The following is a 108,882-nucleotide window of genomic DNA, read 5'->3' on the forward strand; positions in this document are numbered from 1 at the left end:
ATTAAATAAACAAATGAGAAAAGAAAAAGAACTGTGGCAAATTGCAAGATAGCTGGATAGTTGAAGATGTTAAATGTCTGGATGAGTTACTATCTCTGAAAATGATGTGCACGTATCAGGAAGTACGGCTCCTGGTACACCTCTGCAACAAGCAGAATTAAAAGCCCTGATTGAGGTCCTTCAGATGGAAAAAGGAAAAAAAAATCATTAACATCTACACAGACTCCCAATATGATTTTGGAGTTCACAATTATGGAAATCTATGGGGCAATGGGCATTTCTTACAAAAATGGCCAGCTGGTACAAGAATTAATGCAGATCATGCAATTGGGATCAGTAGTGGCTGTACTGAAATGTAAAAACCACTGCAAAATTGTCACAGTTGAAAGCTGTAGAAATGAACCAGCGGATGAGGCAGCAGAAAGGAGAGTATGGAAAGGAGTAAAAGAAATAAATGAAGTGAATGTATCAACTAAAGTGATGAGAACAAACTTGAACTCTAGCACATACAGACATACAGCATATTTGAGAAATGCAAGCTCAATGTTCTAACAGAGCCAAGTTGTCCTAAATGGTGGGAAATTGAACAACTGGGCATAGGAATCATTTTCATGAACCTCCTTTGAAACCTCTCCAGTTTCAACACATCCTTTCTAATAAAGGGCCTCAAACTGCTTACAATACTCCAAGTGAGTCCTCAACAGTGCATTATAAAGTCTCAACATTACATCCCTGCTTTTATATTCTAGTCCTCTTGAAATGAATGCTAACATCACATTTGTCTTCCTCACCACAGACACAATTTGCAAATTAACCTTCAGGAAATCCTGCAGAAGCACTCCAAGTCCATTTGCATCTCAGTTTTTTTTTTGTAGTTTCTCTCCATTTAGAAAAACTCGTCAACACTTTCATCCCTTCTACCAAAGGCATGACCATACACTTCCTGACACTGTATTCCATCTGCCACTTCTTCACCCGTTCTGCAAATTGGTCTGAGTCCTTCTTTAGCCTCTCTACTTCTGCAATTCTACCTGCCCCTCCACCTATCTTTGTAGAGTCTGCAAAATCTGCAACAAAGCTATCAATTCCACATAACGTAAAAAAGAATTGGATCCCTCTCGAACACTAGTCACTGGGAGCCAAACCACAAGAATTCCCTTTATTCCCACTCTGCCTCCTGCCAGTTGGCGACTGCTCTATCCATACTAGAATCTTTCCTGTAATACAATGGGCTCATAGCTTGTTCAGCAGCCTCTTGTGTAGCACCTTGTCATATGCTTTCTGAAAATCCAAATACAAAACATTCATTGATTCTTCTTTGTCTTTCTTCTTTGTCTTTCCTGCTTGTTACTTCGTCAAAGAATTCCAACAGATTAGTCAGACAAGGGCTTCCCCTGCGGAAACCCTGCTGACTACAGCCTATTTTATCAACATCCTCCCAACCACTGAGGTCAGAGTAACTGGCCTATAATTTCTGTTCTTTAGCCTCTCTCTGCCTTCTTGAAGGGTGGAATGACATTTACAATTTTGCAGTCTTCCAGAACCATTCCAGAATCTATTGATTCTTGAAAGATCACTATTAATGCTGCCATGATCTCTTCAGCCAGCTCTTTCAGAGCCCTGGTGTGCATACCATCCGGTCCAGTTGACTTATCCACCTTCAGACCTTCTCAAGGTTTTCCCAAGTACCTTCTCCCTAGTAATGGTAATTTCTCACAACTCATGACTCCTGACACCTGGAACTTCCACCATACTGCTAGTGTCTTCCACAGTGAAGACTGATGCAGAATACTTATTAATTTCATCTGCCATTTCCTTGTTCCCCATTACTATCCAGCATCGTTTTCCAGTAGTACAATATTCACTCTCACAACTTATGTATTTGAAGAAACTTTTGGTAGTCCTTTTGAATATTATTGACCATCTTACTTTTGTATTCCATCTTTACCTTGATGACTTTTTAAATTGTCTTCACTTGGTATTTGAAAGTTTCCCAAACCTCTAACTTCCCACTAACCTTTCCTCTATTATATACCCTCTCCCTGGCTTTAATATTGGCTTTTATTTCTCTTGTTAGCCACGGTTCGTCTTCTTTGGAATGAATATATCCTGTGCCTTCTGAACTGCTTTCAGATATTCCAGCCATTGTTGCTCTACTGTCATCCCTGCTAGTGTTCTTTTCCAATCAATTCTGGCCAATTCTTCTCGCTTGCCTCTGTAATGCCCTTTACTGTAATACTGATACATCTGACTTTAGCCTCTCCTTCTCAAATTTCTAGGGGAAATTCAATTATATAGAAACCATAGAAAAATTACAGCACAGAAACAGGCCTTTTGGCCCTTCTTGGCTGTGCCGAACCATTTTCTGCCTAGTCCCACTGATCTGCATACAGACCATATCCCTCCATACACCTCCCATCCATGTAGCTGTCCAATTTATTCTTAAGTGTTAAAAAAGAACCCGCATTTACCACCTCGTCTGGCAGCTCATTCCACACTCCCACCACTCTCTGTGTGAAGAAGCCCCCACTAATGTTCCCTTTAAACTTTTTCCCCCTCACCTTTAACCCATGTCCTCTGGTTTTTTTCTCCCCTTGCCTCAGTGGAAAAAGCCTGCTTGCATTCATTCTATCTATATCCATCATAATTTTATATACCTCTATCAAATCTCCCCTCATTCTTCCACGCTCCAGGGAATAAAGTCCTAAACTATCCAACCTATCTCTGTAACTGAGTTTCTCAAGTCCCAGCAACATCTTTGTAAACCTTCTTTGCACTCTTTCAACCTTATTAATATCCTTCCTGTAATTTGGTGACCAAAACTGAACACAATACTCCAGATTCGGCGTCAACAATGCCTTATACAACCTCATCATAACATTCTAGCTCTTATACTCAATACTTTGATTAATATAGGCCAATGTACCAAAAGCTCTCTTTACGACGCTATCTACCTGTGACGCCACTTTTAGGGAATTTTGTATCTGTATTCCCAGATCCCTCTGTTCTACTACACTTCTCAGTGCCTTACCATTTACCCTGTATGTTCTACCTTGGTTTGTCCTTCCAAAGTGCAATACATAGAACATAGAATAGTACAGCACAGTACAGGCGATTCGGCCCACAATGTTGTGCTGACCCTCAAACCCTGCCTCCCATACAAGCCCCCACCTTAAATTCCTCCATATACCTGTCTAGTAACCTCTTAAACTTCACTAGTGTATCTGCCTCCACCACTGACTCAGGCAGTGCATTCCACGCACCAACCACTCTCTGAGTAAAAGACCTTCCTCTAATATCCCCCTTGAAATTCCCACCCCTTACATTAAAGCCATGTCCTCTTGTATTGAGCTGTGGTGCCCTGGGGAAGAGGCGCTGGCTATCAACTCTACCTATTCCTCTTATTATCTTGTACATCTCTATCATGTCTCCTCTCATCCTCCTTCTCTCCAGAGAGTAAAGCCCTAGCTTCCTTAATCTCTGATCATAATGCATATTCTCTAAACCAGGCAGCATCCTGGTAAGTCTCCTCTGTACCCTTTCCAATGCTTCCACATCCTTCCTATAGTGAGGTGACCAGAACTGGACACAGTACTCCAAGTGTGGCCTAACCAGAGTTTTATAGAGCTGCATCATTACATCGCGACTCTTAAACTCTATCCCTCGACTTATGAAAGCTAACACCCCATAAGCTTTGTTAACTACCCTATCCACCTGTGAGGCAACTTTCCTGGGATCTGTGGACACGTAACCCCAGATCCCTCTGCTCGTCCATACTACCAAGTATCTTGCCAGTTACTTTGTACTCTGCCTTGGAGTTTGTCCTTCCAAAGTGTACCACATCACACTTCTCCGGGTTGAACTCCATCTGCCACTTCTCAGCCCACTTCTGCATCCTATCGATGTCTCTCTGCAATCTTTGACAATCCTCTACACTATCTACAGCACCACCAACCTTTGTGTCATCTGCAAACTTGCCAACCCACCCTTCTACCCCCACATCCAAGTCATTAATAAAAATCAAGAAAAGTAGAGGTCCCAGAACAGATCCTTGTGGGACACCACTAGTCACAATCCTCCAATCTGAATGTACTCCCTCCACCATGACCCTCTGCCTTCTGCAGGCAAGCCAATCCTGAATCCACTTGGGCAAACTTCCCGGGATCCCATGCCTTCTGACTTTCTGAATAAGCCTACCGTGTGGAACCTTGTCAAATGCCTTACTAAAATCCATATAGATCACATCCACTGCACTACCCTCATCTATATGCCTGGTCACCTCCTCAAAGAACTCTATCAGGCTTGTTAGACACGATCTGCCCTTCACAAAGCCATGCTGACTGTTCCTGATCAGACCATGATTCTCTAAATGCCCAGAGATCCTATCCCTAAGAATCTTTTCCAACAGCTTTCCCACCACAGACGTAAGGCTTACTGGTCTATAATTACCCGGACTATCCCTACTACCTTTTTTGAACAAGGGGACAACATTCGCCTCCCTCCAGTCCTCTGGTACCATTCCCGTGGACAACGAAGACATAAAGATCCTAGCCAGAGGCTCAGCAATCTCTTCCCTCGCCTCATGGAGCAGCCTTGAGAATATTCCGTCAGGCCCCGGGGACTTCTCCGTTCTAATGTATTTTAACAACTCCAACACCTCCTCTCCCTTAATATCAACATGCTCCAGAACATCAACCTCACACATATTGTCCTCACCATTATCAAGTTCCCTCTCATTGGTTAATTACGAAGAGAAGTATTAGAGCACCAATATTCATAGCCGATAAAGACACACACACACACACACACACACACAGAAGCAATAGTGGAGCAGTCATTCTCAACAAATACTGCAGGGAAAAAACGGATTTAGAATTTGCATGAAAACAATCAGAGAAAAGGACAAGAACAACCTAATTAACAAAATCAACATAAATAAAAAGGCATAAAACCCCTCTGAACTGAATGCACTTTTCCATTGCTGTTTAATGAGTGTAATTGAATAACTTCGCATGTGCTACCAAAAGTCATATATTTTCTCAAGAGTGTACATTTGAGTGCGTGGGCACGTGGCCAAGTGGTTAAGGCATTGGACTAGCGATCTGAAGGTCGTGAGTTCTGAGCCCCAGCCGAGGCAATGTGTGTTGTGTCCTTGAGCAAGGCACTTAATCACACATTGCTCTGCGACAACACTGGTGCCAAGCTATATCGGCCCTTGCCCTTCCCTTGGACAACATTGGTGTCGTGGAGAGGGGAGACTAGCAGCATGGGCAACTGCTGGTCTTCCATACAACCTTGCCCATGCCTGCGCCGTGGAGAGTGAAGACTTTCCAGGGGCAGATCCATGGTCTCGCAAGACTGATGGATGCCTTTACTATTAAATATTAACCAGCTTACAATCAAATATTTAACTTTCATAAGGCAGGCACTGCGGACCCCGGTTTGCATATTTTACTTAATGTCACCTGTGAGAATACATGGCTAAGGGGTTAGTGTAGGAGGGAGGGTATAAGATTTTTGGATCATTGAGCTCTCTTCCAAGATCGGTTTGCACCTGAACTGGTGGGGGACTATTACCCTAGCGCGAAGGTTTGTTGCACGGTAGGGTTTAAACTAGCATTGCAGGGGGATGGGAACCAGAGTGTCAGAACAGTTAGTGGAGAGGTTGTGGAGGCAGCTGTTGGTAAGACCTCAAAGTCAGGAATCACAAGGTTGAGCATGGTACAGCTATTGTCCTGAGCTACATATATTTCAGTGCAAGAAGCATTGCAGGAAAGGCAGATAATGGTGCTGAAGATGAGGTAGCTGGTTTACAGACAAAGGCAATGTGTAGTGAGGAGAGGCTGCTGACGGGGCGAAATTGCAGTCAACCAGATGAGTTGCCACAAAAAAGGAGAGCAGAATCAAAAAGGTTGAATACAGGACTGAAGGTGTTGTATTTGAATGCATGCAGTATACAGAATAAGGTAGATGGACTTACAGCACAGTTACAGATTGGCTGGCGTGATGTTGAAAGTATCACTGAATCATGGCTGCAAGATTATAGCTGGGAGCAAGGATGCACATTGTTTCAAAAGGACAGGCAGGAAGGCAGAGGGGGTGGCATTGCTCCATTGGTTTAAAAAAATGAAATGGAATCATTAGACAGAGGTGACAGAGGATCAGAAGGTGTTGAATGATTGTGGATAGAGCTTAGGAACTGCAAAGGTAAAAAGACCCTGATGGGAGTTGTGTACCTACCCCCAAACAGTAGTATGGATGAGGCCTACAAATTATAATGCGAGATAGAAAATGCATACAGAAGGGCAATGTTACAGTTGTCATGGGGGACTTCAATATGCAGGTAGATTGGGAAAATCAGGTTGGTGCTGGAATCCGATAGGGTGAATTTCTAGAATGCTTTTTAGAGCAGCTCGTGGCTGAGCCCGCTAGAGGATCAGCTATTCTGTGTTGGGTGCTGTGCAATGAACCAGAAATGATTAAAGTGTTTAAGGTAAAAGAACCCTTCAGAGAAAGTGATCATAATATGATGGAATTCACTCTGAAATCTGAGGAGAAGCTAAAGTCAGATGTATCAGTATTACAGTGGAGTAAAGGGAATTACAGAGGCATTTGAGAAGAGTTGGTCACAATTGATTGGTAAAGAACACTGGCAGGAATGATGGCAGAGCAGTAATGGCTGGAATTTTTTGGACACAATTCAGAAGGCACAGGATATGTGCATAACAAAAAGGAAGAACTATTCTTTTTTGAATTATTTTTTATTGAATTTCATCATCAAACAAACATTTCATAAGATGTACATATATATCATATAATCATATTTGTCACAAAACTCCACGTAATATTTATCTGAGGTATACACTTATAAAAAAGGAGGGGAAAGAAAGAACAATCAAAAGAAGAAAACTATGTACAGAGTAGGGAGTGATTATTTTTTACAACATATTCATTGACTTGTGAGAATAAAATCAGGCCTATGAGGTGTTATGTAGTTAAACCATTTTTCCTAGTATGATTAAAATTGTTCCAACTTATGATTAACAGCTGCTGTTATCTTCTCCATTTTGTAAATGTCCATTGTAATTTCTATCCATACACTTATAGTTGGGCTCTCCTGTGATAACCATTTCTTGGTATGGGTCTTTTTACCAGCCACCAGCAGTATATTCATTAAATATTTATCTCTTTTCAACCATTCTTAAGGTATTTTCCCCAAATACATGGTCTTACTCTCTGAGGGTATTTCACATTTAAAGCTGTCTTGTAGGGCATTATGTATCCCACTCCAATAGTTTTTTGATAACAGGACATTAGGAAGAACTATTCTAAAGGAATGATGACAAAACCATGGCTAACAAGAAAAGTCAAAGTCAACATAAAAGCCAAAGAGAGGGCATATAATAGAGGAAAATTTAATGGGAAGTTAGAGGACTGGGAAGCTTCTAAAAACCAACAGAAGGGAACAGAAAATATCATTAAGAAGGACTTTTAAGATGGAATATGAAAGTAAGCTGGTCCATAATATTAAAGAAGATACCTACAGTTTCTTCAGATACATGAAGTGTAAAAGAGAGATTAGAGTGGATAACAGGTGACTGGAAAATGATGCTGGTGAGGTAAAATGGGGGAAAAGGAAGTGATGGACGAACTGGAAATGTATTTTGCATCAGCCTTCATTGTGGAAGACACCATGAATATGGTGGAATTTCGAGGTGTCGGGGGTTATGAAGTGTGTGAAGTTACCATAAGTAGAGAGAAGGTTATTGGGAAACTGAAAGATCTGAGGGTAGATAAGTCACCTGGACCAGATGTGAACATCCCAGGGTTCTGAAAGAGGTGGCTTTAGACATTGTGGAGACATTAGCAACGATCGTTCAAGAATCACTAGATTCACAAATGGTTCTGGAAGACTGGAAAATTGCAAATGTCACTCCACTGTTCCAGAAAAGAGAGAGGCAGAAGAAAGGAAATTATAGGCCAGTTAGTCTGAGCTCAGTGGTTGGGAAAATGTTAGAGTTGATTATTAAGGATACTCAGGATACTTGGAGTCATGTGATAAAATAAGCCAGAGTTTCCTCAAGGGAAAATCTTTCCTGACAAATCTGTTGGAATTCTTTGAAGAAGTAACAAACAGGACAGACAAAGGAGAATCAGTTGATGTTGTGTACTTGGATTTTCAGAAGGCCTCTGACAAGGTGCCACACATGAGGCTGCTTAACAAGCTACATGCCCATGGTATTACAGAAAAGATTCCAGCATGGATGGAGCAGCGGGTGATTGGCAGGAGGCAAAGAGTGGGAATAAAGAGATCCTTATCTGGCTGGCTGTCTGTGGCTAGTGGTGTTCCACAGGGATCTGTGTTGGGACCGTTTCTTACATTATATGTCACTGATTTGGATTTTGGAATTGATAACTTTGTTGCAAAATTTGCTGACGATATGAGGATATGTGGTGGAGCAGGTTGTTCTGAGGAAGTAGAGAGGCTACAGAAGGGCTTGGACACACTAGGAAAATGGGCAAAGAAATGACAGGCGGAATAGAGTCGGGAAGTGTATGGTCATGTTCTTTGGTAGAACAAGTGTTGACTGTTTACTGACATAGAACATAGAAATCTACAGCACATTACAGGTCCTTCGGCCCACAATGTTTTGCTGACAATGTAACCTACTCTAGAAACTGCCTAGAATTTCCCTAGCACATAGCCTGCTATGTTTTTTAAGCTCCATGGACCTATCTAAGAGTCTCTTAAAAGAGCCTATTGTATCTGTTTCCAACACCGCTGGATACAATAGTAGTGGATTCCAATGCCAGTGAATTCCACAGACCTACCACTCTCTGTGTGGGAAAATCTTACCCCTGACCTCCCCTCGGTACCTATTTCCAAGCACCGTAAAACTATTTCCCCTCGTGTTAGCCATTTCAGCCCTGGGAAAAAGTCTCTGGCTATCCATACAACCAATGCCCCTCATCAACTTATACACCTCTATCAGGTCACCTCTCATCCTCTGTCACCCCAAGGAGAAAAGGCAAAGCTCTCTCAAACTATTCTCATAAGGGATGCCCTCCAATCCAGGCAAAATCCTTGTGAATCTCCTCTGCACTCTCTCCATATTATCCATATCCTTCCTGAAGTGATGTGACCAGAACTGAATACAGTACTCCAAGTGGAGTCTGACCAAGGTCTTATATATCTGTAACATTACCTCACTGCTCTTGAACTCAATCCCTTGGTTGATTAATGCCAACACACCATACACCTTCTTAACAACACTGTCAATCTGTGCAGCAGATGTGAGTGTCCTATGGACATGGACCCCAAGATCTCTCAGATGCTCCATACTGCCTAGCATTAATATAATATTCTGTCTTCAAATTTGACCTACCAAAGTGAACCACTTCACACTTACCAGGGTTGAAGTCCATCTGCCACTTCTCAGCCCAGATGTACATCCTATTGATGTGCCACTGTAACCTCTGACAACATTCCAGACTATCAAATGGAGAGAAAAACAGGTGTAAAGGGACTTGGGAATCCTTGTGCAGGAATCCCTAAAGGTTACTTTGCAGGGTGAGTCTGTGGTGAGGAAGGCAAATGTGATTATTTGGATTTATTTCAAGGACTAGAATATAAAATCAAGGATGTTGAGAATTTATAAAGAACTGGTGAGGTCTCACTTGGAGTATTATGAGCAGTGTTGGGCCCCTTATTTAAGAAAGGATGTGCTGAAACTGGGGAGTGTTCAAAGGGGGTTCACAGAAATGATTCCAGGAATGAATGGCTTGGCGTATGAAGAGCTTTTGATGGTGCTGGGCTCATAATTGCAGGAATTCAGATGAATGAGGGGTGACCTCATTGAAACCTATCAGATAGTGAAATGCCTTAATAGAGTGGATGTGGAGAGGATGTTTCCTATGGTGGGAGAGTGTAGGACATAGAGGGGTATTCTTTTTAGAACGGAGACAAGGATTAATTACTTTAGGCGGAGAGTGGAGAACCTTTAAAAATCTTTGGCATATGCAGCTGTGGAAGTCAAGTCTATATGTAAATTTAAGTCGAGGTTGCTTTCCTGATTGCTCAGGACATGAAGGAATATGGGGAGAAGGCAGGAGACTGGGGCTGAGTGGAACATTGGATCAGCCGTGATGAAATGTCAGAGCAGACTCGATGGGCCAAATGGCCTCATTCTGCTCCTATATCTTATGGTGCTGTGGTTCCACCTGCCAGCATCTGACCTGTCTCCCTCTCTTCTCACTACTATCCTTGGGCGTGAGGTGCCGGAGTCTTGACCCCCTGCACTCGCCTCAGCGATGAACTGCCCGGTGGCTGTGGTCTCACTTTCAGGGCTGTGGTTAATTTGCCACATGTTATTTGTTTACTCTTTATATTGTTTGCACGATTTGTTTTTTTCCGCACATTGGATGTTTGATGTTCCCTGCTGTGGGCTTTTTCATGGATTCTTTTAAGGTTTTTGTTTTGTGGCAGCGTACACGAAGATGAATCTCCAGGCTATATATGTTATACATAATTTTATAATAAATGTACCTTGAATTTAAGGATTTTGAACAATACTGACTGGGTGGGGAATTCCAACATCTCACTCCTGTACTGGTGTGAGTGAGCTCCTGAATCTTTTTCAATGTTCTGACATTCAGTCCATTTCTAGCTTGTGTCATGTCCGTGATGCTGGTGTCATCTTCAGTGTGGCCATCACACTATCAGTGCATGAGAATGTCACTCAGGATGATGACTGACTTGGAGGGGATCTGGAAGTAGGAGTGTGTCCATGTAATTGTGGTCCCTGGAGTCAGAGGTTGCAGATTTGCAGATTTCTAGTGGGGTAAGAAGAGCCACAGCCAATTATTATGTCATACACATTGCACCAAGAATCATTGGTGGGAGCCGCAAATGTTTCCAATGGTGGATGGGTATCAATGAAACTAACTGCTTTGTGCTGTATTGATTGTCACTGAACCGGACAAATGAACACTATTCCACCATATTCACAACTTGTGCATTGTAGGTAAACTCATTTCAGAATTCTCAGACTTTGCCCTGTTCTTGCAGCAGCAGTATTTGTGTGGCTGCTGGCTGCTGCATTTAAACATTTTAAACTGTCATTGCTGGTGACGGACAAAAGCTGAAAAAACTATAACCAGTTCCCCAAACATTGACATTCCAGTGCTCTCAGACTCTCTTTGTGGAGATGGTTTTTGCCTGATTCTTGTCTTGTACAAATGTGATTTGTAACATCACTCTGTATTTGTGTATACAGACATGAGTCGCATGATGTTCTGAGGAGTTACAAAATTAAGTGAACATGCTGATTTCAAATCTTCTGATGTCTGATACCACTCTGACAAACTCCTGAAACGACGTCCAAAACCAGGAATGATTGACTTTGAGCAAATACATCCATCTATCTTTGTGTGACCTATGACTCTGAGCCGTGGAGAGATACTTTACCCTTGATTCTTCTGGACTTCAGTTTTGCAACGGCCTCATCAAAGGTGCGTTGATGTCAAGAGCAGGCCTCTGGCATTCATCTCTCTTGTCAATGTCGAGATCTGAAGGCCATGATGAGATCTGAATGCAAATGATTCTGATAAAAACCTAAACTGGGCCTTTGTGAGCAGGTTACATGAGTGTAAGTTGAAGGCACATGTTCCATTTTGATAAAATTCATGCTACAGTTTGAGAGGGAGGAGATAAAGTCAGATCTTTCAGTATTAGAGTGAATGAAATTACAGAGGCATGAGAGAGAGGAAATGGCTAAAGTTGATTGGAAGGGGACACAAGCAGGGATGATGACAGAACAGCAATGGCTGGAGTTTCTGGGAGCAATTCGGAAGGTGCAGGATAGATGTATCCAGAAGATGAAGAAGTATTCTAAAGGGAGGATGGGGCAACTGTGGCTGACAATGGAAGTCAGGCGTAGTATAAAAAGAAAAGAGGGCATATAATGTAGCAAAGTTTAGGTGGACATTAGAAGATTGAGACTCTTTCAAAAATCAACAGAGGCAACTAAACAAAGCCATAAGGAGAGAAAAGATGGAAAAGGAAGGTAAGTTAGCCACTAGTACAAAAGAAGGTATTAAAAGTTTTTTTTTCAGATATATAAAAAGTAAAAGAGGTGTAAGAGTAGATATCTGACCACTCATAAATTATGCTGTAGATGTAGTACTAGGAGACCAACTAAATAAGCATTTTGTCAGTCTTCTAGCAGTATGCCAGAAATTCAAGAGTGTTAGGAGGCAGAAGTGAGTGTAGTTGCTATTACTAAGCTGGAGGTGCTTGCGAAGATAAAAAACCTGAAGGAGGGCGAGTGACCTGGACCAGATAGACCATGCCCCAATGTCCTGTAAGAGGTAGCAGAAGTGATTGTGGGGGCATTTGTAATGATCTTTCAAGAATGGTTCCAGAGGACTGGAAATTTGAAAATGTTCTTCAACTCTTTTAAGGAGGGAGGGAGGGAGGCAGAGAAAAAAAAATAGAAGACAGTTAGCCTGACTTCAGTTGTTGGGAAGATGTTGGAGTCCATTATTAAGGATGATGATTTGGGGTACTTGGTGGCACGTGATAAAATTGGCCAAAGACAGCATGGTTTCCTCAGTTGGAGGTCTTGCCTCTCAAAATCATTGAGGCAACAATAACAGGGTAGACAAAGATGAGCTAGTAGATTTTCAGAAGGCCTTTGTCAAGATCCTGCACATGCAGCTGCATAACATGATGTTTCGGAAAAGATACAAGCATATATAGAAGTTTGGCTGACTGGCAGGAGGCAGAGAGTGGGAATAAAGAGGGCCTTTTCTGGTCGGCTGCCGGTGGTTAGTGTCATTTTGCAGGGGTCAGTATTAGGACTGCTTTTCACATTATATGTCAATGACTTGGATGACAGAATCGATGGCTTTCTGGCCAGGTTTGTGGACAATACAAAGATAGGTGGGATGGGGCAGATAGTATTGGGGAAGCAGGGAGTCTGCAGGTGGACTTTAGCAGATTGTGTGAATGGGAAAAGAGGTGCAGATGGAATATAGTCCAGGGAAGTGTATGGTCATGCAATTTGGTAGAATGAATAAAGGTGTAGAATATTTTCTAAATGGGGAGAAAATTCAAAATTCAGAGATGCAAAGGGACTTGTGCAGGACTCCCTAATGGCCAGCTTGCAGGTAGAGTTGGTGGTAAGGAAGCAAATGTGATGTTGGAATTCATTCCAAATGCACTGGAGTATAAAAGCAAGGATGTAACGCTAAGGCTTGTCTGGCATCAGTCAGACCACACTCGGTATTGTGAGCAGTTTTGTTCCTCTTGTCTATGAAAAGATATTCTGGCATTGGAAAGGGTCCAAGAGAAGTTCGTGAGAAATATTCTGGGAATGAAAAGGTTAACTTGTGAGGAGCGTTCGATTGCTTTGGGCCTGTACTCACTGGAGTTTAGAAGCATGAAGGGAGTCTCATTGAAACTTAGCAATTATTGAGAGACCCACATAGAGTCTGGGGGGTACATCTTCAGAATAGAGGGACGTCCATTTAGAACAGAATGAGGAGGAATTTCTTTAGCCAGACAGTGGTGAATCTGTGGAATTCATTGCCACAGATTGCTGTGGAGGCCAAGTCATTGAGTATAATTACAGTGGGGTTTGATAGGGTCTTGATTAGTCAGGGCATCAGAGGTTATGGAAATAAGGCAGGAGAATAGGATAGAGAAGGATAATAATTCATCCATGAAGGAATGGCGGAGCAGACTCAATTGGCCGAATAGCCTAATTTTTGCTCCTATGTCTTCTGGTCTTATTGAGAGTAGATGGATTAGGTTTGTAGTGCCTATTGTGAACAAGATTTACCTGTTGTGAAGCACGGGGCAAAATGTCAAAGAGAACAAATGCAGTCAACAATATCCCTAGAAGACGTGTATAAAATGTGTAATCCTGTGCTTGTGACTTCTCTTGGTGCTGCTCATCAGTTTAATTTCCCAGAGGAATAACCAGCCAATATTGTCGAATCTTTGCTCTCCAGGTGCCAACTTTATCCCCACTGTTGCATTATGCATGGTGGGTGTTCATCTTCTGGCCATTGTTGCACCAGTTGTCATATAGAAGTCCAGCTGCTTGTTTACTGAGGAATTCCAAGAAAAGAAAGGTATGGAGCAATTTGCCTATTTAATAAAGTTTAAAGATTTAAAGATAAAACCATATATTCCAAACCAATTATCATTTCTATTTCATAGATTCTCATCCTTCCATTTGCTTGAATGATACGACTGTGATCCTCATTTTGGTCACTATTTTGATGGAGGAGATTCAGCAAAGCAGTAAGTTTACTACTGTGCTTGCTTACATGGTATTGTACATAAAGTAATTCCATATATCTTTGCGACGCAGAAGGCTATTCTGTCCATAAAGTCAATTCCAGCTCACAGCAGTGCTATTTCCGGACTAATTATCCTGCAGGAGTCACAGGGAGAGAGAGCATGGAACGAGCCCTTCTGCCCATCAAGGACATGTTGATCACCCAGCACCACTGTTTCCCCCATCAGTCTTTGTGTCCACCTGCTCATCCCCTCTCCCCTAATGGCTGCCATTATCCCCTTCCTTGCTTATTTTCCTGCACTGGTTGCATTCGTGTTAATGCTCATTTCCCTCCCCTTTGTCTTCACATTTACCCTCCTGCCCCACCACCTGGCTACACCTGCCTCTTCATTTTCTGTCTGTTTCCGTCTATCATTCATCTGACTGCCAATGCCATCCCTCTCTTTCCCTCCCCCCACTTTGCTCAATCTGCCTTTCATGCTTCACCCCTCCTTGATGCATCAATCACCAGATGGCCCCTGTCTCACTTCTTCCCCCTCTCCTTTATATTCAGTATGCACAGTTTCAAGCACAAAAGTTGACAGTCCCTTTCCCCCACAGATGTTCATCAACCCTCCAACAGACTGTTTGTTTCTCTGCAGACTTTTATGTTCTTTTAGATAATTCAGCATCAAGCTTTGTTTGATAATGCTCCTGAGAAATTCTCTGGAATGGTTTACACAGTAAAAAGCTACATTAATGCAGGTTTTTATATTTTCCCATGTGAGATGTCCATTGTGATCTCAGTGTATTCAATGTTATACATTTACAGAACAAAGTTGTCACACCAGCATTTATACATGGACTGTACCTACTGCGTTGATAGTCAGCGGTGTTACAGTCATCTCGTTGTTCCTTGCAACGTATCACTGTAAGTATTAAATCTTATAATCATTGTCATTTTGTATGAGGAAGAAGAGGTCTCACCTCTGCTGAACTCCTTTAACAGAAAGCTGAGAAATGGTTGTTTCACCAGAACTTGATGATTTGTTTGAATTTTCTTCACTGTAATTTTAATTCCATCCAGTATGTATCTACTTGTGAGGATGGTTGTTAATTTAGACTCATCTCATTACCTCCTCTGTTTTGTCTGTCTTGTCCATTTTGTGGCTTCTGTCTCTGTTTGCCATCTGTTTTCCTGCTGCTGCGATATGAGCATAATCATTTGATCACGGCACATAACAATAACTCCTCTGTTTGTTGTAGTGCCTCGATTTGAAAGATGCCGTGATTTGCATGAAGTTGATGCACTGAAAGAGGAGCCGCTACCCAATTTGTGTGGTTGCTTTTTTTTTGCATTTGTTGTTCAGGGTGTGACAAGAGCAGCAGTTACACTGGTCACAAAGATTTTGCTTCCTGAATACTTTTGGGTGTATCTGATAGATTTTGGGCTGCTGATCATGAAAATCATCATGAAATTTCCCGATCATGCACCGTGTTTTTTGGAATCACCTGCATTTGTTCTTTCAATTCATAATTCAAATCAATTGAAATATCACCCACAATACAAGCTGAAAAGTTTGCTTTGGGTTGCCAGCCTGATGCATAACAATGATGTCTTTTTATTGATTCTTCAGTGTTGATCTTGAACGCTGTGCAGTTACACAACAGCAATGTCCACCCTTCAATACCAAATGTCTATGCAGTACACATAAAGGAAAGCTACTGGAATTTGGAAGTCTTGCTGAAGCACAGACAGTACAGCAATTGTAGGGTAATGTAATTGGTGGAAATATACAGGTTTCACAACCACTAACATTGGGTTGGGATTTACTTTAAGAGGTTTGTCTGACGTGATGAGGTAATTATATAGAGGGCCTTTAGTGTGCTTTCTATTCAGTTCCTTGATGTTGAATAAATGGTTTGCTACATATTTTTCTAAGCATAAATTTCCTCCACTGTTTTATTTGTGAAAACTGATATTGGTGATCCCGATGCTCTTGGATGATTCCAGAGGTATTTGTGACGAAAAACAAAGTTATCAGAAGATTGATACTGATGAGAGAGATAAGGGAGACAATGGAGAAGCGTTCAAAATGTTAATGAGAGAGGAGAGAGAGGTAACGGAAAAGAAACACAATGCAGAGTATTGACAGACCGGTTGCTTTGAACCTGAACTGTTTGAAGTTTGATGGACAGGCGATACCCCAGCAGGGGGATAAAAAGAACAGGTTTGCTAAGGCACGACACACCACGAGATCATGAGATAACGAGACCCTGGAAAAGCAATGTGCCCCCACAAGTTGGTGGGAGTTTGGAGGTCTGGTCGCGGGACCGACCATAGACGCATAGGGTGAAAAGGTACGATTGGCGGGAACCTGGTGTGTGTGTCCGCCCTTGCCTGGGTGCTGGGTTCACTGTGGAAGAACGGTCGTATCAGGAACGGAGGGGTCACAGTCGGTGACCACAGAAGACATAAAAAGGGTTCGCCCGAAAGCTAACTGCGAAGAACAAAGGTCTGTTTGAATCAGAATTTGCATATCTCCCTCTCTCTCTCCCCAACAGCACAACAGCGATTACTGCAAACTGTACTAAGCTGAACTGAACTCTGCGTCACTTGAGACTGATCATTTTACCCCTAGATTGTGATAGAGCTTGTTTGATTCCTATTACCCTAGTTCTGTGTACGTGTGTTTTATCATTGCTAATCTGTTGCATTCATATCCTTACGATTAGAGTACTGTGTTACTTATTTCTTTAATAAAACTTTCTTAGTTCCAGTAATCCAGACTCCAACTAAGTGGTCCATTTCTGCTGGTTTGGCAACCCAGTTACGGGGTACATAACATAAGTGGGGATCTCGTCCGCGATTTTGAACGCCAAATTTGGGACTGGGTCAATTGATTGGGTTAAAATTCCCGAAAGAAAGAAAGGACAAACAGCAGAAATGGAGATTGAGGAATTTCTAAAGGCGCCAACCTTGGAGGCATTAGAGGAAGCCAGGAAATCAGAATTGGCAACTGTGGTCAAACGGTTGAATCTTTTTAAGGGGAAGTCGACAATGAGGAGAGCGGAGATGCACAGAGCTATCATAGAGCATTATGTATCTAAAGGTGTGTTTCCCCAAGGGGAGCTGGAGGTGGTATCTATGGGAAAACTTGGTGGAGAGGCAGTGCAGCTGCAGATAGAAAAATTGAGACTCGAGCACGAGCTCATGGTAAAACAGCTGGACTGAGAAGAGAAGCAGTTAGAATGGGAAGAGAGAGAGAAGCAAAGGGAGTTTGAGCTTGAGAAGTTAAGGATGGGACTAGATAGGGGCCAAATGCCGAACCAAGGTGGAGGGTTCAGGGTGACCCAGGAGGTTAGGCTGGTTCCTCCATTTGAGGAGGCCGATGTTGATCAGTACTTTCTCCATTTTGAAAAAGTTGCTGCAAGTCAGGACTGGCTGAGGAATAAGTGGGCTGTTTTGCTTCAGAGCGTACTTAAAGGAAAAGCCCAGCAAGCTTACTCGGCCTTGTCTGCAGAAGATGCCCAGAGGTATGATGTGGTGAAAGAGGCGATGCTCAGGATTTATGAGTTGGTCCCAGAGGCATACCGGCAGAGGTTCTGGAATACAAGGAAGCAGTGGGGCCGCACGTATTCAGAGTTTGCCCGTGAGATGCAGATGTATTGTGAGCGTTGGTGCGCCTTGAAAGGGGTCAATGGGGATTATGACAGATTGCTACAGCTAATACTGATTGAGCAGTTCAAAGGTTGTGTCCCTGAAGGTATGAGACCCTACCTAGATGAGAAAGAGGCAGACACCTTAGCCGCATCTGCTAAGTTAGCGGATGAATACGCATTAACGCACAAAGCGAAGTTTACCCCGAGTAAAGGCTACCAGAAGGGTAGTCAGGACGGCGGAGAGAGTTCGCCAGAAAAGCCAGAAAGTAAGCCAGGGACTAGTGAGAAGGATAAGGAAGACTGGGAGCAGTTTGGTAGGAAGTCTCCTGGGTTCGTATGCTATAATTGTGGGAAAGCCGGTCACTTTGCGTCCAAGTGCTTTGCCCCAAAGAAGGAGACGGGGAAAGGAAAAACGACGGTTCCGACTGGCTGTATTGAGCTGGTAAACAAACCACTAGGGGAGAAGAGGTCTGATAGAGTTCAGAAAGGGTGCGACAAGTTTATTTTGGCCGGATTGGTGTCGGTGAAGGAGGGGTCAAACCCGGTTCCAGTACAGATCTGGAGAGACACTGGAACTTGTCAGTCATTGATCTTAAGGAGTGTTTTAGACTTTAGTTCAGAGACCGAGACTGGGGAGCTCAGTGTGATAAAAGGCATTGGGAAAGGGACTGAAGCAGTACCTTTGCACCAGATACACCTAAAAAGCGACTTGGTCTCCGGACCGGTCACGATCGGGGTGAGTCCCGAACTACCGACGGAAGACGTGGAGGTCTTACTCGGTAATGACCTCGCCGGCGGAGAGGTGTACCCAGCAGTAAGATTGACAAGCCAGCCTGCCAGCATTGAGGCCCCGCCCATGGACTCACAGGTTTATCCCGTTTGTGCAGTGACTCGGCGCATGTCCAGAAAGGCTGCCAAAGCAAATATAGATTTAGCGGAGATGTTTTTACCAGCCTTGTACCAGGAGGGGTTAGAAAGTGAAAAGAAGCAGCGTAGTGAAACGAAAGTTAAGGTAGACTTATCATTAGCAAGGAAGGAATTTATAAAGGCACAGGAGCGAGACGAGGAGCTGATGGTTTTGGCAGCTACAGCTCTCTCCGAAGTAGAATTAAAAAGGAAGCCAGTGGGCTATTATGTTAAGGAGGGAGTACTAAGGAGGAAATGGAGACCAAGTACCATGCCCGCAGATGAGGAATGCGGGGTGGTGCCGAGAATTTATGGGTATGAGATTTTTAACCTGGCCCACAAGATACCCCTCGGTGGACATTTTGGGGTGAGGAAAACAGTCGATAGAATTATGAAAGAGTTTTACTGGCCGCATAGGGGGAAGGATGCTATTGTAGACGTGAGCTAACACAATTACAGGCTATTGATATGATAACAGTTTGCCATGATAGGCGGACAGACCTAGTTGGTGTTATCACGAAAATTAATGAGGCTAGGGTGCCACCTGATAACGGGAAAACCCATTTTGAAAAGATAAGTGTGGTGCCGACCAGATGGGAGAACTCTATTGTTTTGGCCAACTTTGCTGATGAGTTCTCTCACTTAATCCCTGAACAGAGCGAGCCGTTGATAAAGCTAATTAACCGGCACGCACATATATGTCCAGATTTCCCGAGGCGATGCAAAGAGCCGGGACATGGTGTTGTTGTCACATCAGGTCAGCCTAGTGAGCAACACCCCTATAAGATGATTAATTCAGTGACAAAAGGGCTAAAGAACGCAGAAGTGTATATTGGTGATTTAGTGGTCTGGAGTGACACATGGGAGGAGCTGTTTAAAAAGCTGTTTGAAGCCAGCCTGACAGTGAACCTCGCAAAAAGTGAATTCAGCCATGGAAAGATCACTTATTTGGGATTTGTGGTAAGTCAGGGGCAGCTAGCACTGATGCAGGCTAAGGTGCGGGCTATCTCTGAAGTCCCCACCCCGACAGACAAGAGAGCCCTGAGAAGGTTCTTGGGGATGGTGGGGTACTATCAGAAGTTTTGCAAAAACTTTGCAGATATTACCCTCCCTCTTACTAATCTCTTGCCAAAGAATGCTAAGTTTGTGTGGGACGACCCTTGTTATCTTTGTCTGGGACGGAAACCACTGAGAAGTTACACTGATCACAACCCATTAGTGTTTTTGGCCACTATGAAGTTTGCTAAATTGGAGCCTGGTCTTGGAGATGATTATTAAAATAACACATATAAAAGGAACGGAAAATGTGATTGCTGGCTGTCTGTCAAGGTGTTGACAACTTAAGGTTCTCTGTATTAGCCGAATAGCTGACGACCCTGTATATTAGTGTGTATCTAATAATGTATTCATGCCTATAATTTTTACCCCAGTAAAAATCCTTTGAAGGGTAGGGGTGTGACGAAAAACCAAGTTATCAGAAGATTGATACTGATGAGAGAGATAAGGGAGACAATGGAGAAGCGTTCAAAATGTTAATGAGAGAGGAGAGAGAGGTGACGGAAAAGAAACACAATTAAGAGTATTGACAGACCGGTTGCTTTGAACCTGAACTGTTTGAAGTTTGATGGACAGGCGATACCCCAGCAGGGGGATAAAAAGAACCGGTTCGCTAGGGCACGACACACCACGAGATCACGAGATAATGAGACCCTGGAAAAGCAGTGTGCCCCCACAATTTGGTGGGAGTTTGGAGGTCTGGTCGCGGGACCGACCATAGACGCATAGGGTGAAGAGGTACGATCGGCGGGAACCTGATGTGTGTGTCCGCCCTTGCCTGGGTGCTGGGTTCACTGTGGAAGAACGGTCGTATCAGGAACGGAGGGGTCACAGTCGGTGACCACAGAAGACATAAAAAGGGTTCGCCCGAAAGCTAACTGCGAAGAACAAAGGTCTGTTTGAATCAGAATTTGCATATCTCCCTCTCTCTCTCCCCAACGGCACAACAGCGATTACTGTGAACTGTCCTAAGCTGAACTGAACTCTGCGTCACTTGAGACTGATCATTTTACCCCTAGACTGCGATAGAGCTTGTTTGATTCCTATTACCCTAGTTCTGTGTACATGTGTGTTTTATCATTGCTAATCTGTTGCATTCATATCCTTACGATTAGAGTACTGCGTTACTTATTTCTTTAATAAAACTTTCTTAGTTCCAGTAATCCAGACTCCAACTAAGTGGTCCATTTCTGCTGGTTTGGCAACCCAGTTACGGAGTACATAACATACTGAACATGTCAGTTGGAGTTTTGGGAGCAAAATGCCATTGCTTGGTATGTGCAAGCCAAGGCCCAATTTGCACTGTGAGAAATCTCCAGTGAAAACACCAAATATTTCTATGTGGTAGCGTCACTCTGCAGTTCCACGGCTGTGAGAGTGGTGAGTCTACTAGAACACTAGCCTAAACATGATAAATACTGATCACTAAAAACTCACCTTTTACAGACTTTTGGACTGTCAGACTCTCAGCACCCCGAACAGCTGCTCTCCTTGCCCGGCCTCAGCGATTTCACAGCTAATGCTGTCCCTTCCGGGAAATCACTATCCTTGTTTTAGTTTTAAAGAACTCTTCATGCAGCAAACGCCTGGTCGAGTTTGCATAGCCCTCCATAATGCACCCATAATGGACTATGGGGAATTTGCTGATAAGACTGATAGATGACTCTGAGCCAGGCAACAGTGCATCATTCTTCCTCCTCTCTCCACCTCAAATAAGCCCAGTCAGCAAGGCCCCCAACATAAGGATGCCTACGGCTGTGAAACAGATGACATCGGGACTGTGTTTTTAACCACGCTCACTTTGGTACGAATGCCAGACAGTGCCGACTGCATTGCAGCATCAACCGTGCCAGCATGGCAACTGACCAGTAGGTTCAGGCTTACTGAACAGCGGTCGCAGGCCAGCGGTTGGCTGACATTACTTTTGGAGAAGCTGGGGTTTCTCTCCTGTGTGATGTTTCAACCAATCACCCTTGCCCCATAGTGCTCACAAACTGGAGGCTGACTATTTTTGACTCCATCAATGGCCTCTCATATCTGGGCTGGAAGCCCTCACAGAAACTGGTTGCACTAAAGTTTGTGTGGCATGGCCTTAGAAAGGACGTACACGACTGGACTGAAGCCTGTGTGAAGAGGCAGTGGACAGAAATTATTCATCATGTCCAGGCACCATTGGCATATTTTGAGGTCCTGAACTACAGTTTGACCATGTCAATGTGGACCTTGTTGGCCCATTCCCCCCCCCCCACCACCCACCCGTGTGTCCACACACCCGTTTACCATGGTGAACTGACCACCAGGTGGCTAGTGGTTGTCCTTCTAGCATTGATGATGTCTGCAGACGTGGTTCAGCACCCTATCTGATATTTCCTGTGACTGCGGTTTCCAATTCATATCAGATCACCTGGGCCTCGCATCAGGGTGGATCATACCGTGGCGATACAGCTGCAGTCCAATGGCCAATGCGTGTGTTTCACCGTGCCTTAAAGGCTGCTCTGAGGACTTCCTTGATAGATGCGTGCTGCCATGATTGTCCTCCGTGGGTCCTGCTGGGGCTCAGAAGAGCTCCACAAGAGGACCTTCAGTTGTCTACAGCTGAGTTGGTATACAGGTAGCCTCTCATCTGCACCCCATCCTTCTCAATAAATTCAATTTCTTTGTGCCTATTCCTACCTCCCATCATGGTGTGCAGCACTCTGGGGTTCCTGTGTTCCTACACCTCCTCCCTCACTACCATCCAGGCCCTAGCCAGTCCTTCTCGGTGAGGCAACACTTCACCTGTGAGTCTGTTGGGGTCACTTTCTGTGTTTGGTGCTCCTGGTGAGACCCAACATAGATTAGGAGACTGCTTTGTCGAACACCGACACTCCATCAGCCAGAAAAAGTGGGGTCTCCCAGTCGCCACCCATTTTTTTTTCCATTTTAAAACCTTGTTTATTGATTATTATTGAGATCAACAAAAAGAACATTAAAGTAATCAAGTCAACATGTGAATATGTACAATGAGGAATTAAATTACCAAATAACTGATTAATAAAGCCAAACAACATATCAATAATAATAAGAAGAAATAAAGTGTTAAGAATTTTTTTTTGGAAAGAAGAAATAACGAAAAAAAGAACTCCTACTAACTAAAACAAAAAAAATCCCCGCTAACAAAAAAAACTTCTGCTAACAAAAAGAACGAAAAGAGGGAAAAAAACATTGGAAGCACGACCCCGGAGTTATACGCCATACAAGCTTCCATAAAAGAAAAACATTAATCCTAACTCAAATCTATTTAAACAAGAATCAGAAGGAAACCATCTTAATCAACTGAAATCAGATGATATGTCCATCCATGGCCTCCTGCACTGTTGTGATGAGGCCAGACTTGGGTTGGAGTAACAACACCTTGTACTCCGTTTGGGTAGCCTCCAACCTGATGGCGGAAACATCGATTTCTCAAACTTCCAGTCATGCCCCCCAGTCCCCTTTTCCCTCTCATGTCATCTCACCAATCAACTTCCCAACTCTTTATGTTATCCCACCTCCTCCAGGTTTTACCTTTCACCTGGTGGTTCTCACTCTCCTCCTACCCACCTTTTAAATCTACTCCTCAGTTTTTTTTCTCCGTCCAGCTGAGGTGTTTTGGCCTGAAACATCAACTGTAACTTTTTTTCATAGATGTTGCCTGGTCTGCTGAGTTCTTCCAGCATTTTGTGTGTGTGTTGCCTCACCCCACCTCATGTGTTTTTGTCCATCATGATGCACACCAACATCTGCTTAGGCCCATTTCATGGTTTGGAACAGGAAGAAAAGATTTTTGTCATAGATGAGAGGGGAAAGCCTGAATGTGTTTTGTTGGATCGTCTTAAACCAGCCCATCAAGATCTGGAGGATTAACTACCTTGTTCCTGCCATCACAACTTGACGATGAGCATGTCAACACACCTCTGGGCGAGTCAGAGGCTCCTGCTGTTCCTCCACCCATAGAACATAGGACCCGAGCTGGAACGCTTGCTCAAGCTCTGAACAGGCTCACACTGGCAGTTTGTTAATTCTGGGGCTGGGCCTGTGTAGGGTAAAGTAATTGGTGGAAATGTCCAGAATTCAGAATCATTATTGTTGGGTTGGGGTTCACTTTATTTGTAGAATTCTTTGCCACAGGCAGCTGTGGAGGCCAAATCTTTATGTACATTTCAGGCAGAGTTTGATAGATTTTTAACTGCTCAGGGCATGAAAGGATACAGTGAGAAAACAAGAGATTGGGGCTATCAGTCATGATGAAATAGTGGACCAGACTAGACAGGCCAAACGTCCTAATTCAGCTCCTATACCTTATGGCCTGACATGAGAAGGCAATTACACAAAAGACTTTTACTGTGTTTTGTGTTCAGTTTTTTTTTGATATTCTTCTTCCGCTGTCCATCGATTTCGATGTTGACTGAGGCCTGGGCAAATTTGTATGGAAGACCAGCAGTTGCCTATGCTGCAATCTCCCCTCTCCATGCCACCGATGTTGTCCAAGGGAAGGGCACTAGGACCCATACAGCTTGGCACCGGTGTCATCGCAGAGCAGTGTGTTGTTAAGTGCCTTGCTCAAGGATACAACATGACCTTCAGATCATTGGACCGACGCCTTAACCACTTGGCCATGCGCCAACACTTTAAAATCAGTAAATCAGTTACTACAGTTTTTTCTAAACCTTACACTTATGCTGTTTTATTTGTGAAAACCTGCAGAACTACATCTGGAACATTTGTGGTACTGAGGTTCTGCATTGGAGAATTGGATTATGGACTGTGGACTTTTTCAATCTTATGGCTTTTATATGCTATGTTTTTGCCCATTTTTTTCGATAACATGTTTTGTTAGTTTTTTTTGTGCACGAGAGGGGTTGGGTTCGGGACTGATTATCTTGTTGCTGTTTTTTTGTCTTTTGAACCACTTCTATGCTTTCCTTTGTTTTGTGGCTATCTGGAGAAGATGAATCTCAGAGTTGTATACTGCATACATACTTTCATAATAGATGAACCTTTTGATCATTTGTTCTGAAAGTAGTTGTGCTGCTACTAGGAATGAAGCTTGGATACACAAAGGACTGTTGTTTCATTTGCGAATGGGACAGCCATGCTAAAGAATCTCATTATAGAAGCAGGATTGCTACTCCAATAAAGCAGTTGGTTCCAGGGCAGAGAAGTGTGCCACATAAGCTACTTGTTGACCCAACAAAGATATTTTTGCCTCCTCTTCATATGAAACTGGGGCTAATGAAAAATTTTGTGAATGCAATGAACAAGGAATGTGAAAGATTTTGATATTTGAGATATATGTTTCCCAAAATAATGGATGCCAAGATTAAAGAAGTTAATTTTTGTTGGTCCGCAAATCAAATAAGTTATCAATGACAAGTAATTCAAAGAACTTCTTATGGGACTGAAGAAAATCTCACGGAAGGCATTCAAGGATCCTAATTTTTTTCTTGGCAACTGCAAATTACCAAATTTTGTGCAGCTGGTTGACAACATACTTCAAGCAAACAAAACCATAAAGTGCCACATGTCACTAAAGATTCATTTTCTGCATTCCCATTTAGACTACTTCTCTGCAAATTCTGGCTCTGTCGGTGACAAGCATGGTGAAAGGTTTCACCAGGATTTTGATATCATGGAGAAACATTATCAGGGTATCTGGAATCCATCAAGGCCGGCTGATCATTGTTGGACATTTAAGAGAGAAGCATCAGTCACTGAGTACAAACAAAAATCATCAATTACACATTTTTAGTGCAGTTGAACTATAGCAAGGTGTGAGCACCATTACACAATTAAATCCAATATATTCAGTAAAAGTTAATTTCTTGTTTCTTCAAATTCCTACGTGATACAAGGAGGTTGAAACTATATTTGTGTTCAGCTTCAAGCCATCTATCACAAACAAAACAAACTTCTGAGGAAACACCACTTTTAAAAACAGTTCCTGTCTAGTGTTAGTACCCCACCCTGATCGTGGTTTGTAAAGTACATACATGAACAGCTGCAGTCCATCTGGTTAAGATGTTCAAAATGCGGCTCAAGGAGGAATTCCTGGATTTAGAGTAGATGACAAAATATATCCATATATTTTCAGTGACCTATTTATTAGGTACAGGAGTGGAACCCTGTGTAGCCTTTGGTTGCTGTAGCCCATTCACTTCAAAGTTTGACGTGTGTTCAGAGATGTTCTTCCACACACCATTGTTATAATGAGTGGTTATTTGAGTTACTGTCGCCTTCCTGCCGGCTTGAACTGGTCTGGCCATTCCCCTTTGACCTCTCTCATTAACAAGGTTTTCACCCACAGAACTGCTTCTCACTTGATGTTTGTTGTTTTTCATACCATTCTTTGTAAACTCTAGAGACTATTGTGGATGAAAATCCAAGGAGATCTGTTTCTGAGATACTCAAACCACACAATCTGGTACTAACAAGCATTCCATGGCTAAAGATCACATTCCATGGCTAAAGATCACATTTCTTGCCCATTCTGGTGTTTGGTTTGTACAACAACTAAACCTCTTGATCATGTCTGCATGCTTTTATGCATTGGGTTGCTGCACATGATTGGCTGATTAAATATTTGCATTGATAAGCACCGCTAATAAAGTGGCCACTAATTGTATATAAACTATGGCTTGGAGATTTCTGTGTTTCTTTTGCTGTCAGTTCTCAGTGGTGGGGCTTTGGAATATGAATTGAGGTATTTATTGTTACATGCTGAAGGAGAATCTGTTTTTTTTTGGTGAGAATGCTGTAATGGTCCTTTGGAGGTCACCCTGATGTGATTTTCCCGCCGATGTGAGGTCACGTGATGACATGTGCCCCCCCCCCATGACTATACAAGGGTCGACTCAGGTGACGCAGTAGGTTTTCTTTGAGTTTGTAGATTTCCAGGTAGAATGTGTTGTATCTCTGTTTCTGTTGCGTTTGTTTTTGTGACGCAGTTTCATTTTTAAAACGGTTGTACGTTCTGTTGAAAGATTCCATATTACTTGGACTGGAAATTTGTGGCTGGAAGTGCCAATTTACTCAATTCCAACAGTTTTGAAGGGAGAGTGAAGAATTCATCGAAGTGAAGGATCGAGAGAAGTCGGCATCGTTTGGCAGTTTAATAAAGGATCGACCTTATTGAGTCTTCGTTGAAGAGAAGCTGCATTGAGATAACTGTTGCAATAGCGCAATGAGTTCATGCAAAAAGGCTCTCTCTCTAAAAGGAATTTAAGGTCAGTTGATTTAAACTGTTTATTTTCGGCATCGGGAATCCTGTGGACAGAACCGGCAGTAAAGGTGCGTCGGTGAAGAAATCTTTCTCCAGAGAAATCTCTCCCAATTGAATGTGTAAAACTGTTAGACTTCCGAAGTTATCACTTTAAGAACTGTATCTGACTGTACTGTTTCTGCATTTAACTCTTTAAGAACCAGAGCCGAGTGGAGTTGATAAACGGCTGCGTACCTGTTTAACCTCCGGTTAAAGTTTTCCTTTGTTTTTTTTTCCCTTATCGTTTATATGTGTTTAATAATTGTTCGGTTGTTTTTATATAAAACCTGTCTCGGTTAATATTCGTTGTTGCCGGTTACGTAACATTATGTACTGATACCCAGCTTCTGACCTCTTATTGAATCATTTATAACAAAACTTGACATTCTGCGAGCTAAGTTAAGCAGGAAAATCCTGAATTCAGCATTTGGCTGTTGTGTTAATGTTTTCAGAATCCACTTGTTACCGCAGCCTGGGTCTGAAGCTCCCATTCACTAGATTGTTCTCTAGTTCCTGTGCTCCCTGTACCAAAACAAAGCTCTGGTTGCCATCGCGAGGAATTCTGCAGATGTTGGAATTTCGAGCAACACTCATCAAAGTTGCTGGTGAACGCAGCAGGCCAGGCAGCATCTCTAGAAAGAGGTACAGTCGACGTTTCCGGCTGAGACTCTTCGTCAGGACTAACTGAAGGAAGAGCCAGTAAGAGACTTGAAAGATGGAGGGGGAGTTCCGAAATGATAGGAGAAGACAGGAGGGGGCGGGATGGAGCCAAGAGCTGGACAGGTGATTGGCAAAAGAGATATGAGAGGATCATGGGACAGGAGGCCCAGGGAGAAGGAAAAGGGGGAGGGGGGGAACCCCCAGAGGATGGGCAAGGGGTATAGTGAGAGAGACAGAGGGAGAAAAAGGAGAGAGAGAGAAAGAATGTGTGTATATAAATAAATAATGGATGGGGTACGAGGGGGAGGTCGGGCATTAGCGGAAGTTAATGTTCATGCCATCAGGTTGGAGGCTACTCAAACGGAATATAATGTGTTGTTCCTCCAACCTGAGTTGGCTTCATCTTTACAGTAGAGGAAGCTGTGGATAGACATGTCAGAATAGGAATGGGATGTGGAATTAAAATGTGTGGCCACTGGGAGATCCTGCTTTCTCTGGCAGACAGAGCGTAGGTGTTCAGCAAAACGATCTCCCAGTCTGCATCGGGTCTTGCCAATATATAGAAGGCCACATCATCGGGAGCACCGGACGCAGTATATCACCCCAGCCGACTCACAGGTGAAGTGTCGCCTCACTTGGAAGGACTGTCTGGGGCCCTGAATGGTGGTAAGGGAGGAAGTGTAAGGGCATGTGTAGCATTTGTTCCGCTTACAAGGATAAGTGCCAGGAGGGAGAGCAGTGGGGAGGGATGGAGGGGACGAATGGACAAGGGAGTCGCGTAGGGAGCGATCCCTGTGGAAAGCGGGGGGGGGAGGGGAAGATGTGCTTAGTGGTGGGATCCTGTTGGAGGTGGCAGAAGTTACGGAGAATAATATGTTGGACCCAGAGGCTGGTAGGGTGGTAGGTGAGGACCAGGGGAACCCTATTCCTAGTGGGGTGGCAGGAGGATGGGGTGAGAGCAGATGTGCATGAAATGGGGGAGATGCGTTTGAGAGCAGAGTTGATGGTGGAGGAAGGGAAGCCCCTTTCTTTAAAAAAGGAGGACATCTCCTTCGTCCTGGAATGAAAAGCCTCATCCTGAGAGCAGATGTGGCAGAGATGGAGGAACTGCAAGAAGGGGATAACATTTTTGCAAGAGACAAGGTGAGAAGAGCCATAGTCCAGATAGCTGTGAGATTCAGTAGACTTATAGTAGACATCAGTAGATAAGCTGCCTCCAGAGATAGGTTGCCATAGAACTTCTAACATACTGGAGCCCTGATTTGTGTTCCACTTATTGGACCCCGAGTTTCCCTGCTGCTTCTAACATTATCAGGGCCCTAGGTTCCATGCTGAAATTCGACTCACCGGAGCCCCCAGTTCCTACGCTCTAACTACAGTCACCAGAGCTCCAGTGCAATCTTACTGGAAAAAAATAAACATCAAGCTCTGTAACATTGAACATAAAGCTGATTTTTAGTAAGACCAGAAAATCTGCCAGTTGACCATCCACGACCTGAGTGTGCTGGATTAGCAGAGTTTAACTGCAGATGGCTGGCCCCTTTGAGATTGTAATCAATGGATGATTCTGCAGGACGTTGGGAGTAGGGAATTTGGTAATGTCATCCCATTGAACATCAAGAGTAGGTTGCTGCAGTCTCTGACTGGAGATGATACTTGCTTGAAGTGCTTATCACCCATTCCTGAATGCAATCATTTCCTGAGGAATTTTGAATGGAATGAAACATTCATTAATATCTCAACTGCTGACATTTTGCGGCTGAAAATGGTTGAGCCGAGGAACTCCTGCAGTGACCTCCAGGGCAGGGAAAATTGGGTTCCACCAACCACAATATCCAGCTTTCTGTGGCAATAATTGGAACATTTTCCCCTATCACCACACTTACTTGAAGTGCTAACTGGGTGTCAAGTGCAGACACGCGTGTTTCAGCACTGGATTTTAGCTTCTGGATTCATGTTTGGACCAAGGCTGCAGTCAAGTTTGGAGCCAATTAGCCTGGGAGAAATTCAACCTGAGCTTTGGTGAGCTCAAGGCTCAGTCCATTCTAATTGAAACATTTGTGGGAAAATAACTTGTTTCAATTTGAATAGATTACTACTGTTCATAGAGTCACGCAGTATGGAAACAGGTTCTTTGGCCCAAATTCTCCATGCTAGCCAACATACTCATCCAAACTAGTCATTTGCTGAAGTTTGGCCTGGGGCATTCTGAAACTTTCCTGTCCACATACCCAAGCAACTATCTTTCAAATGTTGTTATTATACTGTATCTGCCTCAACCACTTCCCCTGACAATTCAATTCACATATGTACCACCCGCTATTGAAAAATAATATAGTTGCCTCTCAATTCCAAGTACATCTTTCCCCTTTCAACTTCAAACTAAGCCTTCATGTTCGGGGATTCTCAATTATAGGAGAAATATATTCATCCTATCAATGTCCACCATTATGTTTTGCACCTCTGTAAGATCGCCTCTCATTCTCTTACGAAGGAAAATAATTACAGCCTGTCCAGCCGCTTCGCTATAACTCAGTCCCTTGAGTCCTGGCAGCATCATTGGAAATATTTTTGGCACTCTTGCTGATTGAATAATACTATTCTGTAGCAAGATGACCCAAAGCTGAACACAATACTCTAACTGCTGCCTCATCAGTCTCTCGTGCATCATAACTGGCCAACTTCACAGTTAACGCCCTGACTCATGAAGTCTGCTGTGCCAAAAGTCTTCTTCACCACTCTACCTATGATTCTACTTGTATGGAATCATGGACTTGAACTTCACAGTTCCTCTGTTCAACAACACTCCCTTCACTGTGAGAGTTCTATCTTGAATTGACTTTCTAAAATGTAATACCTGCGAGTTATCTGAATTAAACTCCATTTCCCATTTGTCAGCCATTTACTCAGTTGATCAAGATCTCGCTAATTTTTGATATCCAAATTCCTCCAGCCCACAGAGAGTTACCGATGTGCACTGGCACTATCTAACTCCTGGACAGCGAAACCAGAAATCCATGAGCTGGTAGTCATCGGAGGATCAGAGTTGGAGACAGTCAGTAACTTTAAATTACTGGGTGGCAGTCCCAGTAATGAAAGTTAAAGTTCAAAGTAACAAATCCATATCTGAAGATATAAGTTTTTGGTTGTGTTTACACAGTTCGGGCATATTTCAACAACCTTTATTATTATTTGCTTAGGTAAATGGTACTGGCTCGCACCTGTCAGTTTAGTCTTTGTTTACACAGCTGCATACTGTAATTTCAGTTGTTAATGGTGAAAAGCTTACAATTAAATAATTAACTTTCGTAAGGCAGGCACTGCGGACCCCGACTTGCATATTTTACTCAATATCGCCTGTGAGAATTACGCCCCCAAAGCGGAAATCGACGGGGGGGGGGGGGTGGCGTTGGTTGAGGTGCGGATTGGAAATAAAACATAGTAGAGAACAAAGAAGCAGACAGAGGCAACAAATAAACATGCATATCCGCACTCCTAATCCCTCCCACTCTTACCCACGCCCACCTTGCAGCGTAAAATCGAGATGAGTTTTCCGGTATTGCCGATGTCTATCTTTGTTTGGTAATTCGGCATGTTGTTCTGCTCTCATTTCCTCTCGCTCTTTCTGTTGCCGTCGCTGGGAGTTTCAGGTAAAATTCTAGCCACCACGGGACGGTGGAAAAAGTATTCTCATCTTAGCACCTACTGACAAATTTGTCCAAGTGTAAGCGCTCTGTTATTAGTTCGTGATTGCGATGTTCGGGTGGGGCCGTGGTCGTCAATCCGGTCCAGAATTCCTACTGGCCAGCGCTATTTATTCTTATTTTTAAATTCGTTCATAGGATTATGGTGGGATGTTCAAATTCATTTATTGTTACATTTTAGCTGGGGTTATAAAGTTATGCGCTTGTAAGTCACCCGAACTGTAACAGGGGCGTGCAATGGTCACCTCCCCGTCTGTATGTGACTGAGTGGGTTCTCTCCTCGGGTCTTAGCGCCCGCTTGGTTTTGATTTTGCTTATCGCAATACATTATAGCAGCACTGGAGCGGCGTTACGGCGAGGGTCTATTAGAGTAAGCAATGTGACTGGGTCATAGTTCCCTATCTGTTTTTTGTAGATGTTATAATAAAATAGCTGTTAGTTAAATGAGTTCTTCTCGTCTGTCATCATGGGCTGAATGCCCACCACAGTACCAGCGGTGATTGATAAGTTCGTGGCCTAAGATAGACGGGAGTCAATTTTACAAAACCTAGCACGTTTACTTTTTAACATAGACCCCCCTTACATTTACGCAATTAGTCCAGCGGTCATGGAGCATACGGCTCTCGAACCTCCAGAAAGTGTCCACAGCAAGGGTGATTGATAGGTTCGTGGCCTAAGGTAGAAGGAGAGGAGTGAAACAGCTCTCATTACGTGCACATGCAGCTCAACTCTTTGAGTGATTATGCAGAAAGTTTGAAGTTAATACATCATCTCCTTCTACCTTAGGCCACGAACATATCAATCACCCTGAGGAGTTATTAACTGATGAGGTATTTACTTCAAACTTTCTGCATAATCACTTGAAGAGTTAAACCACGTGCATGTAAATGTAGGAGGGGACTATGTTGAAAAATAAATGTGCTAGGTTTTCTAAAATTGACTCCTTTAGGCCACGAACTTATCAATCACCCCTCGTATATTTCAATGCACGTCATCAGATCTGTTAGTATTTCATGCTTTGAAGCCATACGATGCACACACCATCTACACTGGTGGGTTTAGATCAGTTTTATGCAGAGAGTGCCCTGGAAGTTTACATTGGGAGTTCGGTCTGTATTCCCAATGTGGATATAATGCTCTCAAATCTATCTGAAATGCTGCTTATGTTATGCACCTCAGAGTTCCCATTAGTTTAGCTGATGTTATACTTTTTCAATAAGGCTTTGAGAAATCCTCTGATTCTATCCTTTGTACAGCTCGCAATCTCAAACCATGACAGAGCTCTCTGCCATTACCTTTTGCCTACTTAACACCTTGCCCTCAAACTTTTCCCTCCCCTGCTTACAATCTCCAGTACGCACCATCTCCATAGTTCCTTACAACATAGAACAAGGCCATTTAGCCCATCATCTATGCCAGCTCACAGAGGAATCCCATTCCCCACCACATTTCCTATTAGCATTTCTGTCTATATTACCATCCAAACTGCACTGCAGACTATTTACACTCTTCACTAACCTACCAGCCTCATGTTGTTGGGATGTTGGAGGAAACCAGAGTACCCAGAGACAATCCACATTGTCACAGGGTGAATGTGCAAACTTGAGATAATGCCAGAGGTCAGGATTCAAGCTAGATTACTGGAGCTGTGAGACTGAGTGCCAATGTGCTGCATCCTGAGTATCCTATAGTACATCCACCAGCATTCCACCTCTTCCAGCACACCCCTACCCATTGTCAGAGACTCAGCGTACAATTGTGTTGAATATGGATCTCAAATACTCCAAATGTACTCTCTTTATGAAGATCAGAAGTTACCTGAACCCCACTAAAGGAGACGTATAAAGACATTGGTTAAGGAGTGTGATGAAACCCAGAGTCAAGACAAATGAAGTTCATTGTCATTTCCACAAGTGTGGTGATGTACTGATGTGATGGAAGACTTGCTTGCATCAACATTATGGACATGTAGATTCCGAGATCACACTACTGAAAGTACACCAGACAGTGAAGAGATAAAGATGTTGGTGGAAAACAAATCTATAAATCTATGGTTGTGCAAGATATTCCTTTGCTGAGGTTGTTCAGATTGGTTTAAGGACTTGATGGTTGTAGGAAAGTAGCTCTTCCTGTGGAATTTCAGACTTCTGAACCTCTCGTCTGAAGATAGGAATGGGACCCTTGGGGTGGGGTCCTTGATGGTAGCCTTGAATTATCCAATTACACAATTAATTTGCATTTTGAGATCCATGAACTCCCACCACAGCCTAGAACATAGAGCATTATTAAAAAAGGACACAGGTTGCAGATAAAAGGCAGTTTTTTTCCAACTGCTTTCATGTTGGACCAGCTGGCTGTCTTATTAAATTGACAAGGAGCTCTACTATTTGCATAATATTTTACTGCTCAATTTGCATATGTAAGCTTGAAATTAATTGGGCGCGCACTTACTGCAGCTCCTGATGCCAGTCACACACCTGGATCACATTCCTGATAACACTTACTCACATTCCCATAGCACTCCTAATAACTGGTTCTGGATAAACATATACCCACATTCCCATTACAATCTTAGAAACCCATCCTTCCTGTGCTCTGGATTGTAGCTCCAATTTCATACCTGATCTCAGCTCCATCTTCCCATCCTTCTACAGTATACTGAGGCTGTGCCCTCTTAAGGCTTCCCCACTATTGGAAATATGTTCACAACATTGAATCTGTCTAGTCTTTTAAATATTCAATGCATTTCAATGCACCTTCTCCCCCCCCCCACCCCCCGCATTCTTCTGCACTCCACAAACCCAGAGCTGTCAAACACTCCTCAAATGCTAACCCTTTTCATTCCTGAGGTCATTCTTGTTAACCTCCTTTGGTGCCTCTCCAAGACCAGCATATCCTTTCTTAGATAAAGAGCCCAAAACTGTTCACCATATTCCATGTTTTGTCTAACCAATCTGTTATTAATTCTCAGTATTATTTCCTTATGTTTATATTCTAGTCCTCTCAATATGTACGCTAATGTTGCATTTATCTTGCTTACTACTGACTGAACCTGCAAGTTAATTTTGAGGGTATCCTCCACTAGGTTTGCACATTTCATTTCTGAATTTGATCCCTGTTTAGAAAATCATCTACATCTTTATTCTTTCTACCAAAGTGTGTAACTATACACTTCCCTGCACTGTATTCGACCTGCCACTTCCTTGTTCAGTGTCCTAATCTGTCAGTCCTTTTGCAGACTCCCTACATCCTCAGCTGCACGTTTAACCACGTCTGCATGTTTTTACACATTGAGTTGCTGTCCCATGTTTGACTGATCAGATATTTTCATTACCAAGCAGGTTTACCGGATAAAGTGGCTAAGACAAAGGTATAGAGTTACAAAAAAGGAAAGAATGAACCTTGTGAAGATAAGAGCCATGTGGAAAAAGGCAGCAGAAGTAATGAAATTTTGAGTTCTATTTTGATTCTCGGACACAGAATCAGCACAGTCATTTGTCAGAATCAAGTTTATTAAAACATAAAATTTGTTGTTTCACAACAAAGTCATAACACTTCTATAAATTACAAAATAAATAAAAAGTGCAAAAATAATGTAAAAATAAGACTGTGTTCATGAACTGTTTCTAAATATGTTGGTGGAGGGAAGAAGCTGTAACTAAATCATTGAGTGTGGGTCTTCAGCATGAAGAGGGCATGCCCCGAATGTTGTGGGCGCTTGGTGATCAATACCCAAAGGGGTCCAATATCCTCTCGGGCAGGTATAATAGAGCTGTTAGGGAGGGTTTACTCTGATTTGGCATGGGAATGGGAGTGATAGGGCTGAAGAAGAAAAACAGAAATAAATCAAAGATGGCGTGCAACAGAGATGATAGAAAGGACAGGCAGGAGATGAGGCATAATCACAGCCAGTGGAATGAGTTACAGGGAAATAGAGGCATGTTGCAGTTAAAACAGTAAGCGACAAATACTGGACTGAAAGTATTATATTTGAATGCACGCAGCATAAGAAAGAAAATAGATGATCTTGAATTTCAGCTACAGATTGGCAAGTATGACGTTGTGGCCATCTCTGAAACTTGGCTAAAGGATGGCTGCCATTGGGAGCTGAATGTCTGAGGATATACGGTGTTTTGGAAAGATAGGTTAGTCGACAGAGGAGGTGATGTGGCCCTGTGTATAAGAAATAATATTAAATCATTAGAAAGGGATGACATAGGATCGGAAGGTGTAGAGACTCTATGGATTGAGTTAAGAAATGACAAGGTTAAAATGACCCTAATGGCAGTCGTACACAGGCCTCCAGACAGCAGCTGGGATGTAGATTACAAATTACAGCAGGAGACAGAAAAGGCGTGTCAGAAGAGCAATGTCATGATGATCGTTGGGGATTTTAACATGAAAGTGGATTGGGAAAACCAGGCCTGTATTGGACCTCAAGAGAGAGGATTTATAGAATGTCTAAGGGATGGCTTTTAGAACAGCTTGTTTTTGAGCCCATTAGGGGATCAGCAGTGCTGGACTCGATGTTGTGCAATAATCTGCACATGATTAGAGAGTTTAAGGTTAAGGAATCCTTAGGGAACAGTGCTCAGAATATGATCGAGTTTACTTTGAAATTTGAGAAGGTGAAACTAAATTCTAATGTCATCATTTCAGTGGAATAAAGGAAATTACAATGGCATGAGAGCAACTGGACAAAGTTCACTGGAAAGGGACGCTAGCAGGAAGGACAGCAGAGCAGCATTGACTGGAGTTTCTGTGAAAAGTGAGGGAAGTGCAAGACAGATATATTCCAAATAAGAAGAAATTTCAAATGGAAGGACACTACGGTGGCTGACGTGAAATCAGAGCCAAAGTAAAAGCAAAAGAGAGTGCATACAAGGAAGCCAAAGCTAGTGGGAAGATAGAAGATTGGGAAGCTTTTAATAACTTGCTGAAGGAAGCTAAGAAGGTCATATAGGAAGGAAAAGATGAATTATGAAAGGAAGATGGCAACTAATATCAAAGAAGATACTAAAAGCTTTTTTTATGTATATAAAGGTTAAAAGAGATTGGACGGTTAGATATAGGACCAATAGAAAATGATGCTGGAGATATTGTAATGAGATGTGCAGAGATGGCAGAGAACTGAATGCGTATTTTGCATCAGTCTTCACAGTGGAAAACATCTACAGTATACCGGACATTCAGGAATGTCAGGGAAGTGAAGTATGTGCAGCAAAAATTATGACTGAGAAGGTTCTCAGGAAGCTTAATGGTCTGAGGGTGAATAAATCTCGTGGACCTGATGGAATGCACGCTCAGGTTCTGAAGGAAGTAGCTGGAGAGATTGCGGAAGCATTAGCAATGATCTTTCAAGAATTGATAGATTCTGGCATTGTACCGGATAAATAGAAAATTGCAAATGTTACTCTGCTATTTAAGATGGGTGGGAGGCAGCAGAAAGGAAACTATAGACCTGTTAGCTTGACATCAGTGGTTGGGAAGTTGTTGGAATCAATTGTTAGGGGCGAGATCATGGAGTACCTGGAGGCACATGTCAAGATAGGCCAAAGCCAGCATGGTTTCCTGAAAGGAAGATCCTGCCTGACAAACCTACTGCAATGTTTTGAGGAAATTACAAGCAGGGCAGACAAAGGAGGTGCAGTAGACGTGGTGTACCTGGATTTTCAGAGGGCTTTTAAAAAGGTGCCGCACAAGAAGCTGCTTAGCAAGATAAGAGCCGATGGAATTACAGGGAAGTTACTAGCATTGGTTGACTGGCAGAAAACAGAGTGGGAATAAAGGGATCCTATTCTGGCTGGCTGCCAGTTACCAGTTAAGTTCCACAGGGGGGACCGCTACTTTTTATGATGTATGTCAATGATTTGGAATTAAATGGATTAATGGATTTGTGGCTAAATATGCCAATGATACAAAGATAGGCGGAGGAGCAGGTAGTGTTAAGGAAACAGAAAGCCTGCAGAGAGACTTAGATAGTTTAGGGGAATGGGCAAAGAAATGGCAAATAAAATATAGTATTGCAATGTGTATGGTCATGCACTTTGGTGGAAAAAATAAATGGCCAGATGATTATTGAGATGGGGAGAGAATTCAAACTGCAGAGATGCAAAGGGACTTGGGAGTCCTTGTGCAAAATACCCTAAAGGTTAACCTCCAGGTTGAGTTGGTAGTGAAGAAGGCAAATGCAAAGTTGTCATTCATTTCTAGAGCTATAGAATATAAGAGCAGGAATGTGATGTTGAGGCTCTATAAGGTATTCTTGAGACCATAGTTGGAATATTGTGTGCAGTTTTGGACTCCTTTTTTAGAAAGGATATACTGACATTGGAGAGGGTTCAGAGAAGATTCACCAGAATGATTCCAGGAATGAAGGGGTTACGATATGAGGAACGTCTGACAGCTCTTGGGCTGTATTCCCTGGAGTTCAGGAGAATGAGTGGGGATCTCATAGAAGCGTTCTGAATGTTAAAAGGCCTGAACAGATTAGATATGGCAAAGTTATTTCCCTTGGTAGGGGAGTCTAGGACAAGAGGCCACAACTTCAAGATTGAAGGATGTCCATTTAGAACAGAAAGGCAGAGAAATTACTTCAGTCAGAGGGTGGTAAATCTGTGGAATTTATTCCCATGAGCAGCTGTGGAGGCCAAGGCATTGGATGCATTTAAGGCAGAGATGCAGTTAGGTTCTTGATTAGCCAGGATACCAAATGGTATGGGGAGAAGGCAGGGGAGTGGGATGACCGGAAGAATTGGATCAGCCCATGATTGAATGGCGGAGCAGACTCGATTGGCTGAATGGCCTACTTCTGCTCCTATATCTTATGGTCTTATGATGGATGTCACCTTTTTAAGTTATTGTCTTTTGAAGTGATCCTTGATTGCGAGGGTTGTGTATACAGTGGAGCTGGCTGAGTTTGCAACCTTCTGCAGCCTCTTGCAATCCTGTGCATTCGAGCCTCCATATTAGGCAGTGATGAAACCACTGAGAATTTTCTTCACTATCTATCTAGAGAAATTTGCAAGAGTCTTTGGTGACATCATAATTCTTCTCAAACTCTGAAAGGAGTAGAGCTGCTGGTGTGCCACTTTCATGACTGCATCAGTGTATTGGGCTAGTTCCTCCGAGATGTTGATACCAGGATCTTGAAGCAGCTCACTCTTTCCACCACTGATCCTGAGGACTGGTGTGTGTTGTTCTGTCTTATCCCTTCTGGTCCACAATCAATTTTTTTTATCTTCCTGACAGCGATTACAGTTTGTTGTTGCAACAGCACTCTGCTGGCTGATGTCTCACTCCTCTATCCTCCTCATTGCCAACAATATTGGTGTCATCTGTGAATTTATAGATGCTACATGAACAGCTTTTAGCCATATAGTCAGAGTGCAGAGAGAGTACTCAGCACACATATGTGATATTACTACAATAAAAGTGGTTAATGATTAAAAATAGCATACATAAGAAGACAAGTGCATTTGTAGCTGTTGAACTTCTCTTTTGTTGTGTATACATTACAATATTTATTGGCACAGCTGTAAAGGCAATTTACCATATTTTGATAACATTAAGGACTGGTTGTGACAATAACAAAACTATAACCGTCCAGGTTGCATACCCTAAGCGGGTAAGTTTAACCAATAATCAGGAGCAGACCACTCACTAATAAGAGGATGGCTGTAGTTTATATCATTCCAGCATATCTCTCTGATCATGATTTCTATCTGATGAAGGCTCATTGATCTAAACTACAAACACTTCTCCGTAAATGCTGCCTAATCTGTTCTGTGTTTAAAGCAATTATGAGTCATCCAAGCAGAAAAATCCTGAGATTCATTTTCTTGTGGGCATACATAAGAAATCCCTAATAGAATAATAACCTTAATAGAACCAGTGAAAAACCAGATCAACTGGATGTTCAACCGGTGTACAAAAGTCAGCAAACTGTGCAAATACAAAAAGAAAGAATAATAACAATAATAAATAAGCAATAAATATTGAGAACGTGAGATGAAGAGTCATTGGAAGTGTCTTTAGGATTGGGAACATTTCAGTGATTAGCCAAGTGAAGTTATCCACTTTGGTTGAAGAGCCTGATGGGGGTTGAGGGGTAATAACTGTTCCTGGACATGGGGGTGTGAGTCCTGAGGCTCCTGTACCTCTTTCCAGATGGCAACAGTGAGAAGACAGCCTGACCTAGGTGGTGAGGGCCCTTAATGATGGATGCTGCTTTCCTCTGACAACACTCCATGTAGGTGTGCTCAATGGTGGGGAAGCTTTTCCTGTAATGATCTGGGCCGTAACCACTACTTTCTGTGGGATTTTCCATTCAAGCACTTTGATGTTTCCATGCCAGGCTGTGATGTAGCTTGTGAATATACTTTCCACTACACATCTGTGGAATTCTATCAACTTTTGGATGCCATCCCAAATCTTCGCAAACTCCTAAGGAAGTAGAGCTGCTGCTGCGCTTTTTTCAAAATTGCACGTTCGTGCGAGGCCCAGGATAGGTCCTCTGAAATGAAAACACCGAAGGATTTAACATTGCAGACCCTCTCCACTTCTGATCCTTTGAGGACTGGCTCATGGACCTCTGGTTTTCTCCTCCAGAAGTCAATAACCAGTTCCTTGGTCTCACTGGAATTGATTAAGAGGTTGTTATTGTGGAACCGCTCAGCCAGATTTTCCATCTCCCTCTATGATTGAACACCATCTTTGTTTCTAATGACAGTGGTGTCATCAGCAACCTTAAATATGGCATTGTAGCTGTGCTCAGCCACACAGTCTTGAGCAGGGGGCTAAACACGCTGTCTTGTGGTGTACCTGTGCTGATGGAGTTTGTCGAGGAGATGTTGTTGCCAATCTGAATAGAATGGGGTCTGCAAGTGAGGAAATTGAGGATCCAATTGCACAATGAGGTATTTTGACCAAGGTCTTAAGGGTTATTGATTCGTTTTGAGGGGATGATAGTATTGAATGCCAAGCTGTAGTGAATAAAGAACATCCTGATGTAGACATCTTTGCTGTCCAGTTGTTCCAGGGTTGAGTGAAGAGTCAATGAGATGACATTTTTTGTGAACCTGTAGTGCCAGTAGGAAAATTGGAGTGGCTACAAGTCACCTCTCAGGGAGGAGCTGTTGTGTTTCATCACCAACCTCTTAAAACACTTCATCACTGTGGATGTAAGTGCTATTGGATGCTGGTCATCCAGGCAGGTCCCCGTTCTTCTCAGACACCGGTATAAGTGAAACCTGCTTGAAGAAGATGGACTGCCAACGTGAGAGGTTGAAGATCTGAGTGCACACTCCAGCACAGATATTTAGTACTTGGCCAGGTACCCCGTCTGGGTTGGATGTATTTCATGGGTTCACCTTCCTGAAGGATACACACACACGTCGGCCTCAGGGACTGAAATCACAGGATCATCGGGGCAGCATAAGTTACCAATGGTTCTTCTATGTCTATTATCTGCTGAAGGATTCTGTGAATGACCAGCCCTGGCCCAGCATCTCCCCAGATGATATGGTACACAGATATTGTTTTTGTCGATTCTCAAAAAAGTGGATGCTGTGCTCTGTAATGAGTGAATGGGAGTGAGACGTGTCTCAGATTCCTACTTCAAGAATGTAGGAATGGATTTACTACTGAGGTTAAAATGTAGAAAAAAGGCTTTCAATAGTAAACATTTTTTTCTGAAAACCCTAGATGGTTGCATTTAGAGTCATATTGGCATTCAGTAATGTAACGCCCGAGTAACTTAATTGGCTGCAGTTTGGAGCTTCACATAATATAAAGAAAGGCTGTTTTTAAATATGATGATCTTCCCTTTGACCTTTTCAGGAACCTTGGAGAGGCCAGGTGATGGTTGCTGTGTTTAAGAGGAATTTAAAAAGGTGCATGAAAATGAAGGGAATCAAACATGCAGGCAGATGGGATTTGTTTCATTTGTCATCGTGGGCCGAAGGGCCTGTTCCTGGCTCTACTGTTCTGCGACGTGGATGAACCCATTAACTTTGTTGACACGACTGATGGAAATTCTGGTTCCACATGGCCAAGTTCCAAAACTCCAGGATGGCATTCTATAAATGTCTGTTGATATAATATATTGTGATTTGTGATTGTACTTCAGTTATGCTGCTGAATATTCACAATTTTACCGCGAGAGTTCAAAGAATGTTTTTCCTTATTTTTAATCCAAATTAGAGAACTGGAAAGTAGTAAATGGGACCATTGGTTCATCGGTTTTTCTTGATCCTGAACACCAAGGTGATCTCAGCAGGAGTGAAATTTTATGGACCTTCACCGGCAGCAACAAAAGCCTTGTTACTATTTTGGATCACGTTCCAGATGAACCTGTGGAGAAACCATATGAACAATTCAGATCCCGTTTACAGTTTAATGCTTCTACTGGCTGTCTGCTGGTATACAGGATAAAACCTGAGGATCAAGGTGTTTATAATTTTGTTGTAGATGAGAGAAGAACAACTACAATAGAATTGCTTCTCTTTTGTAAGTATTCACTTGTTTGTGTATCTTGAAAATGCTGATGCTGTTGAATTATTTACTCATTTGCTCAAGGGCTGTACACACAGGATTTGTGATTATTGATGCCATTGTAAATTAAATTAGTTTCTTCACCCAGAAGACGAACATTAGTAAAATAAATGTAGCTGTTCAGCCAGCTTCTGTTGTATTTGCATATATATTCACTCTCCCTCTGAGGAGTTGCTATGAAATTGTGATCTACCATATATTTCTGTCCTGGTGAGATGAACCCAGACAAAAGTAAATCTGCAGTTGCTGTAAATCCAAGCAACACACACAAAATACTGGAGGAACTCAGCAGGCTAGGCAGCATCTATGGAAAAAGACAATCGATGTTTCGGGCCAAAACTCTTTCTCAGGACTGGAGGGGAAAAATGCTGAGTAGATTTGAAAAGTTGGCAAGGGGAGAGAGAAACACAAGGCGACAGGTGAAACCTGGAGGGGCAGGGATGAAGTAAAGGGCTGGAAAGGTGATGCTGAAAGAGACAGAAGGCCATGGAAGAAAGGAAAAGGGGGAAGGAGCACCAAAGGGAGGCAATGGGCTGTCAAGGAGATGAGTGAGAGAAGGGAAGAGGGATGGGAAATGGAGGGGGGGGGGTGCATTGCCAGAAGTTTGAGGAATGAATGTTCGTGCCATCAGGTTGGAGACTACCTAAAAGTAATATAAGGTGCTGTTCCTCCAACCTAAGTGTGGCCTCATCACAACATTAGTTGCAGGCCACAGCTTCAATTTAGTGCAGATGAGTAAACCCCAATGAGTACCAGTCAAGAAGATAGAACAACATCTATACTTTCTGAGGAGATTGAGGTGTGCAAGGCTCCCTGTCCCCATCCTAAGAACTTTGTATAGGAGTACCATCTAGTGTCCTGTCCGGCTGCATCATTTTATGGTACGGAAGCTGCAAGGCATCAGACTGCAAGACCCTACTGAGGATAGGAAAAAACCACTGAGAGGGTCATTGCAGACTCCCTCTCCCCGATTTGTGACCTTTACTGACAGCGTTGTACACTGGGTACAACGAAGTATTGTTGAGAACCCCTTTCACCCATCACACAATATCTTTGACCCACTATCATCAGCAAGGAGTGAGAGGTGTATCAGGACTAGGATGCTAGCCAGGGTAACAGGTTCTTCCCTCAGGCTGTGAGATTAACCCTAACTCTAAATCTAAGGAATACCCGGCTACCACCAAGATCTCGTCACAAGGACAGCGAACTGTTTTACTGTACAGTTTATCTGTATGTAATTTTGAATGATAGTTTATTATTTATGGCAATATTGTTTTATGTGTGTGCGTGATATACATTATGTATTATGGGTGCACTGTGGTCTGGAGGAATGTTTTGTTTGGTTGTATATATATACAATCAGAAGATATGAAACTTGAAGTTGAACTTGAAACAAAGTTTTGAGAGCAAGAAACACTGGGCACAGGGATATTGTTGGGAGTCTGGAACCAGATGCTGTAGTCTTGGCATATGGGGTAAGAAATTAAAAGTTGTGAGTTTTTACACCCCTGGGACACAGCCCATGCTGCTTCCCTGTGAAATTTCACTCTGCAGGCTGTCTCTGAATATATTCTAAAAAGCAATAACAGATTTCTAGACACTCAAAAAAACACCCAGTTGGGGTATGGATAAAACAACACTGTTTGAAATAGAAATTCAGCCACAATTGTATTGAACAGCAAAACAGGTTCGAAGGCCAAACATCTGATCCATAGAACCATAGAAACTACAGCGCAGAAACAGGCCTTTTGGCCCTTCTTGGCTGTGCCGAACCATTTTCTGCCTAGTCCCACTGACCTGCACACGGACCATATCCCTCCATACACCTCCCATCCATGTATTTGTCCATTTATTCTTAAATGTTAAAAAAGAACCCGCATTTACCACCTCGTCTGGCAGCTCATTCCATACTCCCACCACTCTGTGTGAAGAAGCCCCCCCCTAATGTTCCCTTTAAACTTTTCCCCCCTCACCCTTAACCCATGTCCTCTGTTTTTTTTCTCCCCTTGCCTCAGTGGAAAAAGCCTGCTTGCATTGACTCTATCAATACCCATCATAATTTTATATACCCCTATCAAATCTCCCCTCATTCTTCAATGCCTCAGGGAATAAAGTCCTAACCTATTCAACCTTTCTCTGTAACTGAGTTTCTCAAGTCCCAGCAACATCCTTGTAAACCTTCTCTGCACTCTTTCAACCTTATTTATACCCTTCCTGTAATTTGGTGACCATAACTGAACACAATACTCCAGATTCGGCCTCACCAATGCCTTATACAACCTCATCATAACATTCCAGCTCTTATACTCAATACTTTGATTAATAAAGGCCAATGTACCAAAAGCTGTCTTTACGACCCTATCTACCTGTGACGCCACTTTAAGGGAATTTTGTATCTGTATTCCCAGTTCCCTCTGTTCCACTGCACTCCTCCGTGCCTTACCATTAACCCTGTCTGTTCTATCTTGGTTTGTCCTTCCAACATGCAATACCTCACACTTGTCAGTATTAAACTCCATCTGCCATTTTCAGCCCATTTTTCCAGCTGGTCCAAGTCCCTCTGAAAACCTTCCTCATTGTCTACTACACCTCCAATCTTTGTATCATCAGCAAATTTGCTGATCCAATTTACCACATTATCATCCAGATCATTGATATAGATGACAAATAACAATGGACCCAGCACTGATCCCTGTGGCACAGCACTAGTCACTGGCCTCCACTCAGAGAAGCAATTCTCTACTACCACTCTTTGGTTTCTTCCATTGAGCCAATGTCTAATCCAATTTACCACCTCTCCATGTATACCTAGCGACTGAATTTTCCTAACTAACCTCCCATGAGGGACCTTGTCAAAGGCCTTACTGAAGTCCATGTAGACAATATCCACTGCCTTCCCTTCATCCACTTGCCTGGTAACCTCCTCAAAAAACTCCAATAGATTGGTCAAACATGACCTACCACGCACAAAGCCATGTTGACTCTCCCTAATAAGTCCCTGTCTATCTAAATGCTTGTAGATTCTGTCTCTTAGTACTCCCTCCAATAACTTACCTACTGCCGACGTTAAACTTACTGGCCTATAACTTCCCGGATTACTTTTCGATCCTTTTTTAAACAACGGAACAACATGAGCCACTCTCCAATCCTCCGGCACCTCACCTGTAGACAGCGACATTTTAAATATTTCCGCCAGGGCCCCTGCAATTTCAACACTAGTCTCCTTCAAGGTCCAAGGGAGCACCCTGTCAGATCCCGGGGATTTATCCACTTTAATTTTCCTCAAAACAGCAAGGACCTCCTCCTTTTCGATCTGTACAGTTTCCATGATCTCACTACTTGTTTTCCTTAATTCCATAGACTTAATGCCAGTTTCCTTAGTAAATACAGATGCAAAAAACCTATTTAAGTTTTCCCCCATTTCCTTTGGTTCCACACAAAGCTGACCACTCTGATCTTCAAGAGGACCAATTTTATCCCTTACAATTCTTTTGCTCTTAATATACTTGTAAAAGCTCTTTGGACTATCCTTCACTTTGACTGCCAAGGCAACCTCATGTCTTCTTTTTGCCCTCCTGATTTCTTTCTTAAGTATTTTCTTGCACTTCTTATACTCCTCAAGCACCTGATTTACCCCCTGTTTCCTATACATTTCATACAACTCCCTCTTCTTCTTTATCAGAGTTGCAATATCCCTTGAGAACCAAGGTTCCTTATTCCTATTCAATTTGCCTTTAATCCTGACAGGAACATACAAACTCTGCACTCTCAAAATTTCCCCTTTGAAGGCTTCCCACCTACCAATCACATCTTTGCCAGAGAACAACCTGTCCCAGTCCACGCTTTTTAGATCCTTTCTCATTTCTTCAAATTTGGCCTTCTTCCAGTTCAGAACCTCAACCCTAGGACCAGATCTATCCTTGTCCATGATCAAATTGAAACTAATGGTGTTATGATCACTGGAACCAAAGTGCTCCCCTACACAGACTTCCGTTACTTGTCCTAACTCGTTTCTGACAGGAGATCCAATATTGCATCCCCTCTAGTTAGTCCCTCTATATGTTGATTTAGAAAACTTTCCTGAACACATTTTACAAACTCTAAACCATCTAGACCCCTAACAGTATGGGAGTCCCAATCAATATATGGAAAATTAAAATCCCCTACCACCACAACTTTATGTTTCCTGCAGTTGCTGCAATCTCTCTGCAGATTTGCTCTTCCAATTCTCGTTGACTATTGGGTGGTCTGTAATACAATCCCACCAATGTGGCCATACCTTTCCTGTTTCTCAGCTCCACCCATAAGGACTTAGTAGACAAGCCCTCTAATCTGTCCTGCCTGAGCACTGCTGTAATATTTTCCCTGACAAGCAATGCTACTCCCCCACCTTTCATTCCTCTGCCTCGATCACATCTGAAACATCGGAACCCTGGAATATTAAGCTGCCAGTCCTGCCCCTCCTGTAGCCAAGTTTCACTAATTGCTACAACGTCATAATTCCACATGTCAATCCATGCCCTCCTATTAAATTTTCTGTACCACTTCTCTCTAACCTTTTGGGACTGACAGGGTATTTAAGGCAGAAAATCCTTTTGGAGATGAGGAATTAATTTCTTCACCAAAGATTTGTCACTAGTATGTAGAAATTCCCAGTCCTTCATTGGAACCTGGTAGTATCTCCCCTGCTTGCAGGCTTTTCAGGTTTTCAGGTGTACCCATAAGTGAGGTCTATCATTGAACTGTTGGGTTCAATCACACAGCCATTGAGAGCCAAACCCAAGATTGTCATGATAACAGTCTCTCATTTGCTCAGTCATTATTTCTATGGAGTGAGGAGGCCATGGACTGAGGACTTCAAACGGAAAAATAGCCTTGACTGTCATTCTATAAAAGGCGTTTACAGACATCCCGCCCTGCAAAAACTCATTTCAGGGAGGTCTCAACCTCATTTCAGGGAGGTCTCAACCGGAAGTCTCAACCTCATAGCAGTCTGTGTCAATGAATTTGTTAATTTTGCAAGACATCAGACTCACAAGTGTTTTGTGAGACAGCTGACTTCTGAATTCTGTATTAATGTGCCATGTTCACAATAGCTGCTGTCTTGGTTGATGAGCAGACATAGTTTTTTGTTATTTCTGAATCAGGAAACATTTTCCTGAATAGCTTGCCTGTGTGCTTCCACACCTGGAATGGCAGCTTATGCTCAAGATGTAAAGTACAGCTCAGCTCTAATGACCTTCTCTGTCAGACTTTGGTTTTTCTGCTGAAAAGAACTGTGAAATGCTTGAGCAGCGTTCCCTGCACTTCGCCTCTCGAATATATTGTGGTCCCTAAAAGAAATAAAAGCATAAGATGTATCCTTATTACAGGTGTGCGTCGCTTAACATCCATTTGGACAACATTCGATCACATAAACATCTGTAGTCACACACATTTGCCTGCAATAGTCAGGATCAGAACTTACTTTTTTACATGGAAATGGGGGGTTTTAAATGAGTGATTTAGAAGTTCTGTATCTTCAAGTTCAAGTTTATTGTCATCTGGCTGATCGTCCACAAACGAAACAACCTCTGTCCGGACCACGGTGCAGCCAGAATACATATATCACGCACACCACATAAAACAATATATTACCACATTATTTAATAAAGTGTAATTCAAAATGCATATAAAGTGCGCAGTACAGGTAAACAGTTCGCTGTCCTAATGACGAGACCTCGGTGGGGGTCGAGTATTTATTAAAATTGTTTTTCCTTCTGAAAATGGCTGCGCTTAAACCCAGCCCATCGCGGGCTTCGATGTTAGTGGAAGTGTTTCAGGAAAAAACCCCGAAGAATTTACTTGCTGCGAACGTGTTTTTAAAGATGTCTTAGCAGACGATTTGTCCTTCCTCTCCAATTTAAACCCTGCTGTAATCCTCTTTAAGGCACCAACGCACCCTGCCCGTATAGGACAGCCTCACATAGTCAGGTTGTCACCACCAGCCTTGGGAATTTCTTCGCCAGGCTTTTGCACTTCATCACTGACAGTTGTTTGGATGATTTTAACGTCATTATAGACGGCAGTAACTGAACTGATGGAATATGGAAGATAGAGAGAGGTCGAGTGTAAAACCTGCTCACAGAGAAAACTGATAGGTCTACTTAGCACAAAGACAGATCATGCAGGGTTCATTCATTTTCTTTCTTTTTTTTCCCTCTCCCTCTCTAAAAAATCAATTTCCGGGATATTGTATATAATTTGCGGGCATCAGGGAGCCGCTACCAATATGTGGGAGACTCCCGGAACTCCCGGGAGAGGTGGGATGTCTGCGTTTATCAATGCATTTACTGGTGTTTCGTCTCGCTGCCTGCTGGAGGGCCCCCTGCTGGTAATGTTGTGTAGTTGTCAGCAGCAAATTTCAAGCCCTAAGTTCATAAACTTAGAAACAACGTTTGGACTGGTATCATTTTCCTTTTGTGGAAGAAAATTTCAGATATCCTTTGTGTGGAAAAGTGTTCAAATTTCATACATAAAGCACTGGCTCCAATTTCAAACTGTCTTATCATCCGATGTTTTTTGGTTTATTCTGTTGATCCACAATCATTCTGTAAAATGCATTTATTTGTTCATAACTTGACCAATGAGGGCTAATTTGAAAAAAAAGAATGAAATATTACTGCTCATTATTCAACATTTTTCCCTCTAGGTAAGCTGTCGAAAACTTTCATAAGGAGCTATAGCGTCGCTGGCAACACCATCCAACTCACCTGTGAGGTTGATGGAAATCCTCATAAATATGAATGGCTGAAAAATGGAGGGAAAATCTCACAGCGTCACTGGTTAATTAATGAAAGCAGAAGCCTCATCATCTTGACAGACTTGACAAATGAATGTGGAAAGTATACCTGTGTTGCTACCAATCCTGTCAGCTCTATCCAGGCAAATTACACCTTAAATCCCCCAGGTAAGATTCATTTATAGAGATATCTTAAAGGTATATGTCACGATCTTTGTGGACTTTGGAATGCAGGCTGTGTTAATCAAACAGTAGCAAAGATTGCCAATAGTGGAATTAATAGATATTTTGCTACAATTTAAAAGGGTTTGACTGAGTGAGGAAGGGTGACTCCTAGCTGGGTGAAAGGATTGCCAATCTCTCAGAGAAAGATGAAGGGAAGGGTAATCAGGAGAAGATGGTGGATTCTGAACTGTTCTGTGACAGGGATTGGGTGAGACAATGCCTTTTTGAATTCTTTGGGGAAATCCAATTAGTTTATCAACATGAACAACACACACACACACAAAATGATGGAGAATTCAATAGGTCAGACTATATCTATTGGAGGAAATGAACAGCTGACGTTTCATGTAGAGATCCTTCACCAGGACAGGAAAGGAAGGAGGCGGAATCCAGAATATAAGTTTGGGGGAGGGACAGGACGACAAACTGGCAGGAAATATGAGAAGAGGGATGAAAGGGAATGATGTGAGAAGCAAGGAGGTGAGAGGTGGTAGCAGTAAAGGGCTGAAGGAGGAGGAATCTGACAGGATAGAAGACCATGAAACAAAGGGAAGGAGGTGGGGAACCAGAGAGAGGTGATGGACAGTCATGAGGTCGGTGTTGGCGAAGAGGTGAGGTGAGAGGCCACTGGAATAAGGGAAAACCAAGGGCAGCGGTGGAGGTGGAGGTTGATGGGAAACAGTGTGTGGTTACAGGAAGTTAGAGAAATTGATGATCATTCAATCATGTTTTGTGTATGTTGCTCTGGATTTCCAGCATCTGTAGAATCTGTTGCGTCTTGGTCTTACAATATTCCAGTTTCTGAATTACTGATCCAAACCTTTCTCTTGCCACCCACAGTTACCAACTGTCATACTGATTTGTGTAGTATCCTTTCTCACATAAGAATGCTGTAAGTAGATTTTCCCTGGTCTTCAGCTATCAGGCTCAAGCAGCTTACAAACCGGGCAGGTTTGACAGTAAGTGTAGGATATCAGGCTTCTTGGATATGACAACACTTCTCCTGGCAGGAATGTATAATCAGTCTGAGTGTAGAATTTACTTTACAGGGATTGCAAATGGGGAGACTGACTGATTTTTACTTTCTTTTAACTAGTGGTATGTGGGACAACGATCACATCCTGAACATTGCTGATTAGCTCTGCGTGTCAGATCAAGTAATTTGCCAGTGTTATATTTGATGAAGGACTACTTGGGCAAACCCTTCTGTAGAGAATGTGCAGAGAAAATAAAACATGAGCCTACAGTGGGGAACAGAGATATCTGTTACTTTTCATTAACACACCTGTATAAAAATAACGTAGTGTAAAACACACTGTTGATCAATCAGCTCCCACTCTGGTACCACATATGACGAATTTCATTGATTTGTTCCCAGTCCTGACTATTTCCTCCTCCCTACCAAAAATATTTAGACACCTGCTGAGCTGGAACAATTACCTGATATTTTCTGCTTTTGATACCTACATTATATCTTCCTGTGCTTATGCACACTCACTGGATCAGGAGAAGGTGATTCCAATCTGATACGTTCCAAGCAATGCTTCAACTCAAACCATGAAGAAGATTTCTCCTTTCCTTGATAAATGATGTCAGTAGTTGTTTTTGATGTCATCTTTAAAATCACAAGAGGCCTCTTTTTCTCTTTTGGAGAAAACTTTTACCTCTTTCATTTAACTCTTTATGGTATCAGCATCCCTTACAAGTAGATTAAGTACTGGTTTAACTTCATGAGGTTGCACTGGAGTATCACCCAATGAAAACATGCCCTCAGCACTTTTTCATCAGCTGACAATTTGCTCACAGTCCCTAATATAGGCTCTCAGCAGGTGAGGCACTGACAGTTCTATTTGATAGTTCCCTCAGAATCAATGTAATGTCTCTCAGTTATTGCCCACAGTGAACTTTTCCCTTGGTGTCAGCTCTGCCTGATGTGGCAGTATTCTCACCTCTGAATTCCAGATTGTGGGTTCAGATCTCATTCTAATATCTCACTCAGAATCAGATCCAGGTTTAATATCACTGGCACATGTCATGAAATTTGTTTTTGTGCAGCAGGAGAACATTACAATACATAATAAGAGAAATACAGTCAGAAATTATATAATTAAATAAGAGGTGCAAGAAGACAGCAAAAAAAGCGGATTAGTGTACCTGGGTTCTTTGTCCACTTGGAAACTCTTATGCTTGTGGAAGAAAGCTGTTCCAAAAACGTCGAGTATGTGTCTTCAGGCTCTTGTACCACCTCCTCAATGGTAGCAATGAGAAGAAGGCATGTCCTGGGTGATGGGGGTTCTTAATGCTGGATACTGTATTTTGAGACATTGCTGTTTGAAGATGTCAACAATGCTGGGGAGGCTAGTTCCAATGATGGAGCTGGCTAGTTGTAACTTCCTGCGGCTATCTATGATCCAGTGCAGTGGCCCCTCCCTACCAGACGTTGATGCAATCAGTTAGAATGCTTTCCACGGTACATCTGTAGAAATTTACAAAGTCTTTGGTGACATACTAAGTTTTCTCAAATTCCTAATGAAATATAGCCACAGTTGTACCTTCTTTCTAACTGCATCAATATGTTGGGCCCAGTATAGATCTTCAGAGATGCTGACACCCAGGAACTTGAAACTGCTTATCCTTTCCACTGCTGATCGCTTGATGATGACTGGTGTGTGCACCCTCACGTCCCCTCCCTGAAGTCCACAATCAGTTCCTTGGACCTACTGACGTTGACTGATAGGTTGTTGTGGCATCTGCTCAACTAGCTGATCTATCTTGCTCCTGTACTCCTCTTCATCACCATTTGAAATTCTGCCAATAAAAGTTCTGTCGTCTGCAAATTTATAGATGGCATTCGATCTGTGTCTAGCCATACTGTCATGAATGTAGCGAGAGTAGAGTGGTGGGTCTGTTCTGACTGCAATCTCCAGATGAGGAAGACAAGGATCCAGTTGCAAAAGGCAGTACAGAAGCCCAGGTTTGGAGCTTGTTGATTGGTACTGAGGGGATGGTGGTGTTGGGCCCTAAGCTGTAATCAATAAACAGCAGCTTAATAAAGGTATTACTCTTGTCCAGGTGATCCATGGCTGAGTGGAGAGCCAGTGAGATTGCATCCACTGTAGATGTATGTTGGTGATAGGCAAACTGCAGTGGTCCAGGTCCTTGCTTAGGCAGGAGTTGATTCTCACCATGACCAACCTCTCCAAGCACTTCATCGCAGTAACTATGTGTGCCACTTGGTGATAGTTGTTCAGACAACTCACCCAGCTCCTTTTGGGCACCAGTGTAATGGTCGCCCTTTTAAAGCAGCTGGGAATCTCCAACAACAGCAGTGAGAGATTGAAGATGTCTTTCAACATTCTCACCATGTGGTTGGCACAGGTTTTCAGTGGCCTACCAGGTACATCAGAGCCTGGCGCTTTGTGAGAGTTTCCCTCATGAAAGATGTTCTGACGTTGGCCTCTGAGACAGAGATTACAGGGTCACCAGATTCAGTAAGGATTCACACTGGTCTAATTTTATTCCCTCTTTCAAAATGTTCATAAAAGGTGATTAGCTCATCTTGGAGTGATGCATGAGAGACACTGATGATGTTAGGTTGTGACCTGCAGGAAGTATTGGCCTGCAAATACTGCAAAGTAGGCACATAATCCTAGAAGTGCTCTTTCAGAAGGAAGTGCTCCCTGGGCCATGACCCTGTTTTGGGTGTGGTACTTCTGGTAGTTAGCCAGCTCCACCATGGACATTAGCCTCTGTAGTATTCAGGACATCTTCAAGGAACGATGTCTCAAAAAGATGGTGTCCATCATTAAGGACCTCCATCACCCAGGTCATGCCTTGTTTTCATTGCTACCATCAGGAAGGTGGTTCAGAAGCCTGACGGCACACAGTCAATGATTCAGGACCAGCTTCTTCCCCCGCTATCTGTTTTCACAATGGACATTAAACCCATGAACACTACCTCACTACTTTATTATTTCTATTTTTGCACTCATTTAACTATTCAATATATACAGTGTATACTTAACGTAGTTCACAGATTTTTTCTGTTATGTATTACATTATACTGCTGTCACAAAGTCAACAAACTTCATGACATATTAAATCTGATTTTGATTCTAAGTTCTCTCTTGTACTCTATTTATCTCTCAACCGGTATGAACAAATCGATTTTCTCTTTCATCATGTCATTGATTAAACCTTCCTCTTACAAATTGGAAGTTACACATTGCAACAATTACTACATACAAGGCATCACATTATCTAAGAACACACTGGAATGATCAAGGTTTGTTTTCTAACGATACATAAATTCATTGAGGCCTTCTGTAATAAGTTGAATGAACGATTAAATTAATGCAGGCATCTCTGAGTAGACCACATTCACCACACATTCATGCAGGAATGACAGCTCCGTTGCAGTAATGCAGTAGACAAAAGCATTCAATCATTAAGGATTTGAAGTAACATCAGTCAGACCCTAATTCAAGGTTACAAACTGAATTTCCTGGCTAATGTATAAACCAAATGGCCGATATTGCAAATACATAGTCATCTTCTCTGATTTTTTTTATACAGTAAGATTAGATGGACTGGGACTCTTTTCCTTGGCAAAAAGGAGGCTGACGGGTGGGTGATCTTGTCAAGTTTCAAAACAATCAGGAGGACCATAGAAAAGATGGATTGTCACAGTCTTTTTCCCAAGGTGGAGGAGTCTAAAACTAGAGGTCATAGGTTGAAAGTGAGAAGGGAATGGTTTAAGGGGGACTGAGAAAAAGGTGCTTCACACTGAGTGTGGTGGATATATGGATCGAAGTGTCAGAGAAAGCAGTAGAGGCAATTGCAACATTTAAAATACATTCAGAGAGGTACGTGTACAGAAAAGGTTATGAGCAGGGGTTCAGGATCTTTATACACCACGGGCTAATAGAATTTGACAAGGGGTCTGTTGACCCCAGGTTGGTAACCTCTGGATATGGCCTAAATGCAGGTAAATGGGACTATCTCAGAAAGATACTGTGGTTGACATGGACAAGTTGGGTCAAAGCACCTATTTTTGTTCTTTATAACTGTCTAACTCTATTATGTGAATATTTCAATAACAGGTAGTTCTGGTGAAGATTCTATAATTATTATCGTGTCAATCACAGGACTGGTATCATCTTTGGTATCTCATAGTGGATTCTTGCTTCTGCTTTGGTTGGAGAAGAAATCAAAGCAAGGTACTGTATGTGTCAAATGCTGGGAGATTTCAACGTCCATCACCAAATTTTGGTATCACCACCATTTATGAACCAGCTATCTGGAAATATACTGCTGTCAAATTGGGTCTGAGGCATGAGAGGGATAAACTGACTTGGCTTTGTCCTTCCTAATCTACCTGTAGTGGATGCTTCTGCTGACAATAGTATTAGCAGAAGTGAGTGTGTCACAGGCCTTGTGAAGGCAAGTCTTTGCACCTTCCATCATGTTGTGTTTCTCTGCAAACATGCCAAATAGGATTGACTTACAGTAGAACAGATTTGCACCTCTAAAACTAGGCATCCGTTAAACATGGTGGATCGTTTTTGTTGACAGAAATGTATCGTGTAACCTCCAAATGAGGGGAATGGTGAGAATTGAAGTGAGACAGCAGGTATGTTATCATCTAAATGTCTGCAATTGTCTAGAACTCTGTTATAAGGCTAGTTTAATGTGTATTTATAAAAGCAAGATGCAAATCTGGCTTCGGACAGAAAGTGGGTTTGGGGGTTCAATATCATTGAACGTGTACCAAAAGTTTGATAATTTAAAGTAATTTCTAAAATCTGCTGTTTCATAGAATTGTTACGATACAAAAGGAGGCCATTTGACCCATTAGATTTATGCCAGGTTTATTGCAGAAATCCCATGACTTTCATCCCACTGCTTTCTGCGTCCCACCCTCTACTGACTTAAAGAATATTTTTTCCCATTTGTCTGAATAACTCACTTTTCAAGGCCTTGATTGATACAGTATTAACCACAGCTACAAGCAGTGAGTTCCAATTATAATCATGACCATCAGGAGGGGCAAGGGGAGGAAGCAGTCAGTGCAGGGTTCCCCTCTGACCATTCCCCTCATTAACAAGTGTGCCCCTTGTTGCTGCTGGGTGGAGGGCAGATGACCAATCAGGGAGCAGCAGAGCTGCCAGGCCAGTGGCACTCTGTCTGGCTCTGAGGCCCAGCCGGGAAGGGTAAAGTCAGGCCGAGCAATAGTGATTGGAGACTCAATAGTTATGAGGACAGTAATGCGAAAGACGCACCAGAATGGTGTGTTGCCTCCCAGGAGCTAGGTCCGGGATGTCTCAGAGTGGCTGCAGAAAGGTCTCACGAGAGAGGGTGAGCAGCCAGACGTTGTGGTGCACATTGACACATCAGTAGAAAGGGGTAAGAGGTCCTGCACAGTTAGTGTAGCGAGTTAGGAAGAGACTGAAGATCAGGACCTCCAAGGTAGTAATCTCTGGAGTACCCCTGGCGTCTGCTTGTCAGGACAGGAATAGGATGATAGTACAGATGAATGAGTGGCTGGGGAAGTGGTGCAGGGGGCAGGCTTTCAGATTTCTGGATCATTAGGATCATTTCTGGGGAAGGCAGGGCCCGTACAAAAAGGACGGGTTACTCATGAACTGGAGATGGACCAAAATCATTTGTGCAGATTTGCTAAGGCTGTTGGGGAGTGTTTAAATTAATTTGGAAGTTCCCCTAACTGGAGTGATAGGGCTGAGGATGGGCAGTTGGTATACAAGTTGAAACGTTGTGTAGTGAGTCTGTGAGGAAGGGCAGGCAGATAATAGGGCAAAGTTGCAATCAATGGGATGAGGTGAAGTATAACATAGGAAAATCGAAAAGTGTGATGAATACAGGACTGAAGGTGTTATATTTCAATACATGCAGTATACAGAATAAGGTAGATGATTTTGTAGTGCAGTTAGAGATTGGCAGATATGATATTATAGGGATTACTGAGTTGTGGCTGAAAGATCCTAGTTAGGAGCTTAACATCCAAGAAAACATTGTATGGAAAGGACAGATAAGTAGGAAGAGTGGTGGGGTGGCTCTGTTGGGAAGATGAGAGCCATGGTATTACAGGAAAGATACTAGCATGGATAGAAGACTGGCTGATTGCAAGAGGAAAAGCATAGGAATAAAGGTGACCTTTTGAAGTTGGTGCCAGTGACTAAAGGTGTTCCACAGTGGTGGTTGTTGGGACTGTTTCTTTTCACTTTATGCAGTATGTCAATAATTTGGATGAAGAAATTGATGATTTGTAGCCAAGTTTGCTGACAATACAAAGATAAGTGGACAGGCAGATAGTGTTGAGGGAGCAGGGGGACTGCAGAAGCACTTAGACAGATTTGGATGATGGGCAAAGAAATGGCAGATGGAATATAGTGTAGAGAAATGCACTTTGGTAGAAGGAATAAAGGTGCAGTGTATTTTCTAAAACAGAGAAAATTCAAATGTCAGGGGTGCAAAGTGACTTAGGAGTCCTTGTGCAGGATTCTCTAAAGATTTACTTGGAGGTTGAGTTAGTTGTAAGGAAGTCAAATGCAATGTATGCATTCATTTTGAAGGACTAGAATATAAGATTGAGGCATTTTAAGGCATTGGTCAGACCACACTTGGAGTATTGTGAGTAGTTCTGTGCCCTTTATCTAAGAAATTGTGCTGACATTGGAGAGGGTCCAGAGGAAGTTGACAAGAATGATTTTGGTAATGAAACAGTTAATGCATGAGGAGCGTTTCATGGCTCCAGTCCTACACTTGCTGGAGTTTAGAGAAATGAGGGGAAACTTCATTGGAATCTAATAAACATTGAAAGACCTAGATGTGAAGAGAATATTTCCTATAGATGGTGAGTCCAGGACCATTGGTCACAGCCTCAGAATAGAGGGTCATCCACTTAGAACAGAGATGAGAAGGAATTTCTTTAGCCAGAGATGATGAATTTGTGGAATGCATTGCCATGGACAGTTGTGGAGGCCAAGGCATTGAGTATATTTAAAAAGATGGTTGACAGGTCCTTGCTTTGTCAGGGCCTCAAAGGTGGCGTGTAGATGCCAGCAGAAAGGGGTTGAGAAAGATAATAAATCAACAGGATGGAGTGGAGGAGCAGAATTGATGGGCTGAATTGCCTAATTCTGTTCCTGCTTCTGGTGGTCTTATGGTCTCTTATGATCTGATGTGCATCTGTACCCATTTTTAGAAATTGTACTTCCTGTCCATTGAAACATCTGCCTGGGTAACAGCTGTGCTCCATTGAACCTGACTAGGTCACTCATGATATTATACAGCCATCTGAAATACCTTCTCATCCTTCTCTGCTCCAAAGCAGATGGCGGTTCACCATCTAACCTTGCACTTGAAACACATCCTTCATGAAATAATTCCAGCAAGTCCTTTACACCCTCTCTATGGTGTCACTGGCCCTGAAATGGATATAATAATCCAGTTGGAGTCTTATCAGTTAGCCAGAATCAATATAACATCCCTGCCTTTGTACTCTATGCTTTTCGTTATGAAAACTTGGATTTCATACCCTTTGCTAATTACAACTGAACATGCTCTTGACATTTTCACAGACAGTACTGTGCAAAATTCTTGGCCCGTATACTGTATATAGCCAGGCTGCTGAAGACCTTTGCACAGGACCACAGTAAATCAATGTATTGCACTGTATTGCTATCTCAAAAAAAGAAATTTCATGATATATGTGAGTGATGATAAACCTGATTCTAATATAGGTCTCTATTGTGGACTGAGAGTAGGAAGAGGGCAAGGAGAGGGGAATCATGGTTGGGAAAAGGGGCTGTGAAACAGGAGACAGTGGGAAGTCCCTGAGAGACATTCTGTAATGATCAACAAACCAATTATTTGGAATCAAATTACTTTGCCTGTTGTGTCAGGTCTGGCAGTGTCTGTCCCCAGGCCACACCCCCCTTATGTTTCTTGTTTTTAGTCTATGTCTACCCCAGTCAGTTATGAACCTTTAATTTCATGTGCCTTAATTTTGTTCTCTAATGGTTTGTTTGTTTCTGGAAATCCATGTAGATGACATCTGCTTTCCCTTCTTAAAATGGTTGCCTTTATTAGAACATTCCCACAATGCATCTGGCTACTAGGCTCAACCAAGAGAAAATAAGCAAATGCTGGAAATCTAAGTGACACACACAAAATGATGGAGGAACTCAGCAGGCCAGGCAGCATCTATGGAAAAGAGTACAATCGATGTTTCAGGCCAAGATGTTGACTGTTGTCTATTCCATAGATGTTGTCTGGCCTGCTGAGCTCCTCCAGTATTTGGTTGTCTTGCCTGGTCACTAGGATAGTTGTAAACCTCTCACCATCTATTTTGTCCACTTGTCTGTTCAGTACGGTTATCTACTGCTGGAAATTGGGTGAAAATATTTGATCCTACATATAACAAATATGCTGTGTGTTTTTTTTAGGATAATGAAGACTTGTAAGATTTCAGTATTACTGACGTAGAACTGGGAGCTACACCTGATTTGCTTCAGACTCTTTAAAATGGATATGATGGGTGCCAGTCTTGGACTTGAGTTGCAGAGGAAAAACTTTGTCCATCAATAGGACACATACTTGCCCTCACTCTTATGGAATGGCACTGTTATTTGAAGCACATTGTTACAGGATCACAAATGATTTCAGCATTCTTCCTTCAAAACACTGTTAGAATGTACTACTGGGTAGGTGCCTGATACAAAAAGCAAGACTAAGAGTTTCTAACCAAAGAATCGATCCTTGAAATGGTGTGGCAGCTTTTTCACATTGTGCTGGAGTTTGATCTGAACAGAAAAATCAGTGGAGCAGCAATTGTAAGACCTACATTTGACTGCTGCAATTTGGTGAATTTTTGGACTGATGGAAACACAAGTGACTACAAAGGCTGGAATCAGGAGCAAAAGAAGTAAACTGCTGGAGGAACTCAAAGAATCAAGAAGAATCTGTGGAGATCCTGCATCCGGGCTGAGAGTGTGGGGCAAAGCAATTTCCCCCTTGTGTTCCCTTTAAACTTTTCACCTTTCACCTTTAACCCATGACTTCTGGTTGTAGTCCCACCCAACCAGTGGAAAAAGCCTGCTTGCATTTACCCTATTTATACCCCTCATAATTTTGTATATCTCCAACAAACCTCCTCTCAATCTTCTACTTTTGAAAGAATACAGTCCTAACTGATTCAATTTTTCCTTATAACTCAGGTCCTTCAGACCCAGCAACATCCTTGTGAGGTTTCTCTGTACTCCTTCAACTTTGTTTACATCTTTCTTGTGGTTAGGTGACCAAAACTGCACACAATACTCCAAATTAGGCCTCACAAACGTCTTGCACAACTTCAACATAACATCCCATCTTCTGTACTCAATACATTGATTTTGTAGCCTGAGAAAAATACACACTAAGCACAACAAAAAGTTTTTCTCAGGTCTTCAGTTACTTTATCTGTTTCAAATGTTTTAATGCAGAAAGAGGGTATCAAAAACAAAATATATTTAAATTAACACAGTTCCTGCTGTTACAATCTCAGCTTAATTTTGGTCCACACACTTGTGTATCAACTAGTAATTTATGCAGTATGAAAATCAATAAAACAAAATATACAAAACCAATCCTAAAAAAAAGTACAAACAACATTAGAATCCTACCACCCTCTACCTTGAATATGATATCAAAAATATGAATAAATACATCGCGTCTTAACTAACAGGTACACTCCCTTTGGCACACTGGCACTTCACTTCCAAACACGCATCGGCTAGTCCCTGTAACGAATTCTCACTCATGCTATGTGAACAGAGATTAACACATTGACATTACTCCATTACATTCACATTTGGTCAAGAAACAAAAATAAACTTCCACAAAAGCATTTACAACATATTGCCTTGTAGTTAAATTAAAAGAAAGATTAACCTACTAGGCCGATAAGGAACTTTGCACAACCATGCTATCCAGTGCCAATACCTTACCAAAAATCTAAAGCATCCACATGTAAAACATGTCAAATTATTGATATTCTAGACTTACAAACAAGTATAAATGAATTTGCATGGATATTATCAAACATTAAACACCTTTCCTCACCATACATCTAGTACTCAATGTTCTTTCTAGAACATTAACTCATTTTCCTACTCTGCACGTGCATAATGACATCACCATTTTCTCTTAAAGGCACAGGCAACTATTTTAGCATTAGCAGCATAAATATATAAGTGCACTTTAACAATAAAAAATAACACAATGGTCACCTGGTTTCATTGATTAATGAAGTCCAATGTGCCAAAAGCTCTCTTTATGATCCTATCTACCTGTGATGCCACTTTCAACAAATTATGTACCTGATTTCCCAGATCTGTTTGTTCTTCAATATGGTGACACTTTCTGAGCATACACGTTCTAATAATTCAACTAGATAAGACTGGTGAGGAAATCAGAACAAAATATGCCATCAATGCTGACTTTAATGTGATATTCACCAGGTCTCTAATGTAATATGTCAGGTGGATTAGGTAACCAGGCATTGGGTAAGATCCAGAGAATGCCCGAGGGAAAGAAGAAAGCCAAATGGACCTTCGTAGTTTTATCACAACTAAGAGAGAATGTGTTAAGTAACAATGTCAGCATATTAAAGATTGAAGAGTCTAAAGAATACATATGTGTGTTAACTGAAAAAGTGAGAAAGGAAAAAGAAAATTGTGACAAATTACAAGATAGCTCCTTGATGATTTGAAGATGTTAGAATGTTTGAATGGTTATTGTCTCTGAAAATGAAGTGTAGCTATCACCAAGTATGGCTCCTGGTACCTCTCTGCAACAGACACAATTAAAAACCCTGATTGAGATGGAAGGAGGGAAAAAAACAGTTACATCTACACAGACTCACGATAGGCTTTCGGAGTTGTTCACAATTTTGGAAATCTATGGGGCAAAGGGGATTTCTTATAGCTCCAGGAACCCCAAACAAAAATGGCCAGATGGTACAAGAATTAATGCAGATCATGCAACTTCCATCAGAAGTGGCTGTATTGAAATGTAAAACCCACTGCAAAATGGACACAGTTGAAAGCTGTGAAAATGGACCAGCAGATGAGGCAGGAAAAAAGGAGAGAACAGAAAGGAGGAAAAGAAATGAATGAGTGAATCCATTAACTAACTCTGTGAGAACAAACTTGAGCTCTCTAGCACATAGAAATATACAGCATATTTGAGTTGAATGTTCTAACAGAGGGAAGATGTCCTAAATGGTGGAAAATTGAACAGCAACTGGGCATGGAGATATAACACTAGTTATATTGCTTCCTTAGAGATATTGCTTCCTTATGGGCACAGCAGATATGCTCACTAGGATACTTTGGAGAGGAAAACATGACTAGCAGATTCTCTTAGTTGAAGTGGCATCAGTAATTCAAGTCACTAAGCTTAACAAATGTTGGAGAGATGCATGCCATACTGAAAAATAAACAGTTAATTACTCCAACCCCATCTAGATCTTCTTACTCCCAAGTGATTGACATGAACAAATTGCCAAGGATACTCAGATATACTAGTAATAGTAGATGTTCTCAACGTGGGTGAAGCCTGTTCCAGCAAGGAAAGCCACTGCTACACATAAGAGTAAAAAATGATTGAGGACCACAGCACTAGGTGTGGATCGCCACGTTGTATTGACACTATTTTGCCTGGTGAACATTGAATGATTCTCCCTCAGTCCACATCGTCCAGAGTTGTCAGGATGGGTGGAGCAAATGAAAGGGACTATCAAACAAATACTGATCAAGTATTATGAGGAGGGTGTACTATGGCCCTCTGGCCTCCTTGGACTGTTGTTCTAAACACAATAATCAACTTTGTTGAATATTCTGTAAATCCAACCAAAGCTCTTCCGTCTGCTTCTGAATAGTTCTCCAGTGGAAGGAGGACACACAATTCCCATGAGTGTGTTCTGATCAAGAACCCATTGGGTGCTTTGTGGGAACAACCTTATCACTTGCTATCAATTACTAATTCAGCAGTACAGTTGAAGGAAAAAAAATAAGTGGATGCACACGAGGCTCTGCAAGTGAACAAAGAAGGCACCAGGGAATGAAGATGTAGATAGCAAACACTGAGGTTAATGTACTAGGAACCTATTCCTCAGTGCCTAGCCCATTACCCTACAGTGATTAAATCACTAACCAGCCAGAAGATGTTGAACAAATTCCTGAACCATTGAAAATGACAAAGCTCAGCCGAATGTGGTTATTTTTGTATTGTTACCAATCTTGTCAACTCGACATGTGCCAGATGAAATAACTCACAAAGTATTCTTACAGGTATCACATCAATTTCCAGATGCTGTTAATTCCTCTGGATGTAGGATATCCCAATACATACCAGACACGTTCCAAATGTAGTACTGTAGTGCAATCTCCTGAGTTGTGTATGATCTTCTGCTAAGAGGTTGTCTATTGGAGGGTCTTCAGGTGACTGTAGGTGCCAATCCAGGACCCACATACAGTATTCTGGTCTCACAATCCTGTTCCCATCACTACTTGCTTATCATCATACAACAGGACTTAATCCAGGATGTGAAGGGGGGATTCCCTTAATTGAGAACACCTGTGTGTGAGCTTGTTTACTGTGGGGAGTCTGATACATGGGCAGCCACCACACAGTCCCTGGCAGATCAGGGTCAGTGTTTAGTAACTGGGAATGGAAGATGATAGGGGATGCTTCACCACTACAGCCTTCCTCCACTTCACTGCCATTGTGATGCATCTTCAGCTGCCAGCTGCACAACTGAGGTCTTGGTTGGATCATTGTATGTAACCTCTCCCTTGACCTTGATGGCTTGGGTGACACTACCAGCGACTAAGAGCCAGATGGTTAAACTCCACATGGCATTGCCCATGGGATCTCAGGGACTCCCAAAGCTCTCCACCATGACAAGGTGACAATCCTCGGGGAAGAAATATTACAGAACTCACTGATGTTAGGTAGACCCTTAACAATCACATGATCTTTTCCTTGTCCAGCATTGCAATCTAACAACTTGGTATCCTTCCTTCACTCTTCTCAGGGGTATTATGGAAGCACAGTAACCACGTGCGTCACACACCATCTTAATCAGAATCATTTGTACCAACACTATCTGTCTCATCTATTGAGTTATGTCTAGTCCAGTCCTATTTATGCATTCATCTGGGTATGGTATGCCAAAGTTCAAACCTGTGATCAATGAGTTACGTCCTTTCAGGTGTTCACTGTAAAGGCTGCCTTTTGCATCAGTTCTAAAGGTAACCTCAAAGTAGTGTACAGTTCTTACAAATACAGATATTGCTGATCTAAATATAATAATGACTGCAATTTTCATTGACAAGGTTCATTATAATATCACAATCCAAGGTTCCTGCCAATAACTAAGAAACAGGTTGAATTCATGGAACGACACATACTTTTTGTACAGAGATGGAGATAACATACATAATTGTATGTAATAGATTTTACATAATTGATGAGGATCCTGTTATTTGAATCTTGCCTTCCCTGTTATGAGACTTGCACAAACCTTATCTTGTCCAGATATAAATATGATATCTTGGAAGGGAGGAGTTTTGCAGCAATCATACGACCATGAGACATAGCAGCAGAATTAGGCCATTCAGCCCATCGAGTCTGCTCTGCCATTCTATTATGGCTGTTCCTGGATTCCAATCAACCCCATACACCTGCCTTCTCACCATATCCTTTGATGCCCTGACCAATCAGGAAACTACTGCAGGTTGGTTGATTTCTCCCTTTTGCCACCTCCTTCTCCCCCCTCTCACTACTCCATCCCCTTCACCCCACCCTCCTTCTCCCCTTCCCTCTCCAACTCACCCTCTTCCTCTCTCCCCTTCCCTCTCCCTCCCCACTCATCCGTCGCTCACTCACCTCCCACCTCCCTCTCCCCCTCACTTTTCCCTCTCCCTCTGACCCTCCCCCTTCCCTCTCCCCCTCCTTAAACCCATTCCCTCTCCCAACCCCCTCAGCCCCTTCCATCTCCTCTCCCCCCTCCCCATCCCAATCGTTCTTCTCTCCCCCTTCCCTCTCTCTCTCCCCGTCCCCTCCCCTTTTGTCCGACCTACATTAGCTCACGGTCTTATCTTGCTTCCGACATTTCCTATTTTGCCTTCCTTGCTCACCCGATGAAGACTTTCAAAATGTTTCCCTCACCACCACCATCAGGCACTCATTTTACTGGCAACATTGGAAGCCTTTCTTACGTGTAAAATAATTTTAATTTCACCTGGACCATGAATGATGAAGGACGGGCGCTATGACTAGGCAGTTTAGCGGGGAAGCCTGCAGCAACCGGCACCTTGAGTAATTGCCGGAGACCACGTACCGCAGGTACCTCCTCACACACTAAACATCTGCCCTCTCCACAGGTACCTCCTCACACACTAAACACCTGCCCTCTCCGCAGGTACCACCTCACACACTAAACATCTGCCCTCTCCACAGGTACCTCCTCACACACTAAACACCTGCCCTCTCCACAGGTACCACCTCACACACTAAACATCTGCCCTCTCCACAGGTACCTCCTCACACACTAAACACCTGCCCTCTCCACAGGTACCACCTCACACACTAAACATCTGCCCTCTCCACAGGTACCTCCTCACACACTAAACATCTGCCCTCTCCACAGGTGCCACCTTACACACTAAACATCTGCCCTCTCCAAAGGTATGTCCCACCCTATTGGTGGAAGTGTTTGCAGTTCTCACATTCGCAATCGTCAGTCCCCTTAGAACTTGTAGTGGGAATAGCAGTGGACATTGTGGGTTAATGTTGTGTTTTTCAGTTGAAAAGCATGCATTTGACGCTGATTGTGGGATTGGTGCATGATTCGCATTGTGCGCTGTGGGTTGGATGCCCTGTTGGATTGTTTGTTTATGCTCTGTGTAACCCGGGTAGTCTCCGATGCTGTTGACAATGTCACAGTTCATTTCTATATTAGATCTATCAATTGCTGTTGCTTGTGAATCAACAGAGGTATTTATAGTTGGCACATAATGCTTGAAACTGACTTCTGGCCTTGCGAATACATATTACCATACAGTACAACCCTCAGCACCAACACTGAATAATTCAGCCCCACTGTAGCACCAGCAAGAAAAATTCTCTGGCACCGCCACTGCATGTAACCTACTCTAGAACTCGGTAGGATTACACTGCAGCATAGCCCTCTATTTTTCCAAGCTCCATGTAACTATGTAAGAGTCTCTTCAAAGACCCTATTGAATCTGCCTCCATCACCACCGCCGGCAGCCCATTCCATGCACCCACCAATCTGTGTGTGAAAAACTTAACTCTGACACCCCCTCTGCACCTACTTCCGAGCACCTAAAACTATACACCCTCATTTTAACCATTTCAGCCCTGGGGAAAAGCCCTGGCTATCTATATGATCAATGCCTTTCATCATCTTATATACCTCTATCAGGACAACTCTCATCCTCCATCGGTCCAAGGAGAACAGGCCAAGTTCATTCAAACTATTCTCCAAAGGCACACTCTCCAATTCAGGCAACATCTTTGTGAGTCTCTTCTGCCCTCTTTCTACTGTATCCACATCCTTCCTGTAGTGAGGTGACCAGAAATGGTGACCAGTACTCCAAGTGGGATCTGACCAATGTTTTATATAGCTGTATCGTTACCTCACGGGTCTTGAACTCAATCCCACGACTGATGAATGCTGACACACCACACTCCTTCTTAACAACACTGTTATCCTGCGCAGCAGCTTTGTGTGTCTTATGGACATAGATCCCAAGAACTGTCTGATCCACAACACTGCCAAGAGTCTTGCCATTACAGTAATACTATGTTCTGCCTTCAAATTTGACCTATCAGAATGAACCTCTTCACATTTATCTGGGATGAACTCCATTCGCAACTTCTCAGCCCAGTCCTGCATCCTGTAGATGTCGCGCTGTAACCTCTGACGACCCTCCAGACTATCCTTGTCTCATCAGCAAACTTACTAACACACCCTTCTACTTCTTCCTCCAGGTAATTTATTAAAAAATCACAAAGAGGAGGGGTCCCAGAACAGATCTCTGTGGAATACCACTGGTCACCAATCTCCATGCAAAATACAAACCATTTACAACCACACTTTGCCTTCTGTGGTCAAGCCAATTCTAAATCCACAAAGCAAGGTATCTCTGGATCCCATGCCTCCTTACTTTCTGAATGAGCCTTGCATGGGGAACCTTAACAAATGCCTGACTGAAATCCATAGACAGTCCATGCAGTGCTCTACTGTCATCAGTGTTTTTATACAAGGCGACAGTAACTCAAATAATCACACAGTGCTGTGCAGAAGAGCATCTCTGAACGCACAACATGTCGAAACTTGAAGTGACACATGAAATGCTGCAGGAACTCAGCAGGCCAAGTAATATCTATGGAAAAGAGTACACAGTCGATTTTTCAGGACACTTCAATTGAACAGACTAGATAGGGACAGAATTTTGCACAAAGTATTCATTAATTAATAATCTTGCAATTTAAAGGCCTGTGTACAAAACTGATCAAAATGTGATATAATTCTGAACTGAGATTGCAAGCCAGTATCTTAAAAAAGAAAAAAAGAATGTAGGTATATTGTACAAACTACAAAGGTAAAATAAGAACAGACATTAAAAGTAATCACAGTCGGCAAACAATAGATAATGTTTATGGATTTATTACATGATTCACAGCAGAAGAATGGCAAACTCCAATTGAAATTTTAGCCCTTTATGATTCAGAAGAAATTAAAGATAACATTAGATAATGGAAAAGGAATAAACTTTCTTGACATTTTTATGTAACATTTTTACAGGAGACAGGATGGGAGGAGGTATAGATGAGATAACCATGGGAATGAGCAGGTTTATAAAAGATGCTGTTTGGGAGTTTGTCTCCAGAGATGGAGACAGAGAGATTGAGAAAAGAGAGGAGGTGTCAGAAATGGACCAAGTGAATTTAAGGGGATGGTGGAAGTTAGAGGCTAAGTTGATAAAATTGAGGAGATCAGCATGGGTGTGTGAAGCAGCAACAATGCAGTCATCAATGTAGTGGAGGAGGAATTGGGGAGTATAACTGGGGAAGGCTTTGAACGTGGACTGAGGTATGTTGCCAACAAGAGGCAGGCATAGCTGGGGCCCATACGAGTGCCCGTGGATAGCCCTGAGTTTGGAGAATGTCGGAGCAACAAATCAACAACAGGTCGTTTCCTGCCTCCCTCCCACTAACACAGACACTCCTCCAAAACCAGGAGGATTCTGGCCGTCAGTCTCCAGTCATTGGCTATCGGGCATCAACTTTCAAACTTCCAAACAACCTTCAAGCTTTGATCTTCAGTAATGATTCCCAGCCCCCACTAACCAATGACAGGTCCCCAAAATCCAGGCCTCAAATTCCGGGCACATGAACTCACCAACCCTTGTTCCCCCTGTTCAGAGAGTTATACAAATATTTTATTTACTTTCCGATTTGTTTCTCCCCCCCCCCCCACCCTAACGCCACACCACCCATGATCCATCTCTTATCCCTGCACTGGTGCTTCAACCCTCTGCCCATCATGTCATCTCACTACCTGGTTCTGTCTGGCTCTCATCTCTCCCTAATGTTTCACCTTTCTTAATTATCAGACTCCAGCACTGGTAGCCTTTGTGTTATCTCATCAGCCACCAGCTGCTGTTACCTACCGGCCCCTCAGTAGGTGTCTGCACACCCTGGCCCTCTTTCCTCTTTATACTCTGTTGTCTGCCCCCTGTCCTGATGCAGGGTCTCCACCCAGTGAGCCCTCCAGCAGTGTGTCTCTTTGGTGTTGGTGACCTTCCAAGGAGTGTCCTTGGAAAGAGCCCATAGATCAGTCATCAGTCCTTTGGTCTGACTGTAACTTGCTGGTCTTGCAGCACAGCGATCTGCCTGTAAAGAAGTGCTGCTGACTGGCACATTGCAGGTGACGGGAGTATGTGTGTGCTGAGGGATGCACTGAAGCTTGGTGCAGCCGGTGGAAAGTGTGGGGACAGACCACGGTCTGGGCTCCTCCGTGACCGCACATGAAGAGGTTAAGTTTCTTCTTGTAATGTTTAATGGCAGTTGTCAGGCCAGCATGCAGTGCATTACTGCCACCTATTGAGGCAGAGTGTGGAGCAAAGAGACAGGAAGTATGTCCACCAACACCCACTTCCAAAATTCAGATGTCCAGCCCACAATTTGAAACAGCTGTTTAAATTGATGTCTAAACTGAGAATGAATCATAGCACATAATCCAGGGGTATTTCTTTGGTCCATTCCAAGACTAAAAAGTTAGCAAACTTCTCAGATGTGGATACTGCGATTTTGTCTAATAATCTTTTCCTGAGTTGCCTGAAACTTTGAACTATAAACTCAAACATCTGAATGTCCTGTCCCTGATCTTTTGAACCATCTGTTTCGATATGGAAGAAAACACAATATCTGCCTTGCCTGAATTTGCTGAACTTCCTGTGCCACTGATATACAATCAGTCTTCATTTGATTTTTCTTAAGGCTTAAATCAACCATAGGCAGGGGGAAAATCCATGGAGGAGTGACAGAAAGGAGGACCCTGAGACGATATTCCACATTAAACAACTGAAGACTTTGTGCCCCTTCATTCCCTACCCACACAAAACAGAAGACCTTACAAATGCAGTGCTCCCAATACTCTCCTAATCTTGCCAATATTGAATGACCATCTGTATATCTTCTTACATTAAAGCCCCCGAAAATTGTTAACTATAACCTGAATAGATTTAAAGGTGTTATGAACCCACAGGTTTCATATGGACTGTCACTTTAAGAGACCCTGCAGGAGGCGGGCCTATGATGTCAGTCGCAGGCTGAAACCGTTTTGCAAGAGAGAGAGAGAGAGGAGGAGAGAGAGACAGACAGATAGACGGGGGAAGTTGGTAATTTCAGTTTGTCGCAGCTGGGGCTTGGAACTCTCCTATGCCCACAAGAGTGGGTTAAACATCAGCACACGGTGCACAAAGAATGTGTGGCTGCCATTTCGTATAATCCATAGGAGTGAATTTTTGGGAACATCTTGGGGGACCGCTTGTGTTAACCCTTGCCTGGGTATGTTGTGTGGTAACCCCTGTAAAGACAATATTCCTGTGACAGATTACATTTGGTGTTAATTCGCGTGTGGACGGATTCAAAGGATAAGATCGACGGCCACTGTTACCTTATTTTACCATCATAGAATCTGTGGAATACTCGTACTTTCCTTTGCTCTACGTTTCACCCTGGATGACAAATATCTCTCTCTCCCATCATTTATTTCGTGGCTGCTTGAATTTTCCTACTTTACCATCTCAGAACCCTAAACTTTGTTCCCCCAAGCTCGATAGTTTGGGAGTTATATTCACACACATATAACACATGACGCTGTTAACTTTTGTTTATCCTTGTTAAGTTACTATATTATAAGTAGATACTAATAAAGATAGTGGTTTTAACATTAAAACCTGACTCAGTGTGAAATCTCTTGCTGCTGTTTCGTTTCTAAAACGTTACAATTCGTAACAAGGTACTTCACCCATTTCTACCAGTAATGCTGAAACTGAAGCAACACACATCAAAGTTGCTGGTGAACGCAGCAGGCCAGGCAGCATCTGTAGGAAGAGGCGCAGTCGACGTTTCAGGCCGAGACCCTTCGTCAGGACTAACTGAAGGAAGAGTGAGTAAGGGATTTGAAAGTTGGAGGGGGAGGGGGAGATCCAAAATGATAGGAGAAGACAGGAGGGGGAGGGAAGGAGCCAAGAGCTGGACAGGTGATAGACAAAAGGGGATACGAGAGGATCATGGGACAGGAGGTCCGGGAAGAAAGACAGGGCTGGGGGGTGAACCCAGAGGATGGGCAAGAGGTATATTCAGAGGGACAGAGGGAGAAAAAGGAGAGTGAGAGAAAGAATGTGTGCATAAAAATAAGTAACAGATGGGGTACGAGGGGGAGGTGGGGCCTAGCGGAAGTTAGAGAAGTCGATGTTCATGCCATCAGGTTGGAGGCTACCCAGACAGAATATAAGGTGTTGTTCCTCCAACCTGAGTGTGGCTTCATCTTTACAGTAGAGGAGGCCATGGATAGACATGTCAGAATGGGAATGGGATGTGGAATTAAAATGTGTGGCCACTGGGAGATCCTGCTTTCTCTGGCGGACAGAGCATAGATGTTCAGCAAAGCGGTCTCCCAGTCTGCTTCGGGTCTCGCCAATATATAAAAGGCCACATCGGGAGCACCGGACGCAGTATATCCTCTCTTCGACGGGAGTTCAGTGAAACCATCTCTCACTGCTCCCCATCTGTAATTTCTTCGGCTCTTCAACTTTTCGACCACACTTTGACTCAGACTCGCTATCACAGCCATATATCCTTTCTTGGAACGTGCCTCCGTCGCCAACTTACTCCAGTTGGCTTTAGGATTCGTTTCCAAGTCTCTCAATTTGGACCTTCTGAGGATCCCAGGTGCTCACATTTTATTGACTCTGCCTCTCGCCGCTTCTCCCGTCAAGCTCTGAAGGCGACTCTCTCCGCCATGAGGAGGTACTTGGTGTGCCTATCCCAGACCCTTCCACACCTTCGGGACACTTTCTTCGCCGTCTGTAATGGTTCTACCCGTTATTTCATCCTCCGTCGGATTCACGCCTGCAATCGCCTTTTTTTTGACTTTGTCATGTTAGGCAAAGATCGCAAGATCCTACATCTACGGACTCCAGAGCCTGCCGGCCCCGACGCTAGCAGGCATGAACTTCAGATTGCGGCTTCTGCCACTGATCTCGGCGGCTCCAACACCTCAGGGCATATTCAAAACCCGGACTCCAGCAACGACCACGGACATCTTCACAGCGATTGCGCAACCACCAACTGCGACGCCAGCCTTGAACTCCAGGCCGGGTCTTTATGTGCTGCTGTTGTGACTCCCGTCTCCCCTTCCCCCATCAATACTCTGCAACCCAGTCTCCTTCAGATCCCATCGTCAGCTCCTGGGTCCTCAGAGGCTCCATCTTCCTCTCACCCCAACCCTCCCCTCTCCATTGACACCCCCAGCCTCCCCCCACCCCCCTCTGATCCCAGCTCTCATCCGTGCCGGGTCTTTACCATCCCCTCCGACCTTCAACTGTCGGAGGCAGAACGCTCGGTCCTCAGTAAGGGCCTCACCTTTGTCCCCCTTCGCCCACACTTCAGCGAGTTCCGTGTTCGCCATGAGGCGGAACTTTTCTTCCTCCATCTCCGTCTCCGAGCCTACTTCTTCGGCAAGGACTCTTCCACCCCCACCGATGACCCCTTCTCCCGTCTTCAACCCTCCTCTTCTTCATGGACACCCCGCTCTGGTCTTCTGCCTGCTCTGGATCTCTTTATCGCTAATTGCCGATGGGACATCAACCATCTCGACTTCACCGCACCTTGTCCCCATTCCAACCTCACTCCTTCCGAACGCTCTGCTCTCCACTCCCTCCGCACTAATCCTAACCTTATTATTAAACCCGCCGATAAGGGGGGTGCTGTTGTAGTCTGGCGTACTGACCTCTACCTTGCCGAGGCACAGCGACAACTCGCGGATACCTCCTCTTATTTACCCCTCGATCGTGACCCCACTAAGGAGCACCAGGCCATTGTCTCCCACACCATCACCGACTTTATCCGCTCAGGGGATCTCCCATCCACTGCTACCAACCTTATAGTTCCCACACCTCGCACTTCCCGTTTCTACCTCTTACCCCAGATCCACAAACCTGCCTGTCCTGGCCGGCCTATTGTCTCAGCTTGCTCCTGCCCCACCGAACTCATTTCTGCATACCTCGACACTGTTTTATCACCCCTTGTTCAATCCCTTCCGACCTATGTTCGTGACACTTCTCACGCTCTTAAACTTTTCCATGATTTTAAGTTCCCTGGCCCTCACCGCTTTATTTTCACCATGGATGTCCAGTCCTTATATACTTCCATCCCCCATCAGGAAGGTCTCAAAACTCTGTGCTTCTTTTTGGATTCCAGACCTAATTAGTTCCCCTCTACCACCACTCTGCTCCATCTAGCGGAATTAGTCCTTACTCTTAATAATTTCTCCTTTGGCTCTTCCCACTTCCTCCAAACTAAAGGTGTAGCTATGGGCACCCGTATGGGTCCTAGCTATGCCTGTCTTTTTGTTGGGTTTGTGGAACAATCTATGTTCCGTGCCTATTCTGGTATCTGTCCCCAACTTTTCCTTCGCTACATCGACGACTGCATTGGCGCTGCTTCCTGCACGCATGCAGAACTCGTTGACTTTATTAACTTTGCCTACAACTTTCACCCTGCCCTCAAGTTTACCTGGTCCATTTCCGACACCTCCCTCCCCTTTCTAGATCTTTCTGTCTCTGTATCTGGAGACAGCTTATCCACTGATGTCTACTATAAGCCTACTGACTCTCACAGCTATCTGGACTATTCCTCTTCTCACCCTGTCTCTTGCAAAAACCCCATCCCCTTCTCGCAATTCCTCCGTCTCCGCCGCATCTGCTCTCAGGATGAGGCTTTTCATTCTAGGACGAGGGAGATGTCTTCCTTTTTTAAAGAAAGGGGCTTCCCTTCCTCCACTATCAACTCTGCTCTTAAACACATCTCCCCCATTTCACGTACATCTGCTCTCACTCCATCCTCCCGCCACCCCACTAGGAATAGGGTTCCCCTGGTCCTCACCTACCACCCCACCAGCCTCCGGGTCCAACATATTATTCTCCGTAACTTCCGCCACCTCCAACGGGATCCCACCACTAAGCACATCTTTCCCTCCCCCCCTCTCTCTGGATTCCGCAGGGATCGCTCCCTACACAACTCCCTTGTCCATTCGTCCCCCCCATCCCTCACCACTGATCTCCCTCCTGGCACTTATCCGTGTAAGCAGAACAAGTGTTACACATGCCCTTACACTTCCTCCCTTACCTCAAACAGTCCTTCCAGGTGAGGCAACACTTCACCTGTGAGTCGACTGGGGTGATATACTGCGTCCGGTGGTCCCGATGTGGCCTTTTATATATTGGTGAGACCCGACGCAGACTGGGAGACCGCTTTGCTGAACATCTACGCTCTGTCCGCCAGAGAAAGCAGGATCTCCCAGTGGCCACACATTTTAATTCCACATCCCATTCCCATTCTGACATGTCTATCCACGGCCTCCTCTACTGTAAAGATGAAGCCACACTCAGGTTGGAAGAACAACACCTTATATTCCGTCTGGGTAGCCTCCAACCTGATGGCATGAACATCGACTTCTCTAACTTCCGCTAGGCCCCACCTCCCCCTCGTACCCCATCTGTTACTTATTTTATGCACACATTCTTTCTCTCACTCTCCTTTTTCTCCCTCTGTCCCTCTGAATATACCTCTTGCCCATCCTCTGGGTTTCCCCCCCACCTTGTCTTTCTTCCTGGACCTCCTGTCCCATGATCCTCTCATATCTCCTTTTGTCTATCACCTGTCCAGCTCTTGGCTCCATCCCTCCCCCTCCTGTCTTCTCCTATCATTTTGGATCTCCCCCTCCCCCTCCAACTTTCAAATCCCTTACTCACTCTTCCTTCAGTTAGTCCTGACGAAGGGTCTCGGCCTGAAACGTCGACTGTACCTCTTCCTAGAGATGCTGCCTGGCCTGCTGCGTTCACCAGCAACTTTGATGTGTGTTGCTTGAATTACCAGCATCTGCAGAATTCCTGTTTTTTAAGCTGAAACTGAGGACGATGTAATAGCCGGAGGAAACATTATATTGTGTGTGTGTGTGTGTGTGTGTGTATTTAGAGATAGAGAAGGAGATAGAGATAGAATTATAATTTGGTTTACGCATTTATTATGTATTTTATGGTAGTTAGTCACATGGGTGGGGGCGTGGTAAAAGGGTTTGTATTATGTATTCACTCCTTGTTTTTTTTCAGGCTGCAGTCAGAGCCAGCTGGGTATGATGTCATTTTGTTGACTGCTGAATTATCTTTAAATCACCCATTGACTCTTAAATTCGCTTAATTACTTTTAATATCGTTAGTTTTAGTTTATTTAGTTTTATCGCTTCAAGATTGCTTGTGTTACTAGTTGGTTAATAAAGAATCGAATACAATTCTTCGGATTTGACCGCTATAATTGGATTGGATCAGAAGGCGCATTTGACAGGATTAACTTCCTGTGCTTGGTCTCTGACAGCGGTGTTGGTTTGTGCAAGCAGTCGCCACTACAGCACCACAGCATAATCTAGTTATCAATTCAAGAATCTCTCTCTGTTCTTGAACAACAGGAATTCTGCAGATGCTGGAAATTCAAGCAACACACATCAAAGTTGCTGGTGAATGCAGCAGGCCAGGCAGCATCTCTAGGAAGAGGTACAGTCGACGTTTCAGGCCGAGACCCTTCGTCAGGAAGAGTTAGTAAGAGATTTGAAAGTGGGAGGGGGAGGGATGGAGCCAAGAGCCGGACAGGTAATTGGCAAAAGAGATATGAGAGAATCATGGGACAGGAGGCCCAGGGAGAAAGAAAAGTTGGAGAGGGGGGGTCCCAGAGGATGGACAAGGGGTATAGTGAGAGGGACAGAGGGAGAAAGAGGAGTTAGCACTTCATATCGGAGCTTTAGGACCGCTGGTGAGGCTGACTCATAAGCAAAATGCCTATAATGAAAAGACGACCCTGATTAAAACAATAGATATTGATTAAGGGACCTCGCACTCGCACCGTAACCTCACGCAACTCTAAGCACCTTAGTAACCTTAGTACGTGAAGGTTTTTTTTTGAACACTTCTCTAGAATTTACTTCACGTGCACTTTACATGTTACACTTGTGTCCATCCACACACCTAGGAACTTTATCACTGACTGTTGGTTAAAAGACTTACCACATAACTTGAGATCAATTGTGTGTATATTGATCCTTTCAGAAAAATAACCAATTTGAGGCTTTGCCACAGAAAACTGAAACCTACACCGACGTTCCAATTCCACGACTTGATCAATAGCTATCTTTGTATATTTTGGAAGCACTGATGCTGGTGAATAATTTGCTCATTTACTCTAGAACGGTTCACATGGGGGTTTGTGATTGTTGCCTTCATTGCAAACGAAACTCATTTCTTCACCCATTGGAAAGAAACATTAGTAAATGAATGCAGCTCTTTGATCATAGATTTGTACATCACAGATACAAGCCCTTCAGCCCATCATATCCATGCCAATCTTTTTGCTGTCTACACCAATCCATCTGCCCAGTTATCTTTCAAGTCCAAGGGGGGAGAAAGAAAGTTTATCCAATCTCTCCTCATAACTGAAGTCCTCCAATCCAGGAAATATCCTGTTGAATCTCCTCTCCATTCTCTTGAGCTCAATCGTGTCTTTCCTATAGTGTGGTGACCAGAAATACACAGAGTAGTCCAAGTGCAGCATAATCAGTGTTTTGTAAGTTTGCAAATTAACATCACAACTCTTGTACTCTGTTTCCTGTCCTATGAAAGCAAGCATACCATTCAGCTTCTTCACCAAACCTGTTGACATAAGTTCAACATTCAGGGAACTATAGACCTTGAGCCATTGGTCTCTGCGTTCATGGGCATTGCTGCCCAACCGTTTACTCACCAATCTTCCCGGGGCCAACCAAAGATATTGTCTTTTTTTAAATATATTTTTTATGATTGCAAGTAGCTTCTGGACGTTAATAGTTTAAGGTTCTGCAGGTCTATCCCATCAGTGAGTTGCTTGTTGGTGGAGAAACTGAAGGAGCTGGACTTGGTATGGACCGTGTTGCTGCAGGGGTGTCGAAGTTAATGCATGAAGGTGCTGTGCAGTCTAACAGAAAGTGCTTATCGTAGTCGCTTTTCAATAGATATATACTTATTGATCCTAGAGGTAATTACAGTGTCACAGTAGCATTACAAGTGCACAGATGTACAATACTAGAGGAGAAGTAAGAAAAATAAATATGAAAATAAGTTACCTTAAACAGTCTAACACAAGGGGTCATCACTTCCCCGGCTACAGGTTGACTCATTATTGACCTTAATGCCCAAGGGTAAGAATGACCTCATATAGCGCTCTTTGGAGCAGCGCAGTTCTCTCAGTCCATTACTGAAAATGCTCCTCTGTTCAGCCAAGGTAGCATGCAGAGGGTGAGAAACATTGTTCAGAAGTGCCAGGATTTTCCGTTTCACTTTGGATCCTTTGTTCTACCACAGCTTCTAACGTGTCCAGTTTGACTCCTATAACAGACCCAGCCTTTTTAATCAGTTTATTGGATCTGTTGGCATCACCCGTATTGATGCCATTGCCCCAGCACATCACTGCGTAGAATATTGTATTCTTGACAACAGACTGGTGGAACATGTGAAGGAGAGGCCTGTATACTCCAAAGGACCTCAGGCTCCTCAGGAAGTAAGGTGACTCTGGTCCTTGCCAATAGCCTCTGTTAATATTCCATTCAAGTCTCGTGTCCAGGTGCACCCCCAGGTAATTGTAGGTCCCCACCACATCCACATCCTCACCATCAATATTAACAGGGGGCAGAGCAGGCTTGGTCCTCTTAAAGACCATCACCATCTCCATTGTTTTACTGATGTTGAGCTGCAGATGATTCAGCTTGCACTATTCCACAAAGTCCACCAGCAGGGTCCTTTATTCATCCTTCTACCGTCCCTTTATACAGCCACTGCTGAGTCATCAGAGAATTTCTGCAGATGATGTGACTCAGTGTTTTATCTAAAGCCCGAGGTATACAGCACAAACAGGAAGGGAGCCAATACAGTCCCCTGTGGGGCCCCAGTGCTGTTTATAGCCGTGTCTGACACACAGCTCTGAAGCCACACTAACTGGTCTGCCAGTTGGGTAGTCCATTATCCAATATACAATGGAAGTGCCAATCTGCATTGAATGGAGCTTTCCCCCAGCAATGAGGGCTGTGTGGTAATTAAGCACTTGAGAAATCAAAAAGCATGATCTACACAGTGCTGCCTTGCTTATCAAAATGGTAGTAGGCTCTGTTCAGTACTTAGATGACAGTATCTTTGACTCCAATGTGCTCCTGATCGAGGGCTGATCTGACCAGGAATCCATAGTCCATTGTCCTCTTCTACTTTAAATCAGCATTGAAACAGAGAACAAGACCAAAACACTGATACCCTGTCATGACCACAATCTTAATTCTGTCTCATGTGCAATTAAATTCCACTTCCCCCATGAATCATATTTCCAGAACTGTTGCCTGAACTTTCCCTCCTGCCTACCTCAGTACCAACCCTCCACTATCCCCCTACCCTTGTTCCCATTCCATGATGCTTCCACAACTGAAACTGCACAACAGCCCTGATTTTATATCACTTTCTCCATGGGTTAACAAGTATTGTCACAGCAACATGGAGGACGTAGACCGTACATTCAAGTTCAATTGTCATTCAGTCATACATGAATACAGCCAAATGTAATGGTGTTACTCCAGGGTCAAGGTGCAAAACACAGCAACAACAGTCACACACAGCACAACGTACATATAAGAGAGTGTTATGTGCCAGCAGTAAAAGACTACAAACTCAGTTTTTAATGTTAAACAGCTATATTTTCAGTATCTACCCAAAATACAGACAATTAAACAAATTACTCCCCTAAGCAAAAATTAACAGTGCTATGCACTTTACTCCACAAACTGTGGAGGTCTAGGAACAGTTCTTCCCAAGTCTTACTCAAACAGAGTCCTAGGATAGCAATCCAGAAGGTTCCAGAAATCCATGGGAACAGGTACAGGTGTCTGTGAGGGAGAGCTCATAAATCCACATTAGGATGACACAAGGTGACAGTTACAGAAGATTCCAGAAGTTGAGTAGTCATCACTGAAATACTAGAGTCCACACAGGGGTAACAAAGTGACGCCTAAGTTCCAAAATCCCCGTAGGGATATCACAAAGTGGCAGTCACAGAATATTCCGTAACACAAGTGGTCGCCACATAACACACTCGAATCCATGTACAAATTAACAAAAAGTGGTCACCACAGTAGACATCCCACCCTGCAAAAACTCACTTCAGGGAGGTAGCACCATCAATTTGCGGGAGACTTCCGGGAGAGTTGGGATGTCTGCAATAGGGTAGCTCCTTAGCAGCTGGCCAGCTAGTTTAAATAACGTTAGCTATGCTAATGAATGAATGACACCTGTTAAACTCACCTCAACATGTCTTTTACAGTCTTAACCCACCATGGGCAATAGAAAAGTCATTGTTGCAAACAGTGCAGCGAGCAACACTGTCATTATTTTTGACCCCTATTAGGCAGGGGTACACTTCAGTGTAGTCTGGGGTAACGTATGTTTTATTTTTTTTTTGGAACACTCTGCCATGGCGTGCTCTCGCTCTCTCTCTCTCTCTCTCTCTCTCTCGTGGTCGCTCGTGCGCTCTCACGCTCTCTCTTGCTTTTCTCTCGCTCGCTCTCAAAAAATTAATTTCCATGATATTGTATATAATTTGCAGGCATCAGGGAGCCACTATTAATATGTGGGAGACTCCCGGAAGTTCCGGGAGGGGTGGGATGTCTGCCACAGGGTACTCCAGAAATCCAAGTACAGTATGGATTCTACAAAGTGACAGTCACGTATCCAATATGCACTGTATGCTGCTAATTATCACAATCTTCTGGACATGGAGAAGTATTAGACTCACCCACAGCTGTAGCGAACTCTTCAACTAACTCCAGTCAGCTCGCTCTCCCGCTGGTAGCTCGCAGTTCGCTGTCCCTTACCTACTGAATGTTCCAGCAACCTCTCCGCATTTTGTTAATGATGTCATCCACTTGCTTCGTCTAGGCGCCTAAAATGATGCTTACGGGGTAAAAAAACATTGACATGTAACAATAGCAGTAAAATACAGTCAAAAAGAGAAAATATATATACATATAGCTATATAGTTGAAGTCCCTGAGTCCACGAATGTTGCAGCAGTCTAGTCGAACAGTATACTGCTCGTCTTCTGCTGAGCGAACACTGGAGGGCAGCAGCAACTCGGATGTCTCTCTCCTGCATGGCTGCAGACAGGCTTGAGGCCTAGTCCTTGCTATGATCGAGGGGGTGCAGCACCCCCATCGTCCACTCCCAATGTTCATCAATAGACCAAGGAACCTGGCATCAGTTATCTTCATTGGGGAAAGGAAAGTTCTTCTAATAAAGATATTTCTATGTAAACTGCATTCCCAAAGAAAAAGTTCCAGCGTTAAAACTTTACCTCTGTCAGGCATATTATTGCATTAGTTTAATATCACAATTTAGTACGGACAGAGTTGGCTGTCAGTGCTCAGACATGTGTTTATTCATCTGGTATCAATGACAGAAAGGACTCTGTCTGAGAAGAAACTATTATTTCAATGACTTAATTAACTCTGACCCAGTTAAATTCCAGTTTAAAATGGCACTACTGAAGTTGGGCAAGAACTTGCTGGCAGTTTTCAAAGCCAGTAATATAACAAAATATTCTATTAATAAATGATTTTTGTGTGGAAAATTGTGGGATACAATCACCACAAACAATGAAGAGGTGAGCAAAGATGAGACTGATCCGAGGGTCGAGGCATGCAGGTGAGAGATGGCATCAGAGCACAGTCGAGGCATGTTCGAGATGAAGTCAGAGTTCGAGAGAGCAGAGAAAACTTAGAGTGGAATTGTCTCAGATCCCATCCATTTAAACTGGGAATGAGGTTGGATCTATCAAAGCACCAGGCCGATTTAGAAATGGCCAGCGTGGGCCCAGCTGCTCCAGGCTTGGTGTCTGTGAGCTTGGTGCCAATTTGCCCCACTGTGTGATGAACTGAGACTAAGCCTATGGGCCTGTTCCGACTGCTCCGGGCTCTGGGTTTGTGGCCTCAATTCCATTCTGAATGCTGATGATGGCTTTATTGTTTGTATGGTTTGTTTAGTTTTTCTTCTTTCTCTGCACATTGCGTGTTGGCTTTTTTAAAAATTGGGTTCTTTCACCCTTCTTGTTTTATGGCTGCCTGTAACCAGATGAATCTCATGTTGAATAATTTATACAATCTTTGATAATAATTGTACTTTGAACCTTTGAGTTTGTTGCAAACACATTATTGATTCTTCTGCACCCAATACAACATAATGCAGTGCATTACTAAGAAGGTGATGTGACATTTTGGAAATATTTCTTTAAATTGTGATCCAGTTCCCCAATTCCACTTATTCATGACCTCAACATCTTATTAACTGTCATCTAGTTAAAATAGCAGTAAATTTGTTGGGAGTGAACATTTTTCATTAGATCTGTGGATGAGCAATCATTCTATCTAAATGCACCAATCTTCTTATCTCAAGCAATGAGAGCTAATTGGAAGTGAAGAATGAACTATTATAATTCATTAATATTTTTTCCTCGAGATGAGCTGTCGAAAACTTTGATAAGGAGCTATAGTGCCCCTGGTTACACCATCCAACTCACCTGTGAGGTTGATGGAAATCCTCAGAAATATGAATGGCTGAGAAATGGAGGGAAAATCTCCCATCGTCACTGCCTAATTAATGAAAACAGAAGCCTCGTCATCTTGACGGACTTGACAGGTGAATGTGGAACGTACACCTGCGTTGCTACTAATCCTGTCAGCTCTGACCAGGCAAGTTACACCATAAATCTCCCAGGTAAGTTTCATTTATGGATGTAAATGTCCTCTTGAGAGCAAACTTTATGATCTTTTTGAACTTTGCAATTCAGCCTGTTCATATCACACTGTATCAAGGAGAGCACACAGCAGGTTTAATGGAATGTTACTGTGACTTAAAAACGGCTTTGACAGGGTGAGGGAGGGTAACTTCTGGCTGGGAGACAGGATCGTTAATTAGTTGTCACTCAGAAAGAGGAAGGATCAGGAGAAATTCTTTACTGGGGTTGTTGGAGTCTGGGCTGTTCTGTGAAACGGATTGAGTGAGGTAGTGGTCATTGATTTTACAACATTGCAGTTTCTGAATTCCAGTTGGATTCTGATCCAAATGTTTCTCATGCCAGTCCACAGCTGCCAACCAATTAACTCATGGATTCACAGAGCATGGGGAAGGGCCTTTCCTACCCACCAGGTTTGCAGTGTGATTCGAGAGTCACTCTCAGCCACTTTCCATCAACTGACAACTTGCTCCCGGTCTCTGGGACCTGCTCCCAATGGGTGAAATGCCCACAGTTCTATTTTATAGTTCCCTGAGAATCTGTAGTATCCCTTCAGCACACAGTCCCAGATAAACCCTGCAGGAGTGCGAACAATGTGCTCTGTGAGAATGAATGGTCAGTTGAGGTCCTGTTTGTTTTGCTATGGTGGATAAGATATAATATTAACCAGTCCACGCAGTTCAGAAGAGAGGGGAAGTGCTTAAGAACACATATCACTCAACCAATAGTCACAAAGTTGATTCTCTGTTTTTTTCACATTGAACTACATTGAGTTCTAATTGCAAGTCCCACATTGCAAAAATGACTGCATTTGAGGTATTCTATCATCTGGGAACTTTTCGGAACATATTGGAATTTGTCGATGCTATTAAGTTTTTTTAATACCTGTAGATTATTGACTGAACCCACTGCAAAACTAAGTGCATGGAACATTATTAATGCAGGTGTTACAGAATATCACATGCACCACCCATTCTTGCTTTGAATAGCAACTGTTTCTGACAGTAATCACAAAAAAGAAAAATCAATCATTGTGGGTTTGAAATCTTGAAAATCAGAACCAAGCAGGACTGGCATTTTCACTGCCTAAAGAAATTCAACGCGACAGTTGCTTTGTGACTAATGTAGGGGCTTTTCTGGTCACTTTTGCCGGTACTGTGTAATTTATTATGTAAATATTTTAATTAAAGGTATTTCCAGTGAAGACTCTATAATTATTATTGCATCGATCTTCGGGCTGGTATTTTCTTTGGTACGTCTTGGTGGATCATTGCTTCAGTGGTGCTTGGAGAAGAAATCAAAGCGAGGTATGTGTCAAATGTTGGGAGATTTCAGTATCCATTACCAAAATTAGTTACTGCCTGTTATACCTCAAGTATTTAAGGCAGCAATGAATGAGTGACAGAAAAAGGAGGCATTTTATCTGGTTGTTATCAAATTGTTATTATGAGATTTGCAGTTTATAGAGGAACTATGAGAGCTTTGCAGTTTATAGAGGAACTATGAGAGTCTTCCATTATGAGTGGAAAAGGGGGGCATTAAATGGCCTTTTAGCAACAGATCAAAGAAATTCTCAAAACCTTTTGTAGAGGTTTTAAAAACAAGAGAGTAGACAGGAAAAGAGTAGGTCCCCTTGGGTGACAATGGATTTGAACTGTTTTCGTTTTGTATCTCCACAGCGTTTTTGAGCTTGATGATTTGCAGAGTTCTATTTCTTGCTGCTACCTTTGTTGCACTTGCCTCATGGATTGGGATTAAAGGTAAATCCACAAATAGTAAACCCTATCACTTCATTATGTCTAGGATGTTTAGAAATAAGATCTGCCTGTACGTTGTGAGAGCTGTTTGGCCACTAGCACTTGTGTGTGTGTGTGCCCCACAACCCAAAGCCATTTATATATAAACTTACTGTATTTTATGACACTATTGATCAGGAAGAGATCAATCTGGGTGCTCACAATACTCTTTCTGTTTTAAGTGTGAGAAATTGGTAAGAGTGGCAATGTAATATAAAGGAGGCAGCACCACTCACATCCAATAGTTTCTGTTCATGCGGATGTAATTCAAATTGTGTCTGTTTATGTGTTTGATGCAAATTAAGTTTAAAGATTGGAAATAATATATAAATAGGAACGATAAATTTATGGATGAGCAGCCTGTGTGAACTAATAGAATTGAAGTAGAAATCTGTCTTCGATCCCACTGGCTCATGAGTTATTCAAGTGGAGTTTTGTGTTGAAGGCACGAGGGAGGAGAAATCTAGAGTGTCTGCTTCAGAGTTTGGTCACAGCTCAAAAAGAGCCACAAAGTCACTGATTGACATAGGTACTACTACCTCATAGTTCCAGAGACCCAGGTTCAGTCCTGACCTCTTGATGTTTCCTGAGTTCTGATTGTATAATCTCCCTGGGACTGCATACGTTTCCCTCAGGAAATCTGGTTTCCTCCCATATCCCCACGGTAGAAGGCCCAGTGTGAGGAGACATGCACATCAATGGATCTTGCTTCAACAGGGAAAGAATGAGGCCTCTGTTGGTCAAGATCGACCATAGATGTTGCAGTCTAGCTGTCGAGATATGCAAGCCTGGGCAGTGTGATATGGAGAGCAAGCTGCTACCAATGTAGCAACTCTCTCTTCATGCATCTGATGAACCTAAAGAATGGCAGAGGCCGATACAGTTTGGTATCAACAGTATTGTAGGAGTTGCCAGTCAGCAGTGGACTCAACATGGGATCACCTGAGGAATTCCTGCTCCAGAATTTTCCCTCAGGTTTTATTCCTGAAGCGTTCCCCATTAGTGGGTATAGCTGCAAGGCAGCGGAGGTTTGAGATCAGAATTTTCCTTCTCCTGGATACCATGCAAACCATGGCTGATAAACCCTTCTGCCCGAATGCCTCAACAGTAATTGTGGCCACAGGTAAACAGCTTCAAAGTGTGATGGAAAAGAAACCAACCCTATTTTAAGGAAGAAAGATAAAAGTCTGTCAGAAGAAAGGAAATGAATTCAACTGCAGTTTCAACAAGCTTCTGTGGTTACGAGTGACAAGTGATCTTCTTTTGCAAGATCATGAATCAGGAGACTGAGAAACAGTAACAGTGCAGGTGCATCCTGTTTGTACAATCCTTCACCAGATATTCTCAGAATCATGGGTGCCAGTAGAAGCACTCGGCAAACATATGAAAGGTTGAGCAAGTATAGACGAAGAGACATTGGAGATAAATAAGGAAAATATATATAAATATATATATATATATATACACACACACTGAATTGGCACCATATTATGCAAGTGATTAAGTGGTGAGAGTCATAAAAGTATTAATGCATAACAGGTGAATGGTCCTTTGACCGATGCATTATTTGCCATTAGAGAGTCAATAGTATGATTATGTCTTTGAGTACACGCAAAACATCCTGATTGCAGTAAAGTTCCAATGATCCCTATCTAATTCAGAAATCCCAGTGGTTTGGCTATTAGCTCACCAGGTGAAGGTTACTGATTTTCCCATCCACCCATTAGGGCTCGAGTGTCAGAACTCCCTTTCCATTCAGAGGGGTTCCAATTCCAGTGCTGTCACCCATTCATGGGCTCCAGTTCCCATGCTCCCCATCCATTGACCTGGGCCCATTTTGACACTCCCTTTCACACTCTAGGGCTCCAGTTCCTGTATTCACCTTAAGATCACCTGGTTCTGTTTTTACATACATCCTTTAAACGGACCGAGTTTACCAGAAAAATTATTATAGTATCATGCGACTCATGACTGCACTGCCAGATCCAGCTCAAAGCACATCATCAAGATTGTTGACGATACAGCAGTGGTTGGTCTCATCAGAAACGATGAGTTCGCAGACAGAGATGGGGTAGAAAGGCTTGTCAAATGGTGTGAGAACAACACCTGAGTCTTAATATGGACAAGACAAAGAGACGATTGTGGACTTCAGGAAGGCACAGGTTGACCACTCTCCATTGGATATCAATGGCTATGCCACGGAGAGTGTGAAGAGCACAGATTTCCTTGGCATGCACATTGACTGATCCAACCTGGGCACAAAACACCACTTCATTAAGTGGGAGGGTGAACAGCCAGAAGTCTTGGTCCATGTAGGTATCAATGACATGGGTAGGATGAGTGACAAGGTTCTACACAGGGAGTTCAGGGAGTTAGGTGCTAAGTTAAAGGACAGAACTCTAGGGTTGTGAACTCAGGATTGCTACCTGTGCCACGTGCTCGTGAGGGCAGATCTGGAAGATTATACAGTTTACTACGTGGCTAAGGGGTTAGTGTAGGAGAGAGGGTATAAGATTTTTGGATCATTGGGCTCTCTTCCAAGGTCGGTTTGCACCTGAACTAGAGGGGGACTATTACCCTAGCGGGAAAGTTTGCTGAATGGTGGGGTTTAAACTAGCATTGCAGGGGAATGGGAACCAGAGTGTCAGAACAGTTAGTGGAGAGGTTGTGGAGGCAGATGTTGGTAAGACCTCAAAGTTAGGAATCACAAGGTTGAGCATAGAAACATAGAAACATAGAAAATAGGTGCAGGAATAGGCCATTCGGCCCTTTGAGCGTGCACCGCCATTCAGTATGATCATGGCTGATCATCCAACTCAGAACTCTGTACCTGCCTTCTCTCCGTACCCTCTGATCCCTTTAGCCACAAGGGCCATATCTAACTCCCTCTTAAATATAGCCAATGAACTGGCCGCAACTGTTTCCTGTGGCAGAGAATTCCACAGATTCACCACTCTCTGTGTGAAGAAGTTTTTCCTCATCTCGGTCCTGAAAGGCTTCCCCTTTATCCTCAAACTGTGACCCCTTGTTCTGGACTTCCCCAACATCGGGAACAATCTTCCTACATCTAGCCTGTCCAATCTCTTTAGAATTTTATACTTTTCAATAAGATCCCCCCACAATCTTCTAAATTCCAGAGAGTATAAGCCTAGTCGATCCAGTCTTTCATCATATGAAAGTTCTGCCATCCCAGGAATCAATCTGGTGAACCTTCTTTGTATTCCCTCTATGGCAAGAATGTCTTTCCTCAGGTGAGGGGACCAAAACTGCACACAATACTCCAGGTGTGGTCTCATCAAGGCCTTGTACAACTGCAGTAGTAGCTCCCTGCTTCTGTACTCGAATCCTCTTGCTATGAATGCCAGCATACCATTCGCCTTTTTCACCGTCTGCTGTACCTGCATGCCCACTTTCAATGACTGGTGTATAATGACACCCAGGTCTTGTTGCAGCTCCCATTTTCCTAATCGGCCACCATTCAGATAATAATCTGTTTTCCTGTTCTTGCCACCGAAGTGGATAACCTCACATTTATCCACATTAAATTGCATCTGCCATGAATTTGCCCACTCACCTAACCTATCCAAGTCACCCTGCATCCTCTTAGCATCCTCCTCACAGCTAACACTGCCGCCCAGCTTTGTGTCATCCACAAACTTAGAGATACTGCATTTAATTCCCTCGTCTAAGTCATTTATATATATTGTAAGCAACTGGGGTCCCAGCACTGAGTCTTGCGGTACCCCACTAGTCACTGCCTGCCATTCTGAAAAGGTCCCGTTTATTCCCACTCTTTGCTTCCTGTCTGCCAACTAATTCTCTATCCACATCAATACCATACCCCCAATACCATGTGCTTTAAGTTTGCACACTAATCTCCTGTGTGGGACCTTGTCAATAGCCTTTTGAAAATCCAAATATACCACATCCACTGGTTCTCCCCTATCCACTCTACTAGATACACCATCAAAAAATTCTATGAGATTCGTCAGACATGATTTTCCTTTCACAAATTCATGCTGACTCTGTCCGATGATTTCACCGCTTTCCAAATGTGCTGTTATCACATCTTTGATAACTGACTCTAGCATTTTCCCCACCACCGATGTCAGGCTTACCGGTCTATAATTCCCCGGTTTCTCTCTCGCTCCTTTTTTAAAAAGCGGTGCGAGCATGGTGCGAGTAGTGTCCTGAGCTATATATATTTCAGTACAAGAGGTATTGTAGGAAAGGCCGAGAATGGTGCTGAAGATGAGATAGCTGGTTTACAAACAAACAATCTGTAGTGAGGAGAGTCTGCTGACCAGGCAAAATTGCAGTCGACCGGATGAATTGTAAGCTGGCCCATAATATTAAAGATTATACCTACAGTTTCTTTAGATACATGAAGTGTAAAAGAGAGGCAAGAGTGGATAACGGACCACTGGAAAATGATGCTGGTGAGGTAAAATGGGGGACAAGGAAATGGTGGACGAACTCTATACGTATTTTGCATCAGCCCTCATTGTGGAAAACACCACGCATATGGTGGAAGATCCAGGTGTCAGGGGTCATGAAATGTGTGAAGTTACCATAAGTAGAGAGAAGGTTATTGGGAAACTGAAAGATCTGAGGGTAGATAAGTCACCTGGACCAGATGTAAACATCCTACCGTTCAGAAAGAGGTGGCTTTAGACATCGTGTAGACATTAGCAATGATTGTTCAAGAATCACTAGATTCACAAATAGTTCTGGAAGACTGGAAAATTGCAAATGTTACTCCACTGTTCAAGAAAAGAGAGAGGCAGAAGAAAGAAATTCATAGGCCAGTTAGTCTGAGCTCAGTGGTTGGAAAATGTTAGGGTTGATTATTCAGGATACTCGGGGTATTGGAGTCATATGATAAAATAAGCCAGAGTTTCCTCAAGGGAAAATCTTTCCTGACAAATCTGTTGGAATTCTTTGAAGAAATGACAAGCAGGATAGACAAAGGATAATCAGTTGATGTTGTGTACTTGGATTTTCAGAAGGCCTCTGACAAGGTGCCACACATGAGGCTGCTTAACAAGCTACAAGCCCATGGTATTACAGAAAAGATTCTAGCATGGATGGAGCAGTGGGTGATTGGCAGGAGGCAAAGAGTGGGAATAAAGAGAGCCTTTTCTGGCTGGCTGTCTGTGGCTAGTGGTGTTCCACAGGGGTCTGTTTTGGGACTGTTTCTTTTTACATTATATGTCACTGATTTGGATTTTGGAATTGATAACTTTGTTGCAAAGTTTGCTGACAATATGAAGATATGTGGTGGAGCAGGTAGTTTTGAGGAAGTAGAGAGGCTACAGAAGGACTTGGACACACTAGGAAAATGGGCAAAGAAATAGCAGGCGGAATAGAGTCGGTAAGTGTATGGTCATGTTCTTCGGTAGAACAAGTGATGATTGTTAACTAGCATAGAACATAGAAATCTACTGCACATTACAGGCCCTTCAGCCCACAATGTTTTGCTGACAATGTAACCTACTCTAGAAACTGCCTAGAATTTCCCTAGCACATAGCCTGCTATGTTTTTTAAGCTCCATGGACCTATCTAAGAGTCTCTTAAAAGACCCTATTGTATCTGTTTCCACCACCGCCAGATACAATAGTAGTGGATTCCAATGCCAGTGAATTCCACGGACCTACCACTCTCTGTGTGAAAAACTTACCCCTGACATCCCCTCGGTACCGATTTCCAAGCACCTTAAAACTATGCCACCTCGTGTTAACCATTTCAGCCCTGGGACAAAGTGTCTGGCTATCCACGCAACCAATAACTTTCATCATCTTGTACACCTCTATCAGGTCACCTCTCATCCTTCGTCACTTCAAGGAGAAAAGGCAAAGTTCTCTCAAACTATTCTCATAAAGGACGCCCTCCAATCCAGGCAAAACCTTTGTAAATCTCCTCTGCACTCTCTCCATATTATCCATATCCTTCCTGAAGTAAGGTGACCTGAACTGAACACAGTATTCCAAGTGGAGTCTGACTAAGGTCTTATATATCTGTAACATTACCTCACTGCTCTTGAACTTAATCCCATGGTTGATGAATGCCAACACACCATACACCTTCCTAACAACACTGTCAATCTGTGCAGCAGATTTGAGTTTCCTATGGACATGGACGCAAAGATCTCTCGGATGCTCCACACTTCCTAAAGTCTTAGCATTAATATTATATTCTGTCTTCAAATTTGACCAACCAAAATGAACTACTTCACACTCGCCTGGGTTGAAGTCCATCTGCCACTTCTCAGCCCAGTTCTATATCCTATTGATGTGCCACTGTAACCTCTGACTCCCCTTCCGAATATCCACAACGCTCTCAAATGGAGAGAAGATACAAAAAAAAACAGGTGTAAAGGGACTTGGGAATCCTTGAGCAGGAATCCCTAAAGGTTACTTTGCAGGGTGAGTCTGTGGTGAGGAAGGCAAATGTGATGTTTGCATTTATTTCAAGGACTAGAATATAAAATCACGGATGTAATGTTGAGACCTTATGAAGAACTGGTGAGGTCTCACTTGAAGTATTGTGAGCAGTGTTGGGCCCCTTATCTAAGAAAGGATGTGCTGAATGTGCTGAAACTGGGGAGTGTTCAAAGGAGGTTCACAGAAATGATTCCAGGAATGAATGGCTTGGCGTATGAAGAGCTTTTGATGGTGCTGGGCTCATAATTGCAGGAATTCAGAAGAACGAGGGGCGACCTCTTTGAATCCTATCAAATGGTGAAATGCCTTAATAGAGTGGATGTGGAGAGGATGTTTCCTGTGGTGGGAGAGTGTAGGACCAGAGGACACAGCCTCAGAATAGAGGGGCATTCTTTTTAGAACGGAGACGAGGATGAATTTCTTTAGGCGGAGAGTGGAGAATCTATGAAAGTCTTTGGCATATGCAGCTGTGGAGGTCAAATCTATACGTAAGTTTAAGGCAGAGGTTGCTTTCGTGATTGCTCAGGACATGAAGGAATACGGGGAGAAGGCAAGTGACTGGGGCTGAGTGGAACATTGGATCAGCCGTGATGAAATGGCAGAGCAGACTCGATGGGCCAAATGGCCTCATTCTGCCCCTATATCTTACAATGCTGTGGTTCCATCTGTCAGCACCTGACTTGTCTCCCTCTCTTCTCACTACTATCCTTGGGTGTGAGGTGCCGGAGTCTTGACCCCCTGCACTCGCCTCAGCGATGAACTGTCCGGTGGCTGTGGTCTCACTTTCAGGGCTGTGGTTAATTTGCCACATGTTATTTGTTTACTCTTTATATTGTTTGCACGATTTGGTTTTTTTTTCGCACATTGGATGTTTGATGTTCCCTGCTGTGGGCTTTTTCATCGATTCTATTAAGGTTTTGTTTTGTGGCAGCGTACACGAAGATGAATCTCTGGGCTATATATGTTATACATAATTTGACAATAAATGTACCTTGAACTTAAGGATTTTGAACAATACTGACTGGGTGGGGAATTCCAACATCTCACTCCTGTACTGGTGCGAGTGAGCTCCTGAATCTTTTTCAATGTTCTGACATTCAGTCCATTTCTAGCTTGTGTCATGTTCGTGATGCTGGTGTCATCTTCAGTGTGGCCGTCACACTATCAGTGCATGAGAATGTCATTCAGGATGATGACTGACCTGGAGGGGATCTGGAAGTAGGAGTGTGTCCATGTACTTGTGGTCCCTGGTGGTAGAGGTTGCAGATTTGCAGGTTGCTAGTGGAGTAAGAATAGCCACAGCCAATTATTACGTCATACACATTGCACCAAGAATTATTGGTGGGAGCCGCAAATGTTTCCAATGGTGGATGGGTATCAATGAAACTAACTGCTTTGTGCTGTATTGATTGTCACTGAACTGGACAAATGAACACTATTCCACCATATTCACAACTTGTGCTTTGTAGGTAAACTCATTTCAGAATGCTCAGCCTTTGCCCTGATCTTGCAGCAACAGTATTTGTGTGGCTGCTGCACTTAAACATTTTAAACTGTCATGGCTGGTGACAGACAAAAGCTGAAAAAATTATCACCAGTTCCCCAAACATTGACATTCTAGTGTTCTTAGACTCTCTTTGTGGAGATGGTTTTTACCTGATTCTTGTCTTGTGCAAATGTGATTTGCCACATCACTCTGTATTTGTGTATACAGACATGAGCTGTATGATGTTCTGAGGAGTTACAAATATAAGTGAACATGCTGATTTCAAATTTTCTGATGTCCGATACCACTCCGACAAACTCCTGAGATTATGTCCGAAAGTAGGAATGATTGACTTTGAGCAAATACATCCATCTATCTTTGTGTGACCTATGACTCCAAGCAGTGGAGAGATACTTTACCCTTGATTCTTCTGGACTTCAGTTTTGCAAGGGCCTCATCAAAGGTGCCTTGATGTCAAGAGCAGGCCTCTGGCATTCATCTCTCTTGTCAATGTTGAGATCTGAAGGCCATGATGAGATCTGAAAGCAAATGATTCTGATAAAAACCTAAACTGGGCCTTTGTGAGCAGGTTACATGAGTATAAGTTGAAGGCACAGGTTCCATTTTGGTAAAATTCATGCTACAGTTTGAGAGGGAGGAGATAAAGACAGACCTTTCAGTATTAAAGTAGAGTGAATGGAATTACAGAGGCATGAGAGAGAGGAGATGGCTAAAGTTGATTGGAAGGGGACACAAGCAGGGATGATGACAGAACAGCAATGGCTGGAGTTTCTGGGAGCAATTCAGAAGGTGCAGGATAGGTGAATCCAAAAGATGAACTATTCTAAAGGGAGGATGGGGCAACTGTGGCTGACGAGGGAAGACAGGCGTAGTATAAAAAGAAAAGGGGATATAATGTAGCAAAATTTAGGTGGAAGTTAGAAGATTGAGAAGCTTTTAGAAATCAGAGGGCAACTAAACGGTGGGCTCTGCCTCAGAAGGCAGTGGAGGCCAATTCTCTGGATGCTTTCAAGAAAGAGTTAGATAGAGCTCTTAAAGATAACGGAATCAAGGGATATGGGGAGAAGGCGGGATGGGGTACTGATTGTGGATGATCAGCCATGATCACAGTGAATGGCGGTGCTGGCTCAAAGGCCCAAATGGCCTACTCCTGCTCCTATCGTCTATTGTCTATAAACAAAGCCATAAGGAGAGAAAAGATGGAAAAGGAATGTAAGCCAGCCACTAGTATAAAAGGATATTAATTCATTTTTCAGATATATAAAAAGTAAAAGAGATGTGAGAGTAGATACCTGACCACTCAAAAATTATGCTGGAGATGTAGTAATGAGAGACCAACTAAATAAGTATTTTGTGCCAGTCTTCTAGCAATATGCCTGAAATTCAAGAGTGTTAGGAGGCAGGAGTGAGTGTAGTTGCTATTACTAAGGAGAAGATGCTTGGGAAGATAAAAAGCCTGAAGGAAGACGAGTCACCTGGACCAGATAGACTATGCCCCAGCGTTCTGAAAGAGGTAGCTGAAGCGATTGTGGGGGCATTTATAATGACCTTTCAAGAATGTTCCAGAGGACTGGAAAATTGAAAATGTTCTTCCTCTCTTTTAAGGAGGGAGGGAGGGAGGCAGTGAAAAAGAAATATAAGGCAGTTAGCCTGACTTCAGTCGTTGGGAAGATGTTGGAGTCCATTATTAAGGATGAAGATTTTGGGTACTTGGTGGCACATGATAAAATAGGCCAAAGACAGCATGGTTTCCTCATTTGGAGGTCTTGCCTCTCAAAATCTTCGAGGCAACAACAAGCAGGGTAGACAAAGATGAGCCAGTGGATGTTCAGAAGGCCTTTGACAAGATCCTGCACATGCAGCTGCATAACATGATGTTTCAGAAAAGATACGAGCATGTATAGAAGTTTGGCTGACTGGCAGGAGGCAAAGAGTGGGAATAAAGTGGGCCTTTTCTGGTCTGCTGCCGGTGGTTAGTGTCATTTTGCAGGGGTCAGTATTAGGACTGCTTTTCACATTATATGTCAATGACTTGGATGACAGAATCGATGGCTTTCTGGCCAGGTTTGTGGACAATACAAAGATAGGTGGGGTGGGGGCAGGTAGTATTGAGGAAGCAGGGAGTCTGCAGGTGGACTTCAGCAGATTGTGTGAATGGGAAAAGTGCAGATGGAATATAGTCCAGGGAAGTGTATGGTCATGCAATTTGGTAAAATGAATAAAGGTGTAGAATATTTTCTAAATGGGGAGAAAATTCAAAATTCAGAGGTGCAAAGCGACTTGTGCATGACTCCCTAATGGTCAACTTGCAGGTTGAGTCCGTGGTAAGGAAGGATAATGTAATGTTAACATTCATTTCGAATGCACTAGAATATAAAAGCAAGTCTTGTATGACATCAATCAGACCACACTCAGTATTGTGAGCAGTTTTGTTCCTCTTATCTAAGAATTGATATTCTGGCATTGGAGAGGGTCCAAAGGAGGTTCGTGAGAAATATTCAGGGAATGAAAGAGTTAACTTGTGAGGAGCATTTGATGGCTCTGGGCCTCTACTCACTGGAGTTTAGAAGCATGAAGGGAGTCTCATTGAAACTTATCAAATATTGAGAGACCCACATAGAGTGGAAGTGGAGAGGATGTTTCCCATAATGGGTGAGTCCAGGACCAGGGGGCACATCTTCAGAATAGAGGGACATCCATTTAGAACAGGATGGGAATTTAGTAGTAGTAGTAGTAGTAGGAGTCATACTTTATTGATCCCGGGCGAAATTGGTTTTCGTTACAGTTGCACCGTAAATAATTAAATAGTAATAAAACCATAAATAATTAAATGATGGTGGTGAATCTGTGGAATTCATTGCCACGGGTGGCTGTGGAGGCCAAGTGATTGTGTATATTTACAGTGGGTTTTGATAGGGTCTTGATTAGTCAGGGTGTCAAAGGTTATGGATATAAGGCAGGAGAATGGGGTAGAGGGAATTCATCCATGAAGGAATGGCGGAGCAGACTCAATTTGCCGAATAGCCTAATTTTGCTCCTATGTCTTCTGGTCTTATTGAGAGTAGATGGATTAGGTTTGTACTGCTTAATGTGAACAAGATTTACCTGTTGTGAAGCACAGGGCAAAATGTCAAAGAGAACAAATGCAGTCAACAATATCCCTAGAAGACGTGTATAAAATGCGTAATCCTGTGCTTGTGACTTCTCTTGGTGCTGCTCATCAGTTTAATTTCCCAGAGGAATAACCAGCCAATATTGTCGAATCTTTGCTCTCCAGGTGCCAACTTTATCCCCACTGTTGCATTATGCATGGTGGGTGTTCATCTTCTGGCCATTGTTGCACCAGTTGTCATTCAGAAGTCCAGCTGCTTGTTTACTGAGGAATTCCAAGAAAAGAAAAGTATGGAGCAATTTGCCTATTTAATAACATTTACAGATTTAAAGATAAAACCATATATTCCAAACCAATTATCATTTGTATTTCATAGATTCTCACTCTTCCACTTGCTTGAATGATATGATTGTGATCCTCATTTTGGTCACTATTTTGATGGAGAAGATTCAGCAAAGCAGTAAGTTTACAACAGTGCTTGCTTACATGGTATTGTACATAAATTAATTCCATATATCTTTGCGACACAGAAGGCCATTCTCTCCGTAAAGTCAATTCCAGCTCACAGCAGTGCTATTTCCAGACTAATTCTCCTGCCGGAGTCACAGGGAGAGAGAGCATGGAACGAGACCTTCTGCCATCAAGGACATGTTGATCACCCAGCACCACTGTTTCCCCCATCAGTCTTTGTGTCCAGCTGCTCATCCCCTCTCCCCTAATGGCTGCCATTATCCCCTTCCTTGCTCATTTTCCTGCACTGGTTGCATTCGTGTTAAAGCTTATTTCCCTCCTCTTTGTCTTCACATTTACCCTCCTGCCCCACACCTGGCTACACCTGCCTCTTCATTTTCTGTCTGTTTCCGTCTATCATTCATCTGACTGCCAATGCCATCCCTCTCTTTCCCTCCCCCCACTTTGCTCAATCTGCCTTTCATGCTTCACCCCTCCTTGATGCATCAATCAGCAAATGGCTCCTGTCTCACTTCTTCCCCCTCTCTCCTTTATATTCAGTATCTCTTTCGTCCTGATGCACAGTTTCAAGCAGAAAAGTTGACAGTTCCTTTCCCCCACAGATGTTCATCAACCCTCCAACAGACTGCTTGTTTCTCTGCAGACTTTTATGTTCTTTTAGATAATTCAGCATCAAGCTTTGTTTGATAATGCTCCTGAGAAATTCTCTGGAATGGTTTACACAGTAAAAAGCTACATTAATGCAGGTTTTTATATTTTCCCATGTGAGATGTCCATTGTGAACTCAGTGTATTCAATGTTATACATTTACAGAACAAAGTTGTCACACCAGCATTTATACATGGACTGTACCTACTGCGCTGATAGTCAGCTGTGTTACAGTCATCTCGTTGTTCCTTGCAACATATCGCTGTAAGTATTAAATCTTATAATCATGTTCATTTTGTGTGAGGAAGAAGAGGTCTCACGTCTGCAGGACTCCTTGAACAGAAAGCTGAGAAATGGTTGTTTCACCAGAATTTGATGATTTATTTGAATTTTCTTCATTGTAATTTTAATTCCATCCAATATGCACGTGCTTGTGAGGATGGTTGTTAATTTAGACCCATCACATTATCTCCTGTGTATTGTCCATTTTGCGGTTTCTGTCTCTGTTTGCCATCTGTTTTCCTGCTGCTGCTATATGAGCATAATCATTTGATCACATCATATAACAAAAATTCTTCTCTTTGTCGTAGTGCCTCAATTTGAAGGATGCCATGATTTGCGTGAAGTTGTTGCTGCATCCGGATCTCCTCAGACACTTTAAAATGGCTGAGAAATATTGTCCATGAAAACAGTAAATATGTGTTTCATTCCTGTGGATGGGAATCTACTATTGGAAACATCTCGTTGTTACATTTCAGGACACAGTATTTCCAGATGACGTGACACGTTGACTCAGGATCGTCCCCTAAATGTGAATAAACATGGAAACAAAGAAATCTACAGCACATTACAGGCTCTTCGGCCCACAATATTGTGCTAAACATGTAACCTGCTCCAGAAATTGCCGCAAATTTCCCTAGTGCATAACCTCTATTTTTAAGCTCCAAGTAGCCATCTAAGTGTCTCTCAAAAGACTCTACTGTCTCTGCTTCCACCGCCACCACCAGCAGTGCATTCCACACACCCACCACACTGTGTGTGAAACACTTACCCCTGACATCCCCTCAGTACCTACTTCCAAGCACCTTAAAACTGTGTTCTCTCGTATTAGCCATTTCAGCCCTGGGAAAAAGCCTCTGGGTATCCACACGATCAATGCCTCTCATCATCTTGTACACCTCTATCAAGTCACCTGTCATCCTTCATCGCTCCAAGGAGACAAGGCCAAGTTCACTCAACCTATTCTCATAAGGTACCCTCTCCAATCCAGGCAACATCCTTGTAAATCTCCTCGATACTCTCTCTATAGTATCCACATCCTACCTGTAGTGAGCTGACCAGGGCAGTGAGAGGCCAATCACTGAAAGAGGAGCCGCTGTACAATTTGTGTGGTTGCTTTTTTTTATGCATTTGTTGTTCAGGATGTGACAAGAGCAGCAGTTACACTGGTCACAAAGATTTTGCTTCCTGAGTACTTTTGGGTGTATCTGATGGATTTTGGGCTGCTGATCATGAAAATCATCATGAAATTTCCTGATCATGCACCATGTTTTTTGGAATCACCTGTATTTGATCTTTCAATTCATAATTCAAATCAGTTGAAATATCTCCCACAATACAAGCTGAAAAGTTTTCTTTGGGTTACCAGCCTGACCCATAACAATGGTGTCTTTGTATTGATTCTTCAGTGTTAATCTTGAACCCTGTGCAGTTACACAACAGCAATGTCCACCCTTCAATACTGATTGTCTATGCAATACACATGAAAAAAAGCTCCTGGAATTTGGAAGTCTTGCTGAAGTGCATACAGTACAGCAATTGTAGGATAATTTAATTGGTGGAAATGTACAGGATTCACAACCACGAACGTTGGGTTGGGATTTACTTTAAGAGGTTTGTCTGACATGATGAGGTAATTATATGTAAGGAGGTTTCTTCTTTTATGTTACTGTGCAGGCTAATTAAAATTTGTTATGTTATAATTGAAATGGCTTCTTTGTTACGTTAACTGCTGAGAAAGTCCTCCTGCTAGCAGTTTGTTTGGATTATGTTATTGATAAGAGGAAGAACAAACCAATTGGGATAGATGTTATTCTTTCTGTGTATCTGTAAGTTAGTGTGATGCACGGGTTTTTGGAGAGAAGGCGAGAGATAGAGAGACAGAGGATGTACCAGGTGCTGTGAGTCTGCTAACGGGGTTGGACCCTGAGCAGGAGTCTGAGGTCCAGGGTGTTTGGCGAGGAGAGGAGATGGAGACGGACTCGTGTGGAGTGTCTGGTCGACCACCATTGTTGGTCCCAAGTAGCAGGTCGAGGTGCTCCGAGGGGTCACAGGGTGAAGAAGGAGGGTCCTGAGCTCCAATTGTTTGTGCACGAAGATATTGAACTTTGATAAGTGTGGCACCTTCTATTTTCCTTTTATATTTTATTCTCCATTAATTATATAGTTCCAGTAATATCTATAAATTGTAATTCATTTAATCGTATCTGGTGTATTGTCTGTTATTTGGCGTGATGGGGTACATCACACAGCATCCACACAAACTATTACCCAGTTTGACAGGGCTGAGGGCTGTTTTCCTAGACGACAGTGAGCTGAGCGACCCTGAAGCTGGCCGGGGCGCTACATTTGGAGGCTTTTGTCCAGGATTGGATTCAGTGGTATGCTGTGTGGTTGCCCAGTTTAAATCAGTAACGTGTGTCTCTGTGGGTTATTTGCTGGTTATTGCTGCATGTGTGTTGGGTGAAGTCTTTATTCGAGTTCAGACTAGCATTGACGAGTTGGTGGTGGGACTCGGGGCTGTCCATACTGTTGGGAGAGAGGGGAAAGAGTGGCCTGATTCAGAGGTAGTGTCTGCCAATAAATGTCCCAGCTCTGACAGGCTCCGCCTGGTGTTTGGGATAGTGTCCACCCCAAGAGGGGAGGAGGCGGGTGAGACGTGGGCGGAGCGGATCTCTCAGTTGTTAGATGAGTGGCAGTGCTCAGCTGAGGGAGAGCGACAGGGATTGGTTGAAAGTTTGAGTAGGCGGGCTGGTGACGGTGTTAGAACTGTCAGGTTCACTTACACTGTAGTGACAGCTGCTGGTTATTTGAAAGAGGGGGAAAAGTTTTCAGTGTGTCTTCTCTGGCTAGGAGGGCAGCTAAATTGCTTGCAGTGCCAGGGGGATCATTTCAGGGGATCAGCCCCTCCCTCAGTTGTTCAGCTGATCAGAGAGCTGTTGGGAAACTTAGTGGAGGCCCAGTGGGGGAACGGCTTGGGGTCTCTGGGGGAGCATGTTCCCAGCAATGTACCAAGGAACTTCCGAAAGGAAAAGACCCTATTCCTGAAGGCTTAGAGGGACCACGCCCCAGGGTGTCATTACAGATAGAGGGAAGCAATGCTAAAGCCATCCTTGACCCCAGGGCACAGGTCAAGTTGTTGTACAGTTCATTTTCCAACCGATGTCTGAAGCATTTACCCTTGACAACTGCAAGGGCTCCGGAGATTTGGGATACCAGTGCCAGTAATTATCCAGAAGACGATGATTGGTTAGTGACCCTGGAGTTCATGGGGGCATTGTCTGGGCACTCAGCGTGCCGAGTTGCTTCTGAGGAGGTGTTGCAGCCTTGAGCTGGTACCGAATTTAAACGAGACCCAGCTGTGGTATGGCCTGGGGGAAGTAGCTGAGGGTGAGACCCTCTTAGTAGATGCTCCGAACTACCATGAGGGAGGGGAGTTGACTGCTGAAGACACGTCAGTGAGAGAGAGGTTGCGGCGACTGGACCCTGGCGCCGTGGAAGACATAGGCAGTGTGTGTGCGGATTATGCGGCGTGGTTTAATGTGCTGGCTCTGAGGAGTGGATGTTGCCAGATCCCGAGGAGTGCAGCTGATGAGGAGAAGACGGTCGTAATTAGTTCCCTAGGACTCTTCCGATCTGAAAATATGCCAAAGGGCATATCCGGAGCTGCTGCAACCTTCCCGCGGGGCATGAGGAAGACCATGGGGGAAGTGAAGGTGTGTGGAGTTTTGGCATATGTGGATGACGGCCTAGAGCTCGGATTCGCCTGGGGGGCTATGAGGCGAGGCAAGTGGCTAAGCCCAGGCGACAGAAGCAAAGTGTAAAATGTGGAGGAGTTTTTGGCCAGAGGAGTTTGGTGCAATGTGAGAAAAATGACCCGACATACCAGTTGAACTTCCTGGTGTTGGAACAGACGGTGGTGGACCTGGGGATGGAAACCCAGGTCTTCAATCGGAATGCGACACAGGGGAGAGAGGGGATTTGCACCGCTGAACTGAGCGCTCAGAAATGCAGGCTGGAGACAGAGTGCCGCTCTTGCAGGACGACCATTGCAGACTTGGAATTCACGCTCGTCAAAGTGGAGAAGGAGCAACGGTATTCCGAGCCAACACTGCGGTCATGTAATGATGAATTAATCCAGCGAGATGAAACAATGACCCACCTTTGAAGGGATCAGCAGAAACTCAAGAAATCAATCCAGAAAAGATTGGAAGACTTACAAGTTGGGGAAGATCAAGGGAGTGGTCTGACTAAGGCCAACAGAAAACCGACAGCCCAGGGTGGGGAGTTTGACTACACTCCCGAGGAGGTGAAGCAATGGAGGATAGATCTCGGAAAAGGGAGGCAGACGCTTGAAAGGAACCTGAAGATGACTATCGACAGTTTAAATGAAGTGGAAAAACTGAAATTTGACCTGGAAAACGTCATCAGGAAGAAAGAAATGGAGGCTGAACATCATTTAACTGCTGCTTTTCAGGTCAGGGTGGAAGAAGCTGGTGGGGTAACTGCGTCCCAGATTGAGATGGCCAAGAAGCGTGAGTCAGAACTGCTGAGGCTGTGGCGAGAGTTGGAGGAGTCCCAGAAGAAGCTGACATCTTGACTGCAGGAGGCTGAAGGGGTAGTCCTGGCTAAATGTTTCAGTTCGGAGAAACTCAAACAGCAGCTACCGATCAAGGGAATGAAGAAGAATACGGAATCGAAGGATGATGTGTTGGACATGTGGAGCATGCTGCCTTTTGCTAACTTCCTCGTGATTGAGGAAGAGACCTTTGGCCCTTCTCCCACTCAGTCAGGTGTAGTGGGGAGGGCTAGCTGTGGACAATCTGGGTTACAGCAGGACCAGGAAGGAAAAGAAGCGGGGCCCCGGACATGGGATAGGGGGCTCCGAGCTGTAATGGTGGCCTGAGTGAGAGAGGAGTTGGCCAGCAGACCCGAGGTATCCCCAGTAGTGTCCGAGCCTTCAGGGTTTAGGTGAGGGGGTACAGAGGTCTCGGAGGATTAGGAAGCTCCCAGATAGGTTGGTCTATGGAGCGCCCGCGGACGGGCAGAAGGTCCACTGCCTGGGGAGCAATGTCACTGTTTGTATCTGGATGGGTTTTTGTGTCTGCAGCACTGGTTGTGAGTTATTTAGAAGTCATGAGGACATGACTTTATTTGGTGGGGCTAGAGTGTAAGGGGGCTCCTTCTTTTATGTTACTGCGTAGGCTAATTAAAATGGTTTCTTTGTTATTTAACTGCTGAGAAAGTCCTCCCGCTAGCAGTTTGTTTGGATTATGTTTTTGATAAGAGGAGGGAAAACCCGATTGGCATAGATGTTATGCTTTCTGTGTGTCTGTAAGATATTGTGATGCAAAGGTTTTTGGGGAGAAGGCGGAAGAGAAGGACAGAGGATGGACAAGGTGCTGTGAGTCCGCTAACGGGGTCGGACCGCGAGCAGGAGTCCGAGGTCCAGGGTGTTCGGCGAGGAGAGGAGACGGAGACGGACTCGTATGGAGCGTCTGGTCAACCACCGTTTTTGGTCCCAGGCGGCAGGTCAAGGTGGTCCGAGGGGTCACAGGGTGAAGAAGGAGGGTCCTGAGCTCCAACTGTTTGTGCACGAAGAGATTGAACTTTGATAAGTGTGGCGCCTTTTATTTTTCTTTTATATTTTGTTCTCTATTAATTATATAGTTCCAGTAATATGTATAAACTGTAATTCATTTAATCGTATCTGGTGTATTTGTCTGTTATTTGGGTGGGGTGGGGTACATCACACAGCATCCACACAAACTAATTACCCAGTGTGGCGGGGCTGAGGGCTGTTTCCCTAGATGACAGCGAGCTGAGCGACCCTGAAGCTGGCCGGGGGGGCTACATTTATAAAGGACCTTTAATGTGCTTTCTATTCAGTTTTTTGATGTTGAATAAATGATTTGCTACGGATTTTTCTAATCATAAAGTTCCTCCACTTTTTTTTGTGAAAACCTACATCAGTGATCCTGATGCTCTCGGATGATTCCAGAGTTATTGAACATGTCGGCCAATGCACTGCTGGAGTTTTGGGAGCAAAATGCCATTGCTTGGTATGTGCAAGCCAAGGCCCAATTTGCACTGTGCGAAATCTCTGGTGCCAACACCAAATATTTCTATGTGGTAGTATCACCCAGCAGTTCCACGGCTGTGAGAGTGGTGAGTCTACTAGAACACCCGCCTAAACATGATAAATACCAGTCACTGAAAACTCACCTTTCACACACTTTTGGGCTGTCAGACTCTCAGCACCCTGAACAGCTGCTCTCCTTGACCGGCCTCAGCGATTTCAGAGCTAATGCTGTCTCTTCTGGGAAATCAGAAGTGTCCAGGATGGAATCCTGTCACAGTATGTGGACAGGCCAACTAGGAGGAATGCCATACTAGATCTAGTACTGGGTAATGAACCGGGTCAGGTCACAGATCTCTCAGGGGGTGAGCATCTGGGGGACAGTGACCACTGCTCCCTGGCCTTTAGCATTATCATGGAAAAGGACAGAATCGGAGAGGACAGGAAAATTTTTAATTGGGGAAGGGCAAATTATGAGGCTATAAGGCTAGAACTTGCGGGTGTGAATTGGGATGATGTTTTTTCCGGGAAATGTACTATGCACATGTAGTTGATGTTTGGAGATCTCTTGCAGTATGTTAGGGATAAATTTGTCCTGGTGAGGAGGGTGAAGAACGGTAGGGTGAAGGAACCATGGGTGACAAGTGAGGTGGAAAATCTAGACTGTTGGAAGAAGGCAGCATACATGAGGTTTAGGAAGCAAGGATCAGATGGGTCTATTGAGGAATATGGGGAAGCAAGAAAGGAGCTTAAGAAGGGGCCGAGAAGGGCAAGAAGGGGGCACGAGAAGGCCTTGGCGAGTAGGGTAAAGGAAAACCCCAAGGCATTCTTCAATTATGTGAAGAACAAAAGGATGACAGGAGTGAAGGTAGGACCGATTAGAGATAAAGGTGGGAAGATGTGCCTGGAGACTGTGGAAATGAGCGAGGTCCTCAGTGAATACTTCTCTTCGGTATTCACCAATGAGAGGGAACTTGATGATGGTGAGGACAATATGAGTGAGGTTGATGTTCTGGAGCATGTTGATATTAAGGGAGAGGAGGTGTTTGAGTTGTTAAAATACATTAGGACAGATAAGTCCCCGGGGCCTGACAGAATATTCCCCAGACTGCTCCATGAGGCAAGGGAAGAGATTGCTGAGCCTCTGGCTAGGATCTTTATGTCCTCGTTGCCCACGGGAATGGTACCGGAGGATTGGAGGGAGGTGAATGTTGTCCCCTTGTTCAAAAAAGGTAGTAGGGATAGTCTGGGTAATTATAGACCAGTGAGCCTTACATCTGTGGTTGGAAAGCTGTTGGAAAAGGTTCTTAGAGATAGGATCTATGGACACTTAGAGAATCATGGTCTGATCAGGGACAGTCAGCATAGTTTTGTGAAGGGCAGATCGTGTCTAACAAGCCTGATAAAGTTCTTTGAGGAGGAGACCAGGCATATAGATGAGGCTAGTGTAGTGGATGTGATCTGCATGGATTTTAGTAAGGCATTTGACAAGGTTCCACACGGTAGGCTTATTCAGAAAGTCAGAAGGCATGGGATCCAGGGAAGTTTAGCCAGGTGGATTTAGAATTCGCTTGCCTGCAGAAGGCAAAGGGTCATGGTGAAGGGAGTGCATTCAGATTGGAGGATTGTGACTAGTGGTGTCCCACAAGGATCTGCTCTGGGATCTCTACTTTTCGTGATTTTTATTAACGACCTGGATGTGGGGGTAGAGGGGTGGGTTAGCAAGTTTGCAGATGACACAAAGGTTGGTGGTGTTGTAGATAGTGTAGAGGATTGTCAAAGATTGCAGAGAGACATTGATAGGATGCAGAAGTGGGCTGAGAAGTAGCAGATGGAGTTCAACCTGGAGAAGTGTGAGGTGGTACACTTTGGAAGGACAAACTCCAAGACAGAGAACAAAGTAAATGGCAGGATACTTGGTAGTGTGGAGGAGCAGAGGGATCTGGGGGTACATGTCCACAGATCCCTGAAAGTCTCCTCACAGGTGGATAGGGTAGTTAAGAAAGCTTATGGGGTGTTAGCTTTCATAAGTTGAGGGATAGAGTTTAAGAGTCGCGATATAATGATGCAGCTCTATAAAACTCTGGTTAGGCCACACTTGGAGTACTGTGTCCAGTTCTGGACGCCTCAGTGTACAAAGGTTGTGGAAGCATTGGAAAGGGTACAGGGGTACAGAGGAGATTTACCAGGATGCTGCCTGGTTTAGAGAGTATGCATTATGATCAGAGATTCAGGGAGCTAGGGCTTTACTCTTTAGAGAGAAGGAGAAGTGATAGAGGTGTACAAGATAATAGGAGGAATAGATAGAGTGGATAGCCAGCGCCTCTTCCCCAGGGCACCACTGCTCAATACAAGAGGACATGGCTTTAAGGTAAGGGGTGGGAGGTTCAAGGGGGATATTAGAGGAAGGTTTTTTTACTCAGAGAGTGGTTGGTGCGTGGAATGCACTGCCTGAGTCAGTGGTGGAGGCAGATACACTCGTGAAGTTTAAGAGACTACTAGACAGGTATATGGAGGAATTTAAGGTGGGGGGTTATATGGGAGGTAGGGTTTGAGGGTCGGCACAGTCTTGTGGGCTGAAGGGCCTGTAATGTGCTGTACTATTCTATGTTCTATCACTATTCTTGATTTATTTTTAAAGAACTCTTCATGCAGCAAATACCTGGTCAAGTTTGCATAGCTCTCCGTAATGCATCCATGATGGACTGTGGGGAAATTGCTAAATAGGCTGATAGATGACACTGAGCCGGGCAACAGTGCATCATTACTCCTCCTCTGTCCACCTCAAATAAGCCCAGTCAGCAAGGCCCCGACATAAGGACACCTGCGGCTGTGAAACAGATGACACTGGGTCTGTGTTTTTCACCACGGTCGCTTTGGTACGAATGCTAGACAGTGCCAAAAGCATTGCAGCATCATCCGTGCCAGCATGGCAACTGACCAACGGTTTCAGGCTGACCGAACAGCAGTCGCAGGCCTGCGGTTGGCTGACATTAAGTCTGGGGAAGCTGGAGTTTCTCTCCTGTGTGATTTTCCAACCAATCACCCTTGCCCCATAGTGCTCACAAACTGGAGGCAGAGTATTTTTGACTCCTTAAATGGCCTCTCGTATCTGGGCTGGAGGGCCTCACAGAAACTGGTTGCACTAAAGCTTGTGTGGCATGGCCTTAGAAAGGACGTACATAACTGGGCTGAAGCCTGTGTGAAGCGGTAGTGGATAAAAATTATCCATCATGTCCAGGCGCCATTGGCATATTTTGAGGTCCTGAACTACAGTTTGACCATGTCAATGTGGACCTTGTTGGCCCTCTTCCCACCCCCCCACCGGTGGGTCCACGCACCTGTTTACCATGGTGAACTGACCACCAGGTGGCTAGAGGTCATCCCTCCAGCAACAATAATGACCGCAGACATGGTTCAGCACCCGATCTGATATTTCCTCTGACTGCGGTTTCCAATTCATATCAGATCGCCTGGGCTGCGATGGCCTGGAACCTCGGCATTAGGGTGGATCAAACCGTGGCGATAAAGCTGCAGTCCAATGGCCGATGCGTGTGTTTCACCGTGCCTTAAAGGCTGCTCTGAGGACTTCCCTGATAGATGCGTGTTGCCATGATTGTCCTCCGTGGGTCCTGCTGGGGCTCAGAAGAGCTCCACAAGAGGACCTTCAGTTGTCTACAGCTGAGTTGGTATACAGGTAGCCTCTCATCTGCACCCCATCCTTCTCAATAAATTCAATTTCTTTGTGCCTATTCCTACCTCCCATCATGGTGTGCAGCACTCTGGGGTTCCTGCGTTCCTACACCTCCTCCCTCAGTACCAGCCAGGCCCTAACCAGTCCTTCTGGGTGAGGCGACACTTCACCTGTGAGTCTGTTGGGGTCATTTACTGTGTTTGGTGCTCCCGATGTGGCCTCCTGTATACTGGTGAGACCAGACATAGATTGGGAGACTGCTTTGCCGAGCACCTACGCTCCATCTGCCAGAACAGCGGGGTCTCCCAGTGGCCACCCATTTTAATTCCACTTCCCATTCCCATTCCGTTATATCCACACATGGCCTCCTGAGCTGTTGTGATGAGGCCAGACTTGGGTTGGAGTAACAACACCTTGTACTCCATTTGCGTAGCCTCTAAGCTGATGGCAGAAATATCGATTTCTCAAACTTCCAGTCATGCCCCCCAGTCCCCTTTTCCCTCCCACTTCATCTCACCAAGCAATTTCCCAACTCTTTACGTTATCCCACCTCCTCCAGGTTTTACCTATCACCTGGTGGTTCTCACTCCTCTCCTCCCCACCTTTTAAATCTATTCCTCAGCCTTTTTTCTCCAGTCCTGCTGAAGCGTTTTGGCCTGAAACATCAACTGTAATTTTTTCCACAGATGTTGCCTGGTCTGCTGAGTTCTTCCAGCATTTTGTGTGTGTGTTGCCTCATCCCACCTCGTGTTTTTGTCCATCATGATGCACACCAACATCTGCTTAGGCCCATTTCGTGCTTTGGAACAGGAAAAAAAGATCTCTGTCATAGATGAGAGGGGAAAGCCTGAATGTGTTTTGTTGGATCGCCTTAAACCGGCCCACCAAGATCTGGAGGATTCAGCTACCTTGTTGCTGTCATCACAACTTGACGATGAGCATGTCAACACACCTCTGGGCGAGTCAGAGGCTCCTGCTGTTCCTCCACCCATGGAACATAGGACCCGAGCTGGAACGCTTGCTCAAGCTCTGAACAGGCTCACACTGGCAGTTTGTTAATTCTGGGGCTGGGCCTGTGTAGGAGGAACTGTCCAGAATTCAGAATCATTATCATTGGGTTGGGGTTCACTTTATTTGTGGAATTCTTTGCCACAGGCAGCTGTGGAGGCTAAATCTTTATGTACATTTTAGGCAGAGTTTGATAGATTCTTAATTGCTCAGGGCATGAAAGGATACAGTGAGAAAACAAGAGATTGGGGCTATCAGTCATGATGAAATGGTGGACCAGACTAGACAGGCCAAATGTTCTAATTCAGCTCCTACACCTTATGGTCTGACATAAGAAGGCAATTACATAAAAGACTCTTACTGTGTTTTGTGTTCAGTTTTTTTGGTATCCAATAAATCAGTTACTACAGTTTTTTCTAAACCTAACACTTATGCTGTTTTGTTTGTGAAAGCCTGCAGAACTGCATCAGGAACATTTGTGGTACTGAGGTTCTGCATTGGAAGATTGGATTATGGACTGTGGACTTTTTCAATCTTATGGCTTTTACATGCTGTGTTTTTGCCCTTTTTTTTTCCGTTAGCATATTTTGCCAGTTTTTTTTTTGTGCATGAGAATGGGCGGGTTCAAGACTGATTATCTTGTTATTGTTCTTTTTTTGTGTGGGAGCAGGGCGGGCTTGATTGTCTTTTGAACCACTTCCATGCTTTCCTTTGTTTAGTGGCTATCTGGAGAAAATGAATCTCAGAGTTGTATACTGCATACATACTTTGATAATAGATAATCCTTTCGATCATTTGATCTGAAAGTAGTTGTGCTGCTAATAGGAGTGAAGCTTGGATACACAAAGGGCTGTTGTTTCGTTTGCGAATGGGACAGCCATGCTAAAGAATCTCATTACATTAGGGAGGATTGCTACTGCATAAGCAGTTGGTTCCAGGGCAGAAAATTGTGCCACATAAGCCACTGGTTGACCTATTGAAGATATTTTTCCCTCCCCTTCACATGGAACTGGGGCTCATGAAAAATATTGTGAATGCAATGAACAAGGAATGTGAAAGATTTTGATATTTGAAACAGATGTTTCCCAAAATAACAGATGCCAAGATGAAAGAAGTTATTTTTGTTGGTCCACAAATCAAACAGGTCATCAATGACAGATAATTCAAAGAACTTCTTAATGGGACTGGAGAAAATCTCACGGAAGGCATTCAAGGATCCTGATTTTTTTCTTTGCAACTGCAAAATACCAAACTATGTGCAGCTGATTGACAACATGCTTCAAGCAAACAAAACCATGAAGTGCCACATGTCACTAAAGATTCATTTTCTGCAGTCCCATTTAGACTTCATCCCTGCAAATTCTGGCTCTGTCAGAGACAAGCATGGTGAAAGATTTCACCAGGATTTTGATATCATGCAGAAACATTATCAGGGTATCTGGAATCCATCAGTGCTAGCTAATCATTGTTAGACATTTAAGAGAGAAGCATCAGTCACTGATTGCAAACAAAAATAATCAATAACATTTTTAGCATAGTTGAACTATTGCAAGGTGTGAGCACTATTACACAATTATATACAATAAATGTTAAGTTCTTGTTTCTTCAAATTCCTACGTGATACAAGGAGGATGAAACTATATTTGTGTTCAGCTTCAAGCCATCTATCATAGGCAAAAGAAAATTCTGAGGAAACACCACTTTTGAAAACATTTCCTGTCTCGTGTTAGTACCCCACCCTGATCGTGGTTTGTAAAGTACATGAACAGCTGCAGTCCATCTGGTGAAAGTGTTCTCAATGTGGCTCAAGGAGGAATTCCTGGATTTAGACTAGATGACAAAATATATCCATATATTTTCAGTGGCCTATTTATTAGGTACAGGAGTGGAACCCTGTGTAGCCTTTGGTTGCTGTAGCCCATTCACTTCATAGTTCGACATGTGTGTTTAGAGATGTTCTTCCACACACCATTGTTAGAATGAGTGGTTATTTGAGTTACTGTCGCCTTCCTGCCAGCTTGAACTGGTCTGGCCATTCTCCTTTGACCTCTCTCATTAACAAGATTTTCACCCACAGAACTGCTTCTCACTTGATGTTTGTTGTTTTTCATACCATTCTTTGTAAACTCTAGAGACTATTGTGGATGAAAATCCAAGGAGATCAGTTTCTGAGATACTCAAATCACACAATCTGGCACTAACAAGCATTCCAAGGCTAAAGATCACATTTCTTGCCCATTCTGGTGTTTGGTTTGTACAACAGCTAAACCTCTTGACCATGTCTGCATGTGTTTATGCATTGGGTTGCTGCACATGATTGGCTGATTAGATATTTGCATTGATAAGCACCATTAATAAAGTGGCCACTCAGTGTATGTGAACAATGGCTTGGCGATTTCTGTGTTTCTTTTGCTGTCAGTTCTCAGTGTTGTGGCTGACATACTTGGGAGGCATTGTCAAGGTAGACTGGGGTGAGTCCATTTTATAGATAGTACACAGTTGGTGGTGAAAGGATTCAATATTTAAATTGGTGGAAAAGTGGTTTTCTGGGTGGTACCAAACTTCCTGAGTGCTGTTGCAGTGCTATTGAATTGGACAACTTGAGGTTATTCCATGTCACTCCTGATGTCAGCCTTCTGATGAAGAAAACCTTTGGAATATGAATTGAGGTATTTATGCACTGATATCCAGCTTCTGACCTGCTCTTGTCAAATCATTTATAACAAAACTTGACATTCTGCTAGCTGAGCAGGAAAATCCTGATAATTCAGCATTTGGTTGTGTTAATGTTTTCAGAATCCACTTGTTACTCCAGCTTGGGTCTGAAGCTCCCATTCACTAGCTTGTCCTCTAGTTCCTGTGCTCCCTATACCAAAACAAAGCTCTCGTTGCCATTGAACTTCTAACATACTGGAGCCCTGATTCCTGTTCCACTTATTGGACCCCGAGTTTCCCTGCTGCTTCGAACATTATCAGGGCCCTAAGTTCCAGGCTGAAA

At 43.4% G+C, this 108,882-nt stretch overlaps 2 protein-coding genes across 6 annotated transcripts; both read left to right on the forward strand.

Annotated features, from left to right (window-relative positions):
• Positions 1 to 31,395: 31,395 nt before the first annotated feature.
• On the forward strand, positions 31,396 to 61,757 carry LOC140197388 (CD48 antigen-like). 5 transcript variants are annotated; one of them, XM_072257349.1, is made up of 6 exons: positions 31,396 to 31,502; positions 41,760 to 42,065; positions 48,802 to 49,059; positions 54,219 to 54,335; positions 54,691 to 54,748; positions 58,584 to 61,757. In XM_072257349.1, exons 1-5 carry the CDS (start codon positions 31,445 to 31,447, stop codon positions 54,714 to 54,716), a joined length of 765 nt encoding a protein of 254 aa, XP_072113450.1. In that variant the 5' UTR covers positions 31,396 to 31,444; the 3' UTR covers positions 54,717 to 54,748; positions 58,584 to 61,757. The 5 variants fall into 5 exon arrangements, 2 of the variants coding, with proteins under 2 accessions (XP_072113450.1, XP_072113452.1); XR_011885939.1 differs by lacking the exon at positions 54,691 to 54,748 and having other exon boundaries at positions 41,397 to 42,065; XM_072257351.1 differs by lacking the exon at positions 54,691 to 54,748 and having other exon boundaries at positions 58,584 to 61,756.
• A 16,883-nt stretch (positions 61,758 to 78,640) lies between these two features.
• LOC140198102 (uncharacterized) lies at positions 78,641 to 97,271 on the forward strand. The gene is made up of 7 exons (XM_072259007.1): positions 78,641 to 80,827; positions 82,037 to 82,153; positions 82,526 to 82,606; positions 93,871 to 93,993; positions 94,082 to 94,165; positions 94,990 to 95,088; positions 95,415 to 97,271. Exons 1-7 carry the CDS (start codon positions 80,533 to 80,535, stop codon positions 95,483 to 95,485), a joined length of 870 nt encoding a protein of 289 aa, XP_072115108.1. The 5' UTR covers positions 78,641 to 80,532; the 3' UTR covers positions 95,486 to 97,271.
• Positions 97,272 to 108,882: the final 11,611 nt, after the last annotated feature.

This window comes from Mobula birostris, chromosome 5 (genome assembly GCF_030028105.1).
Source record: "Mobula birostris isolate sMobBir1 chromosome 5, sMobBir1.hap1, whole genome shotgun sequence".
NCBI classification, from domain to species: domain Eukaryota; kingdom Metazoa; phylum Chordata; class Chondrichthyes; order Myliobatiformes; family Myliobatidae; genus Mobula; species Mobula birostris.

What these genes read in the sequence shown, in the direction of transcription:
- LOC140197388 (XM_072257349.1), top strand. Translation starts at nt 31,445, where the DNA reads ATGTTGTTCTGCTCTCATTTCCTCTCGCTCTTTCTGTTGCCGTCGCTG. An exon ending in AATAGAATTGCTTCTCTTTT is followed by an intron (nt 42,066 to 48,801) that starts GTAAGTATTCAC and finishes TTTTCCCTCTAG; the next exon opens with GTAAGCTGTCGAAAACTTTC. An exon ending in GGAGAAGAAATCAAAGCAAG is followed by an intron (nt 54,336 to 54,690) that starts GTACTGTATGTG and finishes TTTTGTTGACAG; the next exon opens with AAATGTATCGTGTAACCTCC.
- LOC140198102 (XM_072259007.1), top strand. Translation starts at nt 80,533, where the DNA reads ATGAACTATTATAATTCATTAATATTTTTTCCTCGAGATGAGCTGTCG. An exon ending in GGAATTCCAAGAAAAGAAAA is followed by an intron (nt 93,994 to 94,081) that starts GTATGGAGCAAT and finishes TGTATTTCATAG; the next exon opens with ATTCTCACTCTTCCACTTGC. An exon ending in GTTCCTTGCAACATATCGCT is followed by an intron (nt 95,089 to 95,414) that starts GTAAGTATTAAA and finishes TCTTTGTCGTAG; the next exon opens with TGCCTCAATTTGAAGGATGC.